Source organism: Diceros bicornis, chromosome 9 (assembly GCF_020826845.1).
Source record: "Diceros bicornis minor isolate mBicDic1 chromosome 9, mDicBic1.mat.cur, whole genome shotgun sequence".
Lineage (NCBI taxonomy): Eukaryota > Metazoa > Chordata > Mammalia > Perissodactyla > Rhinocerotidae > Diceros > Diceros bicornis.
Window position 1 is genome coordinate 31,678,930 of NC_080748.1, and position 144,179 is coordinate 31,823,108.

The 144,179-nt window shown below is 40.2% G+C and overlaps 2 protein-coding genes and 1 non-coding gene across 3 annotated transcripts; 2 read left to right on the forward strand and 1 right to left on the reverse strand.

Moving 5' to 3' along the window:
• Nucleotides 1-246: 246 nt before the first annotated feature.
• GPALPP1 (GPALPP motifs containing 1) lies at nucleotides 247-40,916 on the reverse strand. Its single transcript, XM_058548203.1, has 9 exons — nucleotides 40,757-40,916; nucleotides 25,223-25,355; nucleotides 24,301-24,402; nucleotides 21,669-21,777; nucleotides 15,003-15,134; nucleotides 14,174-14,338; nucleotides 9,777-9,875; nucleotides 1,424-1,642; nucleotides 247-454 (listed from the first exon to the last, which is right to left on the reverse strand). Exons 1-8 carry the CDS (start codon nucleotides 40,869-40,871, stop codon nucleotides 1,424-1,426), a joined length of 1,074 nt encoding a protein of 357 aa, XP_058404186.1. The 5' UTR covers nucleotides 40,872-40,916; the 3' UTR covers nucleotides 247-454.
• A 136-nt stretch (nucleotides 40,917-41,052) lies between these two features.
• NUFIP1 (nuclear FMR1 interacting protein 1) lies at nucleotides 41,053-89,180 on the forward strand. The gene is made up of 10 exons (XM_058548204.1): nucleotides 41,053-41,477; nucleotides 43,555-43,637; nucleotides 45,012-45,110; nucleotides 45,871-45,933; nucleotides 46,594-46,670; nucleotides 58,962-59,054; nucleotides 70,646-70,839; nucleotides 80,019-80,135; nucleotides 86,589-86,821; nucleotides 88,887-89,180. The coding sequence occupies exons 1-10, from the start codon at nucleotides 41,066-41,068 to the stop codon at nucleotides 89,001-89,003; spliced, it is 1,488 nt and encodes a 495-aa protein (XP_058404187.1). The 5' UTR covers nucleotides 41,053-41,065; the 3' UTR covers nucleotides 89,004-89,180.
• Nucleotides 89,181-115,302: 26,122 nt separating this feature from the next.
• TRNAE-UUC (transfer RNA glutamic acid (anticodon UUC)) lies at nucleotides 115,303-115,374 on the forward strand. Its single transcript has one exon. It is a non-coding gene; the product is annotated as a tRNA-Glu (tRNA).
• Nucleotides 115,375-144,179: the final 28,805 nt, after the last annotated feature.

A 144,179-nucleotide genomic window follows, 5' to 3' on the forward strand; every position in this document is an offset into this window, starting at 1 on the left:
TTCAAGTAAATGTGTCTTCACCAGCTACAGTTTAGAGGAAAAACCCAAACGATTTCAAATTCATGGATTTACTGCAAGGACCTGACACACTTACTGCATCCCATGAGGAGGTACAGGTTGCGGGAGAGACTCAGTGGATGGTCCTGACCAGATCTTCGAGGGTACTTGTGAGACACCACAAAAGTTAGGGTGTAGGGGGAATTCTCAAAATAATTATTTGAAGAAAAGACCACACTTCCTCAGAAGCCAAAGACACATAAAATTCTATTCTACATGAGAAACACTGATTTTATGTTTCCACATGACTTTAAACGACGCATGGAACAAGGTAAGTCTATGGTTTTTAAGACTAAAGATATCTCTAATCTTAAGAAACTCGAAACAAAGGAATAAAGGCAGACAGACAGACAGAAGAGCATTCTTCAACTTTTCTTCACTGCACAGGGAAATCCCCCTGAAGTAAGAATAAGAAAATTCAGTAAGTTGGAAAATATTTCTAACTTTAACTGTATTTTTCCCTTAAAGCCACATTTCAATATTGATGTAAGTTTTATATAATTAAAAATCATAAAAATTTTAAGAAGCAACCTCAGCTTTTATGTAATTCCTTAATCACCACTACAAACCCTTGTCAGATTGGGCTACGGATGAATGATGTAATGGTTCTGAACCTTAACTTACAGAGAAACTTTCAAAGCAGTAAACATTTTCTAATTGTGATCTTGTTTAACATAAAAAGACTACTAGCAAACCTCTTTTCTTCATTCTTGAATAAAGCATGCATATTTACCCAAGCTCAAACCACACTTTCCTCTGCCATTTTTAATAAACTAAACTTTTATTTTAGCATTATTAATAGCCATGCCCTGTTAGGTTATTACAAGGACAAGGCTGCTTTCCCAGTAAACCACATTTTTTATCCCAAAGGCTGAATTTTCAAAAATCACAGTTTACTTATAAAAAAGAATTACAGGGGCTGGCCCCGTGGCTTAGCGGTTAAGTGTGTGCACTCCGCTACTGGCGGCCAGGGTTCGGATCCCAGGTGCGTACTGACGCACCGCTTCTCCGGCCATGCTGAGGCGGCATCCCACATATAGCAACTAGAAGGATGTGCAACTATGACATATAACTATCTACCGGGGCTTTGGGGAGAAAAAAGGGAAAAAAAGGAGTAGGATTGGCAACAGATGTTAGCTCAGGGCCGGTCTTCCTCAGCAAAAAAAAAAAAGAGGAGGATTAGCACGGATGTTAGCTCAGGGCTGATCTTCCTCACAAAAAAAAAAAAAGAAAGAATTACAGGTTTATAATCTACTTTATTATAAAAGGAAATAGATTTTTGCATACATTTATTTATAGATAACAGAGTATTTAGAAAAGTTCAAGTTTATCAGTATGAAAATATACCTCATTGAAATATACTTACTTATAAAAACATATTGCCTTTGCCGTGTGAAAATCTGGTGTTCAGTTCTCTAGATTTCTTGATCAGGGCTTTTTTCTGAGCTTCATCAAACCGATGAACTTTGAGATCTTTATCACGGTCAAATGGTATTCTTTCTTGGGGCTTATTTTTATCTTCAGCAGCCTTATTCTTTAATTTTTTATGATGAATGTCCATAAGAGATTCTGATCTTTTTGATTCCTGGGGAGAGCAAGAGAGCAGAAATAAAAATCTTAGTTTGTATAGATTATTGACAGAATAGGATCAAGGAACAAAATAATTATGTAGTAATGGTGAACATTAAGGACGGCTATTTACAAAACCCAATAGGTTTTTCCAAATCCAAGACAGCATCTATGAAGAAAATATGTATCAGAGGCAAATTCAATTCAACCACAATGAAGATACCTACTAACTACATGCCACATGATAAAAAAAGAGCAAGACAGAGGGGAAACAAATGTTTAAATAACCATCATGAAAAGCATTGTGTGATGTGTCAAAATTAGAGTCTGAACCAAGAACATGGGTGAGAAGAGAAGAGCAATTACGTTCTTGCTCGGGAGCCCAGTGGAAGCTTCACAGATGCGATGGTCTGAAGCAAAAACAAGGGCAAACCAGAAAAACAGCAGCACAGAGGTGATGAAATTCAAGACCTGTACAGGATATGCTAAGAGAATTTTCACTCCTTTTAGTTTTCTGTTCTTTCTCTTACCGCTCCCATTTTCTTTCTTCTTAGCTGCAACAGGTGTTCACATTTTCAAATATATCTAGTAGGATAAGGTCTGAGCAGACAACTGGTTTCATAAATTAGAAATTCATTATAGACCTTTCAGTATTGACTAAAGTAAAAGACCGAATGGCCCTGGATTGAAGAGCAGGGAGTGGACGCAGGAGTAGATGAAGGTAGTACAGACCAGGAGCCTTCCAAGTGGGGTATATGTATCCTGGGGGGCTACACAGAGTAGATTCCATGGGGCATGAAGGCAAGGATAATTTCAAGGTTATCTACCCACAATTCTCAACTTCTTCATGAAGCCCTTCTTAAAACTGATTTGTTCAATAATCCACCTGGTGAGGATGTCTCCATTTTCATTATAGCCCCTTTCCACTTAACAAAGGAGACGTCTTTCAGAATCTTACTATAGAATATTGTCTAGCAGAGCAAGTCTCCAGGGCATCAAACAAAGAAATCTGAAATACTGGTCTGAATGAAGCTTCCTCTAATTGAGGAACTGTAAACCGAGGAGAGCTTCGTGTCCTTTTGTGGCCTAAACATATTTCTCTTAAGAGTGTACTGTCCTTTAGAAATGGGTGTTTGGGCTCTTGTTAGAATGTTCTGAATGCAGATATTACTGAAGAGTGGAACAATGGAAGAAAGGGCAACTTTTGCTTAACAACCACATCTGTTCCAGGCCTTGCCTCCTGTCAAAGAATATACTGGAGAGCAAAGATGTGAAAAGAGCTCAGTGAAAGCAAAATAACCGGGCACTGGTAAGAAATGGTGACGGTGGCAGCATCTTATTCCACCCAGAAGACAAGCTCATGGTACTTACCTACCTACCTACTTTACAACTCAGAAGTGTCATTGGAATGATCATTAACACAACTATTTTTTTTTTTTTAATAATTTTATTTATTTATTTTTTCACCCAAAGCCCCAGTAGATAGTTGTATGTCATAGCTGCACATCCTTCTAGTTTCTGTATGTGGGACACAGCCTCAGCATGGCCGGAGAAGCAGTGCGTTGGTGCACGCCTGGGATGCAAACCTAGGCCGCCAGCAGCGGAGCGCGAGCACTTAACCGCTACCGCTAAGCCATGGGGCCGGCCCATAACACAACTATTTGAATGGAAAAATAAAGTCAGACTTTCTGACAGAAAGTAAGTCTGACTTGGCTGATTTGACAATAAGAACTGACTTTGTCAATCAGGTTATGTGGTGGTTACTTCCTACAAATTGAATGAGCTCAACCTAGAGCTATAAGGTTTTAGCAGAATGTACAAAAGATGCTGTATTAGTAAACATTTATCTAAATTAGCACTATTTCCATTTTCCCAATCCCTCTTATTTCATAAATTAGTCATTTCATAAATCTTGGTCAAGTCTTTTAGAAATAAATTGATTTGCAAGTCAAGTGCTTTCCAATTCTTTCTTTCTTTCTTTTTTTGTGAGGAAGAGAAGCCCTGAGCTAACATCCGATACCAATCCTCCTCTTTTTTGCCGAGGAAGATTGGCCCTGGGCTAACATCTGTGCCCATCTTCCTCTACTTTATATGGGACGCGGCCACAGCATGGCTTGACAAGTGGTGTGTCAGTGTGTGCCCGGGACCCGAACCTGCGAACCCTCGGGCTCCTGAAGTGGAGAGCAGGCACTTAATCGCTTGCACCACCAGGCTGGCTACCCAATTCTTTTTATTTTTGAGGAAGATTAGCCTTGAGCTAACATCTGGTGCCAATCCTCCTCTTTTTTTGTGGAAGAAAATGGCCCTGGGCTAACGTCCATGCCCATCTTCCTCTACTTTATATGGGACACCGCCACAGCATGGCCTGATAAGTGGTGCGTACATCTGTGCCTGGGAATCTGGACCTACAAACCCGGACCTGCGAAACCAGACCTGCCCAAAACGGAGCACACGAACTTAACCGTAGCGCCACCGGGCTGGCTCCTCTAATTCTTGATTTTTAACAAAATTGGAGGTAAAAAAATTTCAGGGCCGGCCCCGTGGCTTAGCGGTTAGGTGCGCGCGCTCTGCTGCTGGCAGCCCGGGTTCGGATCCCGGGCGCGCACCAACGCGCTGCTTCTCCGGCCATGCTGAGGCCGCGTCCCACATGCAGCAACTAGAAGGATGTGCAACTATGACATACAACTATCTACTGGGGCTTTGGGGAAAAATAAATAAATAAAATTATTAAAAAAAAAAATTTCAAATATTACTAAGAAAAAATAGGCTATTAATACATATAGCATATGGAGAAATAGTTAAGAACTTAAGTTCCGAATTCAGAAAAATCTGGGTAGCAACGATGGTCCTGCTGTTTTCAACACTGGTGACCTCAGGCAAGTAATTTAAGCCTCAATTTCTCAGCTGTAAAATGGTAGTAATAATAGTAAAGATTTCCAAATATTTGGATGAGGAATGAGTTAATGATCTACAGAATACAAAGGATTTAGTACCATATTGGGTACATAAGAGTCACTCAATAAATGTTAAGTGTTAGATTTATTAAGCATTTGCTATATTGTAATTCTCACAATATCTCTGTAAATTAAATGTTATTATTCCCAGTATACAGATTTGGAAAGAGAGAACGAGAAAATAAATGAATGGGACCAACGTGAAAAAGAAAATCAAAGTTGAAAGACAGTTGACCGCTGAGAGATCATTAATAATAACTTTTGTTAATGGATCACTATGAGGTTTAAGTAAATAACTCAGAAATTGTTTATAGAATTGAATGACATCGCTATAACAAACTGTGTTCCATTCTCATCCACTTCTTTATGTAAAACACGGTTTCTTAACTCTTAACTATAAAACTCTTAACTATAGAAACAAACAAACAAAAGAACAAGTTTGATGCTGATTCCTGTCTTATTCAAGCACTAAGTAAGTAACATTCACCCAAAGACCAGGAACTAACTGGAAAAAAAGTCTTTCACTGAGAAGAAATTAAATTTACATTTTACTTTTTATGTTTAATAATTATTTATAAAAATCTGCAATATATTTACATTGTTTTGATCAAATGAAACTACAACTTAATCAAAAGAAGGAAAAAAAGTATAAGCATTTAAAGACAGACACAGGAAATTTAAAAAAATCAATTTATGTGCATATTTTTGTTGTAGTCAAATATAACATCAAATATAATCATCAAAAACTTTCAAGCGGAAAAGTGAATTCCATTAAGATAACATTCTGTGGCAGAAAAGAAATGAAATTATGAATTCAAGGATAAAAAAGAAGGAAACTAAATTTCCAACTGTTCAGGAAGCGCTTCTTTATACATATATTTAATGGATAATAACAGATATTGAATTGCTATGGTATTTAGATTCCATTTGAAACATTTAGTAGAGTAATATAATACGCTATAAATTACATCTTTGGTAACTATGGAGACTTACAATGAAAATTTTTAGATGTTAAGTAAAAAGTTTGTTTTAGGGGATACCAAGCGAAAACACTTGACGACTGGTCTCCATCCCTGACTAGCTGAAAAGAAAGACAAAGTAAGAAATACATAGATTTAGTGAATCAAAATTAACAACTGTGGGGGGCCGACCCCGTGGCGTAGTGGCTAAGTGCATGTGCTCTGCTGCGGGCGGCCCAGGTTTGGATCCCAGGCGCGGTGCCATGCTGTGGCAGTGTCCCATATAAAGTGGAGGAAGATGGGTACAGATGTTAGCCCAGGGCTAGTCTTCCTCAGCAAAAAGAGGAGGATTGGCATGGATGTTAGCTCAGGGCTGATCTTCCTCACACACACACAAAAAAATTAGAAACTGTGGGTCTCAGAAACCCATGCATTTAAAAATCACCCAGGTTATCACACAGGTGACCTATCAGATGTGGACCTCACTGTTAGATCATTCTTTCTGGTAGTTTGGTACTAATGGAGAGAAAAGAGGATGAGAACACAAAGGAGAAGCAGAGTAGGATGAATTTTAGGATGGAGAAATATAATGTAATATTAATATAATTATACATGAATGTATAAATGTAAAAAGCTATACTATAAAAAATCTTCTAGCACCATTTCTTCCCATTTGTCCTCCCTTTCTCTGCTAATGAGAAAATAATAACTCATTAATGAGATAATAATGATGAAGGTAGATAGGGTATCAGGAGTTGGAAGGGGAAAGCTGGAAGATATAAGAAAGGGCTAGAGAGAACAGAGAACAAAGCATGGAGGAGATGTGAGAAAGAAGGAAGTTGCAGAGGCCTTACTCTACCTAGAGCTACTACTGGGGAAAATGATTTATACTGATGAGCAAAACTGTATAAAAGGTAACAAAAAGCAAGTAAAAATGGAGAAATAAAGATGGCAGGTTTCAATTTACTGATCCCCTTATCTTGGCAAATTACACATCAATCAAGTCAGAGGAATACATTAAACCAGTGGACTACTATAATCAATTCAAACCATTCAAGTGCTCAGATTTGTTAAGATAAAAGACACAAACTGTGATTTCAGTTGTTTCAGGTGTTCTGTCTGTCTGGTTTAGCATATTTGCACATTGTGACACACATGAAGTACTTAAACCAGAAAAAAATAATAAAAACACCTGGAAGCAGTGAATTCACTAAAATTCATAGCTGAAAGCCAATTCATGTAGAGATCAATTTTGCTAAATGACCAATTTGCTGATTTACCAAATTTAATCATTTAACAAAAGTGTGTTTTGCAATGATTTATAAAAGCTAGAGCAATTATTTTGAATGGGATGGTTTTTTTAGCAGCTTTTGAAAATTCAAGGTAAGATTCTAGTTGCTTACTTTTTATTTTGTTTTCATGGTAATATTTTCAAGAGTGTTCGATTTATCAAAACTAAGAGTTATAGAGTGGTTTAGTCTTAAGATTATATTAATATTTTGAAAAGTAAATCTCATAAGTAACCAAAATTTCAGCATAAGAGTAGAACTCTAGTTTTCTGGATGCATTTTAAAGTAAATTGCAGGGCCGGCCCCATGGCTTAGCGGTTAAGTGTGCGCGCTCCGCTACTGGCAGCCTGGGTTCGGATCCTGGGCGCGCACCGACACACTGCTTCTCTGGCCATGATGAGGCCGTGTCCCACATACAGCAACTAGGAGGATGTGCAACTATGACATACAACTATCTACTGGGGCTTTGGGGAAAAAAAACAAAAAAAAAGGAGGAGGATTGGCAATAGATGTTAGCTCAGAGCCGGTCTTCCTCAGCAAAAAGAGGAGGATTAGCATGGATGTTAGCTCAGGGCTGATCTTCCTCACACACACACACACACACACACACAAAACAGTAAATTGCAGACTTCATTTACATGTACACCTAAGTACTTCAGTATGCATTTCATCAACTAGAATTTAATATTTGTTTACAATTTTTTCTTTCAAGGTAAATTGACATATAGTGAAATGCACAAATCTTAAGTGTACATTCATTGAGTTTTACAGTTCAAACCCTATCAAGATCTGGAACATTTCCAACACCCCGGAAAGCTCCATATGCCCCTTCCTAGTCAATGCCCCCACTTCCACTCCAACAACCACTATTCTGATTTTTTCTACCATAGAGTCATTTTGCGTATTTTAGAGCAAATTCATGTAAATGGAATCATGCAGTATGTACTTGCTTGTGTAAGACATCTTTCACTCTGCATGACTTTGAGATTCATCCACGTTGTCACCTTTATTTGCAATTTGTTCTCTTTTATTGCCAAGCAGTATTTCATTGTATACACAGTTTGGTTTTTCTTTCTCTTAATGACAGACACCTGGGCTGTTCACAGAATTCAGCTATTACAAATAAAGCTTCTCTGAACATTCTTGTATAAGATTTTTAAGGCTATTATGAATGAAGCATGTTCAAGTCCTTATTTATCTGGACATGTTTTCATTTGTCTTAAGTAAATACCCAGGGGTGCATCTGCAGGATCAGTGTAGGTGTATGCTTAGTTTTATAAGAAATGCTCATTAACAAGCCCAGCTTGTTAATTTTCAGCTATTGTTGTTTTCTAATATAACAAATTATGGTTATAAATTTTGACTCTAATTAGAACTACTTTTTGGGCTGGCCCTGTGGCTTAGCAGTTAAGTGCGCGTGCTCCGCTCCGCTACTGGCGGCCCTGGTTCTGATCCTGGGTGTGCACCGACGCACCGCTTCTCCGGCCATGCTGAGGCCACGTCCCACATACAGCAAGTAGATGTGCAACTATGACATACACCTATCTACTGGGGCTTTGGGGTAAAAAAAGGAGGAGGATTGGCGATAGATGTTAGCTCAGAGCTGGTCTTCCTCAGCAAAAAGAGGTGGGTTAGCACGGATGTTAGCTCAGGGCTGATCTTCCTCACAAAAAAAAAAAAAAAAAAAGAAAACTGAAACAAAAAAAAAACTTTAAAAAAAAACAGAACTACTTTATATTGCACCCCACATATTTTGATATGTTCTATTTTTGTTATCATTCAGTCTAGGTATTTTCTAACTTCCATTATCATGTCTTCTTTGATGTAAAGTATAAATGTTGCAATTTTCTAACTTCTAATTGTATAGGACTTTTAAGTTATTCTGAATTTTAACTTAAATTTCTTGTGGTCAGAGAATATGGTTTGAATGATAGAGATTCTTTCAATTTTGTTAAGACTTGAGTTTTGAGTTGGTCAGTTTTTATAAATATTCCATGTGGGTTGAGTTTTTGGTTAGTTTCCAAAAATGTTTCATGTGTGCTTTCCTGTTGTGGTGCTGATCTACATAAGTCCAATTAATCATGCTCAGTATATATTTTTTTTGCAAGGAAGATCAGCCCTGAGCTAACATTCATGCCAATCCTCCTCTTTTTGTTGAGGAAGACTGGCGCTGGGCTAACATCTGTGCCCATCTTCCTCCACTTTATATGGGACGCCGACACAGCATGACCTAACAAGTGGTATGACGGTGTGCGCCCGGGATCCAAACCCGGGCTGCCAGCAGCGGAGCATGTGCACTTAACCACTACACCACGGGGCCGGCCCTATATTTTTAATATTTACGGAAATTTCAGGAACTAATATCTTGGGTAGAGAAGGTAATTTTCCTGAACACCTTTCAGGGGCTGATGAGTTCAGGGATTTACATTGATTCTTTGAGCTGGAACACTCACCAGTTTTTTTTACGAGTAAAAGAATATAACAAAATAATGATATGCCAAATGAATGCTGACTGTTTAGTTTATAAATTTAGGTTGAATCATATCTTAAAAACATTTTTTCTCCCACATTTAAATCTTTACATCAAACATTCCAAATCTGCTAATTATTTACAAATGGAGGAACTGAGGATCTCTAGGAATTAGTATGGCTCTTGTTTTCTGGTCATGTGCTACTGATCTCTAGGAATTAAATTTCTGATCTATGAGTTCAGTAAAATATGAACTGAAAACATTACATGAAATGCATTAAAAAGCCCTACACAAATGGATTTTATATAAATATATATAATACAACAGAGTTGAGTATTTTTCAGGATATAGGTATAGAAAAAGACTGAAGTAAAGAGGAAGACAAATAAAAGAAAGAGAAATAAGAAAGAGAGAAAAAATAAGAGCATTAAAAGACAGAAGAAAATAAAAGGTTATATATCTTAATCTCTTACTTACATTGTATGAGGATACTTGCTCAGCCAATCTCTTTTCCCTTCCTGACAATACATTTTCTTCATCCTTCTTATTGAATGACTTCCTTGCTTCTTGTGTTTCCTGAGGAACAAACACAGATAAAACATTGCTGAACCATGTAATTAAGAGAAAATAAAAAAGAAATGCTATTATTTTACTTAGATTGAGCAATAAGAGACTAAAGTAAGCCAGGCTTGTTGAATCTCTTCCCACTAGAAATATTAATTTACTTGATAAGGGATCAGTTAGTGTACTAATCTACTATTTCCCTGAAAACAAGAAAAAAAATTTTATCCAACCAACAACTAGAGGAAATCACCTGTTTATCAAACTCATTTGTGAGTTTGAAAACAATGATGAAATGTAAGACAGGAAATCAGGCTTTAAGAGAAATCCCAGATTTTCTGTTTTCAAAACTAGTAAGATCACTCTTGAGGGAAACAAATAAAGAAAAAGAAATAAAAAGGTTTACAGTTTAGAGAAGAAGAAATAAAACTATCTTTATTCACAAATGACATGACTGTTTATGTAGAAAACTCCAAAGAATTTACAAAAAAACTCTTGGAACTAATAAGCAAGTATAACGAAGCTGCAGGATACGAGATCAATATACAAAATATACCAGCAATAAACAATTGGAATTTGAACTTATAAAAAAAATACCGTTTACAACAGTGCACACACAAAAATGAAGTACTCAGGTAAATTTCCAACAAATTTTAATTAGAAAAAAAATATTCTAGAGAATACAGTCCCAACCAGGAATGAGGAAAGCCCACATAAAAATACTTGAAAATCACTGCTCTCAAAGTATATTTTTATACTGTTGCAATTTTCTCAAGAAAACTAAGGAGGACTTCTACAATTTTTATCTTAATTATGTACTAAGACAACATGGTATTTAATCAAGTACGTTAAAAACAGGAATAGCTCATTTCTCATTTTTCCATAAAAACTTTCCGAGAAAACAGATGCTTTTACTTATAAATATTAAGAGAAAAATGTTATGGTAAGGATGGAGATAAAAACCTAACCATTTAATATTAAGAGTTAGTAGACCCAGTCAAGACTGGGGCCTGAGGACATAACAGATCTTAGTCAACTAATTTATGCATAGCACTTCCATTTCTTTCCAAAGAGCAATCTTAATTCTTTTAGGCCATATTGGCTAAAAGAATGTGAAGGTGAGTGTTGGCTAAAATGTGTTGGCTAAAGTGAATGTGAGAACATTAGCGGTATGGAAGATGTATGCTGAGAAATCAAGTCTAAAAAAAGTAAGATGAATGGAGAGAACCTATCAAAAAGAAAATCTGGCGAAGATCTACCATGACAAAAAGTAGTCAAGAACTTTACACAAGATCAACACTAGAAAACGAATAGCTCTGAGCCAGCCCTGATGGCCTAGTGGTTAAAGTTCAGCATGCTCCACTTTGGTGGCCCGGGTTCAGTTCCTGGGTGCAGAACCACACCACCCGTCTGTCAGTAGCCATGCTGTGGCAGCAGCTCACATAGGCGAACTAGAAGGACTTACAACTAGAACATAGAACTATGTACTGGGCCTTTGGGGAGGAAAAAAAAAAAGAGCGAGAGAGAGAAAGATTGGCAACAGATGTTAGCTCAGGGCGAATCTTTCTCAGCAAAAAAAGAAAAAAAAAAAGAAAGAAAACGAATAGCTCTATGACACTAGATAGTTTGTGCCACAAATATATGTCTGTGATCCTGTATGCTGTAATATAATATCACATAAAATTTAAGGAGTATTAATTATCCCTTTATGAGTCTACTATAAATACTGAACAAAACATTTTCAGCATTGAAAAGAATGACCAGATGTAAAAAACTCAGTCACAGGGCCGAAAATCACTTAAGCTCAAACAGTACTGTCTAGTTTCCATTTATTCCATTTTTCTTATATTTTTCTCTTAAGACTCCCTGCATTTCTGGCTGTAGGCTAGACATCTCTTCACCTACAATGAGGAACAGAAGGACAGAAAAAAGCACAAATAAATGTAGGCACAAATAAGTCCATGGAAACAAGGGAATGAATTGTCTTTCTGGAGATAATCCTAAAGGCTAAATTATAAAAATGCCAAAATATTATTTTTATAAAACACCAGTTAAGAAACAGTAGACAGGCATTCCAACACTAGTCATTCCAGGTGTGTGGCTCACTTCTATACCACATCTTTTGATACCTCTTCTGCCCCATGTGTGTTGGTTCACCTCACCTTTCTATTACAACTTGCAGATTTCCTGTAATCTTCAGGACAAAGGAGAACTTACGATTTTGACACATATTCAGGGTACGGTGCTAAACCGATTCTCCACTAAAATGAAAGCTCCTTAAGGAGCTTTTTCACCTTTCTATTACCTGCAACCAAACACAATGCCTGGCAGAGGAGGTGTTCAATTTACAGTTACAGAACGAATAGAAATCTCCATAATTCCAGGCACTGATGAATAAGATTAAACAGAGTTAGGGGAGTGAATTAAGTATGGAACTGTTTAAGTCAGAACTGATAAAGCTACAATCATAAGGTGCCAATTAGTCAAGTGTTTAAGATTTGAATGGATATCTTAAGGGAATTAAGACCTTCAGATGGAGTTGGGCTAGCCCCGTGGCTTAGCGGTTAAGTGCGCGCACTCCGCTGCTGGCGGCCCGGGTTTGGATCCCGGGCGGGCACCGACGCACCGCTTCTCCGGCCATGATGAGGCCGCATCCCACATACAGCAACTAGAAAGCTGTGCAACTATGACATACAACTATCTACTGGGGCTTTGGGGGAAAAAATAAATAAATAAATTAAAAAAAAAAAAAAAAGAAACCAGCTTTAAAAAAAAAAAAAAAAAGACCTTCAGATGGAGTAAATTTAAGGAGCAGTATTGGGGAAATTGGCTCAATTCTTAACTTACAATGGAATATTTTGTAATAAACAGAAAGACTCAAGAAAAGAAAATCTAAAAATAATGTATTTTACGCATACTTTTTTGGGCTTTTTTTGTAAATTATTTAAAATATTAATGAAAGTGCTTCTTTTTTTTTAATTGAGAGACAACTGACATAACATTATATTAGTTACAGGTGTACAACACGATGATTCAATATTTGTATATAGTGCAAAACGATCACCACAATAAGTCCAGTTAACATCCATTATCATTCAGTTAAAAACATTTTTTTTTTCTGATGATGAGAACTTTCAAGATCCACTAGGTACCTTCAAATATGCAATATGGTATTAACCATAGTCACCATGATGAACATTACATCCCCATGACTTATTCATTTTACAGTTGGAAATTTGTACCTTTTGACCCACTTCACCCATTTCACCCAACTCTCCCCCACCTCAGGCAACCACCAATCTGTTCTCTATATCCACAAGCTTTTTGTTTGTTTGTTTGTTTTTAGATTCCACATATGACATCATATAGTACTGAACACTATTATTAAGGAAAGTGCTTCTTGCACTATCTTTCTTTGACAGTAACACAAAGCTTAGTGCACCTGAGATATGGTCATTTTGAGAGAGTCTCTATGTATCACTTAACTTGCTAGGCTAATCTGTGGTTTTGGTTTTTTTCAAGACATTTTAAAAGATACACTTTCATGGAAATAGTATGATGTTGTATAAAGACCAGAGGATTTGGAATTATAGAAATGTCTAGAATGGAATTATTGTTCATCACTTACCAGCATTGTAATTCCAGAGAAGCTGACCTCAGAAAGGTTACTTTCTCCCCCTATAAAAATGCAGTGTATAAACCCATGTCTTTGGGTTTTCTTGAAATTTAAATGAGACAATTTATTGGGAAATAGTAAGCAAATAGTAAGCAATTGGTGTCACTTTCTTCAGGGGGAAATCCATATTTTCCCTTTGGAATCATAATTTTAAAAATAGTTTTTTGTTAGTGATGTGGAATCGATTTCGACTCCTAGAGACCCTGAGACTCCTAGAGACCCTCCTAGCAGAACCCTGCCCTGTGTTTTTGTGCCATCCTCTCACCTTCTGGTGCAATATCAGTCAATGCTCTGCTGCTGTTGATAGGGTTTCATGGCCTAGTCTGTCTTAGTCTGGAAGCTCTGAGGAAACCTGTCTACCACGGGTGACCCTGCTGGTATCTGAAATACTGGTGGCATAGCTTTCAGCATCACAGCAACATGCAGCCACAACAGTTTGATGACCAACAGACAGGTGGTGTGGTTCCCCGACCAGGAAATGAACCCAGGCTGCAGTGGTGACAGTGCTGATTCTTAACCACTAGACAACCAGGGCTGGCTTTTCAAAACTGTACCCTTAAATAATTCTGCCTTACATCTTTTCAAAATAGAGCCAACATGGAGAGAAATACACGAACAAACAAACAAACCCTCTCACCTTAGCTTTCCTTTCCCTGTCAGCTGGAGTATCTGTCCAGACTGATCGATCTCCAGATTTGTCATCAGCTCTTCTTTTAAAAGCTCTGGGCCCAAGACCAAAGTCTTTCATTTCCGGGGGAAGCTCAGTCATCCAAGACTCCCTTGTAATTGGTTTAGATAAATCCTTTAAGAGAAATAAAAAGTTAAAGAAAAAAAAAGCAGCTTGGAAAGTGTGTGTGTGTGTGTGTGGGTGTGTATATAAAATACTGTATAAGTGATGATGTTTCTCAATCGAGGCTTTAAGTTAAATAACAGACTTTAAGAGAAAAGATTTATTAGAAAAGATTAACATTTTTGTCATACGTGTTACAAATACTTTCACCTAATCTATTGTTCTTTTGACTTTATCTTTTACCATACAGAAATTTTTAAATAGGCAAATTTGCCAGTCTTTTCCTTTTATAGTTTCTAGGTTACCTAGCTCCTAAGTTTACATACATATATATATAAATGTCTATTTTTTTTTTTTGTGAGGAAGATCAGCCCTGTGCTAACATCTGCCAAGCCTCCTCTTTTTTTTTTTTTTTTTGCTGAGGAAGACTGGCCCTGGGCTAACATCCGTGCCCATCTTCCTCTACTTTATATGGGATGCCGCCACAGCATGGCTTGCCAAGCAGTGCATCGGTGCGCGCCTGGGATCCGAACCATCGAACCCTGGGCCACTGCAGTGGAGCGCACGCACTTCACCGCTTGCGCCACCAGGCCGCCCCCTAAATGTCTATTTTTAAAATCTAGATTTTTAATCTATTTAAGTCTATTACTCAAAGTAAAGTATATTTAAAACTTACATCATCCCCTTTAGTCAGTTTCTCTTTCATTCGCTGGGCCCTTTTCTCAAACTCTGTTGTTACACTGTAGTTCACTGGTCCTTTTGCAGGCATTGGTCCAACAATGTCCTCATCTTCACTGCTATCTGTTCCCTTTTGAAACAAGACATTACCTTCAAACCAAGAGCAGAACTACAGGTTATAGAAAATGATCCTAAATTACTTAAAATTTAACAGAAACTGATTACTTAGAAACAATAAAACAAAAAAGTAACAACATATTGCTGGCTAATCACTGAGCAATGAGAACTTTTTCTCTGCCTTCCTCAAGTGCACCGTGCAGAGATGACAAATCCATGGCATGTGGACTGTCCCACCTCTCCTCCTCTGTCCAAGGCAGACCTCATTAAATTATTTCAGCTCTCTTCCTGATGGACACAGATGTGGCCTCACAATTCTTCTCAACATGATATTCCATGTCATTATTACCAATTGGTCAGAGATGACACAAGTTGAAACCATTTTCATTCCTGGTACAGGCAAAGCTCCTTGGAATAAGGTGCATACAAGTAAGACATTCTTGGAAGCTGCATCAGCTTTCCTGATTCAGTATGTCCACTAAAATAGAAATGCTGTGCAATATCTCACGAATGCTGACCTGAATAGTTAATTTGGTTCCCAAAGTACTTCGCTTACTCCAAGATATAACAGGATTGTAATAATTGAATTCAATTTGTTCTTAATAAATCATTTTAATAAAGGGTTTTCAAGTAAGACTCTGTGTTAGATGCTATATACACTAGGGTTGAAAGCAGTCCTTGTCCTCAAGGAGAAGACAGATTAAGATGAACAATAATAACATGTCTGTCCTCCAGCTCTGACAGGCAGCTTCTTCCTCTAATTTTTTCAAACTGCCAGGATCAGGAGTTCACTTGTATTGTTTACATTTTCCCCACTAAGTACTCAACAGTAACTTCTATCTGTGGTTTCTTCTCTGAACCCTTACAGCAATTGCTATTGGTACGAACAATTAGATAATTATATATTGTCTAGTGGCTTACTCTAAATCTCATACACAAACACATACACACACACACATGCTCACTCTCTCTGTCTCTCTCTCAATAATTATGGACTTTCATATACAATGCCTGATTGGATCCTCAAAACAAAACTGTGAAATGCCATTATTATTCTTGTTTTCTTTTTGAGGAAACCTAGGTTTAGAGAAGTCTATTTTGAAAGGTTAAACAACTTGTCTGAGGTTATAAAACTAGTATCTAAGACGCATATATCCTACTTATACTACAGCAGCCCCTCTATTATTTTCTTTATTTCAACCATTAATGATTTAACGTGAAGTGTGTATAGCTTATCTCTACAACAGCAAACTCTTTGATTTCAAAGACATCTTATAACCCCTTACAAACATAATACCTGGCAACATAAGTGGGCAGATATAATAGATATAATGAACTTTTAAAAGTATAAGAGACATGATATCAATATAGTACTGAAGTTTAAGATGATGGGATAAGCTAATGATATTTTTACTTCCATCTAAGAGATGGTTTTATAAAGGTAGAATTTCAGCACGACTTGCACATGTTGGTAGGATGATGCCTGAAATTTTTAGAAATCCTCCCACTTAGGATGTTGGGAGACATAAAATAAATAGGTAGATGGAGGAGCACACAGAAAATCAGGCCCAACACACTAAACTGAAAATGAGAAACCGGAATCATAAACCCAAATCCAACTTAGGTAATAAATGTGTCCTAGGTGAGGTAAATTTTTTTTTTTTTTAAAAGGTGAATTATTTTATCCCAAAATACAACAGAAATTACATCTCTACTGATTTATAGTTTGGGCTGCCCTGCAGAGTTAGACCTAGTTTCAAGGCCTCAATTTGCCATTGTATTAGCCCTGTGACCTCAGGCATAGGAACTTTTCTAGGTCTTGTTTTGTCTTTCAGATGGGGATTATAACAACTCCAACTAATAACTACTCTACTGGTAAGAGAACTCGGCGTTTTATTCATCCTCTTTGGAGTCATGCCCTTCTCAGGAAACTGGGACCTTCTCTAACTCTTGGAGAAGAATGTTGATAATTCTAAGCCAATCACTTTGGCCTCATTCCTCTTGCCCAACTGACCGGCTTAGGTATGGGCATATGATTCAATTTTGGCCAAAGAAACGTGAGCAGAATCTATAGGAAACTTGGAAAAGTCTCCCTCCCTCTAAAAAATGGGCACAGGATAGGGACCATTCCCCTTCTCTGTCTGGACATTGCCACCTGCACGTGAATCTTAGAACTTTGGCAGGCTTCTTGGTATAATGAAGGGGTCAGCCTAAGAGGAATGAACAAATTGTCAATGACAGAGAAGATGGAAAAAACTAGAGCCCTGGGTGATCTCATTAAGCTGGTGAATTAACAAACCCTGGAATGACCCCACCTCTAGACCTCTTATTACATGTGAAACACATTTTCCTTATTTTGGGAATATAGATTTTATATCACCCAAGAAATTACATAAACACCCCATTTGCTAACTAAGTAGGTTAAGACAAAGTTCCATTTTGAGTTGGATTTTCTGTTTGCAGTTAAAAGTATTCTAGCTGACACACCATCCTCCGGGATTGCTGTTTGAATTAAATTAAGTTTATGCAGTCATGCAAGGATAATTAAGTCATGCAAACATAAGTTTTTGTTGTGCATTATGGTGTCTGGTTTGTGGCAAGTGTTCAATAAATGTTAACCATTAGTATTATGATGTATGTCTTAATTTGGGGGTACATGTTGTGAATCAGAGACTAAGAGAAGCCTCTCTTTGAGAAACAAAAATACGAAATCATGGGGTTGGCCCGGTGGCGCAAGCAGTTAAGTGCGCGCACTCTGCTGCGGCGGTCCGGGGTTCGCCAGTTCAGATCCCTGGCGCGCACCAAGGCGCTGCTTGTCAAGCCATGCTGTGGCGGCATCCCACATAAAGTGGAGAAAGATGGGCACGGATATTAGCACACGGCCAGTCTTCCTCAGCAAAAAAAGGAGGATTGGCAGATGTTAGCTCATGGCTGATCTTCCTCACAAAAAAAAAAAAAAAAAAAAAAAAAAGAAAATATGAAATCAGAAAAAGAAGTGTCTTTTGAAAAAGGTTTAGTAAAAGGGAAATTATAAAGCAAGTAATTCAGAACCAAGAGTACCGTAAACAGGTATACTCTGGTGTCATCCCTCCCCCATCCTTATCCCTCACTTTTTTTTTTTTATTTCTTTATTTTTTCCCCCAAAGCCCCAGTAGATAGTTGTATGTCACAGCTGCACATCCTTCTAGTTGTTGTATGTGGGACGCGGCCCCAGCATGGCTGGAGAAGCGGTGCGTCGGTGCGTGCCCGGGATCCGAACCCGGGCCGCCAACAGCGGAGCGCACGCACTTAACCGCTAAGCCACGGGGCCGGCCCCTACCCCTCACCTTTTGCTAAGAGAAGCTAGAGAATATAGAATAGATACCATCTAGGGAATTACATAAACTATCCATTTGCTAGCGAGGTGGGTTAGGATAAAGTTCCAAGTGTGAATAAAGCTGCACTATGCTACATCTTTAAAAATTTATTGTGAAAAATGTAGTGTCAAGACAAGTACAATGAACACCCATGTATCCTCACCCCAATTCATCAGTTGCTAACATTTTACCACATTTTTCTTTCCCCACCCCCCTGCTCCTCTCTCTGTGAGGCAGATAGACGGACATATACACACACACACAAAAACACACACACTTTTTTTTTAAAATCATTTGAAAGTAGGTAACAGACAGCATGAAAAGGCCCTAGGCTAAAGCAAACTTCCTTCCCACTTTCCAAAAGTTTACAGTGGGTTACACTTCTCTAGTACTCTTTTCACAGACAGGAAGCTCACAGGAAGCTCAATTCACTCTACTCTGCCTAGGGGAGCCGGAAGCTATGGCTCCTGTCCCCAGGCCCAGTCCTCTAGGGTTCATACAACTACTCTGGTCCCCTGCTGTGTAAACCTGTGTTTACTGCTCTAACTTTGAATTCTCTCAACATTATTAGCACCAGTGGATTTCCCTTCCTTTCTTTGGAGCTTAGCTATATATTAACTTTGTTGCTATTTTCTTTTTCCCCAGCATTCCTCTGTGTTTGTCGCAGGGAGAGCCTACCCTGACCACGTCAGCTTAGTCTTCCATATGGCTGGAACTCCTTTCTCTGGTAATTTATTCTTGTATTTAATAATCTTGCTAGAAAGGATTCTTTACACTTAGTGTAAATTCTTACTCTCATGGCATCCATAGTGGAGGTAATGATAATAATAATAGCTATTATAAGTTGAATACCTACTGTTCTGATATAATCCTTACAACAACCCTATAAGATAACACCCAGCATGCTACTGATAATAAAACTCAACTCAGCCAGGATCAAAACTTGAGTGGCTCTTGTCTACCTCTCTCCCCATTCTCTCCACACTAATCGTACTGGACTTCTTTAACCCTCATTTTCTTTCTCTCTGCACTCTTTTGCCTTCAAATAAACTATCTGTATTCTCTGGAACAATCTTTCCTGCCCTCTCTGCTGAGGTATCTCCAACTCATCAATCTTTCAGTTTAGACATTTTCTTAGAGAAAAAGACTTTTTCTCATTTTTTCATATTAGTTTAGAGTCTCCTTGTCATGGTTCCATTATATTTTGTTTCACCTTTGAATCACTCATGTTAGAAATTATTTGTTTAATAAATGTATTCCCTGCTACACTGTAAGTATGAAGAGGGCAAGGACTGTGTCTAACTTACTCATTCAATAAATGCTTTAGAATGGCCACTGGAGATAAGACAAAAATCTCAGTCTTCAGTGGACTCACATTCTAGTGGGGAGAGGTCAACAATAAACAAAAAGAAGCAGTAAAATAAATGGTGTCTTAGGTGATGATAAATGCTATGGAGAAAATTTAAAGGAGGGAAGGGGACAGGAGTAAAGGGACGAGGAGTTAGCAATCTTAAATTAGGAGGTTAGAAATGACCGCACTGAGGTGACATTCCAGCAAAAAACAGAAGGTCTGGGAGGGAGACAAGCCACACAGATATCCAGGGGAAGACCATTTTGGAGAGACTTAGGAGGTATGAAGGCTCTGGGGTAGGAGCCTGCCTGGTGTATTTAAGGAGGTATGGCAAGGAGCCCAGGGCGGTCAGATCAAAATAAGAGAGAAAACCAGGGAACTAATGGAGGCCAGATTGTAGAGAACTCTGTAAGGACTCTCTGGCTTCTATGCAGAGCGAGGAGTAGCAATTTGATAGTTTTGAGCGTGAGTGACATGATCTGACTTCGTTTCATCCGGGCCACTCTAGCTGCTGTGTTGAGAAGAGGTAGCAGAGGAATAAGGGCTAAAGCATGAAGACCCACAAAACAGGTGAGATATGATGCTGACTTGGACCAGGGTGGTAGCACAAGTGGCTGGATTCTGGATGTCTTCTGAAGGTAGGAACAACAGAATTTGTTGACAGATCCATTTCTTTCTTTCTTTTTTTTTTTTTTTGGTGAAGATTAGCCCTGAGCTAACATCTGTTACCAATCCTCCCCTTTTTGCTGAGGAAGATTGGCCCCAGGCTAACATGTGTGCCCATCTTCCTCCATTTTTTATATGTGGGACGCCTGCCACAGCATGGCTTGATGAGCGGCACACAGGTCCATGCCCGGGATCCGAACCTGTGAACCCCAGGCTGCTGAAGCAGAACCACTACACCACCGGGCCGGCCCGACAGACCCATTTCTGTGACTAGTGCCTGACACATTGTAGTGCTCTATAAATATTGTTGAAAGAAAGAGAAAATGACTCTGAAGTTCATGATCTTAACCACTGCATTATATGGCCTTTAATAACAACCTCACTGTAACCGTTGAACACTCAGTGGAGATGCACAGGAGTCTCTTGATCATATGAAATCACATATAGGAAGGCACTGTACAAGAACAGACTAAACAGGTGATTTAAACCCCAAGGTTTGAGCCTTGGCTTTGATAAGTACAAACTGTGCAATCTTGCGTAAGTTACCCAATTTCTCTGTTTTTTAGCATCTGTTAAGATGCAGATCATATCTCTTTCATAAGGCCATGGAGAAGATAAAATATCTATATACGAGGAAAATGCATTACAAATTATAAAGTACTTTACAAATCTCAGCTACTGCTATGGACTACGCCTCTACTAAGAAAATAGCCTTCATATTTGACCCCAAAATCATTTGATCTATTTTTTCATAAAATCACATACCCACCAGTGCCTTCATTATATACAGGCACCAGAGCTGGATAGGAGAGTTAATTTCAAGGTAAAGATCATTATCAAAAAGTTCCTCAGCTTTCTCTCTTCTAGATCAAATCATGATGATTCCTTAAACTTTTCATCATGCTCTATTTTCTAGCACTTTATTTAAAGCTTCCTTTCAAGGATAAGAAGCATGAAAAGGTAACACCTTGTCAACATGTAACTGCCTGGTTATTTTTCTAACAGAATCTCAGGTCTACGATAAGCTTTTGATTTCATCTACCTATGTTACAATCTTAAATTAATCTGAAGATGACTGCATCTTCCACTACATTTGAGTCAAATAATTGTAGCTATCACTACATAAAGTTTTGAGTTTGTTACATCTTATTCTTTAAATGAAAATTTTCCAAACCTCAGAGTTGAAATATGATGATACTTGTTGTCCTGGATCACCTCTGCCTTTGTCACTTTTCTGTGTAGATTTAATAAAACCAGGTGGTAATGCAGGACCTATTATAGGCCTGAAAAATAAAAGGTACCTTTATCATTCTCCCTGACTTTAAAAAGCAGTTTTCAAAATAAAAGCTCACAAAAATAATAAAAAGCCAGAAAATAACAAATGCTGAAAATGAGAATTTTATCCAACATATTTTTACTCTATAATCTGGTATTTTTCCACTTAGTATCTTTAAAAAATCTAATTTTTGCATTTTAACTTTCTGCTTGTTAGTCAATGATTAGAGACTAAACCAGTAATTCTCAATCTTTGTGGCAGTGGTGTATACCCACTTCCTAAAAGAACTATGTTAAATAATTATTTTTTTTAAAAAAAGTCCTTATTACGGGCTAAAGTCTGTGAAGATCTTTTTCTATTTTGTGCCTCAGCTTTCAGTTTTTGATACTCACTGTCCATTGAAAAATACCTTAAAGGCATTATAATTATAGTCAGAACTATTTAGGTGTAAATTGAGTTCTAAGACATATACAGCACATGCATATTCCAGATGTTACAATTTATGGTGACATGTGACAAGGTGGTATAAAAACCTAGACAGTGACCTCACTAATAATCCAGTAATGATGTGGAAGTGTACAAGAATGAAAATAGTTCATTTGAGACCCATAAAAAAGGGAAAGGTGGTGTGCTAACCACACTTCAACCAGTGCACCTTTCTGTTTCCTCAATCCATTTTCTGGGAGAGCAAGATAACGCCCAAGGACAACAGGAGCTAGTAAGCCACACAGCTGGAGTTGGAACCCTGGTCTACTCAATGAATTTCAAGTTCATTTTTTTTCAAGCTGCTCTGTTGCTACATTTGGAGGGAATTATCATCAGTTCAAAAGGGAGAATTGCCTAAAGTCTGCATCTTAAAAAGAGAAAGCCTTAGTTTGTGTAGGGAAAAAATAAAAGAGAAAAGCTACTTTCTTTTTTCTTTCACAAATTCTTCATCCTTTCTTTCATACCAAGGTTTTTTCCAGAGAGGTCACTGTGCCAGTATTACCAACCAACGTGGCACTGAAGGCCTAAGCTGAATTTTCCAGATTGCACTGTGTCCAATTAGAGCCTCACAGACAGGCTTCCTGGCAGGGGAAACACAATGCTGAGAATCAGAAGGCCTGGGTTCTGCTCCTGGCCATTTAATAACCTCTTGTCTTGGTTCATAAAACCTCTTTGAGCCTAAACAATCTTGCATATGAAAAAGAGGGAAGTCTGGCACTGTTAGAAAGATCAAATTAGCTTTGACTTATAAGCTATAAGGAAGTACTGCATGGGCTTTTTCTGAGTACAGTTTTTAGCAGATCTACAAATGCAATTACAGCTCAATTCTCTGGCCTCAGGGAAACTGTCAGGATAAAATTACTAGTACATAAAATCTTAAAATACAGTAAAGGACTATAACCATGGCATGTTATGGCTGTATACAAAGTTTCTGCCTACAATATATGCTACCACCTATTGATTTCATACCTATATTTTATTTTTGCCAAAATAGAATTCTCAAGAAAGAAACTGCTACACACCTAATAATGTATTTTCTTGAAAGGAATGTTATATCCTAGTGGTCAGCAAATTTTCTATAAAGGACTAGATAGGAAATTTTAGGCTTTGAGGGCCACATTTGGGTCTCTGTTGCATACCCGTCTTTGTTTTTTTAATGACCCTTTAAAGATCATTCTTAGCTTGGGGGCCATATAGAAACAGGCAGTAGATTGCCTATCCCTGTTATTTCTAAAAGGACCAAAGTTGTATCAAAATTAGGAGCTGACAAATGTGATTATAAACTCTGAAGATAAAATGCCTTTTCTACTTGTTCTTGCATATTGGTATATATAGTGTTATGAATTATAAGCAATTTGGTGTGCAATTTCATACTCAGCTTTTTAAAATTTTGTAATTCCGAGAAGACAGGAATCAATATTTACTATATGCTCACTCTGTGCCAGGCACCAATAAGATACACACACATAAGTAATATGTATATAAGTAAAAATCTCAATCACTACAACAATTCTGTAAGGTACATGTTGTTATCCCATTTTATAGATGATAAATTTGAGGTTCAGAGACGTTAGTCACATTGTCTAATTTGGCATGTAGGGATTTGTTTCTTCTATCAATAAATACTTAAGAAAACGTCTGAATTAGAAGTCAAATAGCAGGATTCTAGCCCCAGGTCTACCACTTACTATGTGTGCAACCTTATCTGTTTATGAAAAGGGGGAAAAAGGATAATGTTCCTCCCAGTCTACTTTACAAAACCCTTTTGTGAGTATCAAAAAGGAGATGTGGCAGTGTTTTATAAACTATAAAAGTGTCATAAACATACAGATAATTATTTTTATTATAGGAATTTTTCATTATAATTATTTTTATTTAAATAATTACTTAAAATTTTATTTAAATAATTATTTTTATTATATGAATTTTGACTGTTATATAAATATATAAGTTAAAAAACAATTTCAGACAACTTTTTAATGAATTAACAGACACTAGTTGAAATATTTAGAAAAGACTGGCCTGAAATATTACACGTTATCACCTTGGAGGAGAATCATCCTGCTTTTTAAATCCAGGGGGAAGGGCTGGTCCAAAAAACCCTTCATCATCATCGTCGTCATCATCTTGATTTCGCCTCTGTTTTCTGAAAACACAGTAGTGCCCTTTATGCATATATGTCAAAATTTTTTTCACAGAGAAATTTTAATTTTTAAAGGAAGCATTAACTTCAACTAGTTATATAAATACTGAAACAATAAATTAATCTTGCCAACTAAGAAAAAATGGACACCACGGTAGATCTTCTACTAATCTTTTCCTGAAATTTATTTGTGGCCTGAAATAGTTAGAGATTGGTTACTTCTTTACAGCAGTAATATATCAATTTTCTATAATTTTCTGTGGTGTTAAACACTTCACTCAAGGAAGTTTCAAATAGTCTATTTGCTAGATAATTTTGAGCAAAAAGTTTATGACTTTGGCTTTTAATCTCACTCTTTAAATGAGTTTTACATTGCTATTTCTGTCTTATAATTTTTAAAATGCATCAAAAAAACTTGCTACCCAATAATAAACAAAGATTTGATGTCTTATTTATATGGACCTGTGCTAAGTAAGGCTAGGTTAGAGGGAAATCATTCATTTACCTAAAAAAAAACATATACTGCATATATAATTTTTTAAAAGAAATCCTATGGTTTATTAGAATAGTCACCTTAATAATACCTTAAGGAAAAATTCTTCATAGAGGAATTCTATTGAAATTCTAGGTATCTCCACAGCTATATACTACTAGAATAAATTTCTTTGTAACAGGTATAGTTCATGAGGAAATGCCACATGAAATGATTTCTTCCAGTAATGTATAAATGCAGATATGAAGTCCCCTGACTAGCTATCTGTTCCAGCCAATGAATACTAGGTGTGAAGCTTGGTTTATCACTTAATTTAAGTAAGTGACTGACCTTGCAGTTGGACCAGTGTCGTCTTCTTCAGATTCTTGATTTCCTTCTTCATACAAAGAACTACTGTCCTCATCACTGTCTGATGACTCGGAACTACTGCTTTTATAATTAGGGGGCAGAGCTGGTCCTGCAACTAAAGATTTTGTGTGTAATTTTGTCTTTCCAACACCGGGAAGGCAGAAGTCATTTCCTACACAGTATAACTATGAGATTCACAAAAACTTTAACACTCAAACTTATAAATATAACAATAGCATGATATTTCCCTGACATTTTGCAATTTTTGCATTGGTTGCCATTTTGGCTGCTGCAACTGCCAAAACAGTCTCATGATTTTTTTCCTCACAGACATCACACGGTAGACAATATTTATATCACAGAGCTAACCAAACAATGAATTTGCCATTCCATAATCTAATATATAAAAAATCAAAATTATCCATTCTGGTTTCTAAGAACAACTACTTTAAAAAAATATCTTTACTGGCATCATCATACTTCTCAGTTAGTTTTCTTTTCAAGATGATTTTTCAAGCAGAAACACAATTAGAGTCACTCTAAGTTTTACTGCTTACTAGTAGAGATACAGAGAAGAGAATAAGGTTGCAGTGGGATGGGGACACTGAGATGGAGAGGGGTAAGGGTCTTCTGGGTCCACTCACCAGAGTGACTTGCTCTCATTTTATGTCTCAGCAAAATTACAAATTATTGCATGATGTCTCTGCATGATGTCATGATGTCACAAAGACACAACTATCTACTGTTGACACTGAGCAGTAACGCCAAAATTCTACTGCCGTTGTTCCCAAGCCTGGAAGTTTATCATTATCGGCAAAATACTTTTTTTTTTTAATTTCATTTATTTATTTTTCCCCCAAAGCCCCGGTAGATAGTCGTAGGTCACAGCTGCACATCCTTCTAGTTGCTGTATGTGGGACGCGGCCTCAGCATGGCCCAAGAAGCAGTGTGCCCAGGATCGAACCCGGGCCGCCAGTTGCGGAGCGCGTGCACTCAACCGCTAAGCCACGGGGCCGGCCCCAGCAAAATACTTTTTTTTTTTTTTTTAAATTGATGTTTTAATGGTTTCTAACATTGTGAAATTTTGGGTTGTACATTTTTGTTTGTCCATCACCATATATATGACTCCCTTCACCCCTTGTGCCCACCCCCACTACCCCTGGTAACCACAGTCCAGTTTTCTCTGTCCATGTGTTGGTTTATATTCCACATATGAGTGAGATCATACAGTGTTTGTCTTTCTCTTTCTGGCTTATTTCACTTAACATAATACGCTCCAGGCCCATCCATGTTGTTGCAAATGGGACGATTTTGTCTTTTTTTATGGCTGAGTAGTATTCCATTGTATATATATACCACATTTTCTTAATCCAATCGTCTGTCGAGGGACACTTAGGTTGCTTCCACTTCTTGGCTATGGTGAATAATGCTGCAATGAACATAGGGGTGCATAAGCCTCTTTAGATTGTTGATTTCAGGTTTGTTGGATAGATTCCCAGTAGTGGGATGGCTGGATCATAGGGCATCTCTATTTTTAATTCTTTGAGGAATCTCCATACCGTTTTCCATAGAGGCTGCACCAATTTGCATTCCCACCAGCTGTGTATGAGGGTTCCTGTTTCTCCACATCCTCTCCAACATTTGTTGTTTTTTGTCTTGGTGATTATAGCCATTCTAACAGGCGTGAGGTGGTATCTTAGTGTTGTTTTGATTTGCATTTCCCTGATGATTAGTGATGTTGAGCATCTTTTCATGTGCCTATTGGCCATCTGTATATCTTCTTTGGAAAAGTGTCTGTTCATTTCCTCTGCCCATTTTTTGATCGGGTTGTTTGTTTTTTTGTTGTTCAATTGTGTGAGTTCTTTATATATTATGGAGATCAACCCCTTGTCTGATGTACGTTTTGCAAATATTCTCTCCCAGCTGGTTGGTTGTCAGTTCATCTTGATTCTGGTTTCATTTGTCTTAAAAAAGCTCTTTAATCTGATAAGGTCCCACTTGTTTATTTTTTCTTTAGTTTCCCTAGTCTGGGTAGGCATGTCATCCGAAAAGATTCCTTTAAAATCAATGTCAAATAGTGTGTTGCCTATATTTTCTTCTATGAGGTTTATAGTTTCAGGTCTCACCTTCAGGTCTTTGATCCATTTTGAGTTAATTTTTGTGAGTGGCGATAGCACATGGTCCACTTTCATTCTTTTGCATGTGGCTGTCCAGTTTTCCCAACACCATTTATTGAAGAGACTTTCCTTTCTCCATTGCATGTTCTTAGCACCTTTGTCGAAAATTAGCTGTCCGTATATGTGTGGTTTTATTTCTGGGCTTTCAATTCTGTTCCATTGATCTGTGTGTCTGTTTTTGTACCAGTACCATGCTGTTTGATTACTATTGCTTTGTAGTATGTTTTGAAGTCAGGGATTGTGATGCCTCCTGCTTTGTTCTTTTTCTTTAGGATTTCTTTAGCTATTCGGGGTCTTTTGTTGCCCCATATAAATTTTAGTATTCTTTTTTCTATTTCTGTGAAGAATGTCATTGGGATTCTGATTGGGATTGCATTGAATCTGTAGATTGCTTTAGGTAATATAGACATTTTAACTATGTTTATTCTTCCAATCCACGTGCATGGGATATCTTTCCATTTCTTTATGTCATCATGGATTTCTTTCAATAATGTCTTGTAGTTCTCATTGTATAGGTCCTTCACCTCCTTGGTAAGATTTATTCCTAGGTATTTTATTCTTTTTGATGCAATTGTAAATGGTATTATCTTTTTGAGCTCTCTTTCTGTTAGTTCATTATTAGCATATAGAAATGCAACTGATTTTTGTAGATTGATTTTGTACCCTGCAACTTTGCTGTAGTTGTTGATTGTTTCTAATAGTTTTCCAACAGATTCTTTAGGGTTTTCTATATATACAATCATGTCATCTGCAAATAGTGAGAGTTTCACTTCTTCGTTACCTATTTGGATTCCTTTTATTCCTTTTTCTTGCCTAATTGCTCTCGCCAAAACCTCCAGTACTATGTTGAACAGGAGTGGTGAGAGTGGGCAGCCCTGCCTCGTTCCTGTTCTCAGAGGAATGGCTTTCAGTCTTTCCCCGTTGAGTATGATGTTGGCTGTGGGTTTGTCATATATGGCCTTTATTATGTTGAGATACTTTCCTTCTATTCCCATTTTATTGAGAGTTTTTATCATAAATGGATGTTGTATCTTGTCAAATGCCTTCTCTGCGTCTATTGAGATGATCATGTGGTTTTTCTTCTTTGTTTTGTTGATATGATGTATCACGTTGATTGATTTGCGGATGTGGAACCATCCCTGCGTCTCTGGTATAAATCCCACTTGATCATGGTGTATGATCTTTTTAATATATTGTTGTATTCGGTTTGCCAATATTTTGTTGAGGATTTTTGCATCAATGTTCATCAGCGATATTGGCCTGTAATTTTCTTTCTTTGTATTGTCTTTACCTGGTTTTGGTATCAGGGTGATGTTGGCCTCATAGGATGATTTAGGAAGTGTTCCATCTTCCTCTGTTTTTTGGAATAGTTTGAGAAGGATGGGTATTAAATCTTCTTTGAATGTTTGGTAAAATTCACTGGAGAAGCCATCTGGTCCTGGACTTTTATTTTTTGGGAGGTTTTTGATTACTATTTCAATCTCTTTACTTGTTATTGGTCTATTCAGATTCTCCATTTCTTCTTGGTTCAATTTTGGGAGGTTGTATAAGTCTAAGAATTTATCCATTTCTTCTAGATTGTCCAATTTGTTGGCATATAATTTCTCATAGTATTCTCTTATAATCCTCTGTATTTCCGTGGTATCCGTTGTAATTTCTCCTCTTTCATTTCTAATTTTATTTACTTGAACCTTTTCTCTTTTTTTCTTGGTAAGCCTGGCTAAGGGTTTGTTGATTTTGTTTATCTTCTCGAAGAACCAACTCTTTGTTTCATTAATCCTTTCTACTGTTTTTTTGGTCTCAATTTCATTTATTTCTGCTCTGATTTTTATTATTTCTCTCCTTCTGCTGGCTTTGGGCTTTGTTTGTTCTTCTTTTTCTAGTTCTGTTAGGTGTAATTTAAAGTTGCCTATTAGGGCTTTTTCTTGTTTGTTAAGGTGGGCTTGTATCGCTATGAGTTTCCCTCTCAGGACCGCTTTTGCTGCATCCCATATGGTTTGATATGGCATGTTATCATTTTCGTTTGTTTCCAGATAGTTTTTGATTTCTCCTTTAATTTCATCAATGATCCATTGGTTGTTCAGTAGCATGTTGTTTAATCTCCACATTTTTGTCACTTTCCCAGTTTTTCTTTCATGGTTCATTTCCAGTTTCATAGCCTTATGGTCTGAAAAGATGCTTGTTATGATTTCAATCTTCTTAAATTTATTGAGGCTTGCTTTGTTTCCCAACATATGGTCTATCCTAGAGAATGTTCCATGCGCGCTTGAGAAGAATGTGTATTCAGCCGTTTTTGGATGGAGTGCTCTGTATATGTCTACTAGGTCCATCTCGTCCAGTTTTTCATTTAAGTCTAATATTTCTTTATTAACTTTTTGTCTGGATGATCTATCCATTGCTGTAAGTGGGGTGTTAAGATCCCCTACTATTATTGTGTTGTTGTTGATTTCTCCTTTTAGGTTTGTTAATAGTTGCTTTATGTACATTGGTGCTCCTATGTTGGGTGCATATATATTTATAAGTGATATGTCTTCTCGATGTAGTGTCCTTTTTATCATTATATATTTCCCTTCTTTGTCTTTCTTAACCTGTTTTATCTTGAAGTCTACTTTGTCTGATATGAGTATGGCAACACCTGCTTTCTTTTGTTTGCCATTAGCTTGGAGTATTGTCTTCCATCCTTTCACTCTGAGCCTGTGCTTGTCTTTAGTGCTAAGATGTGTTTCCTGAAGGCAGCATATTGTTGGGTCTTGCTTTTTAATCCATCCTGCCACTCTGTATCTTTTGATTGGAAAGTTCAATCCATTTACATTTAAGGTAATTATTGATATATGAGGGCTTAATGTTGCTGTTTTGTCACTTATTTTCTGGTTCTTTTGCATTTCCTTTGTTTCTTGTCCCATTTGTTTTGGACTGCCAATTCAGTTTGGTTGTTCTGTCTTATGATTCTCCTAGTTTTCTCTTTGTTTATCATATGTGGTTTTGCTTTGATTATTTGTTTAGTGGTTACCTTGAGGTTTGGGCAAAAAATCTTGTGTATGAGATAGTCCATTATCTGATAGCCTCCTATTTCCTTATACTAAGTCAATTCAGTCACTTTCCTCTTCCCCTTCTAAGTTGTTCTTGTTATACCTTATTCTGTCTTGTGTTGTGGCTGTGTGTTTACAGTGATGAGGTTAAATTTATTTTTGGTGAATTTCTTCCTTTCATCTTTGAGGTTAGTATTTAAGTGGTTGCTAACCTATTCCGGTAAAGATCTACTATTTCTCTGATTTTGTCTACCTACTTTTCTCCTTCCTCCAAGCTTTGTGTTCCCTTTCTCTTCTTGTTTTCAGGCCTGAGGGCCTTCTTGAGTATTTCTTGTAGTGGCGGTCTCGTGGCCATGAACTCCATTAGCTTTTGTTTATCTGGGAGAGTTACTATTTCTCCATCATATTTGAAGGATATTTTTGCTGGATAGAGTATTCTTGGCTGAAAGTTTTTGTCTTTCAGTATTTTGAATATATCATTCCAGTCTCTTCTAGCCTGAAAAGTTTCCGTTGAGAAATCCGCTGAGAGCCTGATGGGAGTTCCTTTGTACGTTATTTTTTGTTTTTGTCTAGCTGCCCTTAATATTGTTTCTTTGTCGTTGACCCTGGCTAGCCTTACCACTAGGTGTCGTGGTGAAGTCCTTTGTCTGTTAATATATATAGGTGTCCTGTTGGCTTCGCTTACTGGTATTTCCTGCTCCTTCCCCAGATTTGGGAAATTCTCAGCTATTATTTCCTTGAATAGGCTCTCTGTTCCTCTTTCCCTCTCCTCTCCCTCAGGAATACCTATAATTCTTATGTTACATTTTCTAATAGAGTCAGATATTTCTTGGAGTCTTTCTTCATTTTAGTCTTAGTTCTCTCTCCTCTTCCATCTGGAGTATATCTGTGTTCCTATCCTCTAAAGTACTAATTCTTTCCTCCATATTGTCAGCTCTGTTCTTTAAAGATTCCAGATTCTCCTTTATCTCCTCCATTGTGTTCTTCATCTCCATCAGCACTGATTGGTTTTTCTTTATGATTTCAATCTCTTTTGTGAAGAAACTCCTAATCTCATTGAATTGTTTGTCTGTGTTGTCTCATATTTCGCTGAGTGTTTTTATGATAGCTATTTTGAAATCTCTGTCATTTAGTTTATGGATTTCTGTGTCTTCGGGGTTGATTTCTGGGTGCTTGTCATTTTGTTTCTGGTCTGGTGATTTCATATATTTTTGCATTGTGGTTCCTGTGTTGGTTTTGTTTTTCCTCATCCTGGAAGTCTCTGGTTGCAATTTCCACCTGCCGCCACTGTCTGGTGGTAAAGGGCTGTGTAGTCTACGCCCCCTGTGCTCTGCCCCGGTTTTTCTGCTGCGATCTACAGTTTTGTTTTTTTTTTTTTTCCCCGCTGCGATCCACGGGTCCAGTTGTTTGATCAGGCCTGCCTCGATCGCTAGGTCTGGTCGGTTGAGCTGCAGAGTCCGGGTTGTGGGGAGGGGGGAGCTCTCTCTTTTGCCCTCTGGGTCCCTGACGTGGGAGGCTTCTCGTTTGCCCCTCTTTATCCGCTCTCTGGGGTGCTCAGATGTTGATGGTAGCCCTGTGGCTCCTCTGAGCCCTCTGTGCGGGAGTTTCCCACTGGCTGAGAGAGTCCGAAGAGCCACGGTTTCCCCGCCGAGGGCCGCCCCTCCCCCCTCTCTGGGAGCCGCGCGGACCGGGATCGCTGATCTGATGGGGAGGGAGAGGAGTTCTCCTTACCTCTCCCCACTTCCTCCGGGGGCCCAGCACGTTCCGCTCTCAGATGTGCGGCAGTATGGATCCCTCTGCTCTAGGTTTTCACTGTCTGGGATTCCGTTGTTGGTCTGTGACTGTTGCTTTTGTTGTATCTTGTCGGGGGAAGAGTTCACGGGAAAGCTCACTCTACCATGATGCTGACGTCACTCCTCCCAGCAAAATACTTTTTAAAAAGGATTCCTGGGTCCTTTCTGCAGAGATTCTGATTCAGTTGGCCTAGAGGAGGGCCTGGAAATATGATTTTCCAAAGAGCTTCCCAGGGATGCTATTCATTCACTATTAATAATAACAAAAACTTAAAAATAATAAAAGAAAAATAACGTCTTGAGTTCTGACGTGCTACGCACTGTTTTAAAAGATTTATATGCATTAACCTATTTAATTCTGACAACAACCGTATAAGGGAAGTATTATTATTTCTATCTCACAGTTGAGGAAACTGAGGCACAGGAAGAAAGTGACTTGTCCAACTTCACACAACAAAATAGTGGGATGTGAACCCAGCAGTCTGATTTCAGAGCCTATACCCTTAACCACTATATTAGACAACATTCAACAGAGTCAGCATCCATCCATCCAACAAATACTTATTGAATAAATATTTTAGAGAAACAACATAAAAAAGAAACAAATAAAGAAGGTGACTGTGAATATGTGCGAAGGTAATTTTAAAGACAGAGGTCAGGGAAGCCTTCTCTGAGAAAAAGACATTTGTATGGAGACTTAAATGATGAGATGACAATGCCCACACAACAACCTGAGGGAAGAAAATTCTAGATGGAGGAATAGCTAGTGCAAAAGTCCGATGGCGAGAACAAGCTTGATGTGCTTGAGGGACAAACATGGCCACAGTAAAGTAAGCAAAACGACAAGATGAAGCTGGATAGTGTAAAGGGGCCAGACTGTGTGCTCTGGAGCCAGACTCTCTGGCTCTGAATTCCAGCTCAGCCACTTACTAGCTGTGTGACTGAGATGTTATTTAACCTTCCTGTGTTACACTCTAGATTTGTAAAATGAAGGTAATACGAGTTCCAACCTCATAGGGCTGTTGTGAAGATTACATCAGTTAACACATGCAAAGCACCTAACACAATATCTGGCATACAGTAAGCACTCAATAAATGCTAGTATAGGCTATGGTAAGGGGTTTGGATTTTAAACACAACAGGCAGTCACCAGGACGTTTTAAGTCTGGAGAGACATAATCTCAATTACTTTAAAAAAAAAAAAATAACTGTCTGCTTGTGGACCGCAGACAGGGGGATCAAGAGAAGTGGAAATGAGTTAGAAAGCTGATCAAAAAAAGTAGTTTGATTTGCAACATACTTTCAAGGAAGGGAAAGAGGACTTGCTAATGGTTTGGATGTGAGAAGTGAAGGCAAAAAAAGGAACTGAGGATGAGTCTTAGGTTTCTGGTCCCACCGGCTAGCCAGGAGGATGGTAGTGCTCTTCTCCACCATGGGCAAGACTAGAAGGGAAACAGGTTTGGGGGAAGAGTCAAGAGCTTGTTTTTTCTCATCTTAAGTTTAATGTGCCCATTAAAAATGTCAGTGGAGGTACTATCAGTGGTACTTGGGTATACTAGTATAAAGCTCAGGGGAGAAGTTAAGGCCAGTTTTAGAACCACTGGTCTATTTCTGAAAATTTTTTCCAATCCCCCTGTGGCGTATTACTATAGAACAAGTGCTCAATATACAACAAACTGACTTAAAAATCCAAACTTTTTTTTTTGTGAGGAATATCAGCCCTGAGCTAACATCTGTGCCCACCCTCCTCTATTTTGTATGTGGGATGCCACCACAGCAAGGCTTCATGAGTGGTGTGTAGGTCCGCGCCCAGGATCCAAACCCGCGAACCCCGGGATGCCAAAGCAGAGCGTGCGAACTTAATCACTATGCCACCAGCCCGGCCCCTTGATGCATTTTTTAATGTTCTTCTATATATCATTAAATAAAGGAAGGAATTTTAGAAAATAAATGCTAAACTTGTAATACAGCATGCCTAGAAAAAAACAATCAAGCAGCAAAAAGATGAAAACATTAAGAATAAACGGGTAGGATTCATATCTCCAACTGCTGTATAAGACTGAAGAATAGTTAATGTCTTAGTATGTAAATGTTCCCCAACTATAAAAGGAGATTATATTTGACTTCTGACCCTGATGAATAATGTCTTTACTGATTTCTAGTTTTTACTGATTTCTAGTTTATCTCTTTACGTACTACTAATTCCTAGAGAAAACATCTTTTAGAATACAGCAAGAAGGGGAGGACCTCACCTTCCATGAATATCTCTTTCTTCAAAAGTCTAAGGGTCACAGCTTTAACATGAAGGCACCTGGGGGGTTAACATTTCACCTTCATAGTGACTGGCTCTGCTCATCTCCCTCTTGATTCTAAATATTAAAAAGAGAAGACTTTTTTCTCTTTTGCTTCTTTCTTTTCTTATATGTGGGTGCTATCAATGTTATTTATCAATTTGACACTATTGCCTAATTTTCAATTGGTTTGGATTAAAAACAGATTTTATTATTCTTTTATATAGTTCAAACGATTAAAAGGCTAAATGTTCTAAATATGTGCTGTCCTTGGTATTATAACTAATAGATAAATCTGTCTTGATTTTTTAAAGAAATAAGTGGGATATAAGTTTAAAAAAGAGAATAGTTAAGCAGATGAAGATAAAACTCATCCGAGAAGAACATATAGCCTTTTTTTTTTTAAATGATCACAGGAAAAATAATGTAAAAAAGTGGCATTCAGAACATAGAATTATTTACTTTCCATTCTGGTTTGTGTCAAAAGAAATAACGAGTACATAATATTACAGAATACTAAGAGATGGTAACATAAAAAAGAAAGAGAAGAATATTGAAAGTATAAGGTAGTATAAGCCACATTACAGACTTTCTAATACAATTAAGGACATGCCTGGCTTCACTTTTTTATAGGTATTCTTCTTCAGAACTACATAAATTGTCTCAAAAAATTAGTTTAGGCACTTCTAATGAACTATTCCATCTCTCTCCTAAAGCGGTGCTGTTACACTATCATTATTAAGGTAGCTCTCCCACTATGATGGTAATTTTTTCAAATAGATTACGAATTCCATGAGAATAGGTGTTATGCCTTCTATTTCATTATTTTTCCCTTGATATCTATCACGCAGAATTATGCAGACAAAAAATATACTCAATATAGTATATAAAATCTCATTACAGATCAGGAATTGATTTTGATGATAGGAAACACTAACTTTGAACCCCAATTAAACGAAATGTTATTCCCCCAACAGCAATTTCATTCTTCTCATTAGTAGACTTATACTACAAAAAATATTGTACTCTATTATGTCTTGAATTTCAACAATAAAAATTGATGGAAATTTGTTTTCTCTCTTATTATATAACATACTTCCATAATAATATTGACTTTGCCTATTAACCCGCAAAATCTAAAATACTTATGACTGGTCCTTTACAGGCAAAGCTTGCTGACCCCATGACAGGATTAAGTCATGGAAATATAATAAGGAGCACCCAACCCAGTCTTCTGCAGGGGGTACGTAGTCACGTCAGAGAATGTTTCCTAGGAAAAGTGATGTTTCGTCTGGGGCTACAAGACGAGACTGAGCTGGGCAAAGTGGGTGGGGACTCGAGGGAGAGTAGTCCGGGCAGAGAGAAAAGTGTCTGTGAAGAACTGCAAGCCTAAGAGCCTAGCTCATGTAGAAAACGGAAATGTGTTCAGGGTGGCTGGAACCAAGAGAGGACAGAAGGGGGATCAAGGTTAAATGTTGCTGTAAGGTGGAGCAAGGTCAGGACTAATGAGGGCCTTGAATTTGGCAAAAAGGTACTGAGAGACAACCAGTGGGTGGTCTTCATTTATTCCCACAGCGAAACTGGTGAGAGCAGTCTCCGTGAACTGGCAAGAACAGAAGCCAGAATCCAGTGGGTTAGGAAGCCAGAACGTAGTAGGTTAAGGATAAAATGGGGAAGATCCAGAGAGAAAGAAGATTAGCTACAGGGGGATGTGGACTAGAGTCTTCATAAAGATGCGAAAGACTTGAATGTTTTGATTAAATGCTAAAGGCAAAGAGCCCCAAGGACAAGTCAGGGAAAGGATTCAGAGTAAAAATGGAAGGATTGGCCTTAGAAGAAGGTAGTACACCTCTTCGATTGTCATCAAAGGGAAGACAAAAAAGCTGGGCAGAGATTCAGGAAAGTTTTTATGCACAGTGACAGAATATTAAGGAAGTTTTCTTAAGATGGCATCTACTTCTTCAGTGAAGTAGAGAAAGAGATAGTCTAAAAAAGAAAAAGAAGGTCTTACATTTATTTATTTATTTAGTGTGTATGTGTGTGTGTGTGTGTGAGGAAGATCAGCCCTGAGCTAACAACCGTGCCCATCTTCCTCCACTTTATATGGGACGCCGCCACAGCATGGCCTGACAAGCGGTGCGTCAGTGCGCGCCTGGGATCCGAACTGGCGCCGCCAGCAGCGGAGCGCACACACTTAAGCACTATGCCACGGGGCCGGCCCTAAAAAGAGAAGGTTTTAAAAAGCCATGGTTGAAACGGGGAAGAGAGCTGCATTGGGAAACCTCTGAGGATTGCTCGGCAGAGCTGAGGACCCAATTAGGGGGGTGTGATAAAATATGAAGTTCACAGCTTTCTAATACAGTATTTTCTTCTTAACCAAGGTATTCTTAAAATAATTTTTCTTTTTTTTGTTAACTTAGGGCCATTATTCAGAGAATCACATAATGTGTATCTTTAGACAATCAGAAATTTGAAGCACTGGGGAGAACACTGTTATTTAGATTTTTTTACTCTGGAAATGAGACTCTGAATTCAAGTTTCTTAAAACTAGATGCACAGGCCAATAAGCACACGAAAAGATGCTTGAAATCACTCATTATTAGGGAAATGTAAACTGAAACCACAGTGAGATACCACTTTGCACCCATTAACATGGCTATTATAAAAAAAGAAAACAGAAAGCAATAAGCGTTGGTGAGGATGTAGAGAAACTGGAACTCTTGCGCATTGCTAGTGGGAATGCAGAATGGTGCAGCCACTATGGAAAACAGTATGGTGGTTCCTCAAAGAACTAAACACAGAATAACCATATGATCCAGTAATTCTACTTCTGGGAATATACCCAAAAGAACTGACAGCAGGGACTCAAATAAGATACCTGTACAGGCCTGTTCATTGCAGCATTACTCACAATAGCCAAGAGGTGGAAGCAATCCATGTGTTCATCAACAGATGAATGGATAAACAAAATGTGGTCTATATGGTATACACATACATGGAATATTATCCAGCCTTAAAAAGGAAATTGCTACACATGCTGCAACGTAGATGAAACATGAAGACATTATGCTAAGTGAAATAAGCCAGACACAAAAAGATAAATATTGTACCATTCCATTTATATGGGGGACCTAGAGTAGTCAAATTCATGGAGACAGAAAGTAGAATGGTGGTTACCAAGGGCTGGGGGAAGGAGAGGATGAGGACTTACTGTTTAACAAGTATAGAGATTCAGTTTTGCAAGAGGAAAAGAGTTCTGGAGATGGATAGTGGTGATGGTTGCACAACAATGTGAATGTACTTAATGATGAATTACACACTTAAAAATGGTTAAGATGAACACTTACGTTCTTTGATTTGACTGAAAATCTATTATCCAGCATGACAGCAGTGCTTGTTATCTTGTGTTGATCAGAAATTCTGATCAACCATTTTAGACATTTTAAAATTAAAAAATACTAGAAAAACACTAAAAAAAATGGTTAAGATGGTAAATGTCATGTTATGTATATTTTACCAGAATGAGAAAGAAAAAAGTGAGATGCATATATATGGTCACCTGATTTATAAGGAAGGTGACATTGCAGTACGGTGAAGGAAAGGTGATGGGTCAACTGGATAGCCACATGGGAAAAAAAATAAATCTTCACCCCTACCTCACACCATACACAAAAATCAATTCCAGATGGACTGCAAATATAAATGTGAAAGCTGACACAATAATGCTTTTAGAAGAAAATAGAGGAAAACAGCTCTGTAACCTTAGAGTAGGCAAAGATTACTTAAATAGAATACAGAAAGCTCTACCCATTAAAGAAGAAAACTTAAAAATCAGAATATATTAAAATTAAAAACTTCTGTTCATCAAAACCTACTAACGAGAGACTGAAAAGGCAACCCACAGAATTAGAGAAGATATTTGCAACACGCACATCTGAAAAATGCCTTGTATCCAGACTATACACAGAATTCTACAAATCAGTAGGAAAAGGCAGACAACTCAGTGGAAAAATGAGCAAAAGACTTGGACATGACACCCATCCAAATGGCCAAAAAACATATGAAAAGACAGTCAACTTCATTTGATACCCGGGAAATACAAATTAAAACTACCATGAGATACTGCTATAAACCACCAGATTAAAAAGACAGAAAAAACTAAGCATTAGTGAAAACATGGAATGACAAGAATTCTCATACATGCTGGTGGGAGTGTAAATTGGTACTATTTTGGAAACTGGCAGTATCTACTAAAGCTGAACATATTCATATGCAATGATCCAACAATTTCAAAAGAAATGCAATGTGTGTTTACCAGAAGACATGTACTAGAATGCACAGCAGCACTTTTTTACCAGCCACAAAAGGGTAAATACTCAAAATATGCATCAATAGTAAAATGGATAAATAAACTGCAGAACATTCACACAATGGACTACTAGATAGCAATGACAATAAACAATCTATAATTATATCAACAACAATTCATCAACATAATGCATCTCACAAAATAACACTACGCCAAAATACAAAGCCAAGTACAAAAGAGTTCATATTGTATTTTTCCATTTACATAAAGCACAAAAGCATGCAAAACTAATCTCTGGGGTTATAAGTTAGGATCGTCATTATCCTTTGGTTGAAAACGGGACAGGGAGGCAAATAGTGACTGGAGGATAATGCAAGGCAAACTTCTATGGTGTGATATAGTGAACTTCAAGGATATTGGTACTGATAAACTTCTTAAAAGTCCAGATGGAAGAATAATGAGATAAAAGACTTTTGGCAACTGTTTTAGGATCAGCCATCTAGGAGGTTATGCATGGGATGGAATTATAGTAGGGGGGATTATGTGTTAAAAATGACATGCTATGTGCAAGATCCTGTGCTTGATGAAGAGTTTAAGTCATTCAACAGATGTCTACCAAGGATCTTTTATGTGACAAGCAGGTTGGGCTATAACTCAGTCAAGGTACAGGGGGATGCACAGGGGTACCCAGTGTTAAGTGCTGAGGGTGGGGTGGGGAAAGAATGATCGCACAAAACAAAAGAGAGTGGACAGAGAAAGGAGTACCTGAAGTAAAGGTGGGTAGAATGATGGAAGCAAATCATAATAGAAGTATCTATTTGGGAGTTGGTGGTTGCTTACCTGCAAATCCTGCCTTGGTTTAAAATCAGGGAATATGGTGAACCCAAAACAACATAGGTAGGAACCCAACTAAAAAACTTAGTTAACCCCACTTCTCTTCAACTTCAGTTGAATGGAACCTTCCTTGCTAAAATAAAAGCCTGACTTTTTAACTGCTATAACAGAGATGAGATCCGGAAAGAAAACTCTGGGTGGAAATATGGCCTCCGGGTAGTCAAAGAATGCAAATTAGATTCAGAAATGGGAGAGTTACTCTTCCAACTTTAGTGTCAGTTCCAGTCTACAAATTAGAACAAACAGTAAAGGAGACAGACAGGCATGGAGGAGTCGGAGAAGCATTTATTTAGCAAATACGAAGCGCCTACTAAGTGTTAAGGCTAGAAGACCATAGTGCAACGATGAAGACGTATATGTCGACAAGTTATTCAAAAACTTGAAGGATAGGGTAGCATTTCGTCAGGTGTCAAGAAGCGCAGAGTGAGACCAGAAGGAGCCTAGATAACTGAGGAACCACGCAGAAACTCGGACTGGTTTCAGCACTGGGCTGTGTGTTTCCGATGCAATGACAGAATGAAAGGCTAGGGAGGCAGGTCGCGGGCTAGAGAGTAAAGCATCTTCTGCAAGAGCCAAGGGCATTGTACGTCAGAAGGCAAGATGGCACAGAAGTTAGATGCACCGGCTTCTAACTCGGGCTCCACCACTTACTACCTGTGTGATCTATCTGGTCAAGAGCCTGGGCCTCAGTGTCCCGGTTTGTAACACGAAAGTAATAATCTTCACCGTATACAGTTGCTAGGGGGATTAAATGACGGTGTATCGATCGTTTAGCACAGCATCCAGCCCATTAAGCGCTAAATGGGACTACATCATCATTATGATTACCAGGCCCAAGCTCTTTTCTGAAGCCCCACGGCCTCCTTCCCACGGCTACGGTTTGGAAAGGAAGGTCAGCTCGGTCGGGGCGCGCCCACTTCACACTCCTCCGGCGTCCCAGGCCTCAGACCTCTCTCACAAAGCACCGCCGGGCCAGAGAAGGGGTGGGCGGGCCTGGCGGTCAGGAGACGCGCCGCCGCTTACCCGGGCTCGGGTCCCGTTCTTCGTCCTCCGTTGTCCCGCGGACCTTGAAGCCGGGCGGCAGCGCGGGCCCGATCAGATCCCTCGCCATCCGCGGTGGCAGACACCGGTCACGCATACGGGTCTAGCCACGCAGAGTCAAATCTACCCAAAAGGCAGCCTGCGGGCTGCCGCAAATGCTGGAAGTTTTTCCGGCGGCGACTAATGACGTAGCAGCCTGTGGTTGGCTGATCCCTGTAATTCGCGGTAACGGAAGTGACGCCTAAGGCTGGTTCCGCACTTGCACGCTAGGTTTCCTACTTGGCGGGTGGCATGGCAGAGCCGTCTAGTGGATTCGTGACTCCCACGGGGTGGTTTCCAAACCCCGAGCTGACCCCAACGTTGGGGCCTCTGAGCGGAAGTACCCCGCTGCCAAACAACTGGATGGTCTGGGCAATGCTGCCGCCGCCACCACCGCCTTCGTCTTCCCCCTCTGCGGCCGGATCAGAGCCTTCGTCGGAGGCGCAGCCCCCCATGGAGGCCCAGGCTCTCCCCGAAGCGCCTCCCCCATTCGACACCCAGATTCTTTCTGGGGCGCAGCCCCCCTTCGACGCCAAGTCCCTCCTTGATTCTCAGCCTCAATTCAACGGCCAGCCTTCCTGGAATTTCCAGGCTTCGACATCGTGGTACTGGAAACAGCCTTGTGGTGTTTTTCCTCAGCATCAGAAGTCCAACAACACTCCGGGTAGGCTGTTACTTCTCTCAAGACCGCTCTTTTACTTTCCTCTTCCCCTTCTTCTCTGTCTCGTTTCTCCCTTTTTCCTCTCGCCACTTCTGATTCTGCCCTGCACTTTCACGGTCTGGTCGTTAATGTCTCACCATTTGTCCAAGGGGAGTGTTTTCTCCGCCTGTTCATTCAGTTTAGCAGTTATGTATTGAATTCCAACTATGTAGCAGGAACTGGGAATATAGCAGTGGATAACATATACAAAAATCCTAATCTTTATGGAGCTGAACATTTGGTGTAGAAAGACAGGCACTAAACAAAATAAAGCAGTGTGTAGTAGCAGGCAGTGAGTGCTGTGGAGAGAAAGAAAGCAAGGAAGAGTGATAGGCAGAGCAGTTTTAAATGTCAGTCTCAGTCCTAAGGAAGGTGATATTAAAGCAAAGGCTTCAGAAAGGTGAGGGATCAGAGCCATTCTGGGGGAATAGGGATACAGGCAGAAGGAATGGCAGTGCAGAAGCCTTAAGGCCTGAGCTATAGATAAGAGTGGAATCCAGTGTGGCTAGAGAAGACTGAGCCTGGGATAGAATTGTAGAAGATTGGAGAAGAGGGCAGACCTGTTAGGGCCTTGTAGACTAGGGACCCTTGACTTGTACTGTTGTGAGATGAGTAGTGCAGGGGAGTGACATGATTTGATTCATGTTTTAAAAGGATTAATGTGGCTCCCAATGGGAATTGACTGAAAGGGAGACCAGTTAGGAAGCTATCGCAATTATCCAAGTGAAAGATATTGGGGACTTGGACCAGGGTGGAGCTCAGGAGGTGATGAGAAGTAGTCAGATTCTAGATATATTTTGAAGGCAGAGTAGGGCCAACATGATTTGCTGAAGGATTGGATGTGGGGTGTGAGATAAAGAGGAGAGACAAGGATAATTTAAAGTTTTTTGCCAAACAAGTGGAAGGATGTAAATAGAGCGGATTTGGAAAGAAGACCAGGAATGAGTTTGGAATATGTTTGTGTCAAGAAGAGATATTGAATAGGCTGTTAGCTATCGGTTTGTACTTTCAAGGGAGATTTGTGGCTTGATCTGTAAACTTGAGTGTCATCAGTATATAAATCATATTTAAAGCCATGAGATTGTTCACTTAAAACCATTCTCCAAGTCTGCGTATGATTCAATTTACATTAAATTGAATCTAAATCAGTGTTTACTGTGTGCCAAATGCTGAGAATATGAATGTGCCTAAGATAGTCCTAAGTCAGGTGAGATTGGTTCATAAATAAAATCACAATTCAGTGTGACTGGTGATAGAGGCGTATAAAAGGTGACTTAAGAGAGCTGAGGAAATTGGGAAAAACTCTTGGAAGAAGTGTCTTGGGAGATGTTTAGAATTTAGGAAGAGACACTTTTTAGGTAGAGGCGAAGAAGTGTTGGTACAAGGTGAGTTCTGAAGATGGCAGAGTGGGTAGAGGGAATGGGGAAGAATAGGGTGAGAAAATAAACTAGGATCTCATTGAAGGACTCTAGGAAGCCATTTGCAGATTTTTGAGCAGAGTTATGATGACTGAAGAGGATTATTTTTGTGGTATCAGTGTGCAGGATTTGTTGGAAGAGAGGACTTAGGGAATGGAAGACAATCAGAGAGGCTGCTACAATAATCTAGGGAAAAGATCAGGGGCTCGGCATGGGGTCATGGCAATAAGAAAGGAAAAGTATTTGAGAGAAAATGTATTTCCCAAGGTTCTGTGTTCCTGCTGTAAAATTGATGCTGAAAGAGCTGTATTAGAGATTTTACTGTTTACATTTCTAATGTTTAAAAGAACTACAAGGGATTTCATCAGGTTAGCTTGTCCATTCCTTAACTTAGCTACCTAAAGCATCTATGGACATGTAATCTTACCAGTATGCATTAATTTGAAAAGTATTTATTTGGTAGACTAGTCTGAATCTTTGTTAATTTGTTTGAACTACTATTCTTCCTAGAAAGAGTAGTTTACCGCTGTTTTTATTCAAGTAATTGTGACACCTTATAGCAAATAAAATTTTAGATAATTGTGTAGTTGCAAACATTTATGGATCTCTTTTTGTTTTTTTAGTTAAACATTCTTATTTTCCACGAAAATATGATGCAGAGTTCACTGACTTCAACTTCCCTCCCACTAGAAAACAGAAAAAAAAGGTATTTTTAAAGATGTTTTTGAATGTGATACATTGGTCCCTATGTCACTGTTTCATATCTTGTGTTTCTGTCATAACTGTTGCAGTGTTTTGCATCTGTTGTTGACACAGCAGAACCTTACTATAATAGGATCTTTAAGGATCTTACCTGTAAGTACAAACTTCAAGCAAAATCTTTTTGAGAAATAAATGGAGAAATTGTAGAAAAAGGAAACATTGAATCCATTTCAGTATAGTTTCAGGAGTAAATATAATTGGGAATTATGATTACAGATAAATGTAAATGCTATTAAACCTTGATGAAATAAAAGAAAATATATATTACTAGCAGATTGAGAGGGGAGGGATGGAATAAAAAGTCCTTTTTTTTTTTCTTTTTTTTTGGTGAGGAAGGTTGACCATGAGCTAACGTCCATTGCCAAGCTTCGTCTTTTTGCTGAGGAAGATTGGCCCTGAGCTAACATCTGTGCCATCTTCCTTTATTTTGTATATGGGAGGCCACCACAGCGTGGCTTGATGAGCAGTGTGTAGGTCTGCACCCGGGATCTGAACCTGCGAGCCTTGGGCCGCCAAAGCGGAGTATGCGAACTTAACCACTATGCCACTGGGCTGGCCCCTTTTTTTCTTTTTCATAATGAGTAACAACTCTGGGTTATGCTTCAGAAACCAGGTCTTAAAGTAGGCTTCCTTTATTCTGATGTAGCTTACAAATCTGGTCTTTCAGATTTTAAGGTGTATAAATAATGTCATTAGTTCAGGATAAGTTGAGTAAGGTCTACAGCATAAAATTAGTGTTCTTCATTTTGGCATGAAAACTAGGGAGCTAATATTAACAAAATATTGAGCAAGTGTAATGTATTTATTGACATAATCCCAACGTTAAACAATTGGAGACCATTTCTTATATAGTCTATCATTGTAATAATCTTTTTTGTTTTATGTTTAAGCATAAAAATAGCAGATCGAGAATGAAAAATAACTAATCTTGACCTAAATGATTCTTTTTTCTCCCCCTTCTGTGGTTTTAAAAAAGCATATGATGTAGTTATTTTTCCTAAAAGATAATGCTGTTTTAACCCTGAATATTTTTAGATCATTTTGACATATGCTATACTAAGTCTTATTTAGATTACCAATTTGAAATCTACTCACAGTTTATGTTAGCTCTACTCAGATTTAAAAATTATCATGTCTGGTTTTTCCTAATATATTTGCTAAAAATATCCCTTCGCTAGAAATGTATTCAGAAGTTTCTCTCACATACGAGGTTTATGTGAAAAATCAAAGTATGTATTACCAGAAAGATAGGTATATTTTTATTGTTGATTAAATATTTTTCACCAAAAGCCTAACACCTCTTCATTTTTGTTTGCAGAAAAGAAAGGAACCAGTTTTTCACTATTTTTGTGATACCTGTGATCGTGGCTTTAAAAATCAAGAAAAGTATGATAAGCACATGTCTGAACATACGAAAGTAAGTTTTCTTGGCTTTCCTGAAATTTATTTAGGAAAATGGGTATATATGGTAGAAATTCTGAGCTTTGTTTCCTTAAAACTTTATTGTCTTCATGGAAATGTTGTTTGATAACTTGACAAATTGAGACGGTGACCTTGGAATTTGCAGTTTGAGGGTGGGGAGCCCACTGCCTCAGGAAGAGGTAAGATGACAGCAAAGAGGAAGGGAGGTCTGGCAGCTTGTATGCGTGCGCCTCCTCTGCTTTGTAAGAAGGCTGGGCAACACCTCCATTTGCTCTGTGCACCTTTGTGAATTCTTTCCCCTTTAAGGCTGCCTTTGACCATTTAACCACACTGTGAAACTTGCCATGTCCCATCACCCTCTAAGGGGGGTCTGGACCTTATTAAGTACTTTGTAAAAATTTTTAACCAGAACGGTCTTAATTTGGAAAAGTTCTTTTTCAGTTTATAGGAATGCCCCTCAGCTTAGGAATTATGAACATTTTACAACATTGCTGATGTCGTGCATTCACTCAAGTGGAGGAATAAATGATATGTATTACTTTACTATATACTTTGAGAATGTCATTCCTTTTTAAATGCAGCTCTGTTGTGGAGTGACCTTTGTTTTGCAATTGACATAAGTATATAGTGATAACACCACATAGATGGGATAACTATGTAATATGACTAGAATATGTCTGTATATGTAGTGGTAGGGTAAATTTAATATGGAAAACATTGCATAATCTTTTTTTTTCTTTTTTAAACTCCTGCAGTGTCCTGAAGCAGATTGCTCTTTTAGTGCACATGAGAAGATTGTCCAGTTCCATTGGAGAAATGTAAGTTCTTGTGTGGTTTTTTTTTTTAATACATATTCTTTTTATTTCATTGATCTGTTATCTTCACAGCTCCTCATTTACATAGCCTAATAATAAGTAACATTCATGGAGTACTTTGTACTTTGTAAGGCATTTTTACATCTGTTATTCAATTTTATCCTCACAAAACATTATGTAAAGTAGATAAATATTGGCCTGATTTAACAGGTAAAAAAAAATGATTTGCCCATGGCCTCAGAACTAACTCTTACACTTGAGTTTCTTGACTCCAAATTCTTTGCTTGTTTTACTACACCATGCTGCTTCAAATGGTATTGTGTATTCATTATTTCTTTAGTTACCTCCCTCAATTTTGGTTAGTAGGTCATTCATTTGTGTATTTAATGTCAATTGAGAAATGGGTGACATATTTACTTTGTAACCAAAATTATGTTAGTCCTTTTTTTCTTATTAGTAGCACTAAGCTAAATACATGAGAAATTCTTTTTTTCCTTTAAAGGAGAAGTTGTAATAAAGATGGATAAAACCTGCTTACTTAGTTTTAATATGGTTTCTGCTAATTTATTGTTGGGTAGAGTCTCTCTTATCCCCCATACTACTTGAGATTTAGTCAAAAGCATACAATATGCTTCCTGATGATCAGCAGGCTTTTTCCCCTAGATGCATGCTCCTGGTATGAAGAAAATCAAGTTAGATACTCCAGAGGAGATTGCAAGATGGAGGGAAGAAAGAAGAAAGTGAGTAAAGAGTTCAGAACTAGTGAAATAACTTTCTTTTCCTGGGACAAGGCTGAGTACTTCAAAGTAATGACCATTCTGACCCTAATGAATAGTTTAAAAAAGGAAATTTAGTCTTTTATAACATTGCAAATATTCAGCTGAAAACGATTAGTCCTAATTTTGTTTTTCTTCAGAATTGGTATATAATGACATTGAGAATATTGTCACTTGATGTGTGAAAAACATACAGTTTTTGTTAGTGTAGTTTTGATTCATTGAATTCCCTTATAATGTTAGTACTAGGGCATACAACTGTAAACTGTATTATATGAGGCTAGTATTGAATGTAATTTTGGGGAGATCATACTTTACAATGGTTTCTTTTGATTACTTTAAAAAATTTGTTGAATGACTGTAGTATGCTAGGCAAAGGGAGTACAGCGGTGATAAGATAGACACGTGCTGTCCATAACTAAAAGACCAGGAATCCTTTCCTGTAGTTAAAATCTAAGAGGGGCTGGCCCTGTGGCGTAAGCGGTTAAGTGCGCGCGCTCCGCTGCGGTGGCCTGGGGTTCGCGGGTTTGGATCCCGGGCACGCACCGACGCACCGCTTGGCCAGCCATGCTGTGGCAGCGTCCCATGTAAAGTGGAGGAAGATGGGCATGGATGTTAGCCCGTGGCCAGTTTTCCTCAGCAAAAAGAGGAGGATTGGCAGATGTTAGCTCAGGACTGATCTTCCTCACACACACACACAAAAAAACAAAAAAAACGTTTCTGCTGGCCCCGTGGTTTAGCGGTTAAGTGCGTGTGCTCCGCTACTGGCGGCCCGGGTTCGGATCCTGGGCGTGCGCCGATGCCCCGCTTCTCTGGCCGTGCTGAGGCCGAGTCCCACATACAGCAACTAGAAGGATGTGCAACTATGACACACAGTTATCTACTGGGGCTTTGGGGAAAGAAAAGGAGGAGGATTGGCAATAGATGTTAGCTCAGAGCTGGTCTTCTTCAGCAAAAAGAGGAGGATTAGCATGGATGTTAGCTCAGGGCTGATCTTCCTCACCAAAAAAAAAAAAACAAAACTAAGAAACTTGAGACTTACCATGTGACTTGTGGCTTTATACTTATTAGGGAAGAAAGTTAAGTAGATGTCTAGCTAGGATATACTTATGAAAAAATCCCACTAGGACACTATTTTATTGTTTTCTCAGCAAGGACTAGGATACCTCATACTGAAGCAGAAGACTAGGGCAGAACTCTTAGGGGGGGTCAGATGTACTTTTAAGTCAAATACTGTTTTTCTGGAATTATAAAAAGAGACCCTCAGATGGGAAGAGTTATCCTTAAAGGTCAAGAAAGATTTAAAACTCTTTTGACCAGCGAGTTAAATTTGTACTTCATTCAACTTAGTTTAAGTTTTCAGTATAAATCTACTTACATATGTAATGTTGTGTCAGCTGTTATACTTTATGTGAAAAAGTTAGTTACTGCCCTTTAAAACTTTAGAGGTAAATCTGAGGAAAATCAGCATAAACATAAAGATTTATACTGAGAACAAATAAAATTCAGTAAATGTGTGTATCAACACCAGTTATTAATACTGTGTGCAGAGTTGGATGAGAGTGAACGGACAATCAGAGAAATTTAATTTTTAAGCAAGTGGAGTCCAGCCAGTCAATGCGGACTCAGTGGATTTAATAGAATTTCAAGAGTATCTTTGGCTAACAAGTGAAAGAATCTAGGCCACCAGGAGTAGGCTATACTAGAATGCCTTTTTCTCTTTATCTCCTGGCAGAATCTCATTTATCTTGTGAGACCTGTCTTAAATGTCACCTGATTTGTCGCTCTCTTCTTACTCTTCATTTCCTCTGTCTCAGTGCTACCAGAGTGCCAGTCTGTAACAAGATAATGAACTTGTACTAGAATGTAAATCTATACATTACTTCCTTCATTGAGAACGTCTTACTAGGAAAAAAATGTCAGCTGAACTAAATATTTTGCTTAGTGACATAGTTGAAATCACCTCTGGGTTAGGTGTGTGGATTGGCTGCCAGTCGCTGGACCAAACTACCCTAAAGCATTTTTCACTACCTCCTTTATGAATACATAGCTTATTAATACAACCACAATAGCATTTGTTGCATTATAACTGGCCTTAGTCTTAGACACCTTTTTTTTTTTTTTTTGGTGAGGAAGATTGGCCCTGAGCTAACATCTGTTGCCACTCTTCCTCCTTTTGCTTGAGGAAGACTGTTGCTGAGCTAACATCTGTGCCAGTCTTCCTTTATTTTATATGTAGGACACTGCCACAGCGTGGCCTGATGAGCGGTGTGTAGGTCTGCGCCCACAATCCAAACCTGTGATCCGAACCCATGAACCCCAGGCCGCTGAAGCGTAGCGTGGGAACTTAACCACTACACCACCAGGTGGCCCTGTCTTAGACATCTTTGATTCTGCTACACTTTGCACAGTGCCTGGAATTTAGTATGTGGAGAATAAATATTTGTTGACTGAATTACTGTTAAATGGTGCAGCGCGGGAGGGCTCAGTCTTGGCATTGATTAGAGAACCTTAGCCAATTGCATGGCCCAGCTTAGAAGTCAGAGGAGTTGGGACCATGAAGTGGTTTGACTTAATGAAGAATTTTCAAGCACTGCATGTGAAGCTCCTCCCCTCTCTAGGTGGCTTCTTTACACATACAATTTTTTCTTCTCATGACTCTACTCCCTAAGTATCTGGATTTTTTGTTTTCTGTTTGTTTTGCTTGTTTGTTTTTATCCATTGGCTGTATCTTTTTCTATTTTGCACAGAGGAATAGTCAAACAAGAATAGTTAACTCCACTTCCTGTCTAATACTTAGTTTTTGAAGAGCTGATGATGACAGTATTGAAGATTATATCCTGCTAGATGGGATGGAAATGGCCTAACTGCTAAGACCCTGGGTTTTTCCCCTGCTACTTGACCCTGACTGTTATCAGTTGGGAGTTAGTGCAGCTCACTGGTGCCATGGTGATGTTTACTAGTCAGCAATGATTATAAAACAATTAAGGAGTTAACTAAGTAAGCTGTTGAATCTCTCAAGTTTTGAGTTCACTTAAGGTAATAGAGAAGGTCTGAAATGAGTTTCTGATTTGCCAACTTTGGTTCTTTTGTCTCTACTGGTTGTTTAATTAGATCATTATATAAACTTTGAGAAAATTGGAACCACTACTGTTAAATTATGGTTGCCAACTTCAACGATTCTGTTCTACTATGTCTGTAGCTGCTTCACTCTCCCACAGTCCTCTACTCTTTCCTCCTTCTCAGTATATAAGAGGGTGCACCTCATCTAGAGGAGTGGGATATTCCTTGAGAAAGGGAGGTTGAGCTGAACTCAGAGCTAACTAGGAAAAGGTAAGGGAGACAGGGATTAGTGCCCAGAAAGATTTGCATGTTCAGGGATCTTGAGTATAGGTAAGAGATGATAGAAGCTTTTAAAAAATGGCACTTGCGGGGACAGAGAGAACTAGGTAGTTATAGAACATTTGGGAGATTAAAATGGGCACTATCTGGTGACTGAGCAATTCTGAGGTTGAGGAAGAAAGAGGTTTTGAGGAGCCTTCTAAACTCCCTGTGTGAGGCCCTCTGTGAAGAGGGCGCCTGTTACTGAGATGGGGAGTGCTGGAAGAGGAGCTGGTTAGAGGGATTGATTGTGGACGTTGTTGAGTGTGAGGAGGTTCTGAGACATCTGTTTGAAGATATTGCATAGATATTGGGACTCAGACTGGACTTGGCTGGAGGTGTTTTTAAATCATGAAACCATAAATGTAGAAGACATTCCCCATAGAGAGAGGGGATAGTGAAAAGAGAAGATAGCCTAAGACAGAGTAAAAGCCAACAAGACTGCTGAGTGAGAGCCAGAGAGGTAGAGGAAAACTAAGAATATGACATGTCATGGAAGCCAGTAGAGGGGAGAGTTTCAGGAAGGAAGATGTGGTTAGCACTGCAGACTGCTGTGGAAAGGTCAAATAAAACAAGAACAAACTGTGACTGATTTTGCGACATGTAGGGCCTCCTTAATGCAGAGTCCTGCTGATTGCTCCTTTGCCCTTCTCCTTTGAGTTTCCTGCCCTCTGTCTGCACAGCTCTCTGCAGTTCTGACGCCCTCCCTGGTGACTGTAAACTAGACCGGGTGCACTTGCCTTTGCCACCCTGCCCTTGGCATATTAGATGCTCCAGTGGAAGTGTGTGCTTTGAATTCTGTTGACTTTTTAACACTCACAAATTATAATAAGAGTTCATTCAGCACCTTTTTACCTTAAAATTTTTGGTGTCCTTCACCTCCATGCAGTTTTAGCCACTTATTTTCATGGCCACACTCTGGATCTTATCGTCTGGACTTTCTACCCCAGAAATCTTAAAGTTGGGCATACTCGTCTTTGATCATGACTTCCCTTCCATCCAGCTCTCTCATTGTCACCTCTCCCTGGTCTTGGACTAGTTGAGGCGTCCCATCACTTTAAACTCTTAGCCCTGAGCTAACATCCATGCCCGTCTTCCTCCACTTTATGTGGGACACCGGCACAGCGTGGCCTGACAAGCAGTGCGTAGGTGCGTGCCCGGGATCCGAACCCGGACCGCCAGCAGTGGAGCGCGCGCCCTTAACCGCTAAGCCACGGGGCTGGCCCCAGGCTGTTTTCTTTGTATTGTTCTTTTGTTGTGCAAAATTAGATGTTCAGTATGCATATATTTCTTAGTTATATAGATGACGATGTAGAATAAAATTTAAAAATAAATTTGTTAATCTGATTTTATTTTAGCCAGCTAAAATGCTGTGAAAACAGAGCTCCTTAGAACTGGCTGGCAGGATTCTGTAATGTGGGCTTAACATATCTTTTCTGATTATTCCCACGTTACTTGCTTATAGGAGCTCTTTGTCCCAGGCAGAGTTATTTATCATATCCCAAATAGGTCTTTTGACCTTTCAGCCTCAGTTTTGCTCATGCTACTGTTTCCAGAAAATCTTATCTTCTCCATCTTTGAAGTTCTGCTCATTGCTTTAACCCAGCTGAAATCTTGCTGCTTTGGGCTATTTTTCCTCATCTGCCTAGAGGAATATCTTGTCTTTCTTTGAGTACGGTATCCCCTCTACCTCTTTCGCATAGATACCCCTTGTTATGGTCCTATTGATGAACTTCTGTGCATATGTGTCTTTTTTTTAAAATAAATTACAAGCTTTAGAAATGTAAAAACCATGTTTTTTTGTGGCTGTTTATGTCCCCTGGTGCCATAGGTATACAGGATGCTTATAAATGTTGACATGTATAAATGGGGCTTGAAAATATTTTTATTATAGGTATAATTCTATTTTGGTACATACAAGTAAGTGGAGAAATCTTGCTGAGATTCATATTTTTAATTCATGTTTTAAACTATACCTTTTTCATTTTTAAAGAAATTGGGCAGAAATGTGTTGATCTGATTAGTAGCCATGGTGGGAAATCAGTAATATAACTAATAGTACTTAAACTGCTGTGGCTTTGAACATTAAATTCTCACCACACAGGACAGACCAGCACTGAGACAAATCAAATTGGTCTGTATTTGAATGCATTACTTCCTGAAGTAGCTTTCCCTATATGAATGTGAACTATGCCCCCTTGTGGTTTTGTGCAACAAGTGCTTTAAGGGAAAAAATTCCCCTGGCTAGAGGGAATCTTAAGGAATATTAACATTTGAAGATGCAAACTAGCTTAGGTAGCATCTGTTTATATAAAGTCCCTGGTAGAACACCAATTTGATTTTCTAATGTTAGCAAGAAATCTCAGCAACCTTTGAATTTATGTTAATGTACATTATATCTTTGAATAACTTCTTGATGATTGTTTAGCTTGAAAATTAGAGGTAAACATTCAGTATTTGAGGCAAAGATTTTATTATATATGGCCAAGGTCACCAAAAACGGATAGGAGTAGACTCTTGCCTTTAAGACCCTCACTCTTATGTGAGACATAGGATAAATATACATGAGGTGGCTGTGAGACCGTAGGCAGCTACAGCATTAATTTTCACCATATGAGGATAATATTGTTTAGTCAAGGGGAACTTGGAGTCTTTGGATGGCAGGACCATCAATTCATTTTGTAAGACTTCTTCTAAGAGATGTTGTGCCCCCCACCCCCCATGTATTTTAAGGTATATTATACATTCAGTGAAATTCAACCTTTTTAGTGCATAGTCCTGAAAAATATATGTAGTTGTGTAATCACCACCACAATCAAGATATAGAACAGTATTCCATCACCCCCAAAAATTCCCTTGCGTCTTTTGTGGTCAGTCTCTTCCCCTACCTCCAGCCCCAGGCAACCGCTGATCTGTTTTCTGTTCTTGTATTTGTGCCTTTGCAGAACGTCATCTACATGGAATCATACAGTATGTGGCTTTTGGAGTCTGACTCTTACTTAACACGGTGCATTTGAGATTCACTTATGTTGTTGCTTGTAGCAGTAGTTCGTTCCTTTCTATTGCTATTATCCTGTTCCATTATATGGGTGTACCACAGTTTGTTTATCCATTTCCCAGTTGAAGGACATTTGGGATGTTTCCAGTATTTGGCGATTATGAATAAAGCCTTCATAAACATTGATGTACAGGTTTTTGTTTGGAACATGGGTTTTTATTTGACTTGGGTAAATACCTGGGAATGGTATTGGTTGGTCATACGCTAAGCATGTTTAACTTTACAAGAAACTTTAGAAGAAACTCCTACTCCAAACCTTTTAGGAGGCGAGTTTTTAAATCAAGATATGCCTCGTTGGGCATGGAATGCATTCAGATTAAAGAGGATGGCTAGGATGCAGTAGTGCTTGCATCAGTTAGGATCCTGCTCTGGTAAATGCAACAGCAACTTTACTCCATGGCTTAGCACAGAGGTCTGTTTTTTCCCAAGTAGAATAAAGTCCAGGGCTACTGTTGCTGCTCAACAGTACCATTAGGCACAGGCTCTCTCTTGTTGCTCCTTAATAGGTGGTTTTCATCTTCATGTCTACTAGGAAGTTCCTGCATATCCAAATATTAAGCCCACATTCTAGGCAGGAAGAGGAGAAAAAGGCAAAAGGCACACATAGCCGAGTTTGCCCCTTTTTGTTAGAAAAATAATAGCTTTGTCCTTAGCCCCAGTCAGGAGACTTCCACGTAGCTGTCATTGGCTAGAAGGGGGTTGCTTGGCCACCTTTAGTGACAACAGAGTCGATGGAAAATTCCTAAACAAAATTGTTAAGGAGGAGAGGAGAACAGGTAGTTAGTAGCGTTTGCCTCAGTGCTTGGTTTGAAGCTTGTTGAATTTCAAAACTCTAAGTGATACTTGAAAGCGGTTCTATCCTTCTGAATAAAGGATAGACTTGAATAAGTGTTTAATATGCTTATTGGTGATTCTTTTCTTGTAGGATAGATGGGGGCGGAGGGGATAGAGTCTAGCTCTAGTTTCTAAATTGTAGGCGGAAGGTATGACTATGACAGTGGACAGAAATGCCTTGGAAGAGGAATGGACAAAATGGAGTGAATAAGTGAGGTTACAGACTTGTGAAATTTAGAGATGCTTAAAGAGAATGAGGAAATTGGGTGAGGATGACAATTTTTAATGAAGTTTATTTGTACCTGTGATGTTGCCTTGTTAATAAAGCGTTCTGAAATTATCTTTTGTGCTTGCTGAGTTCACCTAAGCTTCTTCCATATCTTCTTTCTCAAGATCTTGCTCTTTTTCTTTTTGCAGGGGAAGATTTACCCTAAGCTAACATCTGTTGCTGATCTTCCTCGTTTTTTCTTCTCCCCCCCCTGCTGCCCCAAAGCCCCAGTACATAGTTGTGTATAGTTGTAAGTTCTTCTGGTTCTTCTGTGTGAGCCACTGTCACAGCCTGGCTCCTGGCAGATGAGTGGTTTGGTTCCGTGCCAGGAAACTGAACTTGAGCCGCTGCAGTGGAAGTGTGCTGAACTTTAACCACTAGGTCATCATGGCTGGCTCAAGATCTTGCTCTTTAACATATTCATGCATTATTTCTATAAGTGTACTCTATTAATAAAACGTATGAGAAACATTTCTTTTGGCACATTTGATAGATTTCTCAAAAATACACTAACATTCTCTCCAAAAGCAGTTTTTTAAAAACCTGTTATGAAAATATATTTACTTTCTAAATTTCTCTCATTCTCATTTTTTTTTTTTTGTAAGGAAGATTAGCCCTGAGCTAACATTCATTGCCCATCCTCCTCTTTTTCGCTGAGGAAGATTGGCCCTGGGCTAACATCTGTGCCGATCTTCCTCTGCTTTGTATGGGACACCGCCACAGCATGGCCTGACAAGTGGTGCGTTGGTCCGTGCCTGGGATCTGGGCCTGCGAACCCAGACCACCAAAGTGGAGCGTGTGAACTTAACCGCTATGCCACCAGGCCGGCCCCCATTCTCAATTTTTTAAAAATGTTATTTGAACTCCTAAAAAGAGTAAACTTCACATTGATATGGCAGAATAGTCTTTATGTCTTGAATTTTATCTTTCTTGTGAGAGCTACATTCTTTCTAAGGAAGCTACTGTATTCTTTGACATGCAGGAAAGATAAAGTCTTTGATAATTGCTATGTTAGAAAACCTTGTAAAAGATTTTCATAGAGTAAGAGTTTTAGAGCTGAAAGAAAACATTAAAGATTTGCGTGGTGTATTGCTCCTAAATCTTTAAAGAAAGTAAATCTTTGCCTTTATTCCTTCATTTTTTTTTCAGATTAGCCAAACTCAGAGGTACCACTGTGTTTAATTAGAAATTTTGCAGCTTTCTACTAATAACCTGCAAAAAAAAAAAAAAATAGAAACCTGTCAAAAAAAATAATTATTTCTTAATTCCTGACCTGTGAGGTACAAATGTTCTGATTTGGCATTAGGGAAAACGAGTGGTAGAGGTTTGTTTCCAAAACCTTGATTTTAGGAACATGGAAACATATTTTATAGTACCTTGGGAGTCCACTAGGTGGAATAGTTTTGTGATATTTATTGTAATAGTTACTGTGGCTCTGAGGAAATCTTTTGTATTGTGTCCCCAGTTCTTTCAGAATTCCAGCAGAGGGGGTCTGCTCTTAAAGAATGCTACATCTTTTTGAAGTTCAGAAAGACTTTGAAATGAAAATAAAGTAGTGTGCCTTGTGTTGAAGCAGTTGTGGGTTCAGTGCAAGTGAAGAGGGATTGTGTTTTTATGGAGAATAGGCTAAGGGGAAAAGTCAAATAAATGGGTGATGATTTGAACATAAGGAAAGAGTTAGAGAGTATACTGTAACCAGGATGATGTGTGCTAAGATCACAGTTGGCACAGTTTTGCGCATTTATTGACTCTAGTGCTTGAGGATTGTCACTGGAGGCTTAAGGCTTTGGCACGGGGAAGGCAACGAGGAGGTAAGAAATGAAAGAGGCAGAAGAGAGAAAGAAAAAGGGCATATGATTCTAGGACCAGTTCTTCTTGGGGTACTGGGGAAAGATGGAAGTACAGGGAGAAAAGTGATTTTTAGCAGATAAAAATAGAGAAACTGGGTCCAGCCCAGTGGCATAGTGGTTAAGTTTGGCGCATTCCGCTTTGGCGGCCCAGGTTCATGGGTTCAGATCCCAGGCACAGATCTACACCACTCATCAAGCCATGTTGTGGCCTTGACCCACATATAAAATAGAGGAAGCTTGGCACACATGTTAGCTCAGGGCCAATCTTCCTCACCAAAGAAAAAAATAGAGAAACCAACTGTGAAAATATCACTTGTCACAGTCTTTATAACTTCATAGCATCCATTTTCTAACAAGAGATCATTGAACTAAGTTTTATCTGTACGTAAGTGTGCAATGTCAGACAGTTTGTGGTTTTTTTCTAACAGTCTTCTTTGGATTTGTTACTTCAGGTGTAATTTAGGAACCTGAACTGCGTCCTTTATCAAAGCTCCAGACTTTTCCTTATTCTTCTATCTCAGTATTATGTTGCTGGAGGGGCTTCTTGATTGTCAATGTATGTGTAACTAGGTCTTCAGTTTCTGATTTCCCTTTTTTGGGATAATTTGTTTTCTAGTACCCTTGTTTTCCCTAGTTTTTAGTCTCTAGGTTTTGTGTAAATGAGAATGGTATAAATTTTGGAAGAGGATTTTACTAATTTAAGCACTGAAAAATAGAATCTTACTGCTTTGGAAGGGATATTGAAAGATCCCTTACCTTTAGGAAACTGATAGTCTGCCAGAAAGAAAGTGAGCTGTTTTAAAAGACTTCCACATTCTTGATGTCTTGTTTAAGGAGTTCTTTCTTACATCTCACCTAAAACCCAATTGCTATAACAAATGTTTACATTCTTTACCGTTGAGGAGCACCTGCTTGCTTGTGCATGACACACTGTGGGACCAAGTCTTTGTGGTTTAGCATATGGCCCAACATGTTAAGGGTCTGCAGTACTCAAAAGAAAAATGTTGAAGAAACAAGTAGTAAGAATAAGTGCATTTCAGAGATGTGAAGGGTGTTGAGTAGCTGTGAGTTACATGCCTAGACACTGTGGGGCATGTGAAAGTCATCACCTTTTTTCTCATCATTTCTGCCTCTGCATATTCTGTCTTCAGATTGAGAACAGCTGCTACTATCCTCTCTTTAAGATCATTTATTGTCACTTCTCTTCCTTTTAAAGGCTGCAAATAGTTCTAGTTCCTTTCATCTTTCTTCAGACGTTTTATTTTTCATCCTGTTAATCATCTTTGAATCTCTTCTGAATCCCTTAGGGGTTTTATTTTTCCTCAACATTCCTTTTCAGTTTAGAAGTACAAAACTGGACACAATGCCCTGAGAGTTTCTGACCACTTTTGAGTATTGTAAGAGGAAGATTTCACACTCATACATGTGCCAGTCCATTTCTTATAACCTTAGATTATGTTTGCTTTCCAAAAGTATAGTCATATGGTGCTGACTGGCTTTCAGATTTTTATCTCCTATGACCTTGATCTTTTCCTCTTATGTTTATTTATAGCTTGTACAATCATCATCTTTTATTTATGGAGTTTATTTTTCTTGGCTGGGTAGATTGCTTTGTACCGTCTCATTGAAATTCATTGCCTTTTTTTCTGATTGCTTCACCACTTACTCAATGTCGTTTCCATTCTTATCTTCCAGTGTGGCCAGCTCATAGGCTTCATATGGTCTGTGCTGTTCAATTCAGGGATGCAGATGTTAAAAAAAAGAGAAGAGGTTGGAAACAGTGTTCTAGAAACAACGGCAGAACTTGATGTGTTGATGTTTCTCAAAACTGAATCTGGCGAGCAGCCAGGCCGAGTGGCAGAGAGCTGTCTGTGTTCTCTCTGCCCCTGCCTTTGGTACTCCTGGGATCTGTTCCCCTCGTCTTCACCGTCGGGTGCCTGCCTCTCCACACAGCTGTGCCAGGGAACAAAGAAAGCTTTGTCAGAGCCATTCATCTTGCACACTGCTGTCAGATTTAATCTTAATCACTGCGTTGTTCATAACTGTCAACGGCTCCCCATCGCCACTGAATTAAATATAAACTTTCTAGTCTGGCATTCGAAGCACATTTTGACCTCAGATCCCTCTCTGATCTGATTGCTTATAACTGTTTCATACAAAATGAACCACTTGCCGTTCCCTGGATATCACTCACACTTTCTAAAGCCTTGGGTGTTTTGCGTTGTTTGCTCTGCTTAGAACACTCTGAAGCTTTTCCATCTGCTGTCTGTCTATTAACACCATTTAAGACCAATTTCTTTCATGTTCTTTTCTTTCTGAATTTTTCCAGGTAGATAGGATCTTTCCCTCTCACCCTCCAATCTTTATATTCTTGAGGGTACTTATTATATTTTGTCCTTTGTTATAGCTATTTCTGTGCTTTTCTTATCCTTTCTGGTAGACTATACCTTTTTTGAGATCTGTCTCTCCTTCATCTTGGTAACTTGGATGTACTTAGTATGTATTTGCATAAGTAATTGCATAGACTTACATTTTTTCTTCTGGTATTTATGAGTATAGGCCAAATAAATGAATTAGATTGAGCACATTATATGATATATTTGATTTAAATTCTAGTGTAAGCTCCTTAGCAAATCGCAGACTGGTAGCAAAGTTTGTGGACTGGTGGCTGCTCTACAGTTTGAGTAGCATTGTTATAGTTTACTTTTTCTCCCTTTAAAAAAGTTCTGGAAGAAATTAAAGGTTTATGATGATTTATTGTATTAGTCATTAAACAAAAATGGCTAAATGCAGCAACTGCTTGATTGTGTAATTAAAGTTGTACTCTAAAAGCCATTGTGTAATTGACTTTTATTATCTTCTAGAAACTACCCAACTCTGGCCAATATTGAAAGGAAGAAAAAGTTAAAACTTGAAAAAGAAAAGCGGGGAGAAGTATTGACGACGACACAGTATGGGTAAGTTCGTTAAAATTGCTTATATTCTCAATGCCTATTTTAAACAAATGTCCTTAAAAATAATGAAAAAGGGCATACACCATAATCTTTTTTTTTTTTTTGTGAGGAAGATCAGCCCTGAGCTAACATTCGTGCTAATCCTCCTCTTTTTTGCTGAGCAAGATGGGCTCTGAGCTAACATCTATTGCCAATCCACCTCCTTTTTTTTTTTTCCCCCCAAAGCCCCAGTAGATAGTTGTGTGTCATAGCTGCACATCCTTTTAGTTGGTGTATGTGGGACGCGGCCTCAGCATGGCCGGAGAAGCGATGCGTCGGTGCATGCCCGGGATCTGAACCTGGGCCACCAGTAGCGGAGCACGCGCACTTAACCGCTAAGCCACGGGGCCGGCCCTCATTTTATTTTTTATTGAAGTATATTTTTTTTTTTTTTTTTTTTTTTTTTTTTTGTGAGGAGATCAGCCCTGAGCTAACATCCGCCAATCCTCCTCTTTTTTTGCTGAGGAAGACGGCCCTGGGCTAACATCTGTGCCTATCTTCCTCCACTTTATATGGGACGCCGCCACAGCATGGCTTACCAAGCAGTGCGTCGGTGCGCGCCCGGGATCCGAACCAGCGAACCCTGGGCCGCCGCAGCAGAGCGCGCGCACTTAACCGCTTGCGCCACCGGGCCGGCCCCAGAAGTATATTTTTAATATAAGTAAAATATATAAATCTTAAATGTACAACTCAATGAATTTATACATATATACCCATACGCATACCTACCCACCTATGTAACTCCCACACGGATTAATAATATACAGAACATCTTCACCTCACAAAGCTCTCATAAGCCCTCCCTAGTTCAATGCCTCCCCACAAAGGTAACCTCTTTTCTGATTTCTATCATCATAGATTTATTTTGCCTGTTCTTGGAACCTTGTATAAGTGGAATCATATAGTATGTATTCTTTGGTCTGTGATTTCTATGGTTCAGAATTATTTTGTGAGATTCATCCATATTGTTGTGTGTAGCTGTAAATTGTTCATTCTTATTGCTGTATAAACCTCAATTGTGAGAATATATATCCATCCTACAGTTGGACATTTGGATTGTTTCCAGTTTGGGCTATTATGAATAAAGCTGCTGTGACCATTCTTTACCTGTCTTCTGGGGACACAAGTACTCATTTTCGTTGCTTTTTTATATATGTGTGTGTGTGTGTGTGTGTGTGTGTGTGTGTGTATACACACGCAGTCATAGGGCATCTATATGTTTATCTTTAATGTTAGTAGATACAACCAAACAGTTTTCCGAAATGGTTGTATCAGTTTACACACCTACTAATTCTGCATCTGATTGCTCTGTATCCTGATCCATGCTTGGTCATTGGCTGATCACACCTTTTCCTCATGTCATACCATTTCCCTCATTACTAGTGATGTTGGTCATCTTTTTGTATGCTTATTGGCCATTTTGATACTCTCTTGTGAAGTTCCAGTTCAAATCTTTGACCAGTTTTGGGTTTTTTTTTTTTTTTTTTTTTTTTTGGTGAGGAGGATTAGCCCTGAGCTAACATCTGTTGCCAATCCTCCTCTTTTGGCTGAGGAAGATTGGCGCTGGGCTAACATCTGTGCCCATCTTCCTCTACTTTATATGAGGGACACCTGCCACAGTGTGGCTTGATAAGCGGTGCGTAGGTCTGTGCCCGGGATCCGAACCTACATACCCAGGGCCACCAAAGCAGAGCACGCAAACTTAACCACTGTGCCACCAGGCTGGCCCCAGTTTTTAATTGGGTTGCTTTTCTTGATTTGTAGGAGTAGTTTACGTAGATACAAATCCTTTTTTGAGTAGTATGTGTATTGCAGATATAGTCTTAAATTTGTGACTTGGCCTTTTTACTCTCTTAGTGGGGTCTTTTTTTTTCATACAACAGTAAGTGTTAATTGCTCAGACATCTGGGGTCAGCTGGGGTTCAGTTAGGTATATCTCCTGGTCTTGACAAGGCTCAGTCACAGCTGGGGGTTGGTTAGCTGATGGCTGATCTAGCCTGGCTGATGGCTAGTTACCATTAGTACCATAGTTACCATTTCTGATACTCTTCATTCTTTAGTGTAGATCCATCTTTCCATCTGATACCATTTTCCATGGTATCCGTTGTAATTTCTCCTCTTTCATTTCTAATTTTATTTACTTGAACCTTTTCTCTTTTTTTCTTAGTTAGCCTGGCTAAGGGTTTGTCTATTTTGTTTATCTTCTCGAAGAACCAACTCTTTGTTTCATTAATCCTTTCTACTGTTTTTTTGGTCTCAATATCATTTATTTCTGCTCTGATTTTTATTATTTCTCTCCTTCTACTGGCTTTGGGCTTTGTTTGTTCTTCTTTTTCTAGTTCTGTTAGGTGTAATTTAAGGTTGCCTATTAGGGCTTTTTCTTGTTTGTTAAGGTGGGCTTGTATCGCTATGAGTTTCCCTCTCAGGACCGCTTTTGCTGCGTCCCATATGGTTTGATATGGCATGTTATCATTTTCGTTTGTTTCCAGATAGTTTTTGATTTCTCCTTTAATTTCATCAATGATCCATTGGTTGTTCAGTAGCATGTTGTTTAATCTCCACATTTTTGTCATTTTCCCAGTTTTTTTTTCCTGGTTCATTTCCAGTTTCATAGCCTTATGGTCTGAAAAGATGCTTGTTATGATTTCAATCTTCTTAAATTTATTGAGGCTTGCTTTGTTTCCCAACATATGGTCTATCCTAGAGAATGTTCCATGCGCGCTTGAGAAGAATGTGTAGTCAGCTGTTTTTGGGTGGAGTGCTCTGTATATGTCTACTAGGTCCATCTCGTCCAGTTTTTCATTTAAGTCTAATATTTCTTTATTAACTTTTTGTCTGGATGATCTATCCATTGCTGTAAGTGGGGTGTTAAGATCCCCTACTATTATTGTGTTGTTGTTGATTTCTCCTTTTAGGTTTGTTAATAGTTGCTTTATGTACATTGGTGCTCCTATGTTGGGTGCATATATATTTATAAGTGATATGTCTTCTTGATAGAGTGTCCCTTTTATCATTATATATTTCCCTTCTTTGTCTTTCTTAACCTGTTTTATCTTGAAGTCTACTTTGTCTGATATGAGTATGGCAACACCTGCTTTCTTTTGTTTGCCATTAGCTTGGAGTATTGTCTTCCATCCTTTCACTCTGAGCCTGTGCTTGTCTTTAGTGCTAAGATGTGTTTCCTGAAGGCAGCATATTGTTGGGTCTTGCTTTTTAATCCATCCTGCCACTCTGTATCTTTTGATTGGAGAGTTCAATCCATTTACATTTAGGGTAATTATTGAAATATGAGGGTTGAATGTTGCTGTTTTGTCACTTATTTTCTGGTTCTTTTGCATTTCCTTTGTTTCTTGTCCCATTTGTTTTGGACTGCCAATTCAGTTTGGTTGTTCTGTCTTATGATTCTCCTAGTTTTCTCTTTGTTTATCATATGTGGTTTTAATTTGATTATTTGTTTAGTGGTTACCTTGAGGTTTGGGCGAAAAATCTTCTGTATGAGATAGTCCATTATCTGATAGCCTCCTATTTCCTTATACTAAGTCAATTCAGTCACTTTCCTCTTCCCCTTCTAAGTTGCTCTTGTTATACCTTATTCTATCTTGTGTTGTGGCTGTGTGTTTACAGTGATGAGGTTAAATTTATTTTTGGTGAGTTTCTTCCTTTGATCTTTGAGTTTAGTATTTAAGTGGTTGCTAACCTATTCCGGTAAAGATCTACTATTTCTCTGATTTTGTCTACCTACTTTTCTCCTTCCTCCAAGCTTTGTGTTCCCTTTCTCTTCTTGTTTTCAGGCCTGAGGGCCTTCTTGAGTATTTCTTGTAGTGGCGGTCTCGTGGCCATGAACTCCCTTAGCTTTTGTTTATCTGTGAGAGTTACTATTTCTCCATCATATTTGAAGGATATTTTTGCTGGATAGAGTATTCTTGGCTGAAAGTTTTTGTCTTTTAGTATTTTGAATATATCATTCCAGTCTCTTCTAGCCTGAAAAGTTTCCGTTGAGAAATCCGCTGAGAGCCTGATGGGAGTTCCTTTGTACGTTATTTTTTGTTTTTGTCTAGCTGCCCTTAATATTGTTTCTTTGTCGTTGACCCTGGCTAGTCTTACCACTAGGTGTCGTGGTGAAGGCCTTTGTCTGTTAATATATATAGGAGTCCTGTTGGCTTCGCTTACTGGTATTTCCTGCTCCTTCCCCAGATTTGGGAAATTTTCAGCTATTATTTCCTTGAATAGGCCCTCTGTTCCTCTTTCCCTCTCCTCTCCCTCAGGAATACCTATAATTCTTATGTTACATTTTCTGATAGAGTCCGATATTTCTCGGAGTCTTTCTTCATTTCTTTTTAGTCTTAGTTCTCTCTCTTCTTCCATCTGGAGTATATCTGTATTCCTATCCTCTAAAGTACTAATTCTTTCCTCCATATTGTCAGCTCTGTTCTTTAAAGATTCCAGATTCTCCTTTATCTCCTCCATTGTGTTCTTCATCTCCATCAGCCCTGATAGGTTTTTCTTTATGATTTCAATCTCTTTTGTGAAGAAACTCCTAATCTCATTTAATTGTTTGTCTGTGTTGTCTCGTATTTCGTTGAGTGTTTTTATGATAGCTATTTTGAAGTCTCTGTCATTTAGTTTATGGATTTCTGTGTCTTCGGGGTTGATTTCTGGGTGCTTGTCATTTTGTTTCTGGTCTGGTGATTTCATATATTTTTGCATTGTGGTTCCTGTGTTGGTTTTGATTTTCCTCATCCTGGAAGTCTCTGGTTGCAATTTCCACCTGCCGCCACTGTCTGGTGGTAAAGGGCTGTGTAGTCTAAGCCCCCTGCGCTCTGCCCCAGTTTTTCTGCTGCGATCCGCAGTTTTGTTTTGTTTTGTTTTGTTTCTTTTCCCCACTGCGATCCACGGGTCCAGTCCAGTTTATTCAGGTCTGCCTCGGACCGCTAGATCTGGTCGAGCTGCAGACTCCGGGTTGCGGGGAGGGGGGAGCTCTCTCTTTTGCCCTCTGGGTCCCTGACGTGGGAGGCTTCTCGTTTGCCCCTCTTTATCCGCTCTCTGGGTTGCTCAGATGTTGATGGTAGCCCTGTGGCTCCTCTGAGCCCTCTGTGCGGGAGTTTCCCACTGGCTGAGAGAGCCCAAAGAGCTACAGTTTCCCGCCGAGGGCCGCCCCTCCCCCCTCTCTGGGAGCCGCGCGGACCGGATCGCTGATCTGATGGGGAGGGAGCGGAGTTCTCTTTACCTCTCCCCACTTCCTCCGGGGGCCCAGCACGTTCCGCTCTCAGATGTGCGGCAGTGTGGATCCCTCCACTCCAGCTTTTGACTGTCTGGGATTCCATTGTTGGTCTGTGGCTGTTACTTTTGTTGTATTTTGTGGGGGAAGAATTCACGGGAAAGCTCACTCCGCCATGATGCTGACGTCACTCCTGATACCATTTTCCTTTTGCCTAAAAGACCTCCTTTAACATTTCTTGTAGTGAGGTCTGCTGGAAATGACTTCTTTCAGCTTTTTGTGTCTGAAAAGGTCTTTATTTTGCCTTCCTTTTTGAAAGATATTTTTGCTGGATATGCAATTCTAGGTTAACAGGGTTTTTAAAAAATTTGTAGTAAATTTATAGATTTCAGTCTTTTTAAAATTTCTTCCATGTCTAAATTTTTTGAACATATGGAATATAGTTATAATAACTATTTTAATCTCTTTCTCTGCTAATTCTAATATTTGTGTCAGTTCTGGAATAGTTTTGATTGATTAAATTTTCTCCTTATTACGGGTCATCTTTTCCTGCAGTATTTCATGCCTGCTAATTTTTTATTGGATACTAGACAGTAGGAACTTTGTTGGTTGCTGGATATTTTTTGTATTCCTATAAATATTCTTAAACTTTTTTCTAGGAACACAGCTAAATTACTTAGAAACGGTTTGATGCTTTTGGGTCTTGCTTTTAAGATTTGCTGGGTAGGACCAGAGCAGTGTTTAGTCTGGAACTAATTACTCACTACTGAGGCAAGACCTTTTGGATATTCTGCCCAATGCTCCATGAATTATGAGGTGAGAGCAAGAAATATTTGTGACCCTGTGTGAAGATTAGGCACTGTTACTTCTAATCTTTTTGGATGGTTCTTTCCAGGCCCTTGGGTAGTTTCCATGTATATATATGTGCTGATCAGTCCTCTGACAAATATTCTGGGGCAATCCTCTGCAAATCTCCAGAGTTCTTTTTGTGGAACTTTTTCTTCTCTTGTATTCTTCCCTGCAAACTCTAGATATCTTGGTTTCTCTGGAGTCTCAGCTCTGTTTCCTCAGTTCAGGAGGTCTGCTGGACTCTGAGTTCTCCCTGGCTGCACTACGGTTTGAAAACTTTTAAGGCAGTAAGCTAGGACAGTTATAGGGCTCACCACTCATTATTTCTCATTTTTTGGAGATCACTGTTCTTGTTACTTGATGTCCAGTGTCTTAAAACCTGTTGTTTCTGCATTTTGCCTGATTTCTTGGTGTTTCAGGTAGGAGGATAAATTGAGTCTCTGTCACTTTATTTTGGCCAGAAACAGAAGTCCCTAATGATATCTTTTTTTTTTTTTTGTGAGGAAGATTAGCCCTGAGCTAGCAACCGATGCCAATCCTCCTCTTTTTTTGCTGAGGAAGATTGGCCCTGTGCTAACATCCGTGCCCATCTTCCTCTATTTTATGTGGGATGTTGCCACAGCAGGGCTTGACAAGTGGTGCGTTGGTGCGTGCCCTGGATCCGAACCTGCGAACCTTGGGCTGCTGAAGCGGAGCGCACGCACTTAACCACTGTGCCACCGGGCTGGCCCCCGTAACGGTATCTTTTGATAATAAAATTCTTAATTTTCATGATGTCCAGTTCATGACCAGTGCTGTTTGTGTTCTGCTTAAGAAATCTTTGCCTACCCCAAGATCATGAAACTATTCTTCTGTATTTTCTTCTAGAAGATTTATTGCTTTACCATTCACATTTATGTCTAGAATTAATTTTTATGTATAGTGTAGGGATTGAGGTCCCCCCCCACCATATGAATTATGGTTGATCCAGCACCAATTGTTATATCGTGCAAACACCAACCAAAAGTAACCTAGTATAATAATATTAATATTAGACAAAATAGATGTCAAATCAAGAAGTATTGCTAGAGACAAATAGCGACATTTTATAATGTTAAAAGGATCAATGCAACAGGAAGACGTAACAGTCCTAAATCTGTATACAGCTAGTAACATAACTTTAAAGTATATAAAGCAAAAATTATTGACTGTCTCAAAGGAGAGCTAGATAAATTCACAGAATTGAAGATTTTTAACACATCTCTCTCTGTGATTATTAGAAAATAATCTGTAAGATTACAGAAGATTTGAATACAACCAACCTAATCTAGAATATTTCTGTACCCAACAACATTTTGTTTACACAAAGAATACACATTTTGCCAAAAAGATCATATAACAAACATCAACTGATTTCAAAGGATTAAAACAATACAAAAAACAACTTAATTTTGACCAATGTGAAATTAAACTAGAAATCAATAACGAAAAGATAACTAGAGGGGGCCAGCCAAGTTGCATAGCAGTTAAGTTTGCATGCTCCACTTTGGCAGCCCAGGGTTTGCAGGTTTGGATCCTGGGTGTGGACCTATACACCACTCATCAAGCCATGCTGTGGTGGCGTCCCACATACAAAATAGAAGAAGATTGGCACAGGCTCAGGGCCAATCTTCCTCACCAAAAAAAAAAAAAAAAAAAGATAACTGGAGAAACCCCAAATGCTTAGAGAAATTAAGCAACACTTTTAAAATATAAATTACTAAAACTGACTGAAGAAATAAAAAATCAGAATAGTTCTATATCTATTAGGAAAACTGAATCCATAATTAAAAACCTTCTTACAAAAACTTCCATATCCAGATAGCTTTACTATTAAATTCTTCCAAACATTTATAGAACAAATGCCAAGCTTACAAAAACTCTTCTAGCAAATAGAAAACAAGGGAACACTTGCCAACTTGTTTTAAGTGGCCAGTATAATCTTGATACCAAAACCTGACATTACAAATAAGGGAAAATCTCAAGTGAGTATCTGTTGAGCAGAGAGACAAAAATCCTAAACAAAATGTTAGCAAATCAATCTGGCAATATGAAAAAAGGATATACATCATTACCAAATGGGATTTATTTTAGGAGCAAGGTTAGTTTGGTATTTGCAAATCAAACATTATTCACCCCATTAACAGAATGAAGGAGTAAAATGGTATGATTACCTTAATAAATAAGGAGAATTTTTCTGATAAAATTCAACACCCATTCATGGCAAAAACTCTCAGCAAACTAGGAATAAAAGATAATTTCCTTAATCAAATAAAGGATATCTAGGGGGCCGGCCCCATGGTATAGTGGTTAAGTTTGCCTGCTCTGCTTCAGCAGCCTGGGTTCATGGGTTCGGATCCTGGGCGTGGACCTACATCGCTCCTTGGCCATGCTGTGGCAGCGACCCACATATAAAGTAGAGGAAGATTGGCACAGATGTTAGCTCAGGGCTAATCTTCCTCAAGAAAAAAAAAATTAAAAAATAATGGATATCTACTAACAGCCTACAGCCACATCATACTTAATAGTGAAATACTGATGATTTTCCCTCTGAGACTGGGAACAAGACAAGGATGTCCACTATTGCCACTTTTATTCAGCATTATATTGGAGGTGCTAGACAATGTAGTAAAGCAAGAAAAAAATAGAACATATAAAATTTGAAAAAGAAGAAGTAAAACTGTCAGATTCTAGAGTTGACATGATTTTGTGTGTAAAAAATCCAAAAAAATCTACAATTAAAATTAAGTGAATTTAGCAAGGGTGCTGAATACATTTATATGTATTTTAAAAATCAATTGTATTTCTGTATACTAGCAACAATTAGAAAGTGAAAATTTAAAAGATACTATTTACAATAGCATCAAAATATCAACTACCTAGGAATACGTCTTACAAAAGATTTGCAAAACATCTGTACTGAAAACTACAAGACATTGCTCAGAAAAATAAAGGCCTGAATAAATGGAGGGATATATAGTGTTGATGGACTGGAAGACTCGATATGAGTATGTCAGTTCTCCCCAAATTGATTCCAATCAAAATCCCAGCAAGTTCTGTTTTTGTTTTTTGTTTTTGTAGGGTGGTAGAGTGGAGGTAGTACTGATAAACTTTAAAATTTATATGAAAATGCAAAGGATCTAGAACAGCTAAGAGAGTTAAAGTGATCAAGTTAGTTTGATATTGGCCAACGATAGACAAATAGAACAGACTAGAGTCCACAAACAGATCAACTGATAAACAATCACCTGATTTATGAGAAAAGTGACAGTATGATGCAGTGGGGAAGGACTAGGGTTTTCAGCCTTTCATTTTAAACTTTTCTCTCTGTATGTTTAAAAGTGTACTCTGGGGGCCAGCCCGGTGGCGCAAGCGGTTAACTGTGCGCACTCCGCTGCGGCAGCCCGGGGTTCACCGGTTCGGATCCTGGGCGCGCACTGACGCACCACTTGGCAAGCCATGCTGTGGCAGTGTCCCATATAACATGGAGGAAGATGGGCATGGATGTTAGCCCAGGGCCAGTCTTCCTCAGCAAAAAAAAAAAAAGAGGAGGATTGGCAGGTGTTAGCACAGGGCTGATCTTCCTCACACCAAAAATATAAAAAGTGTACTCTTATAGAATATATAATTTGGTCTTATTTTTTTATTATCTAGGCTGAAAATCTTTATCTTTTAACTAGTGTTTAGTTCATTTACGTTTAACGTAATTACTAATACAGTTGGGTTTTAGTCTACTATTGTCCTATTTTTTTTTTTATTTGTCCTATTGGTTCTTTGTTTCCTTTCTTGCCTTCTTTTAGATTAACTGAATGATCTTTTAATGTTCTATTTTCCCTTCTGTTAGCTTTTTAGTTATAATTATTCCTTAATCTCTCCATGTGCATCTACATTTTTAGTTACATTATACTTTGTGTAACTATTTTTGTGTTGATTAAATAAATTTTTCCTTTTAAGTGATTGTCAAGCAATGATATAACTGCTCCCTCAAAGGTGGGGTGGAGTGCAAATACCAGAGATACCACTTCTTCAGTGAAGTCTTACTGATCTCATCAGTTAGGAATTATCCTAACTCACTACTTATTAATGAATACCTTAAAGATGATCGTTCAAAAGCCAGCTGTGGTCAGGTGCTATAGGAGCAGGATACAGGGAAGGCATCTGTAAGTGGGAGCCTAAGGAAAGTGGCATCTGTTCATTATCCTCATGGGAACAGTGGGCCAGAGGCAGAAACTGTATTCGTTTTAACTGTGATGACACTGTTGCGGTATTAGCCTGACATCTGTGGTTGCACATTGGAAATTGGTCCATGGTTTTCTGCAAAATTTGGACTGTATATATGACTTTTTGGATTGAGACTCTGTAAGAATTATGATGACCCTGAAAGTATTAAGAACCTCTAGATTGCAGCGATATTAACTGAATATGTTGGCTTAGCAAATTATTTAGAAAATGCTATGAGAATAACATTTATTAAAGGCTCAATGTGTTACCTTGTTCCAGATGCAAAGCACTTTATATTAATTCTCTCTATGTCTCTATGATTCCCTTTCTACAGATGAGGAAGTAAACAGACTCAGGGATATTAATATTATCCAAGAGACACAGCTAGTAAGTGGCAAAATTGGGATTTGAACCCAGATTTCTAATTCTGTACTCCTAACTGCAGCCACCATTATTAATGAAAAAAATGAATTTTGCCTGATAAATGACAAATTAGGAAAAACATGTGTATCTTTGTGAAAACTCAGCCCCACCAAAGGATACTTTGTATTATTGTCTATTGAGAATGTATGTAATGAACCTTTTTTTAATGACCTTTTTTCTTTCCTGCACATAGTTTGCATTAGAATATGCTCACATAGGTATTTGTTTTCCTTTTAAGAGAAGTAATTGTAGTGGTTGAGAGGGCACTTGATTTGAGCTAGCTGTGAAATTGTGCTCAGTCTGTGATCTTGAAGTCATCCCCCTGTAAAGTGAAGAGAATAGTACCTGTCTGGTCTATTTCAAAGAGTTGTCAAGAAGATCATACAACGTAGTGTATTTGTAAATGCTTCAGAAACTTGAAGTTTCCTTAAAAATAAGAAGACAAGAGTTAATACACTTTATAAAGTTTAAGAAACACTTTTATTTTCTGTGCAATAGGAATGCAGGAAAGCTGCCAATTAAATTCCCCTCCTGTGATTGTGTCCAACAGAGCCCAGTTTCAGAGGGGTTAAAACATGAGAGGAAATGTGCATGTTGGACTTGATGAAGTATGGTATATTGTGGCGTGTTATTTTTTTAAAGTTCTACAATAGAGTTCTCTGTCTTTGGAGGCCATTGAATTTATTTTATTCTGGTCTCTTTAATGTGCTAGGCTACAAGTGATTGATTTGACAGCTAGGTTTCTTTTGCATTCAGTAGTCTTTTTCAAATTTTTCTTGAAAGGTCAATGCCTTTTATATTAAGAATTACATTTTTCTTACTCCAGCAAGATGAAGGGGATGTCCAGACATTCACAGATGGCAAAGATCAGAAGTCCTGGCAGACATCACAAATGGAAAAATGGCCGTGCTGGATGGAAAGCAGACATTGGATCAGGCAATTCCTTGTGTGATTCGAAGCCTGAAGGTCCACCTGAGGCAAATGCAGACCCTCTGGGCGTTTTGGTAAACACGGATTCTGGTAAGCTAGATAGGAAAACAGCATGTTTAAAAGTGTATAAATGATGCTGAAGTTGATTCTTCACAGCATTGTTTGTGGAGAGTTTAATGGCAAATATGAAAAAAAGTAGAATGATACTTTTGTTTTTATTTTTAATACAAGTGTCTTATCAAAAACCTCATTTGAGGACATCTTTCTTGAATCTTGGGGATGGGTGCATGAGTCAGGCAGGTTATGGAAAAAGATATTTATTGGATAATTTCCATAGTATGATGGAACTTGCAAATTTTCTTAAGATTGTTCTGAATGTATTGATGCTGTAGATTCAAATTTGCTCAGTTATGTGAATTTTTTTCCCACCTATAAAATAGTAATTCCAGTGGAAGCCGGTATTAATAATGCTGCTGAGTGTGAACATAATCTCTTTGGGTAAAATATTAATTCATTGTATTTGAGTAATACTGTTCTTCCTCAGAACATAGAATATACTTATATGTATTTATAGTTTATCCTTGAATTCCCTCTAGAACTTAATGGGACAAGTTTACTCTTGCTTATAAGTTTAAAAATTAAAGGACCAAAATGCTGCTGTCACAAATACCAGTCAGCCTCTGAGGCTTCATTTTCCCTTGTGAAAAATGAAAACGTAAATGTAAATATTTCTAACACCTTTCCTTCCAGTAACATTGTGAGGCTTTACCTAATTGCATGTGCATCCTCTTCTGCAAAGGAGCATTATTAGTGAGTGGACTGATGTTACATTGGAGGTTTTGTTAGCAGGCTCTGTTCAGCTTGGAAGACAGTAGCTTCTATGATAATCACATGACAAATGATTGAACTATGGATGGCCAGAAACTGGGGGATAACTAATTCACTGACCGAATTAGGATGGAAAAGGATCTTGGCACAAAGGACTGTTGGGCTAAGAATAATAAGATAAAATTTAGTAGGAATAATAATAATAAATTAACACCAACTAACACTTACTGAATAAGGTACTTACTATGCTCTAAATGTTTTATGTATGTTAACTCTATTCCTCATAACAAACCTTTTACCTATGTACCCTTGCTGCCTCCATTGTAGAACTGAGGAGCACAAGGTAAGTAATTTACCTTAGTCATGCTGCTAGTTAGTGGTGGAGCCAGAGTTTGTGCTTAGGAGTCTGGCTCCACTTGTACACGATACATCCTCTAAATGTGAAGTCTAAATTTGTCTAAAAAATATGGTATGAGCCTAGGATAGTTGAGATGTGGGAGAGAGTTTAGAAAAGGCATCTTCTTGTCCTTGCTGATAGCAAAGAAGAGACAGATGACATTTTGGGCCAACACTGAGTTTACTCTTGAGCACTGTTTTTCCTTCAAAAAATGTTAGAGAGCCCACACCCTTCTTCAGATTTACAGTGTGTGACCTTGATGATAAAATACCATCTGCACCCAAATATAAACTTCGTCATTAACATACTTGAAACATAAATATGAAGACTGCCATTATAATCAGTAAGTTACTGATTTGAAAATTATGTAGTTCTTCACTTTATGCAGTTTTCTAAATGAACATTTGAAGGATTCAGTCACGTTGAATAGTCTTTGTTGTTTTCGTTTTGTTAACTTTGGTAGAATGGGTAATTATGTTTTCTCATTTTTAAAGAAATATTGCAGTGTATGTTAATCTGGTGAAATGCCAGTGAAAAGATGATTATATATCTTGCTTCTAGTTAAGCCTGTATCTAGGTCTTCAAGAGACACTTTAGACATGAGAAATAGTAAATACCTTCATCCTCATGGTAGAAAGCCTTCATTCAGGTTCCTAGGAGTAGTTGAATGACAGATCTCAAGTAATTTTGTTTTGGTTTAAATGTTGAAACCCTTAACTATACTGAGGATCAGAGAGGGAAACTACCTATATTGAGCATCAAAGATGAGAACATAAGTCTTCAAAATAAATATCTTACAAGTAAACTATAAATTTATAATATTCTTCTTCAAGGAAATCAAAATACCAATGACCAAATTATGGTAGCTTAATTTTACAGGAAAGATTCCATTTAAATTCGTGCTATCCTTTACCTGGGATTTCTTCTAGACTTTTACATCTTCCAGGTCAATGTTTAGACTGTTGGTTCTTCAACTTTTCACTCCAGGTATAGCTACAGAAAACCATTTTTTCACATGCCTTAAATATTCTCAGCATCTCTACTCTCCAGTAGCTTAGTCTGAGACCTGTTTGGAGGCAGCTTCCTTCACCTGGGGCGGAGCCAGCCAACCTTAGATCTAGTTGTTGTGCTCATTATTCACGTTGTGGTGACAGGCCAGCATTGTGATAATGCAGCCCTGTTCATGCTCTCACATGGCTATTAACACTTTTCACCACTATGCTTACTTTAAAAATAAAGATCTCCCAATTCCTTACATTTTTTGCCTTTATTCGTCTCAAAACCTTATCCAGACATCAGCATTCACGTTTTAGACAAGGTAACAGTTCTCGAGGATCTTTATAAACCTCGTATCATGCTTAGAAAATTATTGCCTGAGCTCACCTTCTTTTTGTGATAGTTGGTAGTATGTGAACTCTCATTAATTATGCAGATGCTTTAAACTGGGGATTGACATTTTTTCAAAAGGAAAGCCTGTCATTTGGAGTCTTCCAGCTTATCAGTTTTGAGTATGGCCTGTTGTCACTAGATTTCCATCATGGTGCTGTGTTTTTTATTTCGTTGTATGTTCTGCTAACTAGTTAACTCAAGGTGTTTTGTTTTTTGTTTTAAATCTTTTTTTTTGGTATCTCATTTGTTAGGACTATGATTATTTTGTTGCTCTTGTTTAAATATATATTCAACAGGTTTTATGGCTTTCCTGGCCTGTGCTTTTAATGTCTTGTCTGAGCTAGAAAGAAAGGAGCTGGTCAGTAATGTGGCACCGAGCATCGCTGACTGCAGTGTCTCTGCATCCGCAAAACAAAAGGATCCAACTTGTTAGTCGTTCGTGATAATATGAGTATAGCTATTGTCATAGAACACTGGGACATCAGTCTAACTATGCACTGACACAAGCTAGGTAGCCTTCTGTTATTTAAAAGGTAGCTGTTAGGGCCGGTCCCGTGGCTTAGCGGTTGGGTGCGCGCGCTCCGCTGTTGGCAGCCCGGGTTCAGATCCCGGGCGCGCACCCACGCACCGCTTCTCCAGCCATGCTGAGGCTGCGTCCCACATACAGCAACTAGAAGGATGTGCAGCTAAGACATACAACTATCTACGGGGGCTTTGGGGGAAAAAATAAATAAAATAAAATTTAAAAGGTAGCTGTTAAAGTAAGAAAATAAGCTGGCCTACACATCAGCTGTCATGAATACCCCTTGTTAAATATCTGTTTTTGAGTGTCGTAAACTGCAAAGCAAAGTTCTTGTTTTTTAGGGTGACTTTTTCAATATATAGCGTTTTCTTTAGGAGACTTAATTTATAAATTTTCTTAGTGCAAGAGCATATAATTGTGTTTTGCTCCCTAAAGGCAATAGGAAATGGGGGGGAGAGTGGGAGGAGAGATAAGTAAAGAAATGAGTTGTAGCAAGAAGCCAGATGGCAAGTTTTTACAATTAGTGTTTAGAGTTGGGCAAGACATTCAAAGGGCAATTTTTTTTTTGCCATTTTCATTTCAGTAGGGATTTACTGAGGTCCTACATTTTGCTTGCCTAGCACTATAATTCAGAGAAATCTCTCCTTGCCTTCATGAAACTTATAATCTAGTGATAATTTTTTAGATTACTATTTTTTTGGTCCGTGGGAACATGATGAATGAGAGAGAGAGGTGAGATTTACCCAAAGAAAAGTGTCACTCACTAAATATTTTAATAGTAAGAGAAATTATTTGAGCGCTGGTGTTTTATAATCATTTTAAAGTTTGATTTTATCATCTCCATTGCTAATATTTTTATACTGGTATTTTTAGTTTAGAGAGATGTTTTGACTGTTTTTAGTAAAAAGTGAGTGAAGTTTGTTGAGTATTATTTTGTCAGCCAGTACAATGCCTTCAGCATAGTCTTTTCCAGATTGTTGCTAAAAATGCTTATGTTAGATAGAACTGCTAGGTGGATCTGAAGGACTTTTTGAGATGAAAAGTCACTGTGAGGATGTTTTGATAGTGCTGAAAGGATGATACCACGTTTCAAAGCGTTGTTACGTGTGCTGGATCCCCAAAGTGTACCTGAGGGGGAACAAAGTAGGGGAATAGTTGTTCGATTGTGTGAACTCCTAACTCTTACCCTTGGGGACGCAGTCAAGTATAGTGAGCTTTGCAATATTCCTAGTAATGAGTACACCAAACACCCGGATTGTGGTTTTACCATTCTCCAACTAAAGGAACCTTGGAGAAATGATTGATTGTAGGGCTGGGACAGGGAAAATACAAGGTGAGCCTAGAGCATCTCATACAATGCCAGAAAATAAGAAAGTACTCAAAAAACATCAGGATGTGGGCATGTCAGAAGGATATAGGGAACAGCTGGAAAGTGCTCCCAATGGCCAAAGTTGGAACAATTCGAGCCACAAAATAGTTAATAGTAGATTATAACCCAAAGAATAAAATAAGTATCCATGGGCCGGCCCCGTGGCTTAGCAGTTAAGTACGCACGCTCCGCTACTGGCGACCCGGGTTCAGATTCCGGACGCACACCGAGGCACCGCTTCTCCGGCCATGCTAGGCCGCGTCCCACATACAGCAACTAGAAGGACGTGCAACTATGACGTACAACTATCTACTGGGGCTTTGGGAAAAAAAAGAGGAGGATTGGCAATAGATATTAGCTCAGAGTCGGTCTTCCTCAACAAAAAGAGGAGGATTAGCATGGATGTTAGCTCAGGGCTGATCTTCCTCACAAAAAAAAAAAAAGTATCCGTGAGTCAATACTGATATAAATAAATATGAGGGAGGAGGGTTTCTTACAGAAGAATTCCAATTAATAAATGTAGAAGAAATGAGGGAAATAGAAAGTCACCATTAGAACACAATAATAATTGTTTCAGACAAGATCCACCGAAGAATGGTAAAATTAGTGGCAAAAACTTTAAGGTAAAATAGAGTATTTATATAGTCTCAAAATATCTCCCCCCAAGTATTAATTACTGTGGTGGTTTTAACATATGTCCAAAATTTTTGATATACCATACTCCAAGAAGTGCACTTAGTCTCCCTTCCCTTGAATGTATGCTGGACTTAGCGACTCATTTCAAGAAATAGAATAATGAAAGAGAAAAATAGTAACTTTATAGTGAAGAAACCAGGCAGACCACCAAGTGATCAAGGTTAACATCACCAGTAATAAGTCATGTTGATATCATGGACCCCCTGATATGATGTAATGTAAAATCCATAGCCTCAGTCTAATCATCAGAAAACATCAGTCAGACCCAAGCTGAGGAACATTCTACAATAACTGACCAGTAGTCTTCAAAAGTATAAAGTTCCTGAAAGACATGGAAATACTGAGAAATTGCTACAGGTTTGGAGAAGACACATATAGGGAGTCATGATGAGTGAATGCAATGTGATATGGTAGATTGGATCCTGGAACAGAAAAAGGACATTAGTGGGAAAACTGATGAAATTACAGTACAGCCTGTAGTTTAGGTAGCAGTATTATACCAGTGTTAATTTGTTAGCTGTGATAAATGTACCATGGTTATGTAAGATGTTAGCATTAGGGGAAGCTAGAGGAAGGACGTGTGGAAATACTCTGTGCTATCTTTGTAACACTTGTGTAAATCTAAAATTGTTTCAAAATATAAAGTTTAAAAAAAAGGGAGGCGAGAAAAGGGGCGATATATAGGCCAATTAAAGCCTTGCCCTCCACTTCTTAAATTGAATGGTGAGTAAACACTTTCCTCCAGTATTTATTTCTCTGTATTTTTCTTTTTCTATTATTTTCTGTTGACCAAAGTAATACAGAAAATGTGAGAAAAAACTGAAAAGCATAAAATAACCTACTTTCTTAACTTATAGAGATAGCCACTGCTCACATTTTGTTGTATATCCTTCCAGTATTTTTCTTATGCACATGTATATGATTATTTAAAATAAAAATGGAATCATGTTATTAAAAAGAAAAAAGAATGAGCTTTGAATCCGAACAGAACTAGGTTTCTATCGTGGCTCCACCTCTTTCTACCTCTGTCATTCTGTACCAGTTAGCCTTTTTGAAGTTATCTTTACTCATTCATGCAACAGTTTGTTCTTCAAATATTTGTTGAGCACTTATGTGCTGTTCTAGGCTCGGAGCATACAGTACCAAACAAAGCCAAACCCCTTCTCTCCTGTAGCTCATGTTCTGGTCAGGGGAATTACAGTAAATAAATACGGGTTGATATAAGCATCATGAAGATGAGTAAAGCTAAGTAAAAGGGTAGAGAATGGTGGTTGGAGAAAGGAGTGTGCTATTTTATGTAATTAGTGAAGGCATCTCTGATAAGGTGACATTAAGAAATCTGAATGAAGTTAGGAACTGATACCTGAGGGGCTAGCTTTCCAAGCAGAGAAAGCAACAAGTACAAACACCTCATGGTGAGAGCATGCTTCATGTGTTCAGGGAACAGCAAGATAGGAGTGGAGTAAGCTGGGAAGAAAGTGGTAGCATTTTAGTTAAGAGAAAAATGAAGGACCAGATCAAGTAGGGCCTTATAGGCCAGGAAAGGACTTGGGAATTTACTCTGAGGTTGAGCAGAGAGGTGACATGATCTTGTTTATGTGGTTAGGTAGAGAATAGACTGTAGGGAGCAGTGGCCAAGGTCATATCAGGGATATCTTTTAGGAGGCTTTTAGAATTGTCCAGGCAAGAAATGTTGACTTGGACTAGGGTTGTAGTAGTGGAAATAATGAGAAGGAGTATGATTCTGGATATATTTCCAAAATAGAGCTGACAGTATTTGTTGATAGATTAGATATGGTATGTGAGAGAAAGAGAAGAGTCAAGGATGATTGCTAGGTGTTGGCCTAACCATTGGGAAGGAAGGGTTTATTGAGATGGAGAGTACTGGAGGGCATGTTTGGAGTAGAAATCAAGTGCTTGTCTTTGGACATGTTAACCTTTGAGATGCCTGTTGAACATCAAAATAGAGATGTTGAATGGGCAATTAGGTTATTCTGGAGTTTAGGGGAAAATTGAAGGCTGGAGGTGTAAGACTTCACCAGCGTCTAGTTAGTATTTTAAGATTTGAGATAAAATGACATCATAAGAGGAGGAGGAGGAATAAAGAAAAAAAGGTTGCTGAGGATTGGAACCAGGGGCGCTCAAGAATTTTGGGAGTTAGTCAATGAGGAGAATTCAGTAGGGAGACTGGGAAAGCAGACCCAAGTGAAAAGGTTCTGGAAGCCAAGTGAAAAAAATGTTTTAAAAAGTAAAACATGATTACTATCAAATGTTGTCGCTAAGTTAAAATAAGATGAGAACCAAGAAATGACCTCTAGATTGGCAACACAGAGGAATCAGGTGAACTTGGACAGAAAAGTTTCACTGGTGTGGTGGGCCTGAAAGACCGATTGGAGTAGATTCTGGAATGGGTCAGACAGCTGTAGGAGATTTCAGGCTCACATGATTCTCCTGGTGAATTATATAAATAGTTGTTTGGAGTTTTGCTGTAAAAAGGAACAGAAAAATGGGGCTATAGCTGGAAGAAGACATTTATGTTAGCATTATTATCGACCATCGAGACATTTTGGTAGGATGGCTTCATTTTAAGAAGAGGACTTGATACATCTGTAGGAGATATTCTAGCCCGCTAGTTAAGAATTGGGATTTGGAGTCAGATAGCCAGGATTTAAATTTGATCTAACTGTTGTATAGTTTTGTTACCTGAGGGAAAAGTTACTCGGATTCTCTGAATTTTGATTTCATCACCTGTAATTAATACTGAAAGTGATATCTTATAAGGATTAAGTGAGCTCATGCTTTTAAAGAGCATTATAGTCAACTGTGTTGTACTTTTTGGCACCTCTCTTTGTGTCTTAGAAGGAAATAGTAGAATTTGGCCTATCATCATTCAAACAATGAGATAAATAGTCTCCATACTAATACCATTGTATATAGTTTTTTAATCCACTAATAATTTATATATATATATATAAAACTGCATATTTTTCTTTATTAATTCAGGAAAAAAGGTAATAAATTAGCTGAAAACTGACAAGGAGCAGTTTTTGGAGGGTGTGGTGCTGGGTAGTTGGATGGGTGGAAGAGAGAGGGTTTAACTTCATCCACCAGAAGAAGGTGGTAGGTCCATGTTCACATAAGAATGTACTCCCATTTCCTACTGGCGTGTTTTGGTTTCCTCTAGGCTGACTCGGTGAACATGAAATGCTGTCTTGAAACATTTCATATTGGTTGTGGGTTGAGTTGGTTCATTACATAGACAAGTTACTTATTGTCTTCATTCTTCAGTCAGGCTTTATTTTTATTGGTTGTTTAGAATAGATTTAATACATTTTTAGAGCTGCCAAAAAGAAATGTAATAGGTGGTGTCCTGGGGCTACAACTAGGCTCGCTGGGCTCTGATCAAACACTTTACCTTTGGCAAGCTCTTCAGTACTTGCTGAATTCTCTTGCTTGGCATGTTTACTTAAATTCTTAGAAGTTCTAAACAGTAAAAACTTTGGGTGGATTCATTTCAGTATAGCTGTTTGACTAAGCCTTTTTCTATAAAATGGTTTAAATATTATTTGTGCCCTCAAAACCTGTCTTAAAAACAAGAAAAAAGGTGGATAGTTTTATATTTATTCCTAAATCTAATTTTCAGAGTCAGTGATCCTAACCCAGTAAAGTTAAATAAATTTATAGCCTTCTTACTACCTTAATAAAATTAATTGATAGCATAAATAAAATAAATTAATTAATAGTGTAGACTGTATAATTAATTTAGAGAAGGCCCAAATTCCATAACCTGTGAAGCATGGTAAGTAACTGAGCTGTGTATAGCTTCCACTTGCCCCTCTGTTTTCTCTTTGGGGCAAATAGCTTCTTTGACTATGAAGATTTAAACGAAGGGGAAATTTTTCAGGTCTCCTGGATTTCGTTTTTTGGAGAAATTAAGGAAATGATCAGAAATTACTTTCTTTTCACTAACACATGAGGGAGTGAGGGGCCTGTCAGCTTTCTTTTTTATGGTGGTAGATATTTTTGGTATACTGTTTTACTTTTAGTTCTTTCCCTTTCTATTTCAGAGTCTGATAAAGAGGAGAAACCACAAAGGACTGTCATACCCAAAGAAGTGACACCAGCCCTGTGCTCACTAATGAGCAGCTATGGCAGTCTCTCAGGGTCAGAGAGTGAGCCAGAAGGTAAGTCATGGCCTCAGTTGGTACAGTTAGGTTTGTTTTGTTTTGTTGCTTTTTGCCTTTGATATATACTGTGCATCAGTAGCATCCTTGTATGTTTATGTATCTGAGGAGATGTGTCTTACACATTCCTTATTTGATCTTCAAATTGCGCTGTCATTTGATTCAGAAGTAAAGTTAACATGGCGTAAAAGAAAGCTGGAGAAATAGGGAAATGTGTTGCTACTCTGGGAGAAAAAGACAAAAATAATATAATGAAAGAAGAGGAAGGGGAAGAGATACTATCCACTAATGGAATAGAAGAAAATTCTAAAAGATATAACAAAGAAAGTTAATTTCTTCTCTCTACTCCCAAGAAGCGTTCTCTTAACATGTTTAGCACCTTTCGTAGGTGAAGAGAGGTCCTTTATGACAAAGAGGATGATAGAATTCCTTACATGTATATAGGGCATTGCTGTTTATAGAGTACCTTCACATAAATTATCTCATTTGGAGAACACGGTAACCCTATGCTTGTGGTTGCATTAGCCTGTGTGTTTTCAAGTTTAGAAGAAATGGAGTCCTTTCAAGAGTCTTTCTAGGACGTCAATGATGTTCAGGATACATGTCTTACCTTTAAAGATGATGATAAACCAGCTGAACCCCTGACATTTTTTTTAGGGCCACCTGAAAGAGCTATGAGGAGGCTGTTCATCTGTTGTGGGGTGGCAGTTCTTAACCCAAGGTTCACATCAATAATCCAGCATATGTTTAGTGAATAAGCCTGTGTCCTACTGTTGAGATTTGGCTCTGAATGGGAATTTTATTTAGGCTTTACCAACCATGAGAGAATTCATGTGTATGTATCTCAGGACAAGATGTGTAATCACAGTAGGAGCTGTACTGGAGATAACAATACAGGATCTAAAAGTGAATATGTAGAATGAAGGGAAGATCTGAATGTAATTGGATGAAGATGGCAGCGCTTTTAATGTTAACTAGGCTAGGATAATCAATGTTTGTGCAGTTGGAAGATGTTGAAGAAGGAAGAGTTGAGCTTTAATATGAAAGATAATGTTTAGATCTATCTGTAACATAGGAATTTTTTTTTTCTTTGTTAATGGGCCGTGGTTTACTGTGGTATCTGGTTAAAAGCTACTTGAATTTTGAAATATAAACCTCTTTGGCTTTATCAGAGTATTCCTTAACAGATGGCTTCCTCTTCTTATTTCTTTTTAGTTTTAAGAAAAACAGTATTTATTTCTTTATTCTTGTTTCCAATACACTGATATGAAGATGGAATTATTCTTTAAACACATATTACATTTCATGCTTATCAGTTGTATTTATGACATGATAGCAAAGAAAGCTGTTTTACCAGATTACATGAATCCCATAAAAACAAGCTGTACTAATGCCTTTTTCTCTCTCTCTTAAGATAAAACATTTAATACTTTTATACTCATGTCTTCATTTTGAGGCTGCCACTGTTTTTAAATTAGAAGGGAGAAAGGAAACCAGAAGGGATCTTTGAGGTCCCACTCCTTCATTTTATAGAACCTTAAGCTTAGAGAGGATAAGTTTGCAAAGCTAGTATGTGGCAGAGCTGATGTAAAGCCTAGGTTTAGGGACTTAAAAGTTTAAAGAAGCCGACTATGTTGCCTGCTATTATAGTCTTTCTCTGTGTCGCATTTGCTGTCTTCCTGCGCAGTAGTGCATAGGCGTTTCTTTTCTTACAGATAACAGAGGATATTAGCTATTAAAAGATACATTTGATTTTGTATGAATTCATTTTGACTGATTGTCTACAATGCTCTGCCTTAAGGAAAAAGCCCTTGCTTCACATTCCTAAGCCTTAAGAATTATTTTATGTACTTTGAATTCAGCTTTATTAAGCCTTCCGGGTCACTAGCAAATTTCTAGGTTTCAGTGTTAATTCTGGACTATAAGTTAGGATGTTGACACATAGGGACTTTGGAATAAATAAACCAAGGAAATAAAGCAGGCCTTCTCTGAACCATGAAATAGCGTCTAGAAGCCTACTTATTTAAGTGGATTCTAAACGGAGAGGAGCAGTCTGATTCTTTGTCGCAGATTTTAACAATTGTGTCTTCATAGTTAAGATCTGTCTCAACTTAGGAGTTAACATAAAAATGTATGGAGGATGTTAAACATGAGTAGTGCTTTTCCGGAAATAGTTTTAAACAAGGAAAAGAAAGACTGAAGCAAAAGAAGAGGCTATGCTTGTTTCTGAGGCTGTCAGAATCATTAAGATATGTATAGGAAAGAAAATTTCAATGACTAGTATTTCTAAATAGATTAGTTTGATATCTCTCATGCGTTTTGCATGTTAGTTTTTTGCTTTTGTTTTTGTTTTGCCATATTAGAAGTTAAGCACAACTTTACAACTCCCTAAAATTGTTGTGTGTCTTCCACTTGGTTTGGCTGTGACAGGGGACCTCCAACTTGAAAATGCATTCAAAAGCCCACAAACCAAAAAGTGTGATTTAGGTTTGAAAAAACTCAGTGGCTATATTTTAAATTTATTTGGGTTGATAAATATTACAGTAAAATATGATACTAAGCTGGGAAATGTTGTGAACCGAATGGTCCCAGTTCCTCATTCTGTGGCAGAAAATTGACAGTATGTATAAGATCTGATTCATTTGACTTTTGTTATTTCTGAATTGGGAGATAATACTCGAAGGAGAAGGGAATAATAGAAAGTAGTGCCTTGGTTTTTCTTTTTGTCTTTAATTATTATTCCCATAGTTTGGAACTCTACAAACCACTTTGTGAATTCTTAGCTCCATTCTTTTATGGTTATATTTCTCTTCTTTTTCTCTTTTCCCCATCACTTTGAAGGCACATCAAAGCCACTATCATCATAGCAAATTCTTATATAGTGCTTACTTTGTGTCAGGCCCTGTTTTATGTGCTTTACTCATTTAATTATTGCAATAACTTCATGAACTAGGTGCCATTATTTATGTGGAAATTTAGGCAGAGATAAGTAGCTTGCCCCAAGATCAACACAGTTGGTAAGTGATGGAACTAGAACTTGAACCTAACAATTTGGGACCAGAATCTGTGCTTCTAACACAGAGGAGCCCCAACTTACAATGCTTGGACTTAGGATTTTTCCACTTTACGATGGTGTGAAAGCGATATGCATTTAGTAAAAACCATACTTTGAATTTTGAATTTTGATCTTTTCCCGGGCCAGCAATATGTGGTGTGATACTGTCCCGTGATGCCGGGCAGCGGCAGTGAGCCACAGCTCCCAGTCAACCATGTGATCCCGAGGGTAAACAACCGATACACTTAAAACCATTCTGTACCCATACAACCATTTTGTTTTTCACTTTCAGTACAGTATTCAATAAATTACATGAGCTATTCAACACTTTATTATGAAATAGGCTTTGTGTTAGATGATTTTGGCCAACTATAGACTAGTGTAAGTGTTCTGGACATGTTTAATGTAGACTGGGCTAAGCTATGATATTTAGTAGGTTAGGTGTTTTAAATGTATTTTTGATGTACGATATTTTCAACTTACAAAGGGTGTATTGGGATGTAACCCCCATTGTAAGTCGAGGAAGATCTGTCCTTCCTTTAAAATTTAATTTCCACATTCAGTCCTATGTAGCACTTGAATGTTGAAGGTTTTGAGGGATATGATTAGACTCCCACACTCTTGTCCAGGCAATTGAACCTAGTCTCCCAACTTCTAGACTAGAACTGTTTATATCACATCAGCCTGTAACTCATGATAATTGAAAATATAGAATAACCATTTGAAGGGTGAGAGGAGGGGATTCCTTTCTTAAAACTTTTGAATTTTCAACTGATCATATGGTTTTTCTTCTTTCTTATATTAATGTGGTGAAATACACTGATTGATTTTCAAATGTCAGACCAAACTTGTATTCTGGGATAAAATCTTCTTGGTCATGGTATATTACCTTTTTAATACATTGCTGGATTTGATTTGCTAATATTTTAGTAAGGATTTTTGCATCCATGTTCATGAGGAATATTGGCCAGTGTTTTTCTTTTCTTGTAATAGCTTTGTCTGGATTTGGTATGAGTTGGGATCTTTTTTCTCCTCCTCTTTTTTAAGGGTTTGTGTAGGATTGCTACGATTTTTTCTTGTTTGTAGAATTCAGTAGCGAAGCCATCTGTACCTAGCATCTTCTTTTGGGGAAGATTTTAAATTATGAATTAAATTTCCTTAATAAGTATAGGATTATTCAGAGTTTCTGTTTTTTCTTTAATCTGTTTTGGTAATTTGTGTTTTTTAAAAGAATTTGTTTCATCTAAGTTGTCGAATTTATTGGCATACAGTTGTTCGTAATATTTTCTTGTGATTTCTGTAGGATATAGTGAAGTCCCCTCTTTGAGTCCTCATATTATTTTTTTAATTTATTTTTTATTTTTTTGCCCCCAAAGCCCCAGTAGATAGTTGTATGTCATAGCTGCACACCCTTCTAGTTGCTGTATGTGGGACGCGGCCTCAGCATGGCCGGAGAAGTGGTATGTCGGTGTGCGCCCGGGATCCGAACCCGGGCCGCCAGCAGCGGAGCATGCGCACTTAACCGCTAAGCCACAGGGCCGGCCCATGAGTCCTCATATTATTAAATGATATTTTTTTTTTCCTGATCAGTCTTGCTAGGTGTTTATTAATTTTATTAATCTTGTCAAGGAACCAACTTCTGGCTTTGTTGATTTTTCTCTATTATTTATTTTCGATTCATTGATTTTCACTCTTTGTTATTTCTTCCCTTCTCACTCTCTACATCATTATAGTGGAAGCTTAAATCATTGATTTTAGACTTTTCTTCATTTCTAATATGAGCATTCAAAGCTGTAAATTTGCCTTCATGCATTGCTTTAGCTGTATCCCGCAAATTTGACATGTTATGTTTTCATTTTTATTTATTTCAAAATATTTTCTAATTTCTCTTGTGATGGGTCTTTAACTTATGGGTTATTTAGAAGTATATGTTTAGTTTCCATATATTTAGAGATTTTCTAGATAGTTTTTATTATTGATTTTACTTTAATTCTGTTATGGTCAGATAATATAGTCTGTTTGCTTTTAGTTTTTTCAGTTTATTGAAACTTGTTTTATAGCCCAGCACAAGGTGAGTGTTCACGTGAACTTGACAAGAATGTGTATTGGGTCAAGTGTTCTTTGTCAGTTTTGAGTTGATTGTTAGTGATACTCAGGTCTTCTACATCCCTGCTCATTTTCTGTCTAATTGTTCTTCAGTTACTGAGAGCCAAGGGTTTGATTCTCCAACCTTAATAATGGATTTCTCTATTTCTCCTTTAAGTTCAATGAGCTTTTGCTGCATGTATATTGAAATGCTGATATTAGGTGTTACTGTGTTGTCTTCTTAGTGAATTGACTTTGTTATCATTATGGACTGTCCCTCTTTATCTCTGGTGATAATCCCTGCTCTGAGATCTCCTTTGTCTGATATAGTTATAGCCATTCTAGCTTTCTTATGATTGATGTATATGTAGTATCTTCTTCCATCCTTTTACTTTTAACCTGACTTTATATAATAGGCAGTCCTCGCTTTGCACTGTTCCTTGGTAACTGAGATTTAATCGTAGTTCAAAGTGTGCAAAGCAAGGACTGCCTGCAATTTAAAATTGGTTTCTTGTGGACATTAAGTAGTTGGTCTTGTTTGTTTGTTTGTTTATTCCTCCAGTTTGACCACCCAGCCTTTCAAGTGGGGTTTTAAACTATTTGCATATAGTGTAATTATTGATATGCTTTGTTTCTTTTTGTCTCATCTGTTTTTTGTTCTGTTTTCTTCCTTTTCCTGCCTTTGGATTAATCCTGTATTTTTAGGGCAGTGCAAAATTGGTTTATTAGTTGTACCTCTTTGTTTTATTTTTTAGGAGTTAATCTAGAGTTTATAGTATGCAACTTTAGCTTATCACAGTATTCTTTCAAATGATATTATACCATTTCACATATAATTTAAGAATTTTGTAGCAGTATACTTACATTTTCCTCTTCCCTTCCTTTGTGCTATTGTAATTATATATTTCCTTTCTACAGATGTTATAAACCCCACATACATTGTTATTAGTTTTGCTTTTAATAGTCATTTATCTTTAAAAATTTTTTCAAACAAGAAAAAATGTCTTTTGTATTTATCCACATATTGACTGTTTCCGGCACTCTTCATTCCTTTGTGTAGATTTAAGTTTCCATCTGGTATTATTTTCTTCATAGGGATCACTCTGTAGTTCTTTGTGGTAATCTTTTCAATTCTTGGCAGTTATAGCTCCCAATTTGAAAAATAATGTAATAACATTGTAAATGCTTAGTTTTAATTAATAAGTAGCCAGTATTATGGCTGGAATGGGGGCGTTATTATGGCTTTTTTGGTTATTTTTGGAAGTTTTATCTGTTTGTTGTTTATTTTTATATTTGTTTTTCATCACATTTAGAAGCTCCCATCAAGACTGAGGCAGACATTCTGGCGGAAGACCAGGTTCTTCATAGCAGTACTCCTGAGAGACCAAGTCAAGATGTTAAAGCGACTGTTAGAAATTTCTCAGAAGCCAAGTATGAGAGCCAAAAGAAAAGTTTTAAAAAGACAAACCTTAAGAGAAAAAACGATTATCACAACTATAAAACATTATTTGAACCAAGAACACACCATCCATATCTCCTGGAAATGGTAAATTATTTTTCTTTACATTCTAATCTTTGTGTCCTTCTTACGTTATGAAGATAGAGCCACTGGGTTTGTGCTTGTGTGTGCGCCTGTTTTTTAAGGTTACCAGAGACGTACATATGCTCCTTGAAGATTCATCTTTGTATCCTAATTCTGAAGCTGCATTTGGCTGATGTTCAGTAAATGTGGAATAATTACATTTTTAAAAACTGCTTAAAATAAAAGAATCTAAGATTAACTGATTAGTAAGGAAATATGTATTGAGGTGTACTGACATTTTTAAAGTTTTCTTTGAAAGGATAGTTAAATACAATGACAAACTGAGGGGAGAAAAAGGTTTTTATGTGTTTATTTTATGCATTGTTGGCTTTATTCTCAGCGTGATTGTGCTCAAAAATCTATTGTCTTCAAACTGCAAAGAGGAAGCAGTGCATCTTTTGATCTAAGTAATGGACATGAAGCTGTTCAAAGATCCAAGACTTTCATATTTAGGAGTGATAGAAATACTCCAAATTTTTTCGTGGAGTTGTAAAACTGCTGACATTCTGTGAAAAGTCTGTTTGTTTTTGCCTTGTCAGATAAGTGCTTATGCTGTGGCTAAAGTGTTCTGTGGCTACACTCTGTGAGGTGTTACATGTAGACACGGTCACTTCCTATTAAAATTGATCTGAGATATAATCTCTATTTTGTAAATTTCTGTGCTTTTTTTTTAATCTTTTTTTTTGTGAGGAAGATTAGCCCTGAGCTAACATCCAATGCCAATGCCAATCCTTCTCTTTTTGCTGAGGAAGATTGGCCCTGGGCTAACATCCATGCCCATCTCCCTCTACTTTATATGGGATGCTGCCACAGCATGGCTTGACAAGTGGTGCGTCACTACATGCCCAGGATCCAAACTCTTGAACCCCGGGCCACCGAAATAGAGCGCACTCACTTAACCACTACGCCACCGTGCCAGCTCCTTTATTTATCTTTTTTGAGGAATATTAGCTCTGAGCTAACATGTGTTGCCAGGCTAACATCTGTGCCAGTCTTCCTCTATTTTCTGTATGGGTTGCTGCCACAGCATGGCTTGATGAGTGGTGTAGGTCCGTGCCCAGGATCCGAACCTGTGAACCTGGGCTGCGGAAGTGGAGCATGTGGAACTTTAACCACTCAGCCATGGGGCCAGCCCCTGTGCTATTTTTAAATATTTACATTTTTAAAAAATTTACCTTATACCTGGTAAATTAAATCATCTTTCCACTGAAAGTTCCTGTGTGATGTTTCTTTTTTTTTTTTTTTTAAAGATTTTATTTATTTATTTTTTTTCCCCCCAAAGCCCCAGTAGATAGTTGTATGTCATAGCTGCACATCCTTCTAGTTGCTGTATGTGGGACGCGGCCTCAGCATGGCCGAAGAAGCGGTGCGTCGGTGTGCGCCCGGGATCCGAACCCGGGTCGCCAGCAGTGGAGTGCGCTCACTTAACCGCTAAGCCACAGGGCCGGCCCTGTTTGATGTTTCTGAACTACATTAATGACATCATAAAATAAATTGAGTGGTCACTTTATCCTTTTTGGTAAATCCCATATGATTCCTTGGTTATGTACTTAGTCTAAATACCAGGGATTTTTAGCCTTCTTTCAATTAGAATAAGCATAGTAATGGGACATTATGAAAGTCCAGGAATGATGGGATTTTTTTTACTGCTAGTTTCATTATTACTATATTTACTGTATTTACTTATCAGTTTCTACACTGTTTATTGATTTGGGTTTGGGAGGATCCTCTTTGATATGATTTTTAGATTAAAGAACCGAAGACTTTTAAACGTATTTTTCCTGTCCCTTGTTAGATACTCCTAGAGAGGACCCCAAATATGAACATTTGTGCTATTCAAAAAAGCTAGATAGTCCTGGTGTAAGTTAAAAGGAAATGTTCTTACATTATTTTTTAGCAAAATATTTAGTAATTATAATACACATCTTTATTGTTCTGTGTTCTTTATATGGGGAAGGCACACATAGTATTTTAGACTATATTTCTTGGATATATTTTATTTGCTAACTAATCTATCTGTTGTTTTTAGCTTTTAGCTCCGGACATTCGACATGAAAGGAATGTGATTTTGCAATGTGTTCGATACATCATCAAAAAAGACTTTTTTGGACTTAATACTAATTCTGCGAAAACTAAAGATGTATAGGCTTCTGATGTTTCAGCAGTCATAACTGAAGCGTGTGAAATAGTGCCATCCTCAAGTTATTGGAGGAAAACCTTTTTTTAAAAACTGGATTAGTAATTAAATTGTAAGCCTCATGGGATATTATGTTGGATTTTCAAGTCTTTCCTTTGAATCTATGCAAATAAATCCGTAACTGATTTTTAAGACTGTGTCTGCATTGTTGGGATGGTACGTAATATTTACTGGCAGAATTCTATGTTTTATTTTTATGTATTGTCATCATGTAAGGAAATTTGCTCTTGGGCCAGTTAAAAATTGAAGATACTAGTTTAATAGTAAAGAAAAAAGCTTTAAAATTTTTAATTCAGCTGAGTAAAGCTGTAGATTAGGGAAAGAAATACAGTCATATTGTTTTTAATGCAGGAGAGGAAGAATCATTCTTTAGCAAGGGGGAGTATTTTAAAAATAAACCAGATCAAATTAATACAATCAGAAGGGCTTGAAATTTAAAATTTCCTTGTTTATTTCAAAAGACGTTTTGAAATTCACCTGTTGGCACTACTTGAGTAGCTCAAATATTGAACATTTGAAATATCAATATAGATATGGCCTCTGTGTATGTTTAGATTCAATGAAAGTGCTTCTTTTTGGTATGGTTCAGATTTGGACCTTTTTATTTCCCTGTGAAAAAGTATGTAAAGTGTAGTACTTGATGAGGTTCAACCAATTTCTTATAGCAGAAACAGGAGTTGGTGAAATAATGTTACCTCAGTTTTAAGGTTTAAATAAAATTCATCCTGTGAAGATAGTAATTGAACCCTTTAAAAATGTTTTAAATGAGTAAAAGCTACGGAGATCTTTGTCTTATAATACCAGAGATTTTGATCATATGTTCTAGTCTCTTGTGCTTGCTAGAGCTCTGCCGTTTTGAGATACAGCTAACAGGGGCAAGGTTTTTAAAAATTTGTCTGTTGTTGTAGTTGAAAAATTAATTTTATCTGACATTGTGACTATTGGAGTCCGTGAATCTTGCCTGCAAGAAGAAAAGCAAGAAAGCTGATAGCAGCCCTCAAGAAAGAGCTGTTCCTCCTATGCATTTGTAAGATCCTATCCAGAATCCTGGAACACCTGGCAGGAAACACTGTGACATCACAGAGCTGAGATTAAAATTTATATGTAGCTCAATGTTTCCCAACCTTGTAACCGCCATACAGACCTTTTTATTCTGTTTCATTCTACTCCCTCAGTGAGGCCCATATTTTGGAAAATTATCTGTCCAATACATTAATTAATTCAGTTCTTGTAATACTGTTGAGTGCTTACTTATGTGCCACCGCTCTGCATGGATTAAAGATATAAAAATGAATAAGACCTTGCCTGACTTCAAGGACCTCAGTTTAATTTTTGTTATTCAAAGATGTGACTCATACCCCAATTCATCTCATCAAGATGAAGTAGCCAGTGTTACAGACTGAGTTGGTATTCTAAAATATGGCTTAGTCTGCACTTTCATCACTGGTTTGCATGCAAGTTCCATAGGCTTTAAATGTGTAGATGAATTCAGACTCTTAGGCTACTTGCACGGCCCAGCGTGTCTCCAGGGATGTTGACAATCACTGCTTTAAGGTGTATTGTGCAAAGTTTTACCTTCAATCTTTCTTGTTTTCTAATGTATTTAAGACTGACAATGCTCCTCTGAGTACTGCCTTGGCTATGTCGGACAGTCTTTAGCTGTGGTGACTGTTGTTTATTTCTAGTGGGTAATTTCAGATTCAGTTGCCTTTATATTTAACCTAGGAATTACTTAAGTGTGTTTAAAATTTCCAAGCAGATAGAATGTAGGCTGTGTGGTTTCTATCTTATGGAATACATGGTCAATATTTGTAAATATTCTGAGTTTGTGGTGGAGGAGGGGTGCTTTGCCTATTTTTGGATACAAGATTTTTTTGATTTAGCTTGTTAATTGTTCAAACCTTCTATATTCCTATCTTATTGTCCACTTGAATTGATTTCTGAGATGTGAAAGCATTATATGACTCTTGGTGAGTTATGCCTTTTACAACTGTGAAATACTCTTTTTTGTCCTCAATAGTCTCTGCACTGACTTCTATTTTCCTCAATTAATGTAGTCAAGACAGCTTTTTGGGAGTTCATTCTAAGAGTCTCCGGAGAATTTAGTCCGTTCGTATTAATTGAAATTGTTGAAATGTTTGGACTATTCCTGCCATCTTACTTTGTATTTTCTATATATTGTGCTTTCTTGTTTTTATTTCAGTATTTTATTGGCTTGAGTGTTATTTTTTTTCTCCTTGTTTTTCCTCCTAATGCTTTGGAAATAATTAAAACTATTGCTATTCCTGTAGTGATTACCCTTTTCTCTAGGTTCAGAGTTAATCAGTAGCCATATCTTCCACCCATCTCCCAGTTAAGGCAAAAACCTTCACATTCTTTCACTTCCCCACCTGGACCTTTTTCTCCTGGTGTAATCATGTGGGATTTGTTTGAGATTAATCCATATCTTGGTGTGTGTGTGTGTGTGTGCGCGCTAACAGTATGCATAGTTATTAGGCAACTGTAAGTTTTACTGTTTCCTTCTCTCTGCTTTTTCTTTCATCCCAGGGTTGGTTTTTTGGTTTACTGCAGCATATCATCAAGTAATTAAATGTCAAATCCTCCATTTGAATTTTTCAAGGGTGTTAGGTTCAAAATCATTTCCCTTCAGAATTTTGAACATGATTGTTTGCTAGCCTCCAGTATTGCTGATTAAAAGACACCAATCTGATTCTTTTCATTTATTAGTAAAACCTATTTTTTCCCTCATGAAAAACTTGAGGATTTTCTTTTTATGCTTGGAGTCCTAAAGTTTCACCAGTATGTGCCTAGGTATGTGGGACATTTGTCATTCTTTCTGCTTACCCCACTGTGAAGAATTGTACCATTCTTGGGCTAAGGTCAATCTCAAAAATGATTTCTTTAATTATTTTCATCTGTTTCATTTTTCTGGAACTCTTATCAAGTGAATATGGGACCTCCCGACTTGATCCTGTCACTGACTTTTATATTTTTTCTTGGTCTTTTTTGCTCTATTCTGAAAGATTTCTTCAAATGTTATCTTCTAGATTGCTAATTTCCTCTTTAGGTGTGTCCGTTGCACCATTATTTAGCTTTTCTATTTCGTTTTTAAGTTTAGTAATTTGTTTTTAAATATTGAAGATTGCTGTCTTGTTCTAGTTCCTTTTTTCATGGATGTAGTACCTCTGTATTTCTGAGGATACCAATTAGAATTTTCATGTTATTTTCTGTTCCTTGAATTATTTCTGTTTTCCTCATTGATTGTCAATTGTTCAATTTACAAATTATCTTTACTGCTATTTGTTGTCCTTAAAAGATCACTCTTACATGTGAAAGAGAATCACTTGATTAATGTATTGGTAGTTGGTGTGGATTTTTCCCACATTTGCTTAAGCCTTCTTTTCCCCAAAAGACGTTTACCTTGACTGAGAAAAGGGGGCTTCTTAACATGGACTTGTTAGAATACACGGCTGGGAAGTGGGCAGAAGATCTAGGCTCTTGTCCCATCCTCACTCCCATCTCCGCCAGAATACAAAGAGCTTTATTCTGAGGATGGAGCTCTTCTGGGCAGAACTACCTCCCACTCCCACCAACCACTTGGTTTTGGAGATGGGCAAGGTTAGGACTTGACTGTCGCAGCTGGAGGCCTCCAGTTTTCTATCTCTTGCTGACTCAACTTGGGGTAGCCATGGAATTGCTTTTACCTTTCCGATTGTCGTCTCCGGGGCTGGTTTGGGCTGAGGCTTTCCTCTGGGTTCTTTTCAGTCTGATCAGCTTTACGTGGTTCTCAAACCTCAGTGTGCACCAGAATCACCTGGAGGGATTGCTAAAACCCAGATTGCAGGGACCTACCCCCCAAAGGTTATAGTTAAGGAGGGTAGGGATGTGGCCTGATAATTTGCATTTCTAACGAGTTTCTAGGTGATGCTGATGAGGTTTGTTTGGGGGGGCCACATTTTAATAACCACTTTGAGGAACTTAGGAGTTTTTCAAAACCACTGGTATCCTGATTTCACCCTTTATCATGTAAATCTTCCGTTCTTTTTAAAAATATCATTTCAAGGAATTTGGAGCATAAGGAGATGTTGTTGCTGTTGTAATCTAGACTTTTAACTGAATCTCTTTGTTCATTATATTCCTCAGTTTTTTGAGTAAGCATCTTTGTTTAAATTTTTTTATCTTTTTTAAAAAAGCATTTTAATTTGGAAAATTTCAAGCATATGTAAAAACACAGAGAGTAAAGTAATGACACCCCTCTTCCGAACCATCACAACACTGTCAATCTGCGGCCAATCTTGTTTTCATCTACACCTCACCCATTCCTCCCCACCCCACTCCACCTGAGATTATTTTGAAGCAAATGCCCAGGCATCTTTATTTTATTCCTATATATTTCAGTATATAGCTCTAGAAGATAGGACTCTAAAAAGAAAAAAAACACACTAACGTGAAAAATTCATAATTTCTTAAGGCCATCAACTGTTCAATCAAAATAAGTTTCCATAACTTTTTAAGATAACATAGTCGAGGGCTGGCCTGGTGGTGTAGCGGTTAAGTTCACGCGCTCCACTTCGGCGGCCCGGAGTTCACGGGTTCGGATCCTGGGCGTGCAGCAACGCACCGCTTGTCAAGCCATGCTGTGGCAGCATCCGATATAAAGTGGTGGAAGATGGGCACGGGATGTTAGCCCAGGGCCAATCTTCCTCAGCAAAAAGAGGAGGATTGGCAACGGATGTTAGCTCAGGGCTAATCTTCCTCACGCACACAAAAAAGATAACATAGTTGAGATCATTCTGTATATTTCATTTTGTGTCTTATTTTGTATATCAAAAGTGTCATATTGGAAAACTATATTTTGGACATATTTAAAAGCTGAACCCATTTATTATATTCACTATGATCACCTTCCTCTTTTCATTAAAAAATAGACATTTAAATTCTGAAATGGATGACGTGTTTTAATTTAAATGTGAAAACGGTGGTGCCAAGTGCTGTGGAGCTCACTGCAGCTGCTAGTGGGCAGCAAGCTCTTGGGAGGGGGGAGAGGAAAGCCCTGTGGACGCCACAGGCCAGGGCAGTTCTTGTGATGATGTGTAATTAGCATTTGAAAGTTGCCCTGCTCACTTCCTTTGTCCAGCAACTACCTGCCTGATACGCAAGGCTGAAAAGGACTGAATGGTCACTCTGGGAGAGGAGAAGCCACTTCAAGTGTGGTGGAAGCAGGAGCTTTAGAGGGCAGACTTGCTCCAGAATGGTCTCCTGTTACCTTAGCTGGAGGCTTCTTGAGAGTGGCATAGGGAACGGATGATTATTTCCTCCTCGAAGTTGAGAGAGGAGAAATACAGTAAATGTGAATAAATGGAGGAATAAAGAAGACAGATATTCAGAATGTATGGAGAAAAGACCCCAAAGTGAAATTCTGTTCTTTATAGCTGGTGCCATAGCCTGTGCCCTGCAGTGCAGTGCATCCTGTGAAGCACCAGTGGTGGCTAACGTGTGGAACGCGTTCTGGGTCTTCTCATAAAGAGAGTGACAAACGTCTTCTGTTGATCTTCTGGACCCATTTGACTTAAATAAGGCTTTGTACACACCCAGGAAAACCTTCATGTCTTCACTTCAGGACCTTTTGCAGGTTGAGTGAAGGTTTCCACATTCCCGTTTCTGGCAGTCGTCTCTGGTTATTAGCAGGTAATGCCTCCATTTCCTGGGTCACGTATTTGCAGTTTAGTGTCTATATGTTTTTCTGATCATTTTTATGTTTTTATTTAATTCGTTAAGCTAAACTATAGGCTTTATTTGGATTTCACCAGTTTTCCACGAATGTCCTTTTTGATGATTTCATCCAGGATACAACATAGCATTTAGTTGCTACGTCTCTTAGTTACCTCATTTTTAGTTGTTGTTTTTTTTAAATGATGAAAGTAATGTGGTCATTGTAAAAATTCAAAGAATCCAGTAGTATATAAAATAGAAAAGTGAGGTTTGTTGTGTCTTATTCCCTTCTCATCATATTCCCCAGAGGTACCACTGTTAACAGTTTGGTGTGTATTTCCAGACTTTTAAAATACATATATTTATAAGTATCTAAATATGTTCATATGAATTTTGTTTTTAAATAGAAAAATCATCATAGATATTGCTTTGCAAATTTTTTCACTTAACAATGTCATGAATATTTATACAGGTGTATATAAATATATGTGTATGTATGCATTTATGTATATATATGCTTTTACTTTTTAAATAATTTCCCTATGGGGAAATTTGTTTCCAGTTTTTCTCTGATGTTAGTGATACTACAGTGAACACTGATGAATTGACAGTGATACACACTCTGTGTGTGTGTGTGTGTGTGCACCTGTGAATATTTTTGTAGGAAACAGTCTTGGGATCAAAGGTCAAATGGCCTTTAAAAGACTATATCAAATTACATTCTTATTAAAAATATGTTTAAAAAAGTATCAAAACTTGAAATAAGGAAATGGATTACTGCATGCCCTTTCAATGGCACACTAGAGCAGTGGTTCTCAAAGTGCGGTCCAGGGACGTTTGGGGGGTATCCAAGACCCTTTCATGAGGTTTATGAAATTGAAACTATTTTTATAATTCTGAGACATTATTTGCCTTTTTCACTCTCATTTCTTTAATGAATGTACAGTGGAGTTTTCCAAAGGCTACATGATGTGTGATGCTGTCATTACTATGACAGCTAATGGGAAATGTGCTTCTGTTCTTGTGTTTTCTAGAATTTCCTAAGGTGGTAGGTTGAAGATATACATATATGAGTTCTTAGAGATTAACTCAGGTTGTTCTTTGTACTTTTACTGTACTCTTATTAGCTATCTTTGGTTATCCCTGCTATGGTCTCTGTAACCTCTGTAATTATTGTCATCAATAAATTGTTATTTTGAAATCCCAATGATTGGCAAAACTTTAAAATGATGCCACTCAGCTCACTAATATTTTTTGGTATTGGAAAAGAGAGAACTCTTAAAAAATGTTATTTATGTTAATATGTAAATGGATTTATTGATTTAAGTGAATCAATACATTTAAATTTTGTTTTAACTTCTAATCTGTGAATATTAATAGATATAACCCACATAAACAAAAGCTCTTGGAGATCCTCAATAATTTTTAAGAGTGTGAAGGAAGCCTGAGACCAAAATGTTTGGGAAACCACTGTACCAGAGCATTGTCTAAAAAGCCTACCTAATGGTTAACTGATACTTTTTGTTTGTGATTGATTAGGGCCCAGACTCTGTAAAGCCAGGTGTTAACTTGTACAATATTGATGAGCCACAAATGATTTTTATTTGGTGGAATGACCTGTTATTTTTCTTTAGTTGAAAGGAGGTTACACTTGTTTAGCCTTGTAGGACATTAACCACTGTAGCATCTAACTTTGTAATATTCTGGCATTCTTTTCTGGTATCCTCTTTTGTCATCCTTTGGAGTCCTTTAGTAATAAGTTAAATAAGTTTTTTGACCTGTGCTTACTATGTTATGTTTCCAACTCTTTGAAGATTATTCTATGACAAGTACATGAGAATTTCTGTCTTACCCATGCTCTTACCAGTGTGTTACAAATCTTTTTACTTGTTTTGCTGATGCATGAAATGTGCCAGTGTGTAACACTTAAAGACTTAAAGTTTAAAAAAAAGTTTTTTAAACACTTCGCTGGAGTTCAGTTGGGGCTTACCACTCAGATGCCTGAGGAGGATGTGAGACTGTAAGAACTAGGTGGTGCCAGGCTTCCCTTTCCCTACCCCATGGCACTGGTCGGGGAGGTGTGTCTTTCCTTAGAATACTCCTAGCCCCTGAGCTGGACCTGACAGCAGCCCCCAGTCCAGAGCAGTAGTAGAGTATCCCTGGTGCTGGACCCTGCAAATGCAACACAGGTTATATTTAGATGAACTTGTTGAAGGACAAGAAAATCCAAAACCAGAAAATATAGTCCTTTTATTACTCTGTCAGGTGAAAGAAAATATTTTTTTGCATTTCCCTGACACCAGTGAGGCTAATCGTTTTTCATGGTTTTGTTTTGTTTTGTTTTTTGTTTTGTCATTGTATTCTGTGAATTGCCTGTTCTAATTCTTTCTTTATTTTCCTATTGGTTGCTTCTCTTTTTCTTTTTGATTTGTACAAACATTTTGTTATGGATCTCAATCTTTTGTTAAATATTCCAATCTCTTGCTAGTATTTTAATTTTGAGGAAAGTTTGATCTGTTGCTTTTTCTTTGATGGCTTTGGGGATTTGGGTCATCCCCAAATATATATTTTTTTCTTCTAATACTTTTGTGATATTTTATTTTTGTCTTATTCTATTTTGCTTGTGGTATGAGATAGGGATCTGTTACTTTTTTAAAAAAAATTCCCTATTCTGTAGAACTATAGAAGAGAAGCTGAGACTTTTTTTTTTCTTTTGCTCTAACCCCTTTATTTTTACAGGTAAAATGGTTTACCTTCTTGATACTGTCTTCTAGGTTTTGTGCTCTGCAGAAAGGTTTCTGTTTTTCTTTTATTTGAGGATGATGATACCATATAATAGGAAGCAATCCATTATGATGATGTAATTTTACAGATAGTGATTTCATTTTAATATCTTTAAGGGCAGACTTATTTAATCAAGGCTACATTTTCTTCCTTCCTATGCTCTTTTCCATTTCCTTAAAATTACTGAAATTGCTTCCTTGTTGTGTTATAGGAGTGGTAGCAGCAGCCACTTCACAAATTCTGATTTTACACAATCAAAGATTGCTGGCCCTAACCTAAACTGTCTGAAGATAACCAATATTTGGGGCCTTTTTTTTTTATGTTACAGTGACCACTCATTTTTTTGGTCCCTTCTCCCGGGGCTGTGGCCTTCTTCTATCTTGAGGGAAGTAGGTCATATATCATTATCTTGCTTAAGAGCTTCTGAGACATGTAAAATTACCTGTGGTAGACCAGTCAATATTTTTTTGTTTGTTTGTTTTGTAGTTACCCTGAGGTTTGTACAAAAGTTCTCATAGATGAGATGGTCCTTTTTCTGCTGATAGCATTTTATCCCCATTAGCCTATACAGGTTCTGTCCTCTTCCTTTTCCCCTTCTATGTTTTTGTTGTCACAATTATCCTTTTTTGTATTGTGAGTTTGTTACCAAATTGATGTGGTTATATTGTTGCTTTCTTTCCCTTTAGCCTTTATGTTATAATTGTTTACTAACCTATTCTGATATAGAGTTGCAATTTTCTGATTCTGTCCATTTATCACTTTGCTCAAGGCTTTGTAAACCTTTGCCTTTTTGTTTCAGGTAGGAAGGCTCCTTTCAACATTTCTTGTAATGCAAGTCTAGTGGCAATGAACTCCCTCAGCTTTTGTTTGTCGGGAAAGCTTGTATTTCTCCTTCATATCTAAAGGATAACTTTGCTGGATAGAGTATTCTTGGCTGATAGTTTTTGTCTTTCAGTATTTTGGATATATCATTCCACTCTCCTCTATCCTAGAGAGTTTCTGCTGAGAAATCTGCTGATAGCCTGATGGAGGTTCCTTTGTAAGTTACTTTCTTCTCTTTGGCCACCTTTAATATTCTTTCTTTGTCATTGACTTGATAGTTTTGTTTTTGTTTTTTGTTGTTTTTTTTTTGTGAGGAAGATCAGCCCTGAGCTAACATCCATGCCAATTCTCCTCTTTTTGCTGAGGAAGACTGGCCCTGAGCTAACATCCATGCCGATCTTCCTCCACTTTTTTATGTGGGACACTGCCACAGCATGGCCTAACAAGTGGTGCGTCAGTTCGTGCCCGTGATCCGAACCCGGACCCCCCAGCAGTGGAGCACATGCACTTAACCACTATGCCACGGTGCCGGCCCCTGACAGTTTTAATATAATGTGCCTTGGAGGAAGTCTTTTTGCATTGATGTAATTAGGATTTCTATTGGTTTCATGTATTTGTAAGTCCAATTCCTTTCCCAGGTTTGGGAAGTTCTCAGCTATTATTTCTTTAAATAAGCTCTCTGCTCCTTTCTCCCTCTCTTCTCTTCTGGGATACCCATTATCCTTGTGTTGCTTTTCCTAAGTGAGTTGAATATTTCTCGTAAAATTCATTCATTTAAAAAAAATCTTAGTCTGTCTTCTCTTCCACCTGAATCATGTCTAGATTTCTGTCTTCAAGCTTGCTAATTCTCTCTTCCATATGGTCTGCTCTATTGCCAATGATTTCTATTTTATTTTCATCTCATTAACTGTATTCTTCATCTCTAGAATTTCTGTTTGTTGTTTTTCCAGATTCAATCTCTTTGGTGAAGTATTCCTTCTGTTCATTAATTTTATTCCTGAGCTCATTAAATGTCTTTCTGAGTTTCCTTATAACTCATTGAGTTTCTTCATAATAGCTGTTTTGAATTCTCTGTCAGTTAAATTGCAATCTTCTGTGACTTCACGTTTGGTTTCTGGAGAGTTGTCATTTTCTTTCTGTGCTACTGTGTTACTGTAGTTCTTCATGGTGCTTGATGAGTTGTTCCTCTGGTGCATTTGTGGTAGTAACTCTTTTATTTGGGTATGGCTTTGTTATTTTGATTATGAGCTGCTTCTGATTGTATTTGAGAGCCCACACTTTCCACCCTCCACTGCCTCTGCCAGAGGCGTCATCAGAGCCCTGCTTGTGCTGCTCAAGACTCTGAGGTTGCTGGTGCCTTGCTGCTTGTGATGTCACTGCAGTTGCAGGTGTCACCACCAGGGTCACCGGACTACAAGCACCTCTGCTGCTTCCAGGGTCACCTGGGTCTTGTGTTCCCCCACTGGCTCTCCATGGGCTCGGGTGCTGCTGCCACGTGCACCAACTACGCTACTGCTTCCAGCTTATCTGGGGAGGCTGGCAGCAATGCTGCCAGTGGTGCTGGCTTCATGGGTATCACTGTTGCTGTCAGGGGCCCAGGGTCTTGTATGCAGCTCCCACTGCTGGTAGGGCTGGTGTCAGGGGTGCTGCCACTGGGGCCTAGTAGACTAGTCAATATTATTTGTAGACGAGCTGCATAAATCCCAGGATATGGAAGAATTCTAAGATGTGAAAATATTTTTGCTTGAAAATGAAACCAGGATAATATCTATTCTTTCAGCTCTGGAAGTATTTTCTGGTTTTTGTTTTTAGACATAATATTGTCCCAGTTCCTCCCATATTTATTTGTATGTTTGTTTAAAACAATGATGAATCACTATGCTAGAAAATCTATTTCCTTGCAGAAGCAGGAAAAAGAAAAAGTTCTGAATGAGGTGCATATTTGTATTACAAGTCTGGGTGCTTTTCTTTTGGATATTTTGAAACTTTGGGATATTTTCAAGAACAGATTTTTAGACCATAACTAAAATAACAAGGTTTGAATTTGGTAAGCACTTATTAGATCTTATACAGTTTTTGGTGGATATGATGACATGAGACTGAGACAAGGAGACATTGATCAAAAAACGTCAAAATAAGAAATCTCTGAAAGACGCTGGTTTTAAAACCAAAGAGGTGAGAAGGTAGAAGGTATCAAATTACGTACTGAGTCCGGCTTGTAAAGCCTGTGGTACTTATTACCCTTGATTTCCTAGCAAGGAAAAATGGCATTTGAAAATTAATTGCTCACCATGTCAGACACTGTATTACTTTGATGTAGACCAGTGGCTCCCAAACCAGGCTGAATATAGCTTCTTACCCTGAGATTCTGATTTTTGTAGATATTGGGATGTAGCCTAGAAATATTTTAACAAGTTCCCCCTGGTGATTAGGATGATCTGACAGGTTTGGGAACCACTGATGTAGACTTGAGTGTGCATTAGAAGCCGCTGCAGGGCATCTTGCTTGTTAAAATACAAATTGCTGGGCTCCACCTCCCAGGTGTCTGAGTCATAGGTCTTTGGTGGGGCCTGAGAATTTGCAATTCTGTTAAGTTCCCAGGAGATGCTGCTGCTGCTGCTGGTCCAGGGAACCAAACTTTGAGTACTACTGTCATAGACAAACCTCAAGACTCCCCAGTCCCTGACTGGTCACAGTCGACAAAGAAACAGCAAACTGAATTCCATGGCAAGGTCTTCAGTTTCTGTGGCTCAAGCCTTTGCACTTTTTTTTTCATGTTCTACTTGGTGATTTTCTTCCTTTGGAATGAGTATTAATTGATGCACCTCTGTCCCTGTGGAAAGTTTTGAGCAGAAAGATGTTTGCTGGCTAGGGCGGCTTGCTAGTGGAATGAAAATAGCTAAGGAATTGTATAGATCCAGGCTCAAGTCCTCGTTCTTTGACCCTGGTTTTATTGTAATCTTAGGCAGGTTGCCTAATCTCTCTGAGCTCCAGCCATGGAGGTCTAGCCATGGTTCCTTGCAATGCTTCCTCCTGCCAGGAGACCTTTGCTCTTCTCCATGCCTGGGAAGTTCTTCCCTCTTCCCTAATGTCTTGTTATTGCTTGCTTAACTTGGATCTCTGCTCAGTCATCACTTCCTCAGGAAAGCCTTTCCTAACCTCCCCAGGTAGGTCAGGTCCTCGTTTTTTACACATTCAGCACCATGTACCTGCCCTTGTCGGCACTGCCACAGTTGCAGTTTTATATTTACTTTGTACTAATTTGATTTGTCTCTCTCCACTAGACTGTAAGCTCTGGGACTTACAGTGTAAAAAAATGTATCATTTTGTGTTTCCTATTGTGTTCCAGCCACAAGCACTGTGCCTGCACATAGCAGTTGAATGAACACCAATGAATGGGGCCACATTATATAAAGAGAGCAGCAAGGGCAGGGTATGCATTCCAAAATTGGCTGCTGGTGGGTTTCTAGAAGACACTCGATTATTCTTATAATAAATTCCCTATTTTGTGCAATTGTACTCATTGGTTCCTGTAATTTGCCAGAGCCCTGGCAGTACAACTACTATTTATTGAGTGCTTACTATCTATGTCAGGCACCAGCTATGATCTCACATTTGGCATTGATCTAGGAGGTCAAGAATCTTAGCATACTAATATCTAGTGCATTACTTTTTCCTAAGATTCTGAAAACCAATGTGTATCATAAAGGTATAACCTATAAATAAAAGATGTATTTCCTTAGTTCTATTTTATTTTATTTATTTCATTTCATTTCATTTTTTTGTGAGGAAGATCAGCCCTGAGTTAACATCTATTGCCAATCCTCCTCCTTTTTTTCCCTTTTTCTCCCCAAAGCCCCAGTAGATAGTTGTATGTCATAGTTGCACATCCTTCTAGTTGCTGTATGTGGGACGCTGCCTCAGCATGGCCAGACAAGCGATGCATCAGTGTGCGCCCGGGATCCGACCCCGGCCGGCCAGTAGTGGAATGCGCGCACTTAACCGCTAAGCCATGGGGCCGGCCCCATCCTTAGTTCTATTTTAAGGAAAAACAACAGGAGCAATTTTTGGCTCAAACTAGATCTCTAAGGTGGTCTATGGGATTGGGGCTAAGTGGTACCAAGGGATAGTAAGGTAATTTCCAACTCCCTGCAAATATAACTGCCCTCTCTCTATAGTAAAATCTCCTAAGGGCTAACATCCAGAAAGTGCACTCGCTTTATAGAGACAGGATGGTTTAGTTACTGTCCAGAACAAGACTTGACTAAATGTTTATATATCCAAATCACACCTATGTCAATGAGAAAAGGGATTGATATCCGGTAATCTAGAAAAATCTATATTCAGGGGCCGGCCCCGTGGCTTAGCGGTTAAGTGCTTACGCTCCGCTGCTGGCGGCCCGGGTTCAGATCCCGGGTGTGCACCGACGCACCACTTGTCCGGCCATGCTGAGGTGGTGTCCCACATACAGCAACTAGAAGGATGTGCAACGATGACATACAACTATCTACTGGGGCTTTGGGGAGAAAAAGGGAAAAAAAAAGAAAAAGAAAAATCTGTATTCAGAGAGACACAATGGCACTAAATAAGAAAGTGGGGACCCTGGCCCAAAGACTCAACCATTCTAGGTCCTGTAGACAGATCCCTGGGGTGGACACATAAGCAATTCAATTATCCAGCTAATCATCCTTGCTCTGAGTCTATATTTCCATGCAAGCTTCAGATAAATGTTGGGAGACAGTTCTCCCAGGGTTTCTTGTGTTTCCTTTGTTCTGGACTACCTTTTCAAGGATGTTTGTATAGCAAGCAGCCTTGAAGAGAGAGTCTCTCTGGAGCATAGGGCAGGCATGCTTGTAAAAGATTTAGGTTCCCTAAGCTCAGGGTTCCTCTCCTATAACTAAACCCACTGCATGTGAGGGTGTCACCTAACCTTCTTCTCAGTATCATGTGGGAATTGGGGCTTGAGGAACCAATGCAAATGCTGACACTCTGGCTACTACTATTGCTGTAAGTAGAAAGCCCTTTGTCTCTGATCCAGGAGTTTTGTGTCTTCCAGCGTCCATGAAACTGTGGCAGGCTAATTTGTGGTCATGCTGGCTCAGATGTCTTTTTCCTTACGACAGTGACATGAGGGACTGATTTATTTGCTGACATTGTCAATTCTGATTCTACCAAATTAGGGTCCAGTCCCTGGCCTTGGAGCATAAATTAATAGAGATAAATAAAGATGACCTGGAAGATAGCAACCAGCACCTGTGTTCTTAAAGAATTGTTGGTATAAAACCAGACTAAAACAGTTCCTTTATTGGACTCGTATCAAGCTTCAGTCAAGAGATAGAAACCACAGCAGGTATTTTAACAGAGAACTTAATATGAAGGATTATTAGCCAGGTGTTAGGGAAGAGAAAAGGCAAAGAGGGGACACTGAGGTATCACAGAGATAAGAATTATAGGAAACAGCCATCACCCCTAGAGCTGGGGGAACAAAAGTAAGAGGCTGGGATTTTTTGAAACTTAGAAGCTTGGAGCAGGGCCCTGCAGACCTGGGACTCAGATGTCTGGGTTGGAGGAGATCCTGCTTGGCTGGTCCTTGTTCCTCAGAAACTTCATGGGGAGACTGTGGAGCTGGTACTGAGACCTCTGACGAGCAGATGCTGGCCCGTGAACGCTGGTGTCTCTGAGCAGAGAGGGGAAGTGGTGATCAGGCTGATTCTGGGAATGTTGGAGGCAATTGCTGCCACTGGAACCAACTGCAGCTGCTGGGATGAAGGAGCGTGTGGCCGTGGTCACACGCTTGGGAACTGGAAGCAAACAGCTTTCCAGGCTCCCTCTACTGCCCTCTATGGGCAGAGCCAAACAGGGAGCCAGCTGGCAAAGGGAGTATGGCGATGGAGTCCCAGCCCCAGCATCATAGCGGAGGAGAGGAATAACTAGTTCAGGGTTTTTAAAAGCCTGTTTGACTAGAGGTCAGAAAGTGGGAGGGGGAAATGATATGTTACCTGGGGACAGTTGGGCAATTACCTGAAGAATCTCCAGTATTAACTTGAACTTAATATCTTTTTTAGGTCAGGGAAGGAGCAGCCATGGACAGCTGCCTTGGGAATCCCAGATTATTACTTAAGTAGCATGGGCAATTACCTGGCCTAAGTTGTGGGGTAAGTTGGATGGAGGCAGGAAGAAACATGTTCATATGAGCCAGGGAGATGGGCCCATTGGCAACTTTATTGGATTGCACACAATTTTATGGGCTTGTCATAGAGCTTGTGCAAATTCCCATGTCTGTCCCACACCCTGATAATGACTGATACCTTTTAAAAGACAGAACACCACAGATGTTTGATTATATCTCACCCATAATTTGTGGTCCACATGACCTCATTGTATATGAGCTGATTTGTAAACTATAAAGCATGAGGCAAATGAGAGTGGTATTTATTATTTGAATCCTTTCTGTCCTTGGCTGAGTTCCAGGGAGGGGATGGGTTCTGTATCCAAGGGAGGATTTCAGAGGAGATAAAGAGAACAGAGAGCAGAAGCTCAGAACTTACAAAATTAAGAGTCTTTTGATACTTTTAAGATTTTGTATTTACAGAGTCAGCCCTGGTGGTCTAGTGGTTAAGTTTGGTGCACTCCACTCCCGCGGCCTAGGTTCAGTTCCCGGGCAGGAACCTACACCACACGTCTGTCAATGGCCACGCTGCGGTGGCAGCTCACACATGAAGAAAGAGAAAGATTGGCAGTGGATGTTAGCTCAGGGCAAATCTTCCTCAGCAAAAAAAAAAAAAAAAATTTGGTGTTTACAAATAATGGCTCTCCTGACTATCCTTTTTGAAGCCAGAATTTAGACCCAGATACATTGGAGAAATATCTCAATAGACAGCAGTGGTCCATGCATTGCTGCTGATTTAAAACAGCAGTGACTGACTTTGACCATATAAGTATTTGAAAGTTTTATAATGGACTTTCTTTTCCAAAATCCATTTATTTTAATTAAATAGAATTTATTTACAGTCTGGTACCAGAAGTTGGACAAAAGCTCGTGCCACACCAGGCTTCCACAGTGAATAACAAGGTCTGAGGTATTCCAGGAGTCGACCTGGATCTAAGTAAGAGGCATTGTCATAATGGGATGCTGTTACATCAGCATTTATTACACTTACCCAGTTTATTTTGTAGTTCTGATTGTGAATGTGGAAGGCCTATTTCATTCTAATTATTGCCATGTGACTTGCAGTTTAATAGTTACCATAAGTGAGAATTTAATTAAATCAGCATCTGGATAAAATATGTATATATAATGACTACTCCTCAAACAGAGCTGGGAAACGTTTTTCCAAACGTAGAGGGTGCAGACGCTTCTGTGTCTTTACTGTGTTTCTAAATTTAAAAAGAAAGAGGGTCAGGGCCAGCCTGGTGGCATGATTGTCAAGTTCACTCGCTGGGCTTCAGCACCCTGGGGTTTGCAGGTTTGGATCTGGGGTGCAGACTTACTCACGGCTTATCAAGCCATGCTGTGGCAGCGTCCCATGTATAAAGTTGAGGAAGATGGGCATGGATTTTAGCTAAGGGCCAATCTTCCTCAGCACGAAAGAGGAGGATTGGCAACAGATGTTAGCTCAGGGCTAATGTTCCTTGCAAAAAAAAAGAAAGAGGGTCTAAGGAGAGAAAGGTCCCACGTGAGGTTAAGCTGGTTACCTGAAACTCTTCTAACTGGTTGACTGGAATTGCTCTCACTTTCCGAAGGCATAGCTTGGGTCATTGATCATTAGAACCATTTACTAAACATCTCTCTGGGTGGGGCACTATCCAGACCCTGGACAGTCTTGGGTAACGGATACAATCACTGCGATTTATGTTAATACTCTATGATAAGTACACATGCCTATATATAAATAAATGACATGGCAACACTGCAGAAAGAGAAGAGGAATGAGCATTCTGGGGAGGCCTGTCATCAGAGACTGCACAGGCATGATTTCAAAGTGGTTTTGAGTATAAAGGAGAGCTCTTGCTCAAACAGGCAAGGGAGGAGGAGTGGTTCAGAAAGAACAAAGGGAAGAATCCTCCTTGCTTAGGTGGGCGGCCCAGTCTGGCAAGCGGAAGGAAGAAGTGAGGCAAAGCTGGGTTGTGTGTTGGCCTGAAGAAGAGCTTTGAAACTGCAGGAGACTGCTAACCCTCTTGGGAATGAGAGAGTGAGTATTCACATGGACAATGGCCAGACCATATATAAACATTGAACTCTGACCTGCAACTTGCAGTAGGCTGCCCAGGAAACCAACCCATGATCTACAATAAACCACCCATGAAGCCAGCCCCCAAAAGTCAGGCTTGTAGGAAGTCAGACTGCTATCTCTAGTAACAATCCAGAAAGCTAAACAGTAACTTCTGTAACAATCAGCCCCAAATGGCCAGGACTTGATTAATAACTGACAGCTTCTCTATTTTGTCTTCACTTCCGACTAAGGACCAGAGAGTCTAAGGGTTAGGGTTAGTGTTAGTCTTCTCAACCCTAACCAATCACACACGATGCCTCGCTTCTAGTTAGCCTGACTCCAGCTTCCCAGTGTCTACATCCTCCAATCAGGACACACCTGCAGCCTTTCCTTTGTTTCGCTATAAAACTTTCCCACTTCTCTGCCAAACTCAAGTGACAGTGGCTGACACCCTTGTTATCGCAAGCTCTGAACAAAAAGCCTTTGCTTTTCTCATTTGATTGGTCTTCATCTATTTCCACAGAAATGATGCTGCTGGCAGTTCTGATTCATCTGCTGCATAGCTTCCCCTTGCATTTCTGTTTCTACTTTAACAAGCATCATTTGTCCTTTACTTGGCATTTTGCCCAGAGAAATAATAGAAAAAGACAGATTAACAGCAATGCTGATGGGTGTCTGCTTTTTGAGGGTCACTAGAAAATGCTTTTGAGTGTCTCCTGTTAGGTAGAGTGGAAAGAAATGGGCTCCGATGGAACAGGCAATGTGAGTGAGTGCTGTTCTGATGGAGTCTGAGTAGCTTTTTACTTTAAAAGATTGCTAAGGGGATAGTCAGCTCCTCTTGGATCAGTGATCAGGAGTTGACTCACCCTGTACTCAGTAGTACATCCTAATCCTCTGCCTAAAAATAATAAGTTTTATTATCCCAAGAGTGGCTCCAAAGGAAGATATTACTACTGTTCGACAGGTTGAGAACTATCTATCAGCTGCTTGGAAGTTAATGTTCTACCAAATGCCCCCTCGAAAATCACATTTGCTTAAAGGTTTGAGGTAATACTTAGTTAGCCTGCTTTCCAATTTGCTGAGTCTCAGACATATATGCCTAATGGTAGAATAAGGAAGATCATAATATACTGACTGTAAGAAGAAGTCCAATTTGTCCCTGAATTTTCTTTTTACAACTCTCATATGCACATTGCTAAAAGTTAGTCTCGGCCTCCAGATGTTTGGGTCAAGCTGCCTTTCTGTTCTCGGGAACAGTAAATTAACTGGTAATACAGATTCTGTGAATAGCAAATGGTCAGTAAACATTACTATCTGACGGATGAGAAATCCTAATATTTACTTTCCTTATGCCCTATCATCACATCAGGCATTCGATACGCTCTGGTTGTGGAGCCAACTATGATATGGCATGGACAAATAAGTGGGAAGTAAGACTAGGTGTGGAAGCCCAAGCTCCTTGGTTTGCCTGGGAAGCCTCCTCAATTGCCCTAGCCTAACTCTTCAGCATGATCTTCCTCTAGGCATCTCCATTCCAGGCACGCTGGTCTGGGCACTGCCTTCTACCAGCATGTCTTATATGTACCTGCTTCCAAAGTTTGGCTCACGTTACACCCTCACGCCCTATGCTTTTCCCACCACCTACACCTCCTCAAAGCTTCCTGATTTTTAAAAGCCCAGCTCATCTAAAAATCCTACCTCCTTTTTGACATTTCTATGATTGTCCTTACAAGAAGCAATCTTTTAACCTCTTAATTCTCATGGTAGTTATTGTCCATACCACTCAGAGTGCCCTTCAATGCAGTCATCTGTGTAACTGTCTTCATTTGTTCATTTGGCCAACAAATACTTACTGAATGCCCACTAAATTCCAAGTTTTTTTCAAGGCAGGGGATACAGCAGTGAACAAAAAAATAGAAATATTTGCACGCTGGTGGGAAAGATAGATAATGAGCAAGAGAAATACATGAAACACATAGTATGTCAAATGTCAGTAAGTGCTAATGAGAAAACGTAAGGCTGGAAAAGGCAGGTTACCGAGATTTTAGATAGGGCGGACAGGGAAGGTCCCACTGAGAAGATAATTTCTAAAGGACCTGAGGGAGGTGAGAGAGTAAGCCATGAAGATGTTCCCTCAGTGTGGAAAGCTCTTTCCTCCCCACACAAGTGCAAAGGCCCTGAGATGGAGTATGTCTAGAAGAGTCAAAGAATGACAAGGAGGGTAGTGTGGCTGGAGCCAAGTGCATGGGGGGATAATTAACGGGAGGGGGTGATTGCCATGCATGGCCTTGTAGATCTTAGTTGGGATTTTGACTTCTATTGTGTATGAGATGGGAAGCCATTGGAGGGCTTGATGAGAGAAATGACATGATCTATTTTGTTTTAAAAGTATCTCTTTAGGGGCCGGCCCGGTGGCGCAAGCGGTTAAGTGCGCGCGCTCCGCTGCGGCGGCCCGGGGTTCGCTGGTTCGGATCCCGGGCGCGCACCGACGCACTGCTTGGTAAGCCATGCTGTGGCGGCGTCCCATATAAAGTGGAGGAAGATGGGCACCGATGTTAGCCCAGGGCTGTCTTCCTCAGCAAAAAAAAAAAAGAGGAGGATTGGCGGATGTTAGCTCAGGGCTGATCTCCTCACAAAAAAAAAAAAAAAAAAAAAAAAAAGTATCTCTTTAGCTGTAGTGTTGAGAATAGGCTGTGGGGGTGGGGGGCTTGTGGGCAGAAGCAAGATCGAGACTATTTCAGTAATCCAGGTGAGACATGGTGGTGGCTCGGGCCAGAGGAATGGGGAGAAGTGATCAAATTCTGGATCTATTTTCATAATAGGGTCAATAGGATTTCCTGAGGGATTGGCTTTAGAACGACAGAGAGAAAATGGAATCAAGTGTGATTCCAGGACTTGTGGCTGGCGCAACTCGGAGAATGGAACTGCCATTAATGGGAATGGGAAAGGCTGCAGAAAGAGCTGGTTGGAGGGAGCAGGGATGGTGGACTCTTAAGAGCTCAATTTTAAACATGTTAAGCTTGAGATGTTCATTAGTCATCCATGTGCAGATGTCAACTAGGTGGACACTTCAGAAGGGCAGAATGTCTTATGCCTCATGAGTCTTTGTGCCTGGTTTGTTGATTGCTTGAATAAATCAATTCATCTACAGTGAACAATAATTCTTAATAGAGGTTAGAGGGAAAAGTTATGAGATTTCCAACCATAGACTGTGAGAGAGGGACAACATTAATTTATTTTTGGATATTCATGATGAAGGTGGCATTTCTGAAAATGGGTAGATGATGAGGAAGAAAGGACCAGGGGTGTTGTCTCTGTGCCAATGTCGGCATCTATGAAGTCTTAGATCATGAAATGTTTATTTTCATTGGTTTAAGAAGAGCCCATAACACCTTCACTCTCCCCTAAGGATGGCATCAGGCCTCAGAATATATGTCATCAACAATGAACAATGTATGTTCATTGTTGCTGAACGCATTATCATTATTATTATCAATGACCGTCCACCATTTTATGCAGTAAGTATAACAGTAGAGGCAGTTTGATATTAAGAGTTCAGATTCGGAGACAAAATGCTTGGATTTGAATCCTGCTTCTGCTATTTATAAGTTGTAAGACTTTTAGCAAATTACTTAACCTTTCTGTGTTTCAGTTTTCTAACCTGTAAAATGGGAATATTAGTACCTATCTCACTGACTCATTGGGAGAATTAAATTGTTAATATATTAAAGTGTTTAGAATTGTCTGGCACATAGTGAATCCTATATGTGATAGCTATTATTTTTATGTCAAGCACTGTCACTGGGTGCCCTGATGAACACTGAACTTGACATAATCCCTGGCCATGGATCTACAGATGATAATTGAGACAGATTGTCTCACCGACAAAGAAGAAAATGAGTTTAGAAAGCTCAGTCAACTCAGAACTGCTGGTGGGAAGTCCAGAAATAGTTTTAACCTCTCACACAAAGTTCAACTTGATTTCCACCTAGCACTTAAGTGGCAAAGAAAACTAACTGAGGGTCTCAGAGGGGCATAATTTTAATATTTGAGCAACTGCCACATGGAACAGGAAACTACAATGCTGGGCAAGTTTTCTAGATGCCAGGCCATGGAGCACCTGGACTCGCACAAATCTGGAGTGTGGTCCTCCAGAAAAATGAGAAAAGCTTGTCTCTGACCCAGGGCTGAGCCCAGGAGGAGCAAACAGATAGGGGTGAGCATGAGGATGGTCTGCCAAAGCTCCCCCTGCCTCATGTAATCAGAGCAGATGAAGGGAAGGTATGGGGGAAAAAGAGAGGGTCTGTGAGGTGGGGAAGGATATCAGGAGACAGTGATGTGGTTTCTTGTTCTATGTTGTAGTTACTCAGATATTGAGATTATTATGAGACTCTTAGTTGCTTTGCTGCTTAGGTGCTAGGTGAAAACCAAGACTATTCCTCTGGGACTGACTGATTGATTGATTACTGAATGAATGAATGAATCAAGTAAGCAACCACTCAAACATTGACTGAGTGTAGCTGATGTGTCAGGAAAGATACCATGCTGTGGAGATATTTTTACCTGGCTGAGGAATAGTTTGTTCTTGTCATTTGCTGATTTAAGGAAAAAAGTAACTTTTATAGAAGGGTTCCCAAAGAAACAAAGATATTTTAGGAGATTGATTCATTCAGTAAATGATAAAGTGTGCCAAGCACTGTGCTAGAAGCTGGAGATGCAACAGACTAAGACCCAGACTCTGCCATCAGGAGCTTACAGTGATGGAGCAGGAAGCAGGGAAATTCACCCAGCCCAATGATTGATGGGGTGGGCCCACAGAACAAGCACCTAACCCAGTTTTGGGAGTTCAAGGGTATGTGCCCTGAGTCATAGGACGAGTAGGAGCTGCTGGATTTGGGGTTGAGGTGAAGGGCAGAGCTGTATAATCTAAACAAGCCCTGAGGAAGCTCTGTCATCCCAGTGGTCTCCTGAGCTCAGATCCAATTTTAGAAACTGAACCTAGTGTTAGGCCATGAAGATTAACTCACCCCAACTGGTCAGCAGGGGCAGGTGCTGTTACCCAAAAGAGCTTTGAGGTTAACTGCGTGCCATGGGCTGGGTCTGTCTGGCCAGAGCTCTCCTTGGGAAAGTGGAGTTTAATTGGCACTTATTTTTGACGCCCTTATAAAGGGTGACTCCTGGTCCCACTGAAATGAAGACCAGCCTAACTCCTAAATGACTGGCAGGTAGGGACCTGAATTGCACCCACCGCTTTGACTAATGTAGGTGCCCGGCAAGTACAATATGCTTGGGGCTTTTTTCCAGTATCGAATAGTGGATGAAATGGGAGAGCTGCCTGGTGAGAGCCAGCCTTAGATGCATGGGAACAAGAATAGCTGTTCCTTGTGTCAACAAGGAGGCTTTTTTTGTGCGTGTGCAGAACTAAAGAAATGCAGCTCACTTACTGGTCTGGCTAAACTTCAAAAATTTGTGTTTTTTTCCTCCTCCCAGGAACATTTTGTTCATGCTGGTGGTTAAAAGGGGGCAGCTTTCACACAGAAGTACAGCAGGAAGTATTTAAGTTAGATAAAAGGAAGGACGACTTGGCAGAATGATTGAGTGCAGGACTGAGTTCCCAGGGGGATTATGGAATCTGATTTTTATTCATGGACTTTCCTATTAAATAAATAATAAAGGCGGCAGGGCACAAGCCTACATCACTATTTTTTAAAGACTTCGGCTTTGGGATTCAGAGGAAACGGGAGTGACTTGTGACGAGAAGGACCCGAGGCGGCTTCATGGGGCTGAGCTGGCCTTGGAGTTGGGGTCAGATGTGGAAAGAAGAGTGGGGTGGGCGGCGCAGAGAGAGGCGGAGTAAAGGGACCAGGGCCGAAAGCACGAGGACAAGTGGCACAGAGCAAGTGGGGTGATTTGGAATGTGGTCTCTGAAGAGGGGCATGGGAGGATACTATTAGCATGTTGTGTTAGGGCTGGATTATGGAAGGCTTGGCCAGGGAATTTAGATTTTACTCAACAGGCAACCAGAAGCTATTTTTTTCAGGTTTTTGAGTAGCAAAGGGAAGTGATGGAAGTTGTGCTTCGGAGATCATGGTCTTTCAGAGATTGAAAGGAATTTACAGTCATGTAGTTCAGTGTTTCTCAAACTCTAGTGGCATTAGAATCATTTGGGAGGGCGTGCTTGTTAAAATTCAGACTCCCAGGCACTGCTCCTAGAAGTTCTCACTTGGAAGTTCAGGGTGGGGTGAAGAATCTGCAGTTGAAGCCACTGGCGATCCTGGTACCACTGGTGTAAGACACACACTGGGAGAACACTGCTAGTCTCCTGGGCGACACTGCTCAGGGCACCCAAGCAGTGAAGCCTCTGGTGAACTCACAGAGAACCACTGAGAAAAAGAGTCAGCCCTAAAACACATCTCAGACCCAGACAGCAGGAAGCGGACTTTTGACAGTACCAGTCCAGTAGGAACATTTGATCCCCCTTTTTCTGGCCCTCCCTGCACTCCAATCCTGGAGAGCCTTGGAGCCTGGAAGGGAAGAAGGCCAAAAAAAGAAATGAGAAGTGGATCATACCTCTCTCTTGGACAGCAGCCCCTGGCCCAGTGTTGCGCTGGTAAATATTTACCCAGCACACAAGCTCTCCAAGGTGAAAAACCCTGCCTTGGAGCATTTGCCTATCTCCCTGGTGTAAATACTCCCAGCATGGCCATCTCAGGCTACCAATGTGATGTTACTGAACGCGGAGTCGGGAAGAGAAGCCCACAATTGGACCTTGTGAGCTGGTAGGAACTCCAACCAGCTCACCACTATTCCTAGCCTGAAATCATGCCCAAGCTGGAGTGGCGGGAGAGGAGAAACATCTAGAATGAAGACCGTTCACTGAATAGTATATTGTCCTGGACAGTGCTTTACTACTTAAAGTGACCATAGGGCTTTCTGTTACTGCTCAAGTTTTCATCCAGTGGCAAAGAAAAACTGAACAAATTTCAGTTGGGGGATACTTAGAGACAAAAGTAACATTACACTTTGGTTATATCCTAAAGATGGTGCCTATTCAATGTATGGATTACACTGGGCACTTTTATCTTTAAAACCCGTAAGATACTTTTTAAAAAGAATTATCATTGGGCAAAAAAAAAAAAAAAAAAAAAAAGAATTAACTCAAGTGGAAATATAAAACTGAAAGGCCCATGTGACATCTCAGCCTCCACACTGAGAACCACAGATGCAGGGTATTCTGTCCTCCATGAGGTTTGATTTGGCGAGTTTTCTTTAGTGTCCCAAAACAGACGTCCCCCAAAGGCAGGCGGCTGTCTCACTGATTAAAAAGCAAATGAAAACTCAATTCAAAGATGCAAAGATAGTACAGGAGGAACCACCAAAGAGGCGGATACGACCTACCTCATAGGTATACTGTGAGAATTCAATGAGCAAACCTATTTGAACAGAGTATGTTTGCAGTCAGTGTTTCTAGTTTTTCTTTAGAGCTGCATGAAATTTCCCCGAGGTTGGATTATGTTCACTCCCTGTTAGGGAGCTTCATCCGTGTTAATAAATGAGACAGAATAGTTTCTTTTTAGGGTCCATTCCCGCCCCTCCCCTCTGGCCGTGAATGTGACAATTGAAGCCTTCAGAGAGCCTCAGTTAGAGGGACAGCGAGGACCTTCTGAGTCCCTTCGGCAGGTGGGGAGTGAGGAGGGAGAAATAAGAACCAGAACCAGCTTTTAAATGGGCTCTGAAGTGTCCCCCGCTAGTCCAAACAAATCCTGTGTAGCTTCAGCCACAACGGGAACACCAGAACCGCAGCTCTCCCGGATAACCGGCCCTCCGTGCTTTCCTAACCCAAACAGCAGATTATAACGCACAAACCGCTCCCAGCGAAATGCTGCTGAAATCGGGAACGGGTTTGGAAACCACAGGACTTTCCATCCCTCATGAGTGCCTGCAGTGAGGGCCTTTCTCCGCGTTTATAAGCTGCGCTTACAAACCACCGTTGCCTACTTTCAGTGACACAATTCCTGCCTTTGGCCGTTGAGCCAACAGAACCTGGAATCTTCCAGGCTCCTGTTTCTTGAGAGGAAAGATCAACTGCGGGGCCGGAGCCCAGCCGGGGACAGTGCGGGGAGGAGGGGGACGGGCGCCGTCGATTTGGGTCCTAATCGGCCGTGCGGACGCCGGCTCGGCGCGTTTCACTAAGTGTGCGGCCCCCGTGGGGTGTGCTCGGCGTGGACATGGACGGGCTGCCCGGACAAGGCCTGAGTCGGGGGCTCCGCCGGGGCGGCCGGTCGGGCGGCCGGCAGGCAGGGAAGGCGGCGCCCGCCCCATTGCGGCCTCTGCTGTGGCGGTTTACGACTCCACGCGGCACTTGTTTCCTATTAACGAGTCTATGATTCAAACACCAGTCCTTTTGCATTCCGCAGGATTTCTTGTGAGGAATTACGAACAATGACTCCTCCGACCTAGCGTCTACATTAGCGTATACGTGCTCTCCAGAACTAGGAGACTGCAGATCACAGAAGACGCGACGAGAGAGAAAAGAAACATCCAAAAGCCTTCCGCCAGAGGGAAGGGAGAGAGCGCGGGCCGGAAGGGGTTAAGCGGCCGCGAGAGGTCCGCAGGCGCACAGGCAGGTCTGACGCCGGAAGCCTCGCACGGCAGGGCTGGCGGAAGCCGGTGCCACAAGACTCAATTTGTCTAGGTTCAGAGTTACGCTTGTCGTCTCCCACATGGTCTAGCGGTTAGGATTCCTGGTTTTCACCCAGGCGGCCCGGGTTCGACTCCCGGTGTGGGAACGCGTAGTTTTTTTTCTTTTTTCTTTTTAAAGAAATGGACTCAATTTAGGCTCTCTTTACTAAGGAGAAGATATGTTTCTAGAAAACGCCGTAACTCCGTTTCAGCAGCAGCCCAGGGAGATTGGGGCTAAAGGGAATCAGGGGCGAGCCGTAGAGCGGGCGTGAGGTAAAGCCCACCCAAACCCGTGGCGCTGGCAGGAGCGGGCGGAAGGGAAACAGCTCGCCACAGTGTGAAGTCAAGTTTTTGAAATAAGGGATTAATTCTGAGGTGAAGAAAAGCCGGAAACCAATCAGTCCTGCGCTAAGATATATGTTCCAGTTGGTTTTCCTGCCGTAATTTCTCCTTGTTTTGTGGATATGGAGTAAATTACCCAAAAGTGCTCTTCTTTGAAAGAAAAAGAAAAGACGTATTTTAGGACGTTATAGGGCTTTTAAGTTGCCTAAAGCCATTCCTTGGAGGACAGCAAGATTTCCAGAAAAGTCATTATTAAGGGCAGAGCAGTTCAGAGTACAATCAGTCTATTGTCTGCGATTCAAAGAGCTCACTGAACCAGTTATTTGGGTGAGTGGGGGTCAGGAAAAAAGAAATTTAGGTTATTGCAAACACTGAGGAGTGAGGCAACGGCAAAAAGCAACTCTCTTCTCACGCCCTAACATATTTATTTGACACGTTCTGTTTAAAACACTTCAAGAATTCATGCTATGCTCAACTAGAATTAGAAATCTTAGCATTGATGTGTGACCAGACAGTTTCCAACTGTTACCCAAGTAAGTGCCTGCTCTGCTGTAATCCTTTATCTTGCTTACCTCTCCCAACATTTGACATTAGGAAAAACCTCCAGGCCTTTAGAAGCCACACTTCTGTCCCACTGGTGTTGAACTCTAAAAATTCCCCAGTTTGTTCCTTGACTGCCATTAACACTGAGAAATGACTGTGAAAAAGACTTTTTGGAAATTTGCTCTTTTAAAAGTCCTTTGGGATTTTAAGGGACACAAAAACAAGTGTCATCCTTCATGAGAAAAATGCTAGGCTAAATATATGATTATTCAAAATTCCTAATAAAGAGCTTGGTGGAGAAATTGATCATCAGCAGGTACTCTGTATTTATCCAATCAAATAGGACAGAATTGATAGGAAAATAAAAAGCCCAATAATAATAATAGTAGGTAAAATTTATTGAGCACATACTATGAACCAGGCTAAATGCCTTACACACCTTTTTCAATTTAATCTTAATTTTGTTATTAGATAATATTATTATGCCTGTATCAGCCAGGGGCCTAGAAGGAAATTGATGACGCCTTCTTAGCGGAGAGTTTAATAAAGGGACTATTTAGGCTTTATTTAAGGTTTGGGGAAGCAACAAGGAATAATGCAGTCCTCAGGGCTCCTGGGAGGGAGGGTAGCTGATGGAGAGGGCTGACAGTGAGGAGTTGTATTCTTTTTATTGTTTCTTTTAAAACTTGCTTTTATATGGCTGGTGAGTTCCATTCAAATGAAGATTGTCAAATCTATTTATCCTGTTATTCATTTTCGTAAAATAGATTTTTGGCCTGGCGGATTTGACAACAGCTGTCTTTGGATCTCTATGATACTCAAGAGACTCAGAGCATAGTAGATACTTCCAAAGACAAGTACTTAATAAAATGAAAAAGTTCAACTTTGTGGGGAGATGGTTGCTTGAATTATATTTGGCATTTTTACAGCCTTGCATTTTTGCATTTTGCCATAATTTTCATTAATCATCCTCATAACCGGTCTTGAGATTCATAGACTATCTGAGCTGCAAAGGCACTTAGCAGTCATTTAATTGGACCCCTCATTTTACCCATGAAGCATCAGGTCTGGGATTTTATTTCTCTGATTCTCTGGTGTTGAACTTTAGATTGTCCATGAAAAATGGAATCTTTGCACATTCTCCTGGCCATATACCACTTCCTCCAAATCCTGGCTTCAGGGAAGGGGATTGGGTAGAGAGAAGATGAATTTTTAAATTTGATTGTGTCTTGCTTTGGTCAGTGTTCACAGAATAGCTACATGAACACAATTGTAATGATTTTTCTGTTTGAAGTTTTGAATTTTAAGATTTTTTAAATTTACCATATAAACATTTCTAGAAAGTGATGATCTTTATTTGGGATGTTTGGACTAGTCATAGGTTCTCAATATGCTTCCATGTTTGCTTATGGTCGTGAACTTGGAGAGAGTCTGCATAAAGACTGCTGTATGCCCATCCACATGTGTATTTATAGTCATATAGATTTGTGTGTATGTTCCCTCAGAGATACGTGCTGTGTGCAAAAAATTCCCAAATAATCACAACACTAAAACTTCATTTTAGCCAGGCTAGACAGGTGGCACAAGTGGTTAAGTGCGCATGCTCTGCTGCGGCGGCCCAGGGTTCTCCGGTTCAGGTCCCGGGTGCGCACCGACACACTGCTTGTTAAGCCATGCTGTGGCAGCATCCCATATAAAGTAGAGGAAGATGGGCATGGACGTTAGACCAGGGCCAGTCTTCCTCAGCAAAAAAAGGAGGATTGGCATTGGATGTTGGCTCAGGGCTGGTCCTCCTCACAAAAAAAGAAAAGGAAAAAAAAAAGCAACTTCATTTTATACAGGAAAGGGAAGGCAAATATGAATTTTAACCCACCTGCATTGTAAAGCTGAATAACTTGGAAAAACACTGAATACTTGGAAAATCACTGGAACAAATAATCAAAAAATCAATTGCAAACACCTAGAAGACCACAGGGTACTGGATAATCATCCCACATAGCTTTGTGAAAAACAAAGTGTATCAAATGAATCTAATTTCCTTTTGTTACAGAGTGGCAGGCATGGGGGATGGGGGGGGGAACAGTGGAGATAACCTATTCTGATTTAAGAAAGTTTGGGACTTCGTACTTTGTCGTGTACTCATGAAGAAAATGTAGGTAAGGACGTTGCCATCTGGCAGAGACACATTCAAACCAAAGTTCAGGACTCAGCTTTACCCAGACGGGCAGCTTACACTCAGTCTGTGCAAAAGTGACCTCACCCTCTTTCCCAAATCTCCTCTGCCTGGATTCCTTATTTTTTTAAGTATCATTCAGGTTCTGTTTGTGCAAGTTACTTCATGTTTCTGTTCCTTAACTCTAAAGTGGGGTTAATAATAGGACCTACCTTGGAGGGGTGTGAAGATTAGATGAGATAATGCATATAAAGTGCTTGGCCCAGTTTGGGGCCAATGAATACTGGTTGCCATCACCACCATCATCCTCATCATCATTATCATGTTTAGTTCCTCTTTCTCCTCTATTTCTAATTACAGCATTAAATCTGATCGTTTCTACTTCTTCAGTGGTGCCTACATACGTTCTTATCTGTTTCCTCTGCCACCGTGCTGGGTCAGATCACCTTGTTCCTTGGACTATTGCAATAGGCACCAAACTGGTTTTTCTGACCCCCATCTCACCTCTCTTTTCTGTCTCACATTCTACAGCCTGTCACAGCACAGGGCTGAGCCTGCTGCTCCCTGCGCCTGACCCTCCACGGCTTTGGCCTGCCATGTGCTCCCAACCTACTTTGCAGCCTAATTCCTACCTCTTCCCTCCATGCTCCCCAGATTCTGGTTAATCTCGCACTATGTCGTGTATCTGGCCTTTCCTCAATTTTTCCTCTACTGAAATGCTGTGGTGCCCTTTCTCTAAATATCTGCATCTTATCCATCCTTACGGCTTAATTCAGATGTTGTGTCCTTCACGTAGCTTCCCTTACCTCTCCTGCTGATGGGAATCGCTTCTGATTCTCCTTAGCATCCAGTGTACTTCTCTTCTGATAATCATTCCTCTCTATCTTTAGGTCTTAGTTTAGATGTCAATTCTTGCAAAAGCCCCTCTTGCCCCAGGAGAGTGGGTGACACCCACCAACAGTGGGCAAGATGCTTTGCTCTGCACGTTTCCCTCTCATTGCATTTACCACACGTGCCATGACCCACTAGACCGTACATTCCAGGGCCAGTGCCCTGCACAAGGTAAATACTTAATAAACGTGTGTTGAGGGAATGTGTGAGGCGGACAAGGACTGTATTGTCCCAAGGAATACCTTAGGTTCCAAGTTACAGAAAGCCACTGGAACTAGTTTGGGCCTGAGAGAGAATCATTGGCTTATATAACCAAACTGTGGGAAGTGGTGTGGCTGGCCTCAGGGACAACCAGAACGAGCGTTCCCTCTCTTTGTCTCTTGTGTGTTGGATTTATTCGCGCCTATTATGGACCAGCTGCTTCCACATGGCAGGGGATCTGGGCACCACCAGCTCCATACTCATTCCTCACAGCTTCCCCAACCAAGAGGGAAGCTTTTCTTTTCTGAGTTTCTGTTGGAAAGTACTAGGGAGGAATGTGCCCTCATCTGGACCCTGCGCACTCCTGATGGTTGACGCACGTGGGGTATTATCATTGGCAGCCCTCATTAGAACCACATGGTGGAGAGGAAAGAGGAACAAGGATTAAAATTAAGCCAGAGAAATTAAATAGTGGTGATGGTTGCACAACTTTGTGGATATACTAAAAACCCCTGAATTATAAAAGGCTGAATTTTATGGTATGTGAATTATATCTTAATTTTAAAAAAATGAAAAAAAAATTAAGCCAGAGATAAAAATCTTGCTGGCAAAATAAGCTTTTTTATAGTCTTTTTATTTGAACCGTTCATTTATTCAGCAAACATTTATGGTGTACCTATTATGTGCCAGCACTGATCTAGATTTACATTTTAGCTGGGGAATCACACATACACAAATACATAAATAAGGTAAGAAGTTTGCGTTTCATTCTCAATGTGATGGGAAAACTCTGGAGGTTGAAGCACAGAGAGAGTTCCACACACAGGATGAGACTCCCTGGATTCGAGGGGCTTTGAGAATCTTCTGGCCTTGTCCTCTGCTTATGGTTAGCACGAACCACATTTTCGTAGGAAGATGAGAATGTTTTAACAGGTCACTTGAGATGGCTTCCATAACCTCATTTCTCAGAATTTGGCAACTCTGTCATTGTCAAACTGCAAGTTTGGGGGATTTCCAAAACCACCCTCAGGTTTGATGATGTGCTGGAAGGACCCACAGAACTCACCGAAAGCTGTAGTGCTCACAGTTATGGTTTGTTACAGGGAAGGGTACAGATTGAAATCAGCCAAAGGAAGAGACACACAGGGCAGAGTCTGGGAGGGTTCTAAATGCCAAACTTTTGTTGTCCTCTCTCCCCGTGGAGTCAGGATGCATTACCCTCCCTGTACGATGTGTGACAATATGCATGGAATATTGCCAACCAGAAAAGCTCATGTGAGGGCCGGCCCTGTGGCTTAGTGGTTAAGTGTTCACGCTCCGCTGCTGGCGGCCTGGGTTCGGATCCCGGTCGTGCACCGATGCACTGCTTCTTTGGCCATGCTGAGGCCGAGTCCCACATACAGCAACTGGAAGGATGTGCAACTATGACATACAACTATCTACTGGGGCTTTGGGGGAAAAAAAAAAGAAGGAGGATTGGCAATAGATGTTAGCGCAGAGCCGGTCTTCCTCAGCAAAAAGAGGAGGATTAGCACGGATGTTAGCTCAGGGCGGATCTTCCTCACACACACACACAAAAAAGCTCATGTGAGTTTTTATTGGGGCTTCACTGTGTAGGCATGACTGATTGATTGATCACGCATGTGGTTGAACTCAGTTTCTAGGTTGACTGATAACATGTGATCCAGAGCCCCCACCCTAAGTCACATGATTGGTCCTTTTGGCATAGCCAGCTCCCTCCCTAAAACTATCAGATGTGGCCAACCCTGGCCCTAAACAAAGACACTCCTATCAGGTATGTCATAGATTACTTCCCAGAAGCTGAAGGCAAAGGCCAGACCTCTCTTTGAGCAAGGCCAAATCCTTTGCTACACATTATTTTTTCTAGTTTCCTTCTCAGTGGAGATGGAGGAGAGAGGATTGGTTATTGCCACAAACTGTTTGCCAAAACGTAGGTAAGTGCTCAGGGCAGCAGCTCATGCTGGCTCTGGCCTCTCTCCCATATTTTCTCCAGACTTCCTAAGGGGAAGTTCCAAAAGGAGGGTGAGGAGGGGCTGTGAGGAATAGCAGGTTTTCTCTGAGGCTCACACTCTGGCTGGCTGTCACAATGCCATGCTCTCATCTTAAAATGGAAACAGTGGGCCCTTGGAGTGTGTCTGATGCTGGGGATTTCTGCCTCATCAGAACCGCAGGTTAGTTTGAGGGATGTCAACTCCATAAGGATTTCCAGGGAAGTTATGGAATTGCATGCAGAAAATGGAGGCCTGTTGGGATTTTGTCCAGATCTTGTGGCATTTGACAATGGACCTGGGGAGTTCACCTTATTATTATCAGGGAACCCCACTCCTTACCCCCAGTGGGTTTTGGCTACGTTGGTCCAACACCCACAGCAGTCTGGGTGCATAACCTTCTACCCTGACTCTCTCATTGGTATAAACTTAGCAAGTCTATTTGCCAAAGGCAGTGACCCCCGCCATTTATTTCTTGCCTCTGGGTGCTTCTCCGTCCAGTGCTGTTTTCCATTCTAAGCTCTAATACAGGAGGGTTAGGGGGATGTAGAGGAAGACAGGAGATTTTGTAAGCATCAAATGTGTTCATTGAGTCTGAGGTGGCAACAGTGACCCTGACAGTTATAAGAAGCTGGAGTAATTTTCCATAACCTGTGCTTGTTAGTGTCCTGATTGGGGTTAATGGAGTCCGGGGAGGCAGAGAGAGCTGTGCACTAAGGGAAGGGAAGGAGGAATAATCAGAATTTGGCAACCACTCAACGGTGGGGTGTGAAGGGAAGGGATGATTTATTGACAACTCCAAGATGATAAGCATCCCCAGAGAGATGGAGAAGTGGGGCAGAGAGAATGAGACATGTCTCCTCTGACAAATCCGAGGCACTGCGGGGACGTCTAAATGGAGCAACCTAAGAGCGAGGAAATCCAGCTGGAACACCTGTGAAAGCAGACACCGACGGGGCAATTGTCATTTTCAGGCAAATAGGAGGCTTAAGGGTTTTCTCTCTGAACAGGCCTGGCTGTTGCAAGCAGTGGGGTGGTGGAAAAAGAGTGTGCATGGGAAGATGAGAGGTTCTGTCGTGTATCTGGTCTGCAGTGACAGAAACAAACTTTTGTACATAAACCTCTAGACCTGCAGTGACACATCTCAAGAGCACCAAATGTGCCCTGCACAGCTCGAAGTGCCTCCAGGCCCATCACAGTCGTCATAGATTTGACATTTATTATGATAATTTTCTGGCAGATGGCAGCAAAGTGTCTTGAGGAAGGTGTGACTTTTTCTAACTTGTGAAAGGTACTAAATGAGCCACGAGGGGCTCTGGGGTGCTCGTTAGGCTATTTTTTATATGTCTTGGTTGATAAAGCCTGCAAATTTTCCAGTGCCTTTTGATGTTGCTACATTACGTGAGGAATCAAAGACCCCGAGCTACTAATTATTTTGTAAACTGGGCATTTTAATGTTGGCACATAGCTTCTTGCATAAGCTTTGTGTGTGATTGTGGGACACACTGGAAAGGTGAGTTGGTACAAAATTCAGGGAAAACCATTTAGCCTGTAATACGTATCAAGAGCCATAAACATATTTCTTCCTTTTATCTGGTTATTCTACTTCCAGAAATCTACATCAAGGGAAGAATCAGAGAAAAGCAAAGATATAGATTTATGAACAAGGATGTTTTTCCTTACAGCACCATCTATCATGAAAAATATTTGAAATGATAAAAAGATCCTGCAATATGAGAATGAATGAACAAATGGTACACCCATAAGATGGAGTATTGTACAGCCGGTATTATTTACAGCCAAGATTATTTAATGATACAGAAAAAAGCAGAATCCCAAACTATATGTATAGTTTGAGTCCAACTTTGTGTTACATATTGATATGTTTATATAAGTAAACACACACGTATATGATAACAGCAAGGAAATATACCAGAAAGTGAACAGTGGTTATTTCTGGATGGTAGAATAACAAGTGATTTTATTTTTTTCCTTATGCTTATTTTAATTTTCCAAGTTTTTTTGAAATAAGTATATAATCGCTTTTGTAGTCAGGAACTTTTTTGCCTGAAATAAATCCGTACAGCCGGAGAGTCTGTGTTGAGAGGTATGAGAAGTCGTGTCGTGCGCTCTCAGCTGCCCACCAGCACGAGGATATTTCAGAGCCGCCCAACCTTCTGTCGGCCTTTATTGTTCTCACCCTAGACCTGGGTTTCTGGGCTGACCCCTGGGCAGGGCTGGCAAAGAAGGGACAAGGCTCCACGCCCGTCGTCCCACCCCTTCATGCCCTCACCCAGGGTGATGTGGGTAGTCCGTCTTCTCATCGGAAAACAATACCTGGATACCCTGGGCCTCACACAGGAAATGCCATTTTAGCTGTATGTGACATTCTTGTAGTAACCAAAATTGTCTGTTAACCATTCACTAAAAGCTCTTCTCTAGGGTTTAAAGACTTTTTAAGCACACAACCTAGATCCCGTTAGGTCTTTTTCATCTGGTAATTTCCCTTTTATCAGAGTGCTGCCTCGCCTTATCATTCTTTTGCAAATGAAAATCAGAGTGCTTTGTTTTTTTAAAATTATTTTCAGGTGGAGTTTTGATTCGCTACTCCTTAGCTGGGTGTGGAAGGCCCTGGGGAAATTTATCAAAATGAATTTCTATATCGAGAATCACAGTGATTTGAGTTCTTATTTGAGGGTTCGCAGAAACAACTGGTACTTTCACAAGCTGGAAAGTGGCCCATGTCAGAGATGACAAATAAAATAATAAAAAGGGAAAATAGAATTCATTCCATATTAGGCTCAGCAATAATAAATACATAATGAAAAACTTGGATATTTAGAGAGAGTTCTCTACCTTTTAAACATGGTCTTCTGAGGACATGATATAAATATACCTATATGCATACACACGTATACATAGAAAGTCATTCCACTTCCCAGAAAATTAGACCCCAAGAGTTCATAAATTTCCAGCCTCCTGTTCACTTACTCCTTTCCTCAGGTTGTGTCCCCCAAAGGGCAAAGAGACCCATAGGGAAGAGGGACATAGCAAGTAAGACTTCAGCTCTTCTCCCAGGTAAAGTACTATTAAAATGTAAATATGTTGCAACTTCTAGTGAGTCTATAATTATTTCAAAATAGAAAGTTAAAAGAAGTTAAATGAGACTGATAAACATAAGGAGCCTAAGGACTATGGAGATTCAACGTACTGACGACAACAGTTTGCCACTGTCCCTAGTACATGACATACAGATGAAGTTAGATGCTGGCGAGTGGAGGGTAACTGGCTTAGGGGTAGGGAGTAGAGAGGATGTGGAGACTAGAACAGAAAACCTAGGGTTCCACTGTTCCACCACCACACAGAGGAAGCAAAGGATGTATTGCCTTGCATATTTGGCCGGGGTGGGGGGGGGTTGGGTGGAGGAAAGGCACAGTGCTAGAGTTGGTGGTGTGGGGGTTTTTTTTGATTGTTTAGTTTTAGATGATTAGGTGTAGACGCGTGTCCCAGGCATTGTGGTTGAATTCCAGTGTAGACGCCTGGGGTTCTCTGTTCCTTTCCTCACCACCAACTGCTTGCTTGTTCCATGCGATGCTGAGTTGGGTCAAACAAGTTCAGCAGCTCTTGGGGATGTTCTGAGGGATCAAGTGTGCGGCCAATGTAAGATTCTTTTTTAAGTCCGTGTCACGGATTCATTCTCCAACTTCTGCTTGGGCACAAGCCACTGGCCAGTAAAGACCTCAGTGACCTGATGCCAAGAAGAAGGCATTGCACTCTGGGCAATGTTACTTCACAGACCCTGAAGCTAGACCCAACTTTCTCCAACAGGATTCCCAGCCAGACGGAATTTTTTAAAAACCAGCAGTTCTGGTCAGAGAACCTCTGCTACTTCCACCAGACTTTCTGAGCACAAAAGGTGGTTCCCTGCAGTAAGCGGTTGCCCAGCACCCAGCTCTGAATGGAGCCCTTTGGAAATCCTTTCCTTCGTAACCTGAGCTCATGCTCCCTTTCTGGCAAGGACACGGTGGAAAATTCCCTGTACATAGAGAGCTGGCTCTGTTTCCTAGCAATTCTACGAAGTTCTCTCTCTGTGCTGCTAAAAATGCAGTAGCCTAAACATCACCAAAGCACTGGGATCTAAAACAAAGAGCACATGAGACACTGATGACAAGAAATGGAGTCTCACCTTTCAGCAGGGAGCTTTTAGAATTTAGAATAAATCTGGCACTGATGGTTTGGTCACAGTGACTGCTTCAACTTGGGGCCTGCTGGGATGTTAGTGGGTCCCTGAATATTTCAAATTTTTTGGCAAAGCTGTCCCAGACCCTGTAAACTTTCTTTATTTTGTCGTCTGTAATCATATGCAAACAGCTACTAGTTTTATAGAGAAATAAGTCTGGGAGTGAATCAGATAGCCCTGGGGTGAAGCTTCAACTTTGACACGTGACTTGGGATCGATTCTGCCAATGTGTAACCTTTGGGGAAATTTGGTATTTTCTTCAAATCCTGGTTCTTCATCTAAAAAACAATAGAAAATGCAATGTCTATGTGATAAGGTCAACGTGACAATGACTGAATAAACTAACATGCAAAGTGTCCAGTAGGCGTGCCAAGATTCTTACCCTACCCTCTCTCTCCCCCTCCTGCTCTCCATTCCCTTCTCCTTTCTCCAGAGCTATGATTGTCACACTATTTTAACTGCTGGAACTTAAAAAAAATTCAAATAAATATGTAAGTAGAAGCCAAATATAGAAAGCAGATAAAACCCCATAGCTGCTACAAAGGAAGTGTCTGGTTTGTCCCCTCTTCTCTCCTCGGTAGAAGTTTCCTGCAATTTAAGCGCATGGGGATGGACTCTCTGGTATGCTGGGAGACCCTGGGGAATCAGGGCAGGTGTCAATTGCACTGCTGGGTGCTGTGCTGCTCCCCCGCCTTCCACTGCCGCCTCCCCCTCCCAGATCTGGGCAACTGAAGTCTTCCCATGGACGGCTCCACTGCGTTTTGGGTTTAAATAAAAGCACTTTGGACCAGAGTTCTTTCCATGCTGGTGTTTTCTCTGATGACCTCGCTTTCCTGAGCGACGGCGGGGCTGGCTGCCTAGAGCTTTTGCCAAGCCCGAGACCTGACTGCTCTTGCTCCGCGTTTGATGAGAGCTGTGTGAGTTCTTGCTTGCGCTGGTGCGTCAGAAGGCAGGGAGGTGCTTGGTGCGCACAACCCTTTACTCAGGTTTGTGCGGTTACCTGATTTTTCTTGGCACAGGGAAGATTCTGATGAAATTAGGCATGCTGGTGCAAGAGGGGGTCGAAGGGTAAATCATAAAACCCTTCGCTGTGAACTGGCTTTAGTAGGGTCGGCTCCTGCTGGGTGTGCCTCTACCTCCGGAGGTGGCCTCTGCAGGCGGCTGTTCCTGCAGCGATGGCCTCAGAGGGCGTGCAGCTAGGCAGGGAAACCCCCCAGGGCCAGAGGGCTCCAGCAGGTGCACCCCCACCCCACCCACCTGACTTGCCCTGTCTCTGCCTCCTCCTCGTGTTGGCCGGCTATTTTCTTCCCGAAGGACATCCAGAGGCTTGGGAGAAGTGGCACATCCCTCCCTCCCAGGGAGGAGGAACATCCAAGGGCTGGGAAAGGGCTTCTCTCCCTTTCTGTGGCTCTGATTATAGATTGCTGGGTCTGGAGGATGAGGACAGCCTGGAGTCCTGCCCTGAGCTGGGAGTCGGAATGTACAGTAGTGCTTTCAAGATCTTAGTCATCAGTAAACAGAGCTATTATGCTCTGTTCTCTCTTCTGCTGGGCAGCCTGTGGTTGCTATGGATATGGCTTTGTCTTTGGAGGCCTATAACCAAGGAGGATTTAAGTAAATCCTCATGGGTCAATATTTCCATAAAACTAAGGGGGAAAAAAAAAAAAAGAGAGAAAGAAAAAAAAGGGCACACTTTCTTAAACAATTCCAAGAAACCCTTAAACAGTTCTGAAATCAGCACCAAAACAAGGAAAACCTCAGGCTTTAATTGCCAGAAGCTAAAAGGGCACGTGTTCTTAAAAAGTACTCCAGATTAGAAAGATGAAGTCCATTAATGACTCTGATTGCAGCAAGTGAAAATGATGGTATTTCCCAGTTGAGTGTTTTGGACAATATAAAGTTACATTTTTTTTTTCTTGCCAGTGCTTGTTTTTCAGAATGCTTCTTGATTTGCTGTTTCTAAGATGTGTCATATTCCAGTATATAAATGAACCTGTGTTTCAAGCAAACAGTAGTTGTTTCTATCTGACACTGGGGATTCTGTGACATTTGGTAATGACTATGGAAGATGGGTAGGTTGATTTAAGAAGGCTGAAAAAAAAAAAAAAAGAAAAAAGAAAGACTCGGTCCTGCGCAGTAACCGAGGGGCTCCCAGAGTCTTTGTTTGAAAACACATGCACACTCGCCGGGGATTCCTCAAAAGTCACTCTGGAGAAAGGTACTGTTGCCTGGTAAAGCAGAGGTCAGAGGCTGAGAGCTGGGTGCAGCAGCAGCCCCTCCATGCTTTGGTTCGTTGCTCAGGGGCTGCATCATTTTTAATGGGATGCCCTTTGTGTATGTTTCCAGGGACCACACTGCCTCAGCCAGGGAAGCTAGCTGTGGACCATGGGATGAGGACCCTGGCCGAGGTGCCCACAGCTTGAAATGGGCTTCTTCTGTAGCAGTGTTCCCGCCAGCATCACCAGGCTGTCCTCTCCCCTCACGGTAACAACCCAGGGTTTTGTCATCCGTCCCATTTGCTGCCCTTTGTCATTGGCAGCAAAGCACTTCCAATGAAGAAGCTGCATCGAAGCTGCAATTACCCGGCGACCTCTTTCACTGAAGTGGGAAAAAAGTGATGTTAATTTCCTTTCCGTGAGCTTGAGTTTTCGCGTGTTTGTACTTAAACTCCGGATTAATCCACAGACTCTCCTTGCTTGCCTTCCTCAGAAATTCTCCCCGATCCCTGCCTGTGATGTCACCTGGCACCTGCTGGAACTTCCTGGGCGGAGGATTATGACGCTCTTGCTCTGACTCAAGTGCCCTGGTGCAAAGCCCTCTGTGACTGTTAGGATCAGAGAGGGCAGAAATGCTGCTGGCTGATCACCACCGGGGTCAGTGGTGGCCTGCCTGGACGAAGAAGGGACGCTCATGCTTGAGCTGCCTCTGGGGGGTCCTGGGAGAAATGGCCTGCCTCCCAGACCAGGTGGGAGTCGGCTCCCAGCTTGCCCCCATCCTGCTGTGAACTGCCTGGGAAGTTGAGATGGTGTTTTGTGGCACCGGGCCAGTAAGCAGAGACTCAGCTTTCTGTTTGATGAGGCCTGTTGGGAGGGGGGTCTAGGAGCCCTAAGAAAAGTTTGGGATGTGAGGAGAGTCCCCAGATAAACAGCTGCTAAGTTCTCTGAGCCACTATATTAGACCCGCAAGGGAATTCTGATCCGCGTGGCTCCCATATAGTTCCTCCAGGGCCACCACCAAATGGGGTAGATTTCATGGAAAAGCTAGAGGCTACACTGATCCTTACTTGACACCAGACTGCGAGAGAGAATTTTGATCTGGCTTGAAAGGAGTTTTCTGATTTTCCAAGTTGGTAAATGGAATAGGGGGATGTCCGGGATTTGGATTTGTGGATGACTCCGAAAGGGCTTGGGAAGATTATGAAGCTTTAAATAACATCCTATCTGTCCCAGTACAAAAAAATCACAAGGAAGGAAAGAGAGAGGCAGCTACAGAACCAACATGGCAGTGGGAGAGCACCATTAAGCTCTGATTTTAAATGAACACAAACAAAAGCTGGAAGGAGGGGCACGTAATGAAGGGTGTCACAAAAGAATAGCAGGAATCTGTATATTAGTGTCAGGAAAAGCTGAAGTCCAGAATATGCTACGACTTGTGAAATAGCAGCTGACATGAGAATAATGCTCCATGGTTTGCAAAGCATTTTCATGTAAATGATCACATGGCTCTTCACAATAATACTGGGAGTGGGTAAGAGTTATTATCCTCAGAATGCGTGGGGACTTCTCGGAGGCAAAGCTGGGATTTGAGCCCAGATCATCTCGGGCCAAATGCTGGGTCTTTCCACCACCCCACATCACTTTCTGTTACATTGATGGAAAGTATATTTAGAGTAAGAAAGATAGGGTGGGGCCGTGCTTAGGGAGATAGTCTCATGCAAGCAGGTGATAGAAAGCAAAACTAGTTGCTCCTATTTTTTCTTCAATGTTCATCACGGTGGGGTGGGGAGGGAGGCCGGCCAGGTGGCGCAAGCGGTTAAGTGCGCGCACTCCGCTGCGGCGGCCTGGGGTTAGCCAGTTCGGATCCCGGGCGCGCACCGACGCACTGCGTGTTAAGCCATGCTGTGGCGGCATCCCATATAAAGTAGAGGAAGATGGACACGGATGTTAGCCCAGGGCCCGTCTTCCTCAGCAAAAAGAGGAGACTTGGCATGGGTGTTAGCTCAGGGCTGGTCCTCCTTACAAAAAACAAAACAAAACAAAATGTTCATCACGGAAGCAAAACAATCTTCAAAGGATAGAACCAATTTCTCAAGACGGGTGAGACCTTTAGGAGAGTCTAGTTCTCCAGGCCCAGGCCTGGGCATTGTAGATGGCTGTTTCCAAAGGGACCTGAATTTCTCCTGCATGGTACGTACTCCAGAAATTACTTGCTCAGTAGCTGTCTTCTCCACTACATTTAAGCTTCTTGAAGGCAGAGACCATGGCCATCATCTTGTCATTGTATCCCCATTGATCACCCAGGCAATGTATAAATAACTGACCACAGACCATTACACCTGTCAGTGGTAATTTCTGTGAAATTATGGAGAGAATGGGAAGTATGCCACAGAGAGAGGCAGAAGTTCTTATGGCAGAGCACTCTCTAAAGGACATTGAGATGATGAAAGACTGGGCGCAATTGACCCCAGATTTCCAGAGATGTCTTAGGCTCCTCTCTTCTTTTTTTTATTGTTTTGTTTTTTGAGGAAGATCAGCGCTGAGCTAACATCCATGCTGATCCTCCTCTTTTTTTGCTGAGGAAGACCGGCTCTGAGCTAACATCTATTGCCAGTCCTCCCCCCTTTTTTTTTTCCCCGAAGCCCCAGTACCCAAAGCCCCAGTAGATAGTTGTATGTCATAGCTGCACATCCTTCTAGTTGCTGTATGTGGGACGCGGCCTCAGCATGGCTGGAGAAGTGGTGCATTGGTGCATGCTCGGGATCCGAACCCGGGCCGCCAGCAGTGGAGTGCGTGCACTTAACCGCTAAGACACGGGGCTGGCCCTAGGCTCCTCTCTTCTTGGCAAGGACATTGGTTAAGGGCAGGCTTCTCGTTTTCTCTTTTCCTGACCACCAGGCCCACATTTCCAACTCCATGTGTGAACTTTTGAGGGGCTGGAGGGAGCATGAGCTGACCCCATCTCATGCCCTTCTCCTCATTCACTTCACTGTAGCCACAAGGGTCTTCTCTTTGCCCCTCCACACACCCGGCTATTCCCATCCCAGTGCATTGGCATCTGCTCTTTCCTCTTCCGGAGCCCCTAGGTTGTTATCCCCATGACTGCCTTGGTGTCATTCAAGCCTCGGCTCATCAGTATCTCCTGGGACAGGCCTGACTCATTCATTCCCCATTGTATTTTCTTCATAGCACTTGTATCACAATATGAAATTGTTTAATTTCTCTTCTCCCCGTTCTCCCTCCCTCTCTCCTCTTTCTCTTCATCCTTCTTCCTCCTTTTCTTCTTCCTTGTCTGTCTCCCCCACTACAAGGGGAGCTCCGGGAGGCAGGGACCTTATCTGTCTTGCTCACCAATGTATGATCAATGCCTAGGACAGTACCTGAGCAGGTGCTCAACATACATTTGTTGTGTGAACAAGTTGACTCACCCACCTTCTTGTTTGGCTGCTTCCATTTAGAATACTTAGGGACACTACAATCATCTATTTTCAACAAATGGTGAATGGGGGAAAGTAAATGGAGATCATTTGAAAGTGCTTTGATATCAGTAGGGAGTATTAATGTTTGAGGGGTCTCTGATAAACCTGAAAACAATCCACAGTGACAGGCTCAGATCACAAGTTCTGGAGGCATCTCTGAGGCTGAAGGAACTGTGCTGTCTTGGTGCAGTAAATGAAACCTCAGGGAAAGCTGAGAAAAAGGAATGGAGCAAGTTCCATCTGGGAATGTAAAAAGCCCTGCTGGCAGGAGATAAGCCTGCTCAGGGTCTCTCAAAATATCCTTTATTCGGATCATGTTGTGCCACCTGATCGGTGCCCATGGGCAAGATCAAGGTTGGAAGGAGCTAAGAGAAGGCCAAGGATAAGCAGTAAAAGAGAAGCTTGGGTGGTAGAGGAGGCTGAGGAAAACATGTCCTAGGAGGTACTGACTCAACTCTAGCATTTCTGCAGATTTTATTGAACAATGTGGGCATGCCCCCTCTTTACCTCGGTTTGGCAAAATGGGGATGGTACTGCTGATTTTCTTAGTGGGGAAGGTAGGAAGGGGTGAGGCTATCAGGTCATCTTTTGGAACAAGACTCCAAATAACAATTAAGCAAGATGGAAAGTTTTCTCTCTCATGGAAACTTCTGAGCTAAAGCAGTTCAGGGCTGCACAGCAGCTGTGATGTCATTAACCCAATTGCCGTCCACCTTGTTGTTCTGCCATCCTTGGATGTCACCCTCATCTGCATGGTGGACACTACCATGTCCACATTTAGGCCAGAAGAGAGAAAGAAGGGGAAGGTACTCACCTTTCAAGCTTACCATCAGGAAGCTGGACACATGCCTTCCTTTCACATCCCATTGGCCAGAACTTTGTCTCATGGCCATACATCAGTGCAAAGGAGTCTGGGAAATGTCTTTAATGGCGCAGCCATGTCATGATTAAAAATTCTACAGCCATGAAAGAAGAGAAAAAGGGGTATCTGGAGATAGTTAGCATCTCTGCCACAGGTGCCTGGAGGAAATTACTGCAAAATGCCTTATAAGTACAGTGATCATTATCCTTTCAACTGCCTAAGGGGAGGAAAATCAAATGGGAATTGAGAGACTGTCTGCCAGGTCTTTACAGAGCAGAGAATTGCATAGATTTTGATGAACAGACCAATGGAAATTTATCCCTAGGAAGAATGTAAAACCCAGTGATAATAAACAAGGCATGTTAGTGCCATAAAAAAGAAGTGTAGCAATTTTGAAATCTTCGTCAAAATGTAGTACCTACCGGGTAATTTACTTAATCAGTGAGAATACTGCTTCCTGCTTCCACCATCAACCATTAGAATGAATGGTTCTATAAAGCTGGTCCGCTGTGGAGTTTAAATCTAGAAATACTAGAAAACTCTATAGATATTAAATTTGTGGCAGGCACTTATTCATCCAGTGCATAATTACTAGACACTTACCAAATGCATGGTAAGTGGGGCAGCTCTGCTCTTGAGAATGAGAGAGATGTAGCTCAAGAGTTCAATAACAAAACACCTGCATCTGAGTTAGGGTACTCATTCATTCATTCATTCATGTATTTAACAAATATTTATCAAACACCTATTTTGAGTCAGATTCACTGTGTTGTGAAGGGGCTGGAACATATTGATGAGCAATCTAGACGATGTTTCTGCCCTCAGAGTGTATATTCTAGCGTGAGAAAAAAAACGCAGGGGAGCCAGCCCTGATGGTCTAGTAGTTATGGTTCAGTGCTCTCTGCTTTGGTGGCCTGGGTTCATTTCCCGGTGGCAGAACCACACCACCCATCTGTCAGTTGCCATGCTGTGGCAGTGGCTCATATAGAAGAACTAGAAGGACTTACAACTGGGATATACAACCATGCCCTGGGCTTTGGGGAGAAGGGAAAAAAAAAAAGGGGGAAGATTGGCAACAGATGTTACCTCAGGGCTAATCTTTCCCTGCAAAAAAAAAAAAAAAAGCAGGAAAGTGGTACGCAGGTATGTGAATGGACAGGATACTATAGTATAGTGATGAGTATTGTGAAGGAACCAAGTAGAGTGATGACATGACAGAGAACTTGGGCAATGAAGAGAAGGCTCAGTGAGGGCCTGTCTGAGGTGATGACATTTAAGCTGAAACCTAAAGAATAAGAAGCCAGCCACACAAGGAGCAGGAGAAGAGGGGTGGAAATAGCTTGGTGTCTTAAGGGGACAGCAAGGAGACTAGTGTGCCTGGAGTGTACTGAGCGAGGGGAGACGGATATAAGATGAGCCTGAGAGGAGAGGGCTGGTCCAGAGAGTTTCTGGAAGGAGTGAAGCTTCAACTGGTCCTTGAAGGACAGGTCAGGTTTGAGTCTGAAAGACGGAAACATTTTCAAAATAGGGTTAGCTGTGAAGGGCTTGAGTAGTGTATGTGCAAGCCCAGGATGCTAGGTAAGAAGGGTTCATATTGAGAGTAGTGAGAGAGAAGGCTGGAAAGGCAACCTCAGGAAACTTCTGGAAGGTCTTAAAGGCCAAGGAGCTTGAATTCTCAAAGATAATGTGCAGCCATTTGAGCAGAAGGGAAACATGATCAAAGTGTGGTTTTAGAAAGATTTTCTGCAAGCTAGACCAGGGCTTCTCAATCTTGGCACTACTGATGTTCAGGGCTGGACCATTCTTTGCTGTGAAGGGCTTTCCTGTGCATTACAGGATTTTTAGCAGTGTGTCTGGTCTTTAGATGCCAATAGCACCCCTCCTAGTTATGACAACCAAAAATTCCTCAGGATATTGCCAAATGTCCCCTGTGGGGCAAAGTCACTCCTAGTTGAGAGCCAGTGCTCTTTTTTTCTTAATTGGTTTAGTTTATTTTTATGTTTTTGAAACCAAGTTTTGGCCCCAAAGTATCTTGCTAATTGACTTGCCTCCTTTCACTATGATTGTGTGGACACAGGAACTGAAAATTTAAGTAGTAGGAAGACAACCTTAGTTCTAGTTACTGAATATTATTTAACTCTATTTTAAGAAGCACTCATACAAAGTTTATACAAATAAGTTTTAGTTCACTCTAAAATGAGACTTTGAAAGCCCTGAGGGATCTTTCTTCCGTACTCAGCCCCTCGATGTTTTTGCTATTCTTACAGCATGTCCCTCTCTTCTCGGGTGAGGAGGCACCCGGAGGCAGCCCTGAATCTGCGAGGTGGGAGAGAGGAGGCACAGAAGGAAAGGACCCTTTTCCAAGGAGGAGATGTGTATACCGAGCTGAAAAAAATGCTGAGAAGGATAGTTTTGAAATTATCTTTCTTGAGGGCCCTAAATTTAAATTAGCTTTGTAGGAATTCTTTGGGATTAAAAAATCCCCCCAAACTAAAATATATCCTTTCATTGCTTCCCTTTTCCTCTAGATGATATTTGAAAGATATGTGAGAGAATATGAATAAATCCAGAAAAAATATTAAATCTATCTCCCTATGTTTTTTAAATAGTGTACAGAGTTGAACAGTATCGTCCTCAAATTCATGTCCACGTGGGACCTCAGATTTGGAAATAGAGTCTTTGCAGAAATAATTAGTTAAGATGAGATCATACTGGATTCAAGTGGATCCTAAACCCAATGAATTGTGTCCTTAAAAGAAGGGGAGAGAACACATAGACACCCTGGGAAGAAGGCCATGTGAAGATGTAGGCAGAGCATGGAGTGACACATCTATAAGCCAGAGGACACCAAGGATTGCCGGGAGCCACTGGGAGCTAAGAGGAGGCAAGGACGTATCCTCCCTTACACGCTTCTGAGGGAGTACCGCCTGCTGATGCCTTGATTTTGGACTTCTAGCCTCCAGAACTCCAAGAGAATAAATTTCTGTTGTTTTAAACCATCCAGTTTGTGGTAATTTGTAGTACTTGCACCCTAGGAAACTAATACAAATGGTAATTTTATAATTGCATTTAGTTTTTTATTAACTTTGGGCTTGCTAGTTCCTGCTTCAGTCACCTTTTCAAAGCTGGTGTTAACTTGCAGCAAAAGGTTAGCCTTTGGCCCCATGCTTCACCTTGAACACGACCTTGAAGTTCAGTTCCCATTGCACCAAAACACCACAGCCAAGAATCCTGAGCGACAAACGGGTTTCCTACCAGAAGCCTGCACATGGCGGTAACACTGCCTTCAGACCAAATTCTAAGACAAGAGAGTCAGGCAGCCCTCTGTGGTGGGTGGTGATGGGTGATGGCTCCAGTATCCTAAATAAAGGTTAGTGACCTCGCCGGAGAAGAGGTTGCAACCCTAAATTAAAAGGGAATGGGGGAGGTTTCTGGTCAGATCCTAGAGAAAAACATTGGGAGGTGAGTCAGTGGAGACCGGGTGTGGGAATAGGAGGGAGCGCTACCGGGTGGAGGGGTGGGGAGAGCAGCAGAGTGGAAAGGCAGGGGAGGGTGGGGGAAGAGAAAGAGAATCAGGACAGCTGAATCCTTTCAAGAGGAGAGGGACATGATCTTATTTACCATAGGCAAAAACAAAAAAGGAAGATTACACAACATTTTTAATGACAGTGTTTCTGTCACTCACCCTGATAGTAGTAATTATGTCTATTACGCAGATTTGGTGGTGAAGGTGCTGTCCTGTGAGCGGTGCTCCTGGAGGGGATTGATGGGGGAGGTTTAGTGTCACCCAGTAGAGCCTGGGAGGCCTGGAAGTTCTCATTTATAATCCTACAAATACACAATTTCTTATAAAATAAGCTCTTCAAATGAACTAGAACAGGTAGACGTTTTCTCCTCCTTTAAGCCGTGTCCTTGCTACGTCCCATGTTTATTTTTCTGCCGTTGAGGGGGCTAGACATCTGCCTGGCTTGATCTTCAGCCAAAACAAATGATTGGCACACACGTTTTTAGAGGAGACAGAAGTGAATGTGTTGCTTGTCCAGAGAACAACTCAGAAATTCATCTAAATTTGAGGTGAGGGATGAGGGGGAGGGGCAGGAGGTGTTGGGGGAGCAAAGGATCCTCAGGGCAGCCCAGGGAACAAACATCGCCTGCTGTTGGCATCGGAAACTTTCACCTCATTCAGAAGTGTTTATTCAGCACCTACTGTGTGTCACCTCTGAGAGGAGGTGGATGTCCAGTGGATGGAGGGGGTGTCCATTCGGCCTGGAGGAGCCAGGGAGGCTTTCTCAGCACATCTATCTGTAAAAGCTCAGAGGGCGCTGAGGAGTGACCACTGACTGTTCTTTTAATTGTGACTTTAAAGTTTTTGTGAAGTCTATATGTGACAATCATCACCATTGCACTTCCTAGTAACCCAAAAGTGACCTGGCAGAGGAAACACAGCATCTCAACACAGGGCATTTTAAGATGAGTTTTTTGTCTTCCACCCTTTCAGCCTACGCACTTCTGCTATGCAAACTTGTCCACCTTCCAAGTGTCAACTCCTCCTGCTAACTGATGACCCCAAATGCACCATCCCTGAGCTCAAGCCTTCTATCTACCTGCCAGCTGGCTGTGTCTGCCTCCCGACCTGGGTGACTGGCATCTCCCAGACACCTTGCCCAGCCTGGAGCCATCTGATATTCCTCTCCTCACTGCCCCAGGCTAAACCATTCTCTGAACTGTCTCCTCCCCTCCACTGCACGGGACTGACTGCCTCTGTCCACAGGACCTAGGCTGAAGCCTGTCCTTACCTAGTCAGCCTTTGTATTTGTCCACGACTTGAGGAGCCAGGGGAGGACCTGGGTGGTTTCCCAGCAGCCTCTGGGCCGTCCCCCCACCGATCTGGCACCTGGCATCTGGCACCCAGCACATGGCTTATGGCACATGGCACATGACAAATGGCGTGGGCAGAGAGAGGAAGAGGCTCCTTTCCCTGGCTGCTCCTTGGGGGTTTTTTTCTCCAGCTCTCCCACCACCTTTACTATGAAACTCAGGTGGGTTCCCCCAGTTCAGGTGGGTTTCCAATTCTCAGGTTGTGAGGATCCATGAGAGACTTTCTCTGAGGACTCAGAACAGAAACAACAGTCTGACAGCTGCTAAGCTAGGGATGGGAGGGGGAGAGGGGACGGTGCCCGCTCCACAAACTCCCTCCTCCCTTCAGAGGTCACTGGCTCCTGGCAGGGGGGTCAGGCCACTCTCATCTCTGTAGGGTCACCCCTCCTGCTGCAGGGCTCCCCTTTCTGACCACGGTGTTGCTGTTTTCTGTGGAGACAGAAGGCAGGAGGGTTGGCCTGTGTGCTCTGGTGGTGTGAGAAGCACAGTGCCTGCCCCACTTCTGCTAAATGAACTTTGTTAACCTAACACTTGGAGGTAGGCTCCTGCACCATGGCTACACCCAAAACCAGGTGAGGAGGGCTGTCTGAGCCGGGCTCTCTGTTTACACAGTTCCCCGGCTGGGCCTCACTCGCTGCCCCACCTCCTGCCTTCCCGTCACTGCTGCAACGTAGACATCCGAGGGCCATCACTAATTCACTAGGTGTCCTCCTTCAGCCTGGGCATGCATTTTTAATTAAATTTTATATCAAGACTCAAGTGACACAGCCCTGATGCCTTCTCTGTCCTCATGGAACACAGCAGAAGTCAGCTATGAGCTGATATTCCACACAGAGGAGCTCTCTCCAGCCATCTCCCTGCAAAGCAGCAGTTGAACCCACTCTAGATATTTCAGGTTTTTAAAATGGTCATGGAATTAATTTTAGATTTAGTACTTTCATCAAATTTCTAGAGGAGTCCTTGTAGATTAATAAGTCCAGGCCCCTTAATTTTATAGTTGAAAAAATGAGACTCAGAGACTTTAAATCATTTTCCCAAGGTCACACAGCAAGTTTGTAGTAGGGCCAACATTAAAAACCAGATCTTCTGAGTCCCAAACATATGCCCCCTCATTGTACTATGAGCTTTCTAAAATGATCAATTTAAATCCAAACAGAGTGGTCTGACCCCCCCCAATTCTAAATGAACGCATGAAACAAGTCTCTAAAATGATCTATCTCCAAGAGAAATGGTGCGGTACGGTCAGTCATCTGAGGGCGCGCAACGGTTACCGTTCTTCGCTTCCTTCGTTATTTTAGACCTGTCGAGATAAAGTGACTAAACTCTCAAAGCAGAAACCAAAAGTGCAGGGAGAAGACTGAGAGAAAATATAAAATAAGATCTCAAAGAGAAGTGAAACTGGAACAGAAATCCTAAGTCATGGGAGCTTGGATGCAGAAAGCCATCACAAGTGGAAACGCAGGGAGGCCACGGGGCATATTAGAAAAGGTGGGACACAGTTTTGAATCTCAGCTTTAGCATTTGCTAAGTGTGACTCTGGAGCAGTTAATTTCTCAGAGCTTCAGCTGCCTCCTTTGTAAAATGAAGCAAATATCTGTATTGGAGTGTCGACCTGGTGACTACGTGAGAAAACACATGTAAGCACCCAGTGGTGCCTTGCATGCAGTAGGGGCTCAGTAAGTGGTAAGACATGTGATTACATTAAACTTGAATTAGTGGGGAGACCCTGGCACCTCTGAGGCCAGCTCCGAGCAAAGTTTTGGAGCAGAACTGGATGATCTCTGGATCTGGCACCTAACGTCCAGTGACCCAATTCTCCTGCCCAGGATTCCGACTCTGCAGACCCCAGACCGCAGAGGGAGCCAGCTGGACCAGGTGACTTGGGTTTGTCTTTCCTTGTTAGTATTCAGAACCCTTCTTTTCTGTTCTCATGCCTTCTTATATGGTGGTTTTAACTGGGGGACGCACATTTGGCAGTGTCTGGAGACACTTTTGGTTTCACAAGTGGAGGTAGGGGTGGGCTGGTATTGGCATCTAGTGGGTGGAGACCAGGGATGCTGCTAAACCTCTAGCAATGCTCGGAACAGACCTCCCACAACAAACAATTATCCAGCCCCCAAGGTCAATAGCGCCAAGGTTGAGAAATCCTGTTCTGCTACATCAAACTCTGTCTTTATCATTTCTGATGGATGTTCAGGTCTGTATTGTGGATGCAAAACTGAGCTTCACAGAAGATGGGAGAAAGCGCTCTGATTTTTTGGGCATCTTTACTTAGTTTGTATCATACGGTGACTTTTTTTTAAACCTCTGTTGCGACCTATAGGGTCCTAGACTAGGCTGCCAATTTCACCTTTTAACAGATGTCTCTTGTTCCCTTTCCTCCTCCTTCTGGTAGGAGCATCCTGATTTTCTTTATTTTTTTTTTCTTTTCGAGGAAGATCAGCCCTGAGCTAACATCCATGCTAATCCTCCTCTTTTTGCTGAGGAAGACCAGCTCTGAGCTAACATCCACTGCCAATCCTCCTCCTTTTTGTCCCCCCAAAGCCCCAGTAGATAGTTGTATGTCATAGTTGCACATCCTTCCAGTTGCTGTATGTGGGACGCGGCCTCAGCGTGGCCGGAGAAGCGGTACGTGGGTGTGCCCCGGGGATCCGAACCCGGGCCTCCAGTAGCGGAGCGCGTGCACTTAACCGCTAAGCCACGGGGCCGGCTCCCCATCCTGCTGTTCCTTGAGGAACTCACAGTCCTTCTCTCACTGTTCTTGAGGTTTGGGTGGAGCTGATTTCAGGCGGGGGAATGTAACCATTGTACCACCTGCCCACAGTGGTTGGTTCAGCAATGAACATGGACCAATTAGAGCGAGGTGAGATGCAATTCCAGAACTTCTGTGAATTGTGGGGGAGAGACACTGGGAGGAGAGGATACAAGCCTCAAGATGCAGAAAGGTATCTTGCCGCCGTGACAGAGAGAGCCATGGTGATGATGGAGGACCTTCCGGTGAAAGCAGAACACAGGAATGGAGGGAGAATGCGCCCCAATGACATCATTCAGGCCCTGAACCCAAAAATGTCTGTACTTTTTACTTACTTCAGCCAATAACTCCCCTCCTTTTTAGAAAGCATAAAATAGTTTTAATTAAGTTCTGTCACTTGTAACTGCGAGTCCTGATTAAGACAAACCAGGAGGTTGAATATAACAGCTGAGAGGAACCAAGAGTCATCCGAGAGCACTTTTCAAACCTAAGAGTTTCCCTAGAACCATACTGCTCTAGAAGCATTTTTATTCTGGGAAGACAGTTTGCAGCATTTATTTATTTATTTTTTTGCTTGCCTAACGTCTGAACTTGTTTCCTGTAGGAGTCATTATGGGACTAGAACTGCTGGAAAAGCCAGACATATACTCCCTTCCTGAGAAGGCAAGCCTTGAGTACTTAATCTGGGTATGGCCAATCAGATTCTCTGGCTTGGGCTTAGATTCTGGAACAAGAGAAGCAAGCATGGTGGGGAATTTGTTCTGCAGCAGCAACACTGGATTCCAGGGCAGTAGTGGCCATGGTGACACCAGCGGTGTTCACTTCCCAGTGCTGGCTCTGGCGTCCAGTCAGTGTTCAACAGTGTCCACAAGAGTGGTCTCTCCAAGTGATTCCTGGGGTGTAATTTTGGGCCGTGGGTGCAACCGCCTAGCTTCCCTTCTCCCTGCCTGTTTCCTGAGGCTGCCTCTCCAGCCTTCCCTTGATTCTGTCAGCTACCCAACATCGTCTCAATAAATTATTTCCTGCTTAAACTAGCCAGCCAGTCACTTCCTGTTGCTAGAACCATGAAAATGCCTGATGAGAGATGTTCTATATGCTATCTGTATCAGCAGCTATTGCTGCGTAACAGTTTAATGCAGTGGCTTAAAACAATAGATATTATTACACAATAATTTGGCAGCTTGAAAAGGATAGAATTTTCTTTCTTTCACATATAATAGTATGAGGTAAATGTTCCAGGCTGGCAGATGGGTCTGCTCCATACAGTCATTCAAGGATTTACATTATTTTCCATTTCATTTCTCCCCTGTATCTTAGCATGTTGCCCTCATCCACATAGTTGAAGCTTGGTTGCCTCCATGTCAACATCCAGCCAGCAAGGAAGGAAAAGAGTGCAAAGGAGACACACGTGTGGTCTTGAGGCTCAGGACAGAAGCAGCACATGTCACTTCCTCTCACATTCCACTGCTAACTGCAAGGGGGGCTGGTTACTGTGGAGGGGAAAGTGGTTATTGGTGGACAATTAGCATTTTCCTCCATAATACTGTAATTTCAAAGGAATGAATCAAATGGTGGAAATTTGAAGCACAGTAGTAGGTAGGTGGAAAACTTAGCTTTTTTGATGATGGTGATTCAGAGTCTTTCAATTTTTTCAATTTACATGTAATATGGTATAGTTAAAGGGCACATAACATGATATAGTCATAATATAGTACATAATATGACATAGTACATATATGATATAGTCAGAGGGCACAAACCAGCAGTAGGAAGACCTGGATTTGCATTTAGGCTCTGGTGTATTCTAATTTTCTATTTCTCTCTGCCTCAGTTTCCTTATTTGTAAGATGGGGATTATAGTAATTGTCTGATTTGATTGTGGCAAGGATTTGATGAGATAAATTATGTGCCTAGAACAGTCCCTGGTGCATATTAGATGCTCAGCTAGGACTGAGGTTACTTTATAGGGCAGTGTGCTGGAGTATGAACAGGAAATGAGGACTTTATTCTTTTTCTTACTACCTCTGGAAATTTAGGAAAGTCCCTTAACTTTTCCAGGTCGGGAGCTTCGTCTGTTAAAAGGGACAATAACTTGTTATCTGCCATTTGTGGTTTCTTTAAGAACCTATAAGTCTACGAAAATTGTCCATATCTTATTTTATATTTTGAATATCTCATTTAATCCCCTAGCTCTCTTACAAGAAATTTTGGTTCTGCAACTTTCTGTCTGTGACAATGCTGGGAAATTTACTTAACCTTTCTAAATCTGCTTTTCCGTTTTGTGAATTGTGAATAATTTCTCTTTGCAGGATTGTTACAAACATTAATCGGGATACATGTGTGAAAAAGTACTCAGTGAAGTATTCACCAAGAGACTCAAGAGATATTAGACATTATTGCTATTATTAAATGTAAGAGTAAAGTGGATATTCTATTTTGTGCTTCTTTAAAAACAAATTTGCCACAAACACTGACATGGAAACAGGATCTTTCCTCTCCTTCTACTGCTTAATCCTCAACTAGAGTTATAATCCTTTGTTTGTGACACCACAATTAGTTGCCACTGGAGAGGATTATAATGTCGCAAATAGAAGATTAGGAGTTCAGGTGAGATGTAAACAGGAGCAAGGGAGTATTTTAAAGCTTGAGTTTTTCTTTCCATTTGTTAATGACATTTTTCCTTGTCCTGCCATTATAAAGTGACAGCCAGGTAAAAGAAGATGGTGCTATGAAGGTCTTGCAGAAAGAGTATAAGATTTGAGTCTGGAGAAATTTCCAGCCTCAGGCCTTCACAAATATTATGCCAGATTGAATGTTGAATAGATACATTAGTATATATGTTTTGGAAATGAAAGATGGAATGCTATGAGGTGCTATGATGAACATCAATTTATTCGTCAATCTGTGCCCACCCCAAGAGCCAGGCTATCAGCGGTCCCTCTGCAGCAACAGATATTATTACTCAATAATTTGGTGGCTTGAAGAGGATAGAACTTACTTTCTTTGGCATATAATAGTATGAGGTAAATGTCCCAGGCTGGCATGTGGGTCTGCCCCATACAGTCATTCAAGGAGTTACATTTTTTCCATTTCATTTCTCAAATCCTATGTGATATACAGAATAGCTTAGGGCAAAGTAGTCTAGGCTTCTAGATAAAACTCAGTTTAAGAGGAAACCTTGGATGTAGTACAAGGATCAAAGGTCTGGGAGTCTGGGAACTCGGTTCTAATCCCAGCTCTGACATTAACTAGCTGTGTCCTTGGACAATTTTTGGAAATTCTCTTGACATTTGTTCTCATGCTTGTAAGAGAGGGGGCAGGACTAGACTCATGCCATCACTAGATGATCCTTTAGGTTCCTTCTGGTTCTAAGTTCTGTGTTACTACAGCTGCCCTTTCAGATCTCAACAGACCTGGTTTGTTTTGGGCTTGGTTAGGTTAAGTGCCCTGCCTATTAACCTTGGAAACGTTGATTCCAGCACTGGAAAAAAAACAGCCTGTGAGAACACATGGTGCAAAGGAACAATAAGGATCAGAGAGAAGAAAAATTGTTTCCCTACAGGCATTCGTGCTCAGAGATCATACATGAATGCCCAGCCACTGGAACGGGGGAAATTCAGTTCACCACATATGATTGGGTGACTTAATATGTTAGAGACTGAATGGGGATGTGATGACAAAGAACCCAAGTCCCTGTCCAGCCCCTGCTCTCGAGTAGCTTGATCAGGTTAGGGAGATCAGACATGGCCACTCACACACACACACACACACACACACACACACACACTCACAATAATTAATAGACATGATACTTCCACAAACACTGACTAAGGTGCAAGACACTAGCCAGGCCACTCAGGGGTATTTCACTTCATTTTCAAGGTGAAGAATATCCCTACCCTCAAGAAACTTCGGTAAGGGACGTACCTAAAAAATGGTCTTAGGAACGGCAGAGAGAGATGAGATCCAAACATATTTACATAGTACTTTACTAAATACTTTCGTATACAGTCCACATACTCTCTCCTAGGTGGTTTTAGAACATCATTTCTGGTTTTTCTCCCCTCTCTCTGGCCACTCTTCTCAGTCTCCTTTGTGGGACCCTTTCCTTGCTTGCCGAGGACAACTTTCCTGGGTGACGTCTGCACATTCATGGCCTCAGCCATCACTTTCCTGCTAATGACTCTTGCTGGACCATCAGCTCCGTGAGGTCAGAAATTTTGCCTATTGTACCAATCCGTTTATTTCCAGTATTTAGCACAGTCCCCTGCCCATATTAGAATCTTAAAACATATTTATTGCAGACTGAATGTGTGTCTCTAGTTC

Coding starts and splice junctions, on each gene's coding strand:
- GPALPP1 (XM_058548203.1), bottom strand. CDS start 40,871: ATGCGTGACCGGTGTCTGCCACCGCGGATGGCGAGGGATCTGATCGGG. Junction 21,778..24,300: donor CAGGATGATTCTCCTCCAAG/GTGATAACGTGT, acceptor TTTATTTTTCAG/GCCTATAATAGGTCCTGCAT. Junction 15,135..21,668: donor CATCATATTTCAACTCTGAG/GTTTGGAAAATT, acceptor TTGTTTCAAAAG/GGAACAGATAGCAGTGAAGA.
- NUFIP1 (XM_058548204.1), top strand. CDS start 41,066: ATGGCAGAGCCGTCTAGTGGATTCGTGACTCCCACGGGGTGGTTTCCA. Junction 70,840..80,018: donor TTTGGTAAACACGGATTCTG/GTAAGCTAGATA, acceptor TTTCTATTTCAG/AGTCTGATAAAGAGGAGAAA. Junction 86,822..88,886: donor ATCCATATCTCCTGGAAATG/GTAAATTATTTT, acceptor TGTTGTTTTTAG/CTTTTAGCTCCGGACATTCG.